Source organism: Acipenser ruthenus, chromosome 1 (genome assembly GCF_902713425.1).
Source record: "Acipenser ruthenus chromosome 1, fAciRut3.2 maternal haplotype, whole genome shotgun sequence".
Taxonomy (NCBI): domain Eukaryota; kingdom Metazoa; phylum Chordata; class Actinopteri; order Acipenseriformes; family Acipenseridae; genus Acipenser; species Acipenser ruthenus.
The window spans coordinates 40,950,775-41,088,718 of NC_081189.1; the positions used below are offsets into that span (position 1 = coordinate 40,950,775).

Here is a 137,944-nt window from a genome sequence, read left to right on the forward strand (position 1 = left end):
AGTGGCTCCTGACGTTCCAGGAACCGGAGGGACAGGTTGCCTGCTGGATCGAGCAGCTTCAGGTGTTTCAGTACCAGATCCAACACCAAGCGGGAGAGAAACACGCCAATGCAGATGCCTTGTTCCGTCGACCCCGTGCACAGGAGTGATGCAGCCACTGCAACCAGAAGGAAGAGAGGGAAGCAGAGCTGGCCGGCTGGAGCGAAGAACAATGCTGGGTGGGAGTATTGTCCGAGAGGGTGTAATAGAGTGCACACCAGGACCGGGGCCCGGACCTCCGTCCCATGCTGCGATGGCTGGGGGAGCAGCGAAGGCCTCTCTGTGAGGAGGTGGTCCCCCTGTCTATCACCACCCGTGGTCTGGCCCTACCGGTCTTGTAGAAGTAGAAGATGGATAACGTTGCCCTGTACCTGGCATCTTCTACTTCATCATCATTTATTTCAGCTTTTAATAACTATCAAAAGTCCTTAATTCTTGATTAATATTGCATATAAGATATGGCTTTATGTTACGGATGGCAAATGAAACGATAGTTAAATGAATATATAGATCTGTGGCGGGATACACCCTGCCCCTCTGCGTATTTTGTGTTTTTTTTGTCATTTTATGATTTAAATGTACGTATGTATTGGTACACGAGGTGTGGTTTTATTAGTGTTAAAAATGAACATTTGGTGTGCACTGGTGTTTTAGGTCGGCAGAGAAGGAGTAATTACCTTCCCTGCCAAATCACTTCACGTGCAGACTGTGTCTGGGCCTGACTGAATGATTTAAAAAGCAATCAAGCCCGGGCACAGCTGCATAAAAGAGGCACGGATCACTCACTTGGGGTTGGGTGTTCAGGGGGTAAGAGCAGAGACGTGAGTGAATAGAACAAATAATAACAATTGCTACTCATGCTGGCGCAGGTTCACTGGGTTGTCTGTTTGTTTTGGCCATTGTGCCTTTTGTTTTGTCTAAATTTTTTATTTAATAAAAGAAATGAGCACATTTGCATCTCGCCCCGCAATACTTGCTTGTGTGTCCATTCTCTGACATCCGTGTGACAGCATCTAAATGTGTATTTTTCTTTCTATGGTCGGTAACACTATGTTAAGGGCTGAATGCATTTTGCTTTTTTAGAATGGAGGATTTTTGATGGAGGAGTTGATTCTGGTCACTCCATGGTTTTATGTAATTCTTCTGTTCTTTTACAATTAGTTTTTGCAGTAAGAGAGCACAGGAAATGACACCACAAAATGGTTAATGAGCTTATATTTTTGCAGGTATGTAAATTTTTCTGTTTTCATATATTATGCATATGTTTAAACTGATTGTGACAGGGTGGCGCAAGGGATGAGGCCCAGAGACAGACTGCAGTTCAAACAAAAGACTTTTATTAAATAAAAGACACAAAATAAACAGGCATGAGGGCCAAACAAAAGGTTTTTAAAACACAAACAATAAACACAAAGTAAAACTTACAGAAAATAAATCTTCCAGGCTGAGCTTTGCCTTCACTGGACTGCAAAAATTTTAAAAAAAAGACAGCACACAAAAGAAAAAACAAAAAACCTCAGCAAGCAACTAAAAACCTGTTTGCTTCCTCAGCTACCTTTCTCTAATGAGTAGCTGAGGCCTCCTTTATGTCAGGTAGCTGGGTGCTGATTGATTGTTAATTACTCCCACCTGACCCAATAAACCTGGGCATTGAGGGGAATTTAACCCCATCCCTGCCAATATTTACAAGGGCAGAGCCCTGCTCTGCCACACTAATGCATAATATTTACTTTTATATTTTTGTGAGTACTTGAATAGTATTAATTATATTACATTTTATAATTCTTAAATGTCATTTGTTTTTTGAAAAACACTACTTTTGTAGTAGTTTTCGTGCTCTCGAAGCCTGACCCTGCCAATTCCAAGGACAGCAGCAGATTTTTGCAGATGCTGACAAGTCTAGACAGATGGAGAGACAGTTGGAACCGTCAGGCTAAAGAAAGCTGTCACCCTGATGCCCAAGCATGAACACCTGGTCTGGGGTAAGTTACCAGACAAAGCTCTTGACTGATGAGCGCCCCTTCCACTTTCCATATTGAAGGATTTCTCCTTCTCAATACCAAAAGCTTAGGCAGGTTGTGATGCTTTCTCTTCACATGGCCAGGAACAATAGCTATGTTCCTGGCCTATAACTTACTATTGACTGTGATGGATTTTGTTACAGACAAAATAGACTGTTGGACCGTAATAAAAATAAAAGACTTACCTGAATCAGAGGATTCCGAGTAAGACAGCAGTATAACAAAATAGGGAAAACAAATATTGCATAAACAGAGACACGTGTGATTAATTGTTATAAAATGACTATTGATTTAAACCTCGGGATGGTGTGAAGAGTGTATGGAGGATGTGTACATGGGATAGTAGTGTTAACTGTGGGTTTGTTGGTTGTTTTGTGTTTTCTGTTTGTCTAAACGATAAGAGTTACAGAACCAGTCTTGCAAATCCCTTAAATACAGCTGGGTATTTAATTGGGGGTGGGGGTTGTAATATAAAAGGGAAGTGAGTGGGAGAAAGGGGGGGGTAGCCACGAGAGCTAGCTAACTGTGGTTGAAAGCAGTGTGCTGCTGCGAACCGAAGGCTAATATTATAGAGCTTAGTGTATTAACTCCAGTCTGTGTACTCCTGTTCAGTTGTTTGTCAACGTGTTGTTTCAAATAAAAGTACAGTCAACCCTCTTTATACCGCCTGGTAAGGGCCATGGGCAAATACAGGCAATAAGCGGGGGTGGCGTTATAGTGAGGGTCCAAAAACACACACACACACACACACACACACACACACACACTCAACCTTCTATGTTTGCAGTAAACGTTTTATTTTTTTAGTTGTACAATTACATTATCTCCAGGCCATTTTAATAAAACATTAATCTTTTTTTAAAACTACAGTACTAGTTATTAATACAACAGTAGGTCTACTAATGACTTTTTATCATGTTTTCCCATCTGTATGAAACATACATGGTTATTTTTGAGGACACTCATTTAGTGTCAAATCACTTAAACAACAATTCCATAAAAACAAATTTGTTTTTTTCTTACTGTACTGGTCATTTGAACTTCAGTGTTTGTGGCACGACTGTAAGCCTGCTGAATGCTATCCCCCATTGAACAATGCCAGCTATTTATTTCACAAAGCAATTTAAGCTCAACAGCATTATTTTTTAAGCAGTTAAAAAAAAAAAAGTTGAGTATGTACAGGCAAACACTTGTTTAAGTCAGCCTTCATCATGCACGTAAACAAACAAACAAATCTCTTACCATACTTTTTTTTTTTTTGTACTGTGGTTTTTAAGTCACTTATTTTATACTGCGTCAAGCCTTTTTCAGGTTAAACAAATCGACCCGTTCCATCAAAGTAAGCCATTTGTTTTTATCCATTGCAATGTTTCCAATTGTCCTTTGATTAACAATGTGCCTCACTTAGGCGAGAAAACATTTGCAATGTCTTGCTTTCTTATTTTCAGATGCATACATGCAGATTTGTTTCTTTTGCTCTGGTGTTAAATGTAGGGTCAACTCGCCATGTTGTACTTTCTGTTTTGCTTTGGGAGCGGGAGTGTTGGTGACATTGTCAGACTGATGTGTAAATGTATACAATAACAACTGTTTCTTTAAATATCCACATATCCCTGAAGAGGAGACTTTTGAAGTTCACATTTTAAGAAACAGGCGTTATTTACATAGAGGACTATGACAAGTAGACGGTAATGACATGCAAGTTTTTGATACTAGCTCCATTTCTGATGGCAAAAAAGTGTAAATGGGTGGCATTTCTGTCTGTGCGAAAGTGTAAATGGGTGGCTCAAATGATGATAATCGTTTAATTTGATCGACTCTATGCCTAATCAGGTATGTGCTGTAAGTGCAAACGAACTAAAAGAGCCAAGAACCTTCTCCGCCTATAGGTGGCAGTGTGGGTCATAACAGGAAACAACATGATATTTCAAGCACAGCAAGTGTGCCAGAATGTGAGTGTTTTTAAACAGGACAAATATATAAATAATAAAAAAGCAAGGAAGCTATTTACAGTGCTCTCTTGTTATAATGTGTGTCTTTCTGGATACAGAACCGGTAATATAGTGTGATGGCTCCTATTTCTCCATAATGTCATTCCACTTGCACTTGCATTCTCATTATAAGAAGAACACATCCTTTACATCGCTGTCTCTTAGCTATGGCTTCCAAGTTCTACTACAGTTATAATGGGAGAGTTTTTTCATAGTCATCATGGCGCTACTTGTTTGCTAGACCATTACTTCACAGGAATACAAAAGATGCTTCCTTCTCAAGCTCTGGATTTTTACTCAATTCTTCAGTTAAAATATCACAAAAGGTACCCTTTTCTGTATTTCCAAAGATCATTTCGCTCCAAGATTTTAGGAAGTAGTCTTTTTTCCATTAATAACATCATCCTTATTTGCCTTCAAGTCTGAAATGAAAATCCTTTATTGTTTTTTAATAGAGCTTTTGACTTTACAAATAAAAAAAGTCTATTTAGCAAGATATTTAGAAGTATGAGGCTGACCATTTGATGGAGGGCAGTGAAAACATTTTGTGATATTTAGCAAAATCTTAACTTACATAATTTCTGCAGCAGAGAGACACAAACAGCACTTTGTTTTAACAGGAAATAAGGTATCACCTCCATCTAGCCTCAAATGCAACTTGACACGTAAAATGGGGTAAATATGATAATACAAATCCCTGCTAAATATTGGCTATGTTTACAACAAAAATAGAGATAGCACGCTATTATTCCTGAATTATTTTTTTATTTTCCATCAAGCGAACCATACCATTAATTGTATTAAAAAGGGTGTTTACAATCTGAAAAAAAAACACACTGGAAATTTGAAAAAACGGCAAGTTATCAAAAGTGCCCAGCCATTTAAAGTGGAGATATCAAAAACACAAGCCAAGTTTCAAGAAACCATTGGGGCAACCTTGACCCCCACCGCATTTACAGTTGTGCCAATTTGCTTGGTGCTGGCAGGCTGGACCATGCATGCACCTCATAGCCAGCACAGGTCTCCCCTATCACAAGCATTATTTTAAAAAAGGAGAGGCGAGCTTTTAAAAAAAAAAGAGGTATTAACCTCATTCTTATACAGTATAAGGGGTAATAGAAATATGTCTGTTATTCTTTGGTTAGATAGAAGGCGTCAGTATAAGAATTAAGTCAAAGGAAATCCTGTCCGCCCCACATCAGACCCCAAATACATTTTGAGTTTCCCAGATTACATATTTGTTAAAACCTTTCACCTCACACAGCAGTCAATTTCAGAATTATGTGAGATGCTGAGAACCGAATTGGAATCTGCTACCAGACGATCACATGCAATATTTGTTGAGGCTAAGATTTTATCAGTAAGTTTAGGTTAGTAGTTACAGTGCTGTATTTTCTGTAATTTTATGGCATTTTTTAACAGCGTATATTATTTCCTATTACAGGTATTACAATTATTAAGTTTCATGCATCAAAATACTGCATATTCCTATGTAAGAATATCCTATAGGAATCTTGCAGACAGTTTATATAACCCACAGGAACTGACCCCGATATAACTGTTTGGTCTGGATATCAGATCAGCCTGTCACATAAATATTTATGTTGGGGTTAATTTGGTAATGTTAAAAACAATGACCAAACAGTTTATGGATTTGTTGATTAGAGTGTTAAGTAGACTACACATGTAAAACAATACTTGAAATCATTTATTATATTTCAATTATATATATATATTGTGAAGGGTTTTAGTCCTTCGGGTTCTTTTTCAGCACTTTAAATGACCCAGCCACACACAAAACTTGATTTTTAAAAGCGCTGTTGCGCTATTTTTTTTAATGGTCACAAAAACCAAAATAAACAAAACGCTTAGCTCTTTACGAGCACTAACTAGACAGGCAGGTCCCTGAATCACTCGCAGGACGGCTAAACCGTTTACCTGCCAAACACCTTAAACAAAAACCACACAGGTTTAATGCAGCATACTTTTTTACCTCACGACTGCCAGGAAGCAGAGCACTCCTTTCTGCCTCCTTCTCCTTAGCAGCCTAGAGCAGACTGACTGCTCTCCTTATAAACCCTGCACCTGGCTCTAATTTACAATCATAGCCAGGTGCAGGTGATAATTAACAATAAAACAATTAACAGAAAAACAATTAAACACTAAGCAAATTAACAAAATGTGCATACGCACATGTTTTCTGCAGGGAGGATATTAATCCCCTCCCTGCTGTGTTACAATATATATATATATATATATATATATATATATATATATATATATATATATATATATATGTACTAGTGGTGGATTACACACAGGTGGATTCTATTTATCATCATTAGTCATTTAGGTCAACATTGGATCATTCAGAGATCCTCACTGAACTTCTGGAGAGAGTTTGCTGCACTGAAAGTAAAGGGGCTGAATAATTTTGCACGCCCAATTTTTCAGTTTTTTATTTGTTAAAAAAGTTTGAAATATCCAATAAATTTCGTTCCACTTCATGATTGTGCCCCACTTGTTGTTGATTCTTCACAAAAAATTACAGTTTCATATCTTTATGTTTGAAGCCTGAAATGTGGCAAAAGGTCGCAAAGTTCAAGGGGGCCGAATACTTTCGCAAGGCACTGTATATATATATATATTTTTTTTTTTTTATTTATTTTGTTGTTATTGTTATTATTACATCACTTGCTCTTAGTTATAATTACTTCCTGCATCTTGTACTTGATTTTACTCTTATAGGTATCCACATTTACTAAGTGATCTTACTGGACTTGTATAAGCAAATTTTTTATTATAAGTTAACTGTTCTTATTCGCTCTCAGATGTAATTATTTACTGTATTCTTTAATTTGCTCTTATCTGAATTTGATTTTTTTTGCTACTGATTTTATTGTACTGTATAACTGCTCTTATCTGTATTATGATACTCTGTAATGTGATATTCTGTAATGCAATATTTTGTACTGTGATACTTTGTACTGTAATATTTTATAACAATTGTATGTTGCCCTGGATAAGGGCATCTGTTAACAAATAAATACTACTACTACAACTACTACGACTACTACAACTACTACTAATAATAATAATAATAAACAAATACAGATTTTATTTGATTATAGACAGCAAAATCCCACCCCTTCCCCAGTCCATAACACAATCCATGACACAGTCTGTTTCACAGTCCATTTTACACAGGTCCCTCGTAGCAGCTGCCCCCCTCTCAAAGACTTCCCAGCCCGAGAAGAACTGAGTCCTGAAGCGAAGGCGCAGCCGATCTGGCGATGTGGTCTCGATCTCATTACCAGAGCTGGGTGGTCATGAGGGGCGGAGGAGGTCTCCCCCAGAGGAGTAGAGGGCGATGATGTGTCTCCTGACCCACTGCTTGAGTTGATGGGGGGTACTGGTGACCGCGGCGCCATCTCCCATGAGGCTGTTCAGCCGAGGGGGAAGGTGAAGGCAAAGGTGAAGTGATGGCCGGTGTATCACGAGGCAGTCCACCACTGAAGCAGTTTTCTTTTTGCCACTGCTAATTTTACTTTAATTTTTCGTTTTAAGTCAGTCTTTTTTAATTTACTCACAGTTGTTTTTGTTTGACTGACAGCATTTAATTTTCTGCAATATTGATTTACAAATTGTGTTATATAGTTTTTTTTAACTCTATAAATATAATTTAGATATTTTTTTTAACATCATGTAATCAAAAAACTACAAAATTATATCACAAAAGTCTACTGGAAGCCATAATAGTAGTGGTCTACAGTATTTCATGTTAGATTTAGAAATGTGACATCTTAAAAAATATATGTTAAACTACAAAGCAGTATGTAATTCAATATGTTAACATAACATTATTCAGCAGATTTCATTCCACTTTATGAAACAAAATGAGTTAATTCTATAGGGTGATGCAAAACTTTTGGCCATAGTTGTAGGCCTATAGACTAGAATAATCGTATGGTCATGGCCGCCAAGAGCATTCATGGGCCCCGGGGAAGGATTGGTATGTATACTTCATTATAATAATGGGGCTGATTATATATATAATCAAGAGGCAAGAGGCTGTCGGTAACAGAATAAGGTACAACCTTTTGTGTGTGAAATAACACGTAAAAAGTGTTTTGTGATGGTAAAATGGCTTAGCCGACCGATGTAGTGAGTAACGGGAGAGAAAAGTGTAGTTAGAACTCTGTGGGAAGTTAGGTTTTTGTTTTTTTTATTTTCTCTTTTCTGTAAATAATAGAAACGACACAAAAGTGCTTAAGCTTCAATTTCTGTGTCTGGGTCTGCTAAAAAAGGGCAATCGAACCTTGGAAACAAGTGAAATCTTTCACAATATATAATTAAAGCACTCCCCCAATCATATGGTTTCCATGCGGGGCTAATTACACATGAAATGATGATGTTCGTGCACGTTTGGGAGAATTACTTGTGTAAATCAGGTTTGCGGCCGAAAAAAAAAGGGCAGAAGAGAGGTATAGGGCAAATCTCATTTATTCGTGTAAATGATGGAAAACACAGGAAAATCCACGCCCAGTTTCGCATGGAAACCCACATTTGTCATGTAAATGTTAATGAGCTTGTTTATCCTTAAGTGACATCACTATAAATATTGCAAGGGAGCAGGTCAGTTGTTACTTTGGATTCCAAGACAGCAGAAAGTAAGTGGCTGATGGGTGATTTTATGGTTAGCAGTGGAGTAGTTCACCTTAATGATATTGTGGGCGGCATTTTTTATTATTGTTTTTTGCTGTGTCTGGCCTGTCATGTTGTATATCTCTTGTGGGTTTACAGTTCTGTATAAAACTACTTTCCATGAACTGTGTTATATGCCCTTGAGTATAGTATTAAAGTAGCTGTTTGAGAATACCCTTGCTGTAAAAACTATGCTAAAGTTAAACACAGCATGTGAGCTGCTTACTAAATGTCTGTAACTGAATTCCCTTGCTTTTGATCTCAGCTATGTCCAAAGACAACGCGTGTCCGCCCTCCACTCAAAATCGCTGGAGCGAGGAAACCTGGGCATTAATAACTATGGTTACTCATGTGGTTGTTTAATATTATGTTTTACTGCTCTTGCCCAAATTGTTTTTCAAATGTCATTGGTGGGGTGGCCTTAGTAGTGAATACTGCTTCAACTCATTTATATTACGACTCATGAATTAAAAATGAACTCAGTGGTATAAAATGAAACTGATGAACACAAGTATTGCAGAGCACCATGGCTGAAAACCGAAGAAGACGTAGGATCCTAAAGCTCTCTGCCAGACACCTTCCACGTATGCTCCCAAGGCTGTCTGAATTGGGAAAAGTGGATGTTTTTCCTTTGTTTTGGGAGCTTGAATCTCCAAACATCATCGCCAGCAAATCCTTATGCCTTGTTATCTAATGCTGATGGCTAGCGAAATGACAGTTTCAAAACAAGGTGTTTAGGAATCAGTGGCTGACACCTGTGAGACAAACAGGGAGAAGGTTACCTCAGCCGCCAGTTTCAACTGGACACCAGCAATCTGAGGAGGCTCGTGCTGTCAGAGACTCTGTCCTTTCTTTACTTTAAGTTTTGTTGGATTTACGGTTGTGTTAAATATTAATGATGTAAACAAAAAAAAAACACAATATGTTCATTTGCAATTTAATTTTTTATTTATTTATAAATGTTACTGTTGGGGGGGGTACATCCTCCTCCCCTGGTACGGACGCCTCTCCTTGGAGGGCGACCTGGACGGTGCAGAGATTGTCCCCTGATGGAGGGGGGGATGGAGGGGGAGGTGGGGCATCTTGCTTTCTGCCAGGAGAAGCAACAACGGGGTCAGTGCCAACGTATACAGTTCATTTAAACCCAATAGACAAAATAAATAAATACAAATAAAAATAGAGCCTCACCGCCTCCACCTGCCACATCAGATTGTGAGTGTGCATCTCATCCACCGATTCCTCATCCTTAGTTGCCTCTGGCTGCTCCATGTCCGTGGCATCTGAATCCAGGTGTTCGCTCACCTGTTCAGCTTGCGGTTGTGTAGCTCTACTTGAAGAGGTTGTGGCTGCTGAAGTGGTAGCACTGGTGGAGGGCTCAGTAATAAAATGAAAAGTATCACAATTACTTTGAAGTAGCAGTAATGCAAGTTTTTGAACGTACATGTAAAACGCAACAAGATGTCACCTTCATCAAGGCAGCTGCCCCAATAAACAGTCCATGTATTCTCAGTCTTCCTGTCCTGCTTCTCCCAGACGACATCTCCTTGCTCGTTCCTGCTTATGGGACTGTACGGTGCATTCCACATTCTGAGACGGCATCAACAACTTGTTGATATATTGGTTTGTTGCATCGTTTTGGGCGATCGAGCTGCCTCAAAATATCCAGTTCACCAACTGTATTTATCAGCACCTGGGTTTCCTCCTCGCTCCAGCGAACTTGAGTGGAGGGCGGACACACGTTGCCTTTGGACATAGCTGGGGTAAAAATCAAGGGAATTCAGTACAGACATTTAAGCAGCTCACTTGCTCTTCATGTTTAACTTTAGTGTAGTTTTTATAGCAAGGGTATTCTCAAACAGTTGCTTTAATACTATAACAAGTGCAGAACACAGTTCAAGGTACATTTGTAAGTGTTATACAGAACTGTAAACCCACTTGAGATATACAGCATGACAAGCACACAGCAACAAACAATAAGGTGAAATATACCACTGCTAACCATAAAACCGCCCATCAGCCACTTACTTTTTGCCATCTTGGAACCCACAGTAACAACTGACCTGTTCTCTTTCAATATTTATAATGATGTCAAACAAGCTCATTTACATTTTCATGTGAAATGCTGGTTTCCATGTGAAAATGGGCATGGTTTTCACATGTTTTTCGTCATTTAATGAGATGTACCCTATCCCTCTCTTGGTCATTTTTTTTGGCCCCAAACCTGATTCTCACGAGTAATTCTCCCAAACATACATGTGCATCACCACTTCACGTGTAAATAGCCCCGCATGGAAACTGGCCTTATGTGAGTGTGTCTAAAACACCAAAGTACGGTACTGCTCTTATACTATACAAAGAAATTCTGTGAAAATTATTGCAAAATAAAGCACTTGTAATACAGTATTTGGCAATTTTCAAAACAACATTCTAAAAACAGTTCTTACTGTGCTTTCTCGGTCTATGCCAAAGTAATCCGGCAGTTATTTTTCACTGTGTCTGTGTTAACCTGAGACAGAAACAACAAGAAGAAAGTGCACGCACAAACACAAACTGACTTCGGAGGTTGGCGAAAAAACCTAGTTTCAGCTTTTTAACGGTAATTACATTAGTACCTTTTTCTGTTATTTAACATGGTTGAATTAGGCAGTTACATGAAGTGACAGCATGTAAAAAGTGAAACTGAATTAATTCTGTCCTGCTAAGAGCTGAATGTACTATTTTAGACCTATAATAAAATGTGCATTGATCAGTACTGTTCAATTAGTAGCAGCATGTGTAAATTACACAAGCCAGAGGTCCATCGGTTAATGGGGGTTATTTTATCTTACAGGATTGGATATGACAGGTTCTACTTAAGATACTTGACCATTCCCCAATGATTACCAGCTCCTTGCCCTCCACAGTTGGCTCAAATAGAAATAATTTGTTAAACGACTCCTGATGAAACATCAGAAGTTTGTGCAGTCTGAGATATGAAAGCACCTGCCAACATTAGATCTGCTGTCTTGTTTTCCATCATGTCTAAAACTGACTGACAGGGAGATGTGGTTCCAGTACATCAGTGATGTCATTTCAATTACAAGTTATGTGAGGGACAGCCTCACACAAAAGTCTGTTCAAACTTTTATAATTGCTGCGTGCATTAAGAAGATTCACTAGACGTTGTTTATTGTAAGACATAATACCTTTATTAAATACACTGTATTACAAGACACTTCCATTTCAGTTTGAGAAGCTGGTCACATGATACACAAACAATACTATACTGATACTCAGGCAGTGGGTACAAATCAGCCAAGATGCAATGGATTGTTTAGAGCAATGAATGCCTGTAACACACTGCAAGATCTACTAAACTGTAGCACAGAGACATCACATACCTAAAGTACATCATCTGTAACCTTCTATGAATGGAAATATTAATGCCTTTTAGAGTTTTTGTTGTTGTTTAATTACAAAAAGAAGAAAATGAATTAAAGAACACATATGACAGATACATTCAAAGAAGAGACTTCGTTATGCCAAGTCACAGTTTTTAATTTAAAGAAAAAAAAAAAAAGATTAATAATAGAGCTGGGGCAAAGTCATTGCGCTTACAGCTTGTAAAACTCCCTCCAATATGTAGACTATTGGCGTTGGATTTACAAAAGGCAGTAAAAACTGAGGAATTGCCTTATTTTCAAGACATAAAACAGACACGAAAGAACAAAGATCCAGTGTTCATTTACATCAAGACAAAACATTGATCCTGCTGTCTAAGATAATAATAATAATAATAATAATAATAATAATAATAATAATAATAATAATAATAATAATACATTTAAAAAATAATATTTCTGCTATATCAGCAAATACATTTTTTTGTTCTTATCTATATTGCCAACTTCTTAATTAATACTAATTTTACTGAAATGCTTTAAGCAAGGATGTCAAGATTGCATTGTTCAGATACAAAGAGGCTAAACTCTGTCACTGCTAATAAGGCAGTGTAGCAGGTATCTCTTTACTGCACAGATAAGACATTCAATAGATAATTTCAGTTATAAAGGTCCTTTGTCACAGATATTACTTTGGACTAATAGGAATGGTGACTAACTTGAGATGCCAAGAAATTACCTAATATACTGCTGCCATGCCATGAGAAATATTTCTATATTATCACCCATTTTGCATTGCTGTAGAGCTGTAAAATGTTTTTTTATTAAGAATATACTTTTAAGGCTTGAAGCCCTGACCTTTAGACTTCCATGTCTGCAAAGTCAACCAAAGAGTAAATACTGACAAAAATATAATATTGTCATATTGTCATAACATCATCTTTTCTGGGAAAGTAATCTTATAACACAATAATTATAATAAAATCCTCAGAGATGCAGAATGCTTAAAAAATGAATGCAGTTGTCAATCAAATTGATATTCCCACTTAGTAAACATATGTGTGTGTGTGTGTGTGTGTGCATCTCACAGGTTATCTTCTTGTTTTCTCCATAAAACAGAATTTCGTTTTATCATTGGAAAAAAAAGCAAAACAATAACTAAAAGTTTTCATTATTAACTGTTTACATTTGGAATACAAAATATAAAAGATGAGAACTTATTGGCAACATTATACAAATAAAATTACAGATGTATTTACATCTTGGTCCAGCAGCATATAAGCCACCAAGGGACATATACGTATGTCTGGTTGACTTTTTTAATGCAGTTACAGCGCTCATATTACTTTTGAAATACATATTTCATGAAGATTGACCTGTATTCTAAATTCCAGTTTAGCACAATATTCTTTCAACTAAAACAGGAAGCATTGATTTAAACAGGTGATTTGGCAATGCCCCCCTTTTTGATTTAAGATGGACATATCAAAACAGCATGTTTTAAGTTTAAATTCTGCATTTGTTAAAACTAAAGCATTCAATAAACATTGTATAATTAGAAAAAATACTGTAGCTGTGTAACATTTCTTTATAAGAAAATTCACAAATAATTCAGTTAAGCAGATTGTACGCCAAAGTAAAATAGTCAGATTGTCTCATCAGCTTAATGGAAAGGTTCCTGCGGATGATACAGTCGCTTAATTTAAAGAGATAAAGTATCATCAACTTCTCAGGGACCCATATTATAAACTGACATGATGCTGTAAAGCAACCCACCATAAAACACAGCCGAAATGCATTGTTACATTTAAGTTATTTCCCCTATTCTCAGTAACTTTACATTTTCAGAAATACTTCAGCTGAATACTCACTTTCTAAAGAAATGATGTATAATGTATGTAAATGTGCTTTTATTCAGTAAAGGCAGCAGATGGTATGGTCTTATTTTATGATATGAATTGTTAGCTACTGCTTATTAACTTTGACCTTTGTGATTAATCAGTAATTATGTGATGGATAATAATCATAGGTCCCATTTTTTTTTTTTTTATAATCAGGAAATTAGCCAGTTTAAGAGAAAAGTGCTTTAGTAAAAATAAATTATGTATCAAAAATAAAATTTGAAAAAAATAAACAAACCAAAAAAACCTTTAAAACAATACTTATAATAAATTACCATCTGCTCATTCAAGAATCACAAACGGAACTATATATATATATATATATATATATATATATATATATATATATATATATGTAATATATTACAAATGCAAAATATACTGGACCAGTTTGACTGCAAACACATTTATGGTGTTCTCTCACAAAAGGAGTATGTTTTCTTATAGAAAATAACTATCCCAAATAGATCTTACTGTTTGAGCTGCAATTCCTAAGTGTCTGTACGCAAGAGATTTATGTGGTGATGAGCTAAACTTCAGCAACACAACCATGCATCTCGTGCAGCAGTGTATTCATGCACTGTCTGTCAGAAACAAATTACTGACAGAAGGATTCTGGGATGAGAAAACCATAGCAACTAAAGTGTGGTGTTAAGATCTGGCTTTTATAGGATAAGAGATGAAATGTTAATTATGAAACCGATCTCTACATCCCCAGGGTCTCAGTTATGTCATTGCTTCGCTTGGGATCTCCGTTTTTCAGAATTTCTCTCTTCCCAAATCATATTTTAACAATGTAAAGTCATTTGTCCACAACTAATGACCCCCATTAGCTTTCTTAATTACATATATGTTATACCATTATGGACAGCTAGATTTGTTTTTCTGTAAGGAAGTATGAGATTCAAGCAATAATTTGAACAAAAGGTATTTAACTATGAAGAACATGCAAAATTCAGTTTTGCTCCACAAAATAAGGGGCATTAACACAAAAAAGATGCATCACAACAAGCACATATTTAGATAATTTGTCAGGGCATTCACAAGTGCAACATTATAGAAGTCCAGCGTCTGCAGTGGCTGACCCTGAAATGAATACTATGCATTAGTCCAAGTTTCTTATAATTGTCTGGAGACTGTGGTCATAATTGCAGTCAAATGGTGTTTCAGCTTCCGGTAAATCTAACTGTACATCAATTCTACTTTTCATATATGTGTTTTTGGTAAACAGTTTTCAAATGGTTTTGCCAAGAATTCAAACTCCTTTTTAAAGCAAAGGGATTATGTAATGAATTTCACAAACTAAACAAAAAAATGACCAAACTAGTTGTTGTAGCAGATTTCTTGGGTGTATTACTCTTTCAGAGACTGCCAGTAGGACAATCTTTCCTTTTAACTTTGTACAGTATACCACAAAAAGTCATGTCATGAATCAAAAACAAAAGCCAAGGTTAAGATGAATCCATGTAAGTGGGGAATATTTACAACACATTCTGATAGTCAGTTTTCCCTTTTTTCATCCCAGTCGAAGGCAAGAATGCGAGAAGGCAATTTTCATTGCTGAGGACGATTAGGAGGGTCTTCAGAGAAAAGAAAAACAAGCACACAATCAGATATAAGGCTTTTTGTCTATGCAGAGTTATGATGAAGCAGAAGCATGGGTCGATAAGAGAAATAGAAAGATAACACTGGTCAATAATACGTCTGCACATGGAGAATTTATGAAGGTTGCCCTTTGAAAAAGATTCTCCTCGTCTTCTTCATTAATGCCATCGGAGATAAGAACTGAGTTTTAGCCACACTTTCTCACACACATACATCCACACATACTCCACACAGGTCAGGGAGGGGGCTGTCTTGAGAGTTTAGCCTAGTATGTCCAGGTATACAGGTGAAGCCTTAGCCAGATTCTGAAGGAGGCTGTGTATTTCCTTAATATTCAGCCGCATGTGGGGTTCACGCTGCCAGCAGCCCAACATTAGGTCATACACTTCTTTTGGGCTGTTGCGAGGACGCTGCAGGACACGACCCTGAGTGATGCATTCAATCACCTGTTGGGGGAAATAAGAAAGTGTTATTTTTAATGCCAAATGAAAAAAGAGAATAACTGATTCTTTATTTTGTATGACACAGTTTGTTTTGTATGATATTAAATCTTTTACCACTGCCAAGATAAGCAGTCTTCAATGGGGGAGTTTTCATGTGTGGTTATTTACACTGAAATGGCGATAAGCGTGCATGTTTGGGAGAACAGCTAGAGAGGATCAGGTTTGTGGCCGAAAATAACGGCCACAGAGAGGGAAAATCTCATTTATTCGTGAGCATGACATAAAACATGTGAAATCCACGCCCATTTTCACAAGGAAACCAGCATTTCACGTGAAAATGTCCACTGCTCCCAATCCAGACAGCCTTGGAAGCACACATGGAAGGTGTCTTGCACAGATCTTTATAATCCTACGTCTCTGCCGGTTTTCAGCCATGTGATCTGCAATAGCTGGGTTAGAATGTTTTATATACCTCTGGGTTAATTTCTTTCTTTTTTCTTTAATTAATAAGCCGTGTGATAAATTAGTTGAAATATTATTCCCTATCACCAAAGGACATTTGAAAAACAATTTGGGCAAGTGCAGTAAAACATATCATTAAACAACCAGGCACGAGGCATTTGCAAATCACAGCTTTATTACATGAGCTTAACACTCTGCTTTAGAGTTTCACTCAAACAAGATGTCACCTGACAACAATGGATTTCTAGGTGAGATTCTCTCCTGTACCTGTTCTCTGTGCATGGAAACCACATTTTCCCAAGCTGTCTCTGAAAACAACACGAGAACGCTACGCATGGCTAATTTGCATATCAACCTCCTCCCTTCCCCTTCATTTGTATGACGTCAGGTGAAAAGAGGGTCTTCTCGAGTAAAATAAACTGAGCCAATGGAAACCTGAAATGTATAGGGTCATTTTATATTTGGCTCGAGCACAATGTCTCGAGAAAAATTAGAACACACATGGAAACTCCCCCATTGTATACTCTGTTGATCCATTTCAAGTGGTAATCCCCTTACATACTATTTTCGTACAACACAGTATTGTTCACTTGTGTATTATTAATGAATAAACTGACTATACTATGTTCACTTGAGGTAAAAGATTACATTTTCTACCTGGTGATTTTAAATGTGGGGGTGAAGTGGAACTAAACAGAGCCCAATAAAACTTAAGTCGAAAAGCTATACGGCAGCAAACAATGTGAGGTTAATTAAGAACCAGTTGGCAACTAACAAGCTCTGCAGAGAATTGAGGTCTCATTAGTTTATCCGACTTATCCAAAAGTGCCTCAAGAGACATGCTTTTTAATATCATTGAGAGGGGTGTGATACATACAAATCTGTCTTTTTTTCCAGCTACAAGAAACTGTACCAAAATACAGATTTCACACATGGTAGTATTTACTTGCGGAGTCCAGCAATTTGATTACATCTCTCAGTATTTGCGTGCGTACAGTATAGACAAGTTCCATATGATATCATTTTCTGAAAAAAATCACTATCTCCTCTAGACCAAATGAGAATTCCATTCAGTAATGGTTCAAACCCAATGCTGTACCCTTGGTCTTTATGGTATAGTAAACTGTACATTGATTTGGTACATTTCACTACTGATGTGTAGCATTTACTGATAGTTACAAAACACATAGGAGGTGATTCATTCATTTCGCACCATTTTGTAGAATTGTGTTTTATCTGATAGGGCGATCTGCAAACTGCAAATGAACAAACTACAAACAGATAGTCATTCTTTGGGCAATATATCACAACTGCAATAGAAATTTAGATTTGAATCTGCCCCTAAGTCAGGTAGACTACTTGTTTCTTATAGTTTCACATTAAAGTCGAAGAAAGCTTTACTTGTCTACCACTAACCTCATTGTTTGAAAGCTGGTACCATGGTTGCTTGCCATAGGTGAAGATTTCCCATAATACTACACCCAGGCTCCAGACGTCACTCTCTGTAGTGAACTTCCTGTACATGATGCTCTCTGGAGGCATCCAGCGAATCGGCAACATGGTGTGACCCCCAACCTTCAGAAAGGAAAAAGAAGACATTGTCAAATGAGGAAGATTTACAATGGACTCAACAGATGGACACTTAAATGACAAGAACTACTGGGCGTAGTATCAAAGTAGCATTGTTAGGGTGAACATTTTGGATTTTGTAATTCAAAGATTTCCAGAAATCTCCCTATTGTGACAGGATGCTACCTAATCCTGAAAAAATACAGTTGTATGCTACAGAAAAAAAAAATCTCAGTATCTAGGACAATGAGCAGTTCCCATTAGTATTAAGATGTATGTGGAGAAACTTACAGTGGCCTCTAAATACATACATTTTTGCAAAGTGTAGGTTATTGCAACAGCTGTTCTAAATGTTGGCATGCCATTATTCTAAAATCTAACATCCCATGTAAACAGCATTTTAAATACATGTTAGATGAAGAGAAACATCGTCTGAAAGCCGTCAAAAATCAGGAAAAATCTTGTTCTTTTTCTTCCTCTTGTTCATCTTCTACAGTACTTCTCCTTTTTGAAGAAGCAAAACATATAAGAAATTAGGGTTGCTTTTCATGAAACAGCATAAATGTGGAGATTGATGTGAACTAGGAAAAAGCATTTTCCTAATATTCCTACTAGCGAGTTTAAACTGATCAAGATCAAATTATTTACTAAACATATTTTTGGAATGATTCAGAATTATCAATAGGATGATACTACTTTGATAAATGAGGATAATAATAGAAAATAAAAGACATAATGAAAAGGGGAGATAATAGGGGAACTGATTTTAAAACATAAATCAGACTCTCTTATAACCAACGCAGAACAAAGATAATTCACTTATACCCTGAGAAGACAGGGGACTATTCTAGAAATCCTGTCACAATTGTACCTAGTAAATCCTACTGAATTGAAACATGGGAGGTTGCAAAACTGAAATTACAAGCTCAAAAATTATTTTAAAACAAATATACAAATACTGACCTTTTATGTATTGAAATAGCTTACTGCATATTAATTAATGTCTGACTAAGTCCCTAAACAGCTGCCACTAACTGAAGACTTGTGGCTTAAAGCCATGAAACAAGTTAACCCTTTTTTTACGCAATTAGCTTTAAATATTGATGTTTCCATTTCAGGCAAAGGCTTTGCATGGTTTAAAAAAAATATAAGAGTAAAGGGCAAGTGCCATTAGAAGATGATTAATTATCAGCCTTTGGTCTCATAAAATATTAAGAAATAGAGCTCTTAGGCTTGTTGTTGTAATATGTATGAATGTATGATAGCCAGATGTTTTGTTTATTAAACATAGTAAAAGATGACATATCGGATCTCATGGGGGTAGCTCTTAGAGTGCATATAAATAAAATACTGTCTACCCACAAACCCACCCTCATTAAAACTGTGAACTATGTGGTGTGACCTCTTGATTGTGGTACTTACAGTAAGTACATTAGCCTTCCTAGTATACATTGGGTTTTCAGTTATTAGGAATGTAGCAGTAGACATTTTAATGTCAGACTGCTATCTGCAGACTTGGGCTACTATATTGTGACACACTGCATCCTAGTTAGAAAAAAGCAACTCTGCTCCATGTTGTATTCTAACTGCTCTCTGTTTCTATAGAAACGCAGTTTCTGTGAGGGATTACAGACTCTACATTTAAATGGGCAATTTAAAAATGACAGTATATTAGCTTTAGATGCCAAATGGATCTGCACACTACTAGAATTGTAATCACAATATTTGATAAAAGGTTTGACTTCCTTTTGGTTTGCCATTTTTATACCCAGGCCACAGAGAGGTAATACCGCTTTTATCTACCAGAGCACAACAGTACTGTACTTTTAATCCTTGTTTGTAATGAAAGTTGGATCTGAAGAAAACATAGCATTGTTATAGATTCTGGGCTGAACAAACTAAATTGTTGTCGAACATTTTAAATATTAACTGATGAACGAAATTCTGATTTGGATGCCTGAGAGGACAGTGAAGAGGACAGTGGAATCACAAGTCTGTTCCAGAAGGAAAGTCATGCTTCAAACAAAGTATAGTTAGTGTAAACCATGTTACTTACATTATTTAAACATAGGAATAGAAGCCCTCAAGACAAATGGTGGTCATAGTGTATTTGGCAGTCACAGTACCCCCTATGAGTCATAGCATATGCCTAGAATATGTCTAATAACTAAGAAAACGCTAAGGTGAAGACTCATTTACTCAAGCACATGTAAAATAATGCACCCACATAAAGTAAATGAGAAATGAACTGCATATTCATTCTGTATAAACTTATATAACAATCAGTGTTTTTGTATTCGATTTTAACATAAGTAACCACCGGGGGAGGGGGGGGGGGGGGGGGGGGGGCGGATTATTAAAAAACCTTGCATGCTGGATTTTTTTTCTCTATTAAATGTTGTTAGGAAATCGGCAGCCAATGCACTACATTACATGCTTTCTGGCTTCTTCTTGTCATTAGTGCAATGAGACTGTCTGAAGATCAGTAATAGCAGTGGAGTCAAGCCCCTCTGGACTGCAGAACACTTTACAACCTTAGGGCACAAACATCACAAGATGAGAATGGAGATTAAGGGCACCGGGATCCCATTTTATCAAAACGTACTTCCACAACTACCAGGCTAATACAACCCTTAGGACACCAGGAAAGAGGCCCATTTACAATTTGAAACATTCCACTGCAGCTCTGCTGTGAATAACAAAAGTGGATGTAGATGGTGTTAGCAGAATTATAACATTTTAAAATAACTTGGGGTCTACGTGATGCTGACAGGGATGGAAATACAAATGGATAAGCATAAAGTGTAATGGTACTTTTATTTTTTTAAAAGGGAATCAAATCATTTGCATACTGTCTGAGGATCAGAAATGTTTTGGTCTGCGTTGAGATCAATATAATAATAATGAGATAAACAGTTAAACATAGAACTACAGTACAAGGCTTCCAGGCAGAGGTTCACATAACTGTTACACAGGTACGCATGCAAACCAATAAAGAAAAATGCAGACTTCCATATTGTTCTTTAAGATACAGAGGCGTACCGTCAGTACATTTTTAACAGGAAAGCATTTTTCATAAAGGCAGCGAGGGTGCTCATGCTTGCAAGGTGAGCCATACCTGCCTTGTCTGGATTTTTCCCAGAGACTCAGGGGTAGATGTACTAAAGTGTTGTGCCTGTCACAATAGTCACAAACCAGTTGCAAACGGGTCGGAAGTCTCGGGTGAAACGTAGTAAACATGCACAATGCTGTTAGCGACTTTTTAGGGAATGCTTTGCGGCAGCAGTTTTTCTTTGCGGTTTAATCTTAGATGGATATGTAATTATGGGCGTTCCTGCATACATTTGAAAAAAGGGGGCAGAGATAGAGCAAATTAGGGTTCTCAAATATTATAATGAGGTGTACTAAAGCTCCTGGCAATTGCGACACTTACAATTGCATCAGTTTAAGAACTTTTGAAAGCATGTTTTAAATAGTCGCAATTGTTGCTGGCATCTCCCAGTCTGCTTTTTCTTGTGTGTTGCCAGTTGTACTCAATGCATTTTTGAGGCGAACACACAAATACCTCATTTTCACTGAAGTCAAGATGTACATTAATCTGTCGCATACCTGACTGCAGTGGGACCAGAGTAAGGGTGGATATGTAAAAAGGCAGATAAATGAATCATGTTTTAAATACCATTATACACAGCTGTAACAATTACTATATTCACACAATTATTCAACTTTTATTAGGGAGCTTCCCTAAATCCCTTGTTTAGAAAGATACAGGGTATTAATGCATGTAACAGACTAGCTGACTGTTGAGTGACAGGCAGGAGATTGAGGAAGAGGCTGAAGATGATACGCCCCGCAGGCGAACAGTATTTATTTACATATCAACACACTGAACAGCTCATGTGACACTACCAGCAATGGTTGAGCACGGAGCACATACAACACAGTGTACATAAGGTTTGGTAGGATCTTCTCTGTTCAATCTTAAACTAACGTCGCCTAGAGCTTGATCATGGCGGATAAACGGTTAGGATGGCTATGTGATGGGCGGATACACAACAGATTTCTGTACTTACAAGCCTTGAAAACACATTTCTATGACATTTCTGGTTTCCCCAGCATGAGAGAAGAAGAGGGATGCAGTTACAGGGAGTGGCATTAGGAAGATTGCTGATGCTTTGTTTCTCAAACTGAGCGGGGGTGAGGTATTGATGTTTGAAAGCTATTACATTTAAATGTGAGTTTAAAAAATTACATTTACATAACCATTTTACTTAAAATAATATACTTTTTGCCCTCCATATCCTTATATAAGTACCGTTGTGCCGTCAAACTACGTGTTCAACAACACTAACAAAGTGACAGAGTATTTGGGTTTTGCTTTTGAATCCCCAGGGGGGCGGCAATATGGTGGCAGGATATTGAAATAAATAGAGAATGCGTGACACTGCTATCCCAATTGTTTGAACTGCCGGAAGAGGTGGAGCGACTTGGATGAAGACCCCTAATTTTGATGAGTACCAAACCATTTCTGCTGGTACTCCCGTGAGACCCTAATGATAAAAGTTATGTGAATCCTGTTTATAGGGATCTGCACACATTATTTTATAAGATTTTTTTTTAAATACCATACATAAACCAAAACATGTTCCTATAAAAGACAGCAAAAGTAACATCAATTAAACGCAGTGTATGAATTTCAAAAGTACAGCAGTTCCAAGAAAATGCTAATATGTATTTGTATTATTGAATTTGTCTTGCACCGGTGCTGAAAGGCATACTCAGTCTAAATCTAAATGTTAAATATGTCTGAAAAAAAAAACAAGTTACAAAAAGTAAAATGTTCTCTAATGATGATTTATTTTAATTTAAACTCTACTCTATCTTGCACAGTTCTGTCTGTGTTCATTTTGCATTGCCCATGCGCAAAAGGCATTTGTGATGCTGTGGTTGCTAGGAGATTAGGGGAATGTATACCAGAAGGTTATGGATGCGATCCCTGCTTGCTTTGGTAGACAAATCAGCATTCATATATAATAATAAAATTGCGCCATGAGGATTTTTCATTTTTTAAAACAAATTGTGGTTAGCCTGTGCACTCACAATCTATATAATGCAGTCATTTTAAACTCATGTGGACCTGTGGCCCACTTATTTGAATCCCTGTTTCTAAGTAATTCAAAACATCACCCCATCGCCATCTGAATGGTAATTTCGATCACATCTAAAGCAGTGATTCTTTTGAAAGCACTATGAAACAAAGATTTTGTCTCAGTTAAAAGACTTGCATTGTGCCAGTGCCTGATTATCTGAAGTGTGTATTCCTCAAGACACCCCCTCCCCCTGCCCCACTATCAAAAGATAGCTTAAGAAATACATCTTGGCTTGGTTTCTGTTTGACATTAAAGTTTTTTTTTTTTTTACTGAAAAACACTTTTGCTGCTTTCTATCAATAGGATGAAGTACTATATCTGTTAGTACACCATTAGGTATCTGAACTTTCTGTTGTCATTACAATGGCTTTTTCACGTTTTTTTCACATATATCTCAGAATATGTCACAGATGTGTAAAGTGTATTGGCTTACAGTGCATCTGTTGTTATGTACCATTACAAACTAATTAATAATGATGTGTGTTTTATGACCGAAACCTACATACTCTATGACCTGTGTCTCGTTTCCTTTACTAGCTTTCCGAAAGGCTGTTTTGAGATTTTTGTAAACTGCATTACATATAGCAGCAGGGAGAAATTATTGTTTTGAAAGGGAACAAAATAAAATAATGAATTAATAAGTGAACAAATGCATTTGCCAATTCACTATAATAATTTTGTCTGCTTTTTCACCCACGTGTCTTTTAGAAAATACCTTAAGATACTTTAAATTTTAAAGTAAAACATCTTAGTAAGACTAGTGGATCCACAATAGATTTCTATAGGTTGTGGGAAGCCATGGCACCTTATGCTGCTTTCCTTCCCACAATTGCAGAAGACCACAAAACACAAACTACCCTTGCAGAGCACACCGCTACGCAGCTATGGCACTGCATACTAATCTGAGGACTTTAATGACTTTTTTCTCTGAATCGTCTGACATATCCCTGCTCCTAGCAGACGAGGTTCGCTGCCATGGAAACAGGGCCTCCAAATGCGCAAAACATTTACAGTATATTCCACTGGTGACTATCAGAGAGAAGGGAGGGTCGCAAGCTGGCAGACTGCTGTTTAGAGATAAAATATCCAGTAGCGCTGCAGTATAAAATTAATTTGTCTTTAATTAAAATGAATAGAGTTAGAAATGACTGCCTTGTGTAAGTGTGTGATGAATGTAAGTGTATTGTGATTATCATTATTATTTACCCAGTTTTGTTACAAGAAAACACACCAAAAAAAATAAATAAATCCATTCGTATTTTTTATTTCTATTTTATTTCTAAAAACAACCCTGTCAACTGTGAGCTGAAGTAAACTTTTATAAATAACAACTAACATGGGAAATTGTACCTACAGTTACAAAGGGCTCAGGGTACCAGAAATAGAGGAGCAGCTTTGCAAGTTCATACCAGCAGGGATGCTATTGGCCTGCAAATATATTTCTAATTTACAGGTATCCCATTCTAGTTCATTTTAAAATGTAGTTAATTATTTCACTCAAATCAGCATTTTAGTTTGGATAATTGTATTTCAAATTCATTAGTTATTACTCAAATTTTAGCTATACAAAAACATAAAAATAAATGAACAAATAATAATAATAATAATAATAATAATAATAATAATAATAATAATAATAATAACAACATGTGTTTATAGTTTAATTTGGGGATTATGCAAATGTAAGCATTGAGCAATGAACCGTAATAATATTAATAATAATGAGGTAATAATATAAGGAATAATGTACACCCAACTGTGCAAAATATGTCTGTCACCAGAAACCCGAGATAGGATTACAGCCTTATATGTGGTGTATATTATTTGTTACAATGCATGGTGACATTACAGACACTGTAGAAATTGTAGAACTAGCAGTGCTTATTTTTTAAGTGTGAATAATATTTGAAAAACTGTAAAACAAGTTTATATTTTAACAATTAATTTTAAACTTCAGTAGGTTTTTATTTTATTAACATTTTTTGGGGGAAGTTGGGTTAGATCTGATGAAACATTAGTCAGCCCCAGAGTACCAGAAGACTGACAGTAGGCGTTGTGGGGAGCTCAATGAAAAATATATCACACAACACCAGATTAGACTATTGCAAAAGAAACAACCCACAATGCAAAACAGCCCACTGATAGCCAGTGCTATTCTGTAGGTACCTGTTTATTACCCATCTTTTTACTGTATTTTCATCTCTGTGCCTTTCTGTCTAGTGACACGGAGAGATAGCTACATTTGTACATTTGTGTTTTGTGTCTATATTGTATAAATGTCAATCTTTATCAAAGATGTATGAATGCAATTTCCTTTAGTTACCTAAGTTATCATTTTGCATTCTTTGCAAACCAAACACATAAGGAGTTGAAGCAAAGCTCTCTAATTCGCATGTTAAGTAGATCATTCTCTGGGGTTAACCAGAATTTTAATTGCAACTTAATTATACAAAACATACTATGTAAAGTTGCCAGTAGGGTGTTTGCCTAACACAGCAAATCACACCAATGTGCACAATGTGGGAATGTTTTGTAATTAAAATCTGCAATTACGCGTATTCCATTCTCCTACCATTATGGAAGCTTATACACAAGTTACACAAGCTTCTATAGCAACATACATCCATACAAGAAAATTGTTTTTAAAGTGTGTGTGCTGCAAGCTTGCACACTAACAGTGTTTTTTTTCTCGCGATCAACTTTTTTACTTTGCATTTGAAATAAAAAATGTTGGTATATGACACCAATAGCAGAACAGAAAAATAAAGACAATGCATAGAACAATCATTATTCACAATACAATACATTCCACTCTGCATTATGTCATGCCCCATATTCTGAAACAAAACTGACAAGTTCCCTTTTGGAAGCGGGGGAGTCCAAAAACAAACAAAAAAAAATCAAAATGAAAAGTTCAACTCCACAAGGAATAGGGTCAAAAAGGTATATTAGCATGGAACAAACTACAAAGCTGTGTTTTACCTTTCAGATATCAAAGTACTTTTAAAAAGAAAATTGTAAGCCACCAAGTTTAGGATATACAGCATGTACAATATTCATAATCTAAAGGAAAAACAGAGCTGATAGAGATGCAACACACCTTTAAACAATGGAAAATCTGCTATGTAATCTGCATCAAATGAATTACTGCAATTACTTTGAAAACACCCACTATGATCAATTGACAAGTGGCCATTAAACCTTCTGATGGAGAAGAAAATATTGGTACAGAGATTTTTCTATGATTCCTCCATTCAACTTCTGAAGACCATTTAGCAAAAGCTGTATCTCTGAGAAAAAAATGCTGCTAATAATACTTTTGTATAAATAAACATCTTCCTAACTAAATATTATAACTTGATTAATTTTACTGAAAATTGAGATATAAGTGCCATATTTAGTTGACCTGCCTTGATGGTAAGTGTAGAATCCCTGTCCCTTTATTAATAACTCCTGCTAGGACGACAAGCAATCCACAGTGACAGCACTCAAATCAATCTGTACTTATCCTGGTCTGGTATGAACAACAGTGAGTACAATCTGTCTGACTGTCAAAGTGAGAGAAAGCGGGTGGTAGGTGGGCAGGTGCTGTTTCAGGTTTAGGTGAGGAGTGATTCTAAATATAAAATGTATCATGACAGAATATGCTTTTCATACAGAATGAGCAATTGATTGCAGAGGGATAACACATTATCCACACACCCATGAGGGGTCAGATATTTTTCTAACCCATTTGAGGTACAGTATCTGATGCATATTTAACATTGCTAGTTGGTTTCAATGACTGAATAATCAAGGTAGCTAATCAAGACATAAGACTTCAAGAAAGAAGAAAGGGTAACATTTTCGTTATTTAATTTCCTATACACTGAAATCAGTCGAATGTTCAAAGTGAAATACAATACATTTGACTCCACTGCGCCCTTGTGCGTTTTGTACATCTGTAATGGGATATTTTATGGTTTATCTTATATCCAAAGGAAATCGAGATTCACATACAATATCAAAACACATTAATTCACTACAGGAAGGCAAAACTTGGATTTCTAGCTAATACTATACTTATCTCTTTCCCAGTGTTTGCCTATGTACCTTATTCTGGATGTTGCCTGTGAACTTTAATCTAAATAAATTGGTAGGATCTCATGAATGCTTATGCTACAATTCATCCAGAAAACAGCAAAACCAATAGAATATCATCAATCTTCAATCAGCCTGCAATCCACAACACCCGGTTTATTTCAGATTAAAGCTTCAAACTGGGTACATAAATAGGTAGTAAAGTCAATAGAAAATACAGGACAGTATCCAAAATAGATGACTCCAAAGAAAACTATTCAAAATCGATTTGTATGTACATATGTTTAATTTGTACAGAGCAGTATAAAACAGACGATAACTCGTCAGGAAGACTACCCATCCTGTCCAGATTCATTTTATTTATTTGAACTAAATAGTGAGTTTCTGAGAATACTTACACCACATACATTTGTACATGCACAGTACATAAAATAAATATGTTTTTCTTAACCTGGAAAGATACAAATGTTTAAAAGAAAGCACTGCTATTGAGTGTATCTTTGCAGAATGTCAGCAGAGCTGTTTGGAACAAGAAACAACTAATTACCTGTCAGTCATTCGTTGATGGCCGGAGGTAGGTGGCAATGTGAAAAGCCATTATCATTTTATTGTGTCTTTGGGCTGATACACTTGTGCTTGGAAAGATATTACGATTTCATTGCATTTTAGTATTCAGGCTGTATTAACTGTCGAATAACAGTCTTTTTTTTTTTTTTGGTGGGTGATTTTGTTTTATGGTTTGTGTCATCACCACTGAAAATCTACCATCTGTACCACCCAGTAAAAATAAATTGCTGTTGTATCAAAAGATAAAGGGGCAATGTATATATAGTTCATTTTTAAACAGTTGTTGGTCAATCAAACTTCATTATTTTAGACCAAATGTTCACAAACCTGTTTTGTCTGTGAGTCTGATCACCACACATATAAAGCCTGCTATTGGAGGGGATAAAATATACAGATTTATACACTCTACAGAAAAGTGTTTGCAAATAGCCCACAACAATTTATTTCAGCTTCAGCCTTCCTCTAAAGGTCGGAGCACCTTATTGTCATGCTTCTATTTAAAAACTAGATCTCATTTTTAACAATTATGATTATACTGGATTCACTCTTGTCTAAGCTATCATTCTTGTCATAGACCCCCAAAATTCCAGACATTTATTTCAATGGCATTACCCTTTTTTTTGTTATGGTCAAATTTGACCAAACTAGAATTTATGGCCCAACTGACATTGATGAGAGCATATATTGTTCAAAAACATTTCTGACTGCAATATGTATACAGGGTTTAGCATGAGACTATTTTATTTTTATTTTCTTCTGAGTACTGGGTGTTTATAAAAGCTACGTTTTGATTGTGATTGTCAAAAGTTTCTTTCCACAATGCCTCATTAAAAATGTGTAAGATTTTGTCACCCAAATATTAAAAAGAAACAAAATGGAAGACGTTATAAACATTCACCTCATAAGACAAACCAGTCAAGGCTGGGGTGGGATGTTATAACACAATGTAGTTTCAAATAATCTAAAACTTTGGTTTAGCTTTACTTTTTAATTTATTTCTCTCAATGGTGCTTACTTAAAAGACTTAATCAAATATGTTGCATATTGCCCCCAACCCTGTACACTTGGCAGTAACAGGTATTAAAATTGATGTATAAATGAAAAAGGACGCGACACCTACACTTACCCGGTAGTAGTCAGTGCTGTACACATCCCTTGACATCCCAAAGTCCCCAATCTTCACCAGCAAGTTTTCACCGACGAGGCAGTTCCTGGTTGCGAGGTCACGGTGCACAAAGTGTTGAGATGCCAGGTACATCATGCCCGCTGCAATCTGCTGCGCGATGTGCAGCATCTGAGATGGGGTCAGCTCAGCAGGACGATTATTCTGACCGTCTGCCATTAACACAGCATCGGGACCATGAGCCCTGTAGCGCAAGCAAGATAACATATGAAATATTTTTTGTGTTCTGCTTAGTTCATATATTGTAAATCTAAGGGTTGAAAAGATCAAGGACTTTTAAACTGTTTGAAAGGTTTATATATATATATATATATATATATATATATATAGCTTGCTTAACAAACCTTCAAGAACAATATTGCATAGAACTATGTATTTTTATTTATAAACTGGATAAGGTCCCATTGCATTAATTGTCTATTTTTACTTTTTAATAGTAATAAAATATGGATATTTGGTCATGTTCTGAGTGTATTTAGGTTCATGGATGGAACATGCATACTTTTTTTTTTTCTTTTATAAATTTAGTCGTTGCCAATTATTTTTTTATTATTTTCTCCCAATTTAGAATGGACAATTATTTTTTAAGCTCAGCTCACCGCTACCACCCCTGCGCTGACTCGGGAGGGCGAAGACGAACACACGCTGTCCTCCGAAGCGTGTGCCGTCAGCCGACCCCTTTCTTTCTTTTTTTCACACTGCAGACTCACCATAAAGTCACCCAAGAGCTTCAGCTTCGGAGGACAATGCAGCTCTCGGGCAGCTTACAGGCAAGCTCGCAGGCGCCCGGCCAGACTACAGAGGTCGCTGTTGCGCGGTGAGCTGAGGACACCCTGGCCGACCTAACCCTCCCTCCCCCCGGGCGGCGCTCGGCCAATTGTGCGCCGCCCCCTGGGAGCTCCCGTCCACGGTCGGCTGTGGAATAGCCTGGACTCGAACTCGCATCCTGCACTCCACGTGGAGCGCCTTTACTGGATGCGCCACTCGGGAGCACCGGAACATGCATTCTTGCTAATATTAGAACAGTACCTTACTTCTTTCAACAACCCCAACTGCAAAAATAAATAAATAGCAACGCTAAGCTGATAACAAAGTGCATTTGCATACCTGAGGAACTTATTAAGATCTCCATGCATCATGTACTCAAAGACCATGATGAGAGGATCCCCCTCCACACAAACACCATAGAACTTCACAATGTGCTCATGCTGCAGGTTGGTCAGTAACTCAGCTTCCCGGTGAAAGTCCTTACGTGCATTTTCACTGGCCTCCTTCAGGGCCTAAGGAAAAACAAAAAAATTGTATAGACATTATAAACAAGGTACAGGTTGGGACTTGAACATGCATTTTAATAACTGTGGATAAGTGCCATTTGTGATATAGGTAATACCACACAACCTGTTACAAATTAACATACAGTAGCTCTTGTTTCTGTTCTAAAGAACTCTAAACATGTCCATCCTTTTAACAGCAAACTGGGTTACAACTGTTTTTAGGGGAATACTTCAGTAGAAATATCCTGGGCTGTAAAAATAAACCACAATCTGTGTAAGTATCATAATGAGATAATGAAACTGCGTTCCTTCTTTTAAAGTGTGTCCGAGAACTCTGAAGTTCCTTTGACAGAGCAATCTGGAAAAAAAATCATCAAGGGTATTGCAGTTTTATGAATAAAATCCCTAAGATTATGCTCTGACAAAACAGGACTATTACATGCGAGATGAAACTGCAGGGCTTACTTGTGAGATGCAATGCATGATAAATGATGACTTTTCTCTTGAAACATTTAAACCTACATGACAGTAACATACTGAGGCACAAAGGCCACATGTAAACGGCAGGTTAATGTTCCAGTCAACATCAACTAGATTTATATATGATAAGAGTAATTGCAGACTATCTGTAATCGTTCATGAGGCTTTTTTTAAAAAAAATAATGTTAATAGAAGGATTTCTACCTTTTTAGCATTACAAGCATTTTGTTTTGTTTGTTTTTACAGATTTAGATTTTAGTTACACATTTTCCCACCATCTTTTCTCATGATTTATATACAAAACAAAGTAGTTGCTGAATTAGAAATTATGAACATGAAAAAAAAAACAAAAACAAAAACTCATCTTTAAGAAAAAAGGAAAATAGCATTATTCCCATTTAATGACAACACCAATACTAAATCTGGAGGAGAGGCGTATTATAAATAAGTAAATGAAAACTGAAAAATCAATCTACTAATTTTCTAAATATAACCATCTGAAAGAAACATTAGCTCTTTGTAGCTTTGTCCCAAATCATTAGGGATTTGCCATTATTCAATTGATCTAAACAGTATGATGGTGATGACAGGCTAATAGGAATGACTTCAATTACAATCATTTCACCTTAACTTCATGCTTGGTCTTTTGTAGTAGAGTTTATAGGCAACTCAGTCGCAAAATCAAAATTCGATTCTCAGAAACTGAATAGATTGAAATGGATAAAACGATCAAGCAAACCCATGTGTACATGTAGCACTTGTCATGTTTCTTTCCATTTTAATTAAGAATCAAAGTCTGTATCTAAACAACTTAAAAGTAAATAAAAAATCAAATTATATGACATTATATGACATGGCCAAAAAGTATGCACCAAAAGGATGGAAAGAATTTTAAGGAAATACTGTTTCGGTGTTTAGCTTGAGGGTAGATGCAGTGTTCTCCCTTGAGCCCTATAGTTGCAGCCATATGAATTCAATCCAATGACCTCCCATCACAACCCTAAACCCAACCACAGCTTGGCAAGACTGTCCCATGAGAGGCAGAAATGTACGCTCGAAATCTATCGCTGCAAAAAATGCACCCTATCTTAAATGAGTGATAACCAAGGCTTTCAAATCTATTTCCTGACTTCTTATTAGCAAAAACAACTTCCTCACTGGCCTCACTTTCAGGGCAGCAGTGTGAACTAGTGGTTAGGGCTCTGGACTCTTGACCGGAGGGTTGTGGGTTCAATCCCTGATAGGGGACACTGCTGTTGTACCCTTGAGCAAGGTGCTTTACCTAGATTGCTCCATTAAAAAAAAACAACTGTATAAATGGGTAATTGTATGTAAAAATAATGTAATATCTTGTAACAATTGTAAGTCGCCCTGGATAAGGGCGTCTGCTAAGAAATAAAATAAATAAATAAAATAAATATTGTAGTGAAAAAAATCCTTGTAGTCAATCAATGCCTGTGCTGAAATATCTGCCTATTGGTATCCCAAAACAAAAGTAACTACCAAAACAACAACAATTCAAGAAGAGGGTACCAGGAATAAGAGGAGAAATACACACAATAAAGTTCCTAAACCAGATATAAACAACTATGGGCCTCATTCACTAAACTGCGGTAAATGAGCAGAACTACCGCGTGGCATGGGGAAGCCACAGGGCGGGCAGAAATGAACCGGCGGTAGCTCTATTCAAGTACAAATAAAGCAAACTAAATGGTTAATTTGCAAGTTGTCACAACGCACCTCAACTCGCACTCTGTGTACATTCATTTATTGGACATTTACAGTTTCTTTTGTACATTTTAAAGCTATTTTAAGCATAGCCTACTTAAATATCAAAAGTACACTATATAAATATATTAACATAGCCAAAAGTGTTGCATATACACCTGCCTTGTAATCTTCATATATCCCGGACTGTCTGAGGATGTATAAGTACATTGTAACATTGGAACTCGAGTCGCTATTGAAACAATCTTTAAAAATGAAACAAACTTTTGCTGGAAACAAGAGTCGTTTAAAATGGTCTGTGTTGGCTGCAGAAAAAAGTAACAAGCAGACAAAATAGATTTTTAAAAAACAACCTTGAATCACATATTCAGGAACATTTTTGAGTTTTGTAAACCTTAGAAACGTATGTTGACACATTAATTACAGTGACTGTGTAATTCCCATAGACTATTTTGCTGCCTTTAATCCCAAAATATTAAACACTGGAGAAACGTTAAATGCAAACCTGAAATGACAAAACCGAAGCATTTGTGTTTTTCTTTATAAAAGACACTTTAGGGAAATACTCTCGTCTGAGTGTGTCACTGTTAGGCACAGCTCCACAATAGGGATTTGTTTTCATTAAAAAAGGCTGCACAAAGGCTTCCACTAATTCAGACGTGTTGACATTGTGTGTTTCTCCACTTTCTGTGCTCTTTTTAAACAATCCTGTGATTGTGACCTGCTTGTTCGGTAATTGTTTAGCCTGAACTTCAAGTTTGATTTTCTTGCATGCAATATCCCCTTTTTTAGCTCTGAACGCGATCATCTGTTGAAATTAATTTAGCTTTTTTTTTATTATTTGTCAATTGTCTGCATTTTAATGTCAATCATACACTGCAAGCTAATAAATCAGAACTATTTAAACAACCATTTTAAACTTCCCGCCTCTGACTCGCATGTTACGTCATTGTACAGTATGAGGAATTCACCAATCATGAAGCCGGTATTTGTTTGACCCCGTTGCCGCAGTAACCAAATGCACGGCATTGACGCAGGACTGTGTACAGCTACTGTAGCGCTGCTTCTAATTGATAAAAGTATGAAATGAACAGGGGAGGTGAAGAGTAATGTAAAATACTGTAAGGAAAATAACATGCATATTTTTCACGGTTGGTAGTCATATTTTTCTTTGAAATTTGTGATATCGTGAATTTTCCGTGGCCCTACATATACGGCTAGTATGATCTGTGCTCAGTCTGTATCTAGTTATTACCTCCTCACACAGCCCTAGTAACGTCTGCCTGGTCCAAAATACTCTCCCTTACTCTTCTTCTCGCTCTCCTGTGCAGCTGTTCTGCTGGTTATTTTAACACAGGCTGAGCATGTGTGGAAAGCAGGCAGTAAAGGGGCTTACTGCGTGCAAAACACGTTAACGCTGTTTAGTGAATCAGGCCCTAAGACTTTTAACTTAGGAAATTGAACAGTATTTTTTTTTTCCTTTCAGATGAAAATTGTGCTTTGAGAAGCACGAGACTTATCATTGTGAATGTAAAATCTCTAGAGGTGTTGAATTCCTCAGTTAGAAAAAGTTTGATAATCATTTCCACACACTTACTAGAGATACAGGAGTAATGATCTCTCCGAGTTAAATACAAGTGAAGTACTGATTTATATGACTACTGCCAGCCATAAATTAGATTTTTATCCAGGTCTAAATTCACTCTCTTATATCATTTTCAAACTGTACATTTGATTAGAGTTTGTATTTTCACTTAAGATTTTATTCTGTTTTGTAAATAGTAAATATGATTTGCTTTTAATAATTTCAAACATAATAACTCATTAACAGCATAACACAGTTTGAACCCCCCCCCCCCCCCCCCCGATATGAGATATACCTACTGTATACTGTACTTTAATAGAAAATACAGCAAATAATGATAATTATAAGTCATGCGGAAGAGACTCAGACTGTAGGCACTTGTAGCCACATGTAGATGATAAGAAACCAACAACACAACCAATTAAATTTGATAAACTTGCTCACATAAAATGAGTGATCAATTACCATGTACTCTGGTAGTGGTAAAGTGCATGTAAGCAATACAGTCACACTGTGCAGATCCTGACCCGCATTACGGCACTGATGGATCAATCAAATACCCCAGAACTACAGGGACGGCGTTACCAATCTGCTGTGGCATGTATTTTTAATGAAAGTTACATCTTTAATGTGATCATATTTCTAGACGGTCATGGAATATTGTGCCCCTTTAAGCTTTTGTCATATCTGTAAGAAAGCTATCTATACTTCCAATAGTCCACAGTGAGATCAGATATAATGGTCTCATGACATTCCATTAGCCTTCAACCCACCATGTGTAATATATATATACCAAGCATAAATATGATTTATCAAAAAGAACCCCAGCCACAGCACTGAATTAATAATGAGAATTCTAGAGCTGAATACCTTGACAGCCACCAGGATTTTGTCTTGATCAGGACAGAGGTTGTAGCACTCTGCCAGGAACACCTTCCCAAAGGCCCCTTCTCCCAGCTCCCTCTTCAGGACGATGTTGTGACGCTTGATGTGGTGGACAACTGTGGACAAGGCAGAAACATGTAGATGAACCACTACTGTTGGACATCAGAAAAAACATGCACACACACAATGAAAACAGCCATTCCCCCCAAATTCTGGAAAAAATGTTGCATAATGACACAGTTGTTGAAAACCATCACAGCAGATAATACTTTCTCTGAAATGTGCAATCGTGGTCCATCTGGTTAAAGTTTTCAATGCAGAAGATGCCTACTTAAGGCACATCAACATTTGGCCAACGCATTGAATGTACCAGTAGGCTTGACATTTGAAGAAAGAAATACAAACAGTTTCATGAATATCTAACTGGTATTTACTTGGCTGAATGGCTAAGAATCACTGGTAACCGACTGAATCACCAGTAAATAAAAATAAGATACATATACAAAGAGCATGTTCAGTGTTTTCATAGACTTGTCAATCTTAATACTGCCAAAAAAGGCCCATAAGCTCTGTTAATTCCCTCTGTTACAGGTATTATTGGTTAATTAGTTATCAAGCAAGAAAAATCTGATCATTTGCATCCAAAATAGTATGAAACATGTCTGACGTCTGTACTCTTCTATACTGTCAATACCGCTACACATCTATCTAGAAAGGTAACAATCCTGATCATGTTAAGTAGCTTTAGTTATTATTTTCTTCTTTTTTTCTTTTTGACTGTATCAATTAAATAATACAATACAGAGAGGAGGTTTAATAATTGCCTTGGGAAAATGTGTTGGTATCTCTATGAAGACGTAGGTTGTCCCATAGGACCCTGGCTTCTGGGAATATCAAAGTATTCTTATTTGATCAGGACAGATTCAGCGGATAAATCTGTGCATTTGAATGCTGCTCATTCTTACATCTGCTGCATTTTCTTTTTTTTTTTTAAATTATTTTAAGTTTTAGGGTCCTCTTTAAAAATGTGAGCCCTTATACACTGATTGTTTCTATCTGTTTGTCTGTTTGTTCACCTGTCTGTCTGGTGAACATGGTATCTGCCTTAAGTTACTTTGATCATAGACTATCCTCATGAAGACCTTTCAGATTGCATGTGGATATAATCGGATTAACCTAAAACAAATGTAGAGGGCAGCAATGTGGAGTAGTGGTTAGGGCTCTGGACTCTTGACCAGAGGGTCGTGGGTTCAATCCCAGGAGGGGGGACACTGCTGCTGTACCCTTGAGCAAGGTACTTTACCTAGATTGCTCCAGTAAAAACCCAACTGTATAAATGGGTAATTGTACGTAAAAATAATGTGATATCTTGTAACAATTGTAAGTCACCCAGGATAAGGGCATCTGCTAAGAAATCTGCTAAGAAATAAGAAGTGATCCCAGTAGGTGTGTGCAATGATTAGTTATTCATTATGTTCATGCGTGTTGTGCTTGTTTATTCATGGCAGCCCATTTTATCTATACCAGTGTCCCTTGAAAGAATTGAGAACTTTAATTCAAAAGAGGTTGAGCTTCCTCTTCTCGTGACCATACTATCACAAATATGCATCAATCATTTATTTTCATTTTAATCTATGTATCTTTTTTTCAGAAACGTATAGATTCAAGCGCTGGCAGGTTAATCAGTCAACATATAGCTCTCACACTCCTGAAAATGTTTGACTGAGGGCATATTTCACTGCTGACAAAATCTGAAAAGGGTGTATATATATCTTGTACATTGAGTTGTTAATTATAATGTTCAATGTCAAGCAGCTGTCAAAAAAGGCGCCTCACCAAATAATTATATTTTACACTGTCTAAAAGGGTCACACAGCAAGTGGCTGAGTTGGAATTTGAATACAGGCTCTCTGGACAACGAGGTTACACAAGGAAGCTGCTTGTTAGCCCATTAGTTTGTCATGCAATCTGACAATTCACCTATGAAGAATAAAGTTTATACCAGTGCTCATTCCTCATTCCTTCTTTGTTATAGTACAGTAATCCATCGCATATCCAAATGTGGTGGGACCAGAATAATGGCGGGTATGTAAAAATCCTGTTTTAAATCCTTTTTAAATACCATTATACACAGCTGTAACAATTACTATATTCACACAATTATTGTTTTGAGATTTAATATTGTGACTTTGTCTGTTAAATGTGATTTTTGTATTTTATTTTTACAATTTAAACAAAAAAACTACTTTATGACATTGCCCATGGAATTATGCTTCTTAAAAGTAGAACTACTTTACAGTTTTTGTACAATAGATATGCAAATCTACCCCTTTAAACTTTTATAGGTCTGTCAAGACTGATAAATAAATGTAAAAAATGTTAATTGTAGAAAGCAAATCAGCCACCACCCTCCAACCAGAGCTGATATATTGCATTTGTAACCAGAGTACTATAATACCAATATATCCTTGAAGAAGAGCCATTTTCTCAAACTTTCTAATTGATTTGTATCCCCTCCCCAAAGACAAGCGCAATTTGATAATTATGACATTAACTGGGTGCCACTGGGCCTAGGCCTTCTATTTTTATTATTTACCGGGGCAATAACCTCATTTTAAAGGCACTAAAGCCATACCAACAAGCAGCTGAGATGGGTGCTACAATGCTCACTAGATGTGACCCTAATTACGGTCAGGATTCTGGCTCAGCATTAAATGTAGGAGAGGTTCTTCAAAGCCACCCTGACACTTTAAATTAATTATATGTCACAGTTAAACATATTAGATAAGTAGAGTAACAGACACCAGCTTTTCTCTATTAGCCATAAAGTATTGTGTGATTAGAAATATTATAGCCATTTCTCAAGATAAAGCACCCACTTTGAAAATTAGGTAACATATAATCCTTTGACATTTTCATTGGTGCTTTAGCTGTCAGGTCAGGATTAGCCCAACACTTTGGTATCAGGGGCTAATGTAAAATAAACAGACACACAGGGTGTAAGACATATGAGTAATACCACAGGAAGGTAAAAAAAAAAAAGTTATTTTCTTTTTTTCAAATAGATCTCACAAGATTGCTGATACTAACTCATTTTAAATGATGCACGCTTGATCATCATTATTTACATCAAGTAGATTCATAAAAGGAATACTCTACTTAGGTCTGAAGTATCTGTTTATTTTCTATGGACTAAGTGAGTTGGACTACTTAAAACTATAGCCTTCTTCCCTAATGGAAACAATTGATTTTGTTTTAAAATATTACAGTGTCACTAGGGCTTTTAATGGTGCCATCACACTGCCACTGAAGACTTCATTGATGTACTGTATTTGTCTTCTCGTCATCGATATTTGCAAATACTATAAAGTTGTCTCTTCTTGCTTTATACTCAATCAAACAGAGTTCATAGTTATTGGCAGATTATATAAGACTAAAAAAAAAAACACTATCCCTTCTAATCTATTGCATGAGATGAAAATGTCTCACTCACCCAAGGATGGTTGAAATAGTTCATAATGGTAGACCTTTTGGAATAAAGGAACATCACACACACACTACTTAATAAGGACAGTCTTTGTTTTCTTGGTTCTTATCTGCCCCCTCAGCAAAAATTAATTCCTGTCTTGTCTGAATAGTATTGAGGTGACCAATTAAATTCCTACATCCAATTGAAGAAAATATTTAACAATAAAACATAACAGCCTCTTTATCTGTTCTACTGAAAATACATCTGAATAACATGTATAAATAGTAATATGCATCTAAATAACTAAACATTTTATTTAGATTCCTGGAAGCCACACCTCTGTAAAGCCACAAGCCATTTTTCACAACTATATCTGCATGAACGGATTATTGGGACTGAGCTCTCCACAGTAAGCAGGTGCTGACACCAAGGTGAAGGTCAATGGTGTTGATTGGGATAATTTGTGTTTCTTATTCAAAGAAATAACTTCTTGAATTTGTGTTGATTGCTGCTCTCCACAGAGGCTACAAAAATCAGTGTATCTATCCCGGGAGAATGACTAGTGTGACATTTAGTCTTTGCTTTTTATTTTAGTTTTATAGCTCACATAGCATTTTTGAGTGGAAACAGATATGCCTTGACCAGTGTTGAAAGTCACTTCAGAACTGTAAAACATTGGACTGAAAACATTCATCTGCTTATGACCAGAGTTCTGATTTTTGGTGGTTATTCTCCACTCCAGGAACATCCAGGAGACTGTAGATGGATTTGTTGGTCAATGAAGCCACATATTCGAGGCTGGAGAAGTCTCGAAAATAATTCTGTTTTCCATTATTGTTGCTGAATAGCTGCACAAAACTCTCACACAGCTCTTGTCATGTGCCACATCCTATTGCAACCAAAGAAACCTTCACCGTTCTTTAAGATAATGGAACCTTTTTATAAATGTTGATGTAAATAATGGTTTTGTCAGTTTTTATGAATAAAATTGAAGCTAGCAATAATCTGGAATATAGTACAGCTAAAATGGCATACTCCTTTGAATCAATGTATCACCTTTTGTTTCAATCACTGCAAAATACTTCCCAAGACTAATAGCAAACTTGTAAAAGGTGTCATCATTTAATATCTTGACAACCTGTTCAGGAAGGAAGCAATACCTCATTCCTGAACCTGTTTATAAAACTCAATTACTGAAAAAGAAATATAATTAAGAGTCAGCACTTCAGGTTGATGACCGAAGGTAGTTCTGAGCCTTCTGAGGCTGGAGAATGAGCATTCTGCAATGCAGAATGAAACGGATGCAGTCAAGCATTCTTACAAATTTGCATTACTCAGGTAGCATATTTCGCAAGTATTCATTCCCTTTAGTTTTTGTGATGACATAATGTACACTTGATAGTGGGATATTTTTTACAGAGAAGTTTGAATCTCTGCACATCAAAGACATTTGCATAAAACTCTATTACTTGCTCAACTTTAACATGTTACTTTTAAACAGCTACACTAGTTCTGATTGTGAAGCAGCCACACTGTAGTTTGGTGGGACTGTACCGGTATGGACTGAGAAATGTATTTGCACTATGCAGGACATTTCAACCATTTTGTAAAGTTTGAATTCAAGCAACGTTTTTAACATGACAGATCATTTAATCAGCTTTATCACATGAAACAAAACTTGTTGTGGGGTGGGTGCTTATTTTTTCCCATTGGTGTTTGAGACCTGGAGCACCCACAGTCAGTGCCTATGCAATCATTATTTGATCTAAATTTGAAAAGAGTAATTTAAACAGCACAGATCACTTACAGTACAGGATATCATTTCCACAGTTAAATACAATGTTCATATTACTCAAATTCAGCAATTTCCATGAATAGATTTGTTTGATCTGTTATGAAAGAATCACATTTGGAAAAGAAACCTTTGTTTTTTCAGCTGATTGCCATTATGCAAATATATCTGTTCTCTCAGAGTACTGTATTGACCCCGGCAATCTTGTTTTTTAACCTTGTCTGCAACTGGCAGTTCTGTGATTTATCTACAGTATCAGGAATGAAGACAGAACAACCCCTACATCAAATTAAGGGAAGATCTGTTGTAGATGGTTAGAGCACCGAGGAAAATATATTTTATATTAATTATGATGGGCTTGCAATCTCTGCCTACAATTCTTTTTTGTATGTTACGATTTTACCCATGCTCTTGCCATGTTTAGCATGTTGCATAGCTACCAAACTTTAGACAATACAAGGCACTTTAATACCTTAATAGCATGGAGGTATGCATACTGACCTATGCTGGGTGACTCTAGGGTTTGAACATGTGTATGGAAGGTGGCTTTTAGCACCTTTGAAGAACTACCCCTGGGCACTGGAGCCAACACAAGAATCGAACAACAGCAAATAATATAAAATACAGAGTACTGCATTTTATGCTGATTTGTTGATAACAGTATAAAATCCAGGTTATGCCCAGGGCAAAATGCTAACCTTTAAACATATATATACAGTCCAGCAAGATAAATATGTAAATTAATTTCATGCGTTGGTAGGAAAAGAGCTAGGGAAGGAATTTGTTAAACAAATGTTTACTCACAAGTGTCAGACTTGAGCATGCTGTTAGTGCTCCTGAAATACTGGGGGTTTTCAATGACTGGAATCTTCGTCATTCCAATGATGACAGCATCAGAACCCATTTCCGATGAAGAGGGGGTGTTACTGCCATTGGACACATGATGCAGAGGGCTGGCTGAGTCATCATCATTGCTGATCACTGAAGAGGTTCCTGAAATAATTATAAAACAAAGCTTTAATTGTAGTATTTTGCCATAACCACACATGTGAAGTCAATAGTACATGTTTTGTCCCTTTACCATTATGAAGACATAAACTAACAGTAAACTGTACCTAAACACCATGTAAAGTTATGTGTATATGTAAATGCATTTCTTGTTATATACCACATTCCTCTTGCTTAGAACTACAGTACTTAATAAATGTTATTTTTGGCGATTAATTACATATCATACAGTGTCATTTAAAACTTCAGTTTTTGTTAGATTGAGAGTTGTTAGGGCTTTAGAGCTTTAAGCACAAGCCAAGTGAAATAAGATGAAAAGGAAATCACCAGTCCATGCCCAGAAAAAGCACAAACAAAAATTTTATGAGTTGCAACCACTGTTAATTTTGGACTTGGATGAATTATAAATGGGAATGCTTTTCTAATAAGAATGAATGCTGTTACTAAAGCCTTCTGCATTGCTTTGACAACCCAAGCTTAGTCATGCAATAGAATGTGCCCCTTGGCAGTGATGGCATACCAATATATATATATATATATATATATATATATATATATATATATATATATATACAGTGCTGTGAAAAAGTATTTGCCTCCTGTCTGATTTTCTGTATTTTTGCATATTTTTGACACTGAATGTTATCAGATCTTCAACCAAAACCTAATATTAGATAAAAGGGACCATGAGTGAACAAATAACACAAAAATTTGATACATATTTCATTTATTTATTAAAGAAAGTTATGCAACACCCAATGCCCCCGTGTGAAAAAGTAATCGCCCCCTTAGACTCAATAACTGGTTACGCCACCTTTAGCAGCAATAACTGCAATCAAACTCTTCCTGTAGTTATTGATTAGTCTCTCACAGTGCCGTGGAGGAATTTTGGCCCACTCCTCCATGCAGAACTGCTTCAACTCAGTGACATTTGTGGTTTTTCGAGCATGAATTGCTCATTTCAGGTCCTGCCACAACATCTCAATGGGGTTTAGGTCTGGACTTTGACTAGGCCATTCCAAAACCTCAAATTTCTTGTTCTTCAACCATTCTGAAGTAGACTTGCTTGCATGTTTCGGATCATTGTCTTGCTGCATGACCCAGCTGCGCTTCAGCTTCAGCTCACGGACAGATGGCCTGACATTCTCCTGTAGAATTCTCTGATATAGAGCAGAATTCATGGTTCCTTCAATGATGGCAAGACGTCCAGGTCCTGATGCAGCAAAGCATCCCCAAACCACGACACTACCACCACCATGCTTGACCGTTGGTATGAGGTTCTTACTGTGGAATGCAGTGTTTGGTTTTCGCCAGACATAACGGGGCCCATATCGGCCAAAAAGATCCACTTTTGACTCATCTGTCCATAGAACATTGTTCCAGAACTCTTGAGGATCATCCAGGTGCTTTTTGGCAAACTTAAGACAAGCATTCATGTTCTTCTTAGTGAGCAATGGTTTCCGCCTTGCTACTCTGCCATGAATCCCATTTTTGCCCAGTGTCTTTCTGATGGTGGAGTCATGAACACTGACCTTAGCCAAGGCGAGAGAGGCCTGCAGATACCTGGATGTTGTTCTAGGGTTCTTTATGACTTCCTGGACGATTTTACGCCTTGCTCTTGGAGAGATTTTGGCAGGACGGCCACTCCTGGGAAGATTCACTACTGTCCCAAACTTTCTCCATTTGGACAATATGGCTCTGACCGTGGTTCGGTGGAGCCCCAGAGCCTTAGAAATGGCTTTGTAACCCTTTCCAGACTGATAGGCATCAACAACTTTTTTCCAGAGGTCTTCAGGAATTTCTTTTGTTCATGGCATGATGTGCCTCTAGAACCTGTGTGCTGACAACTTCACTCTGATGGTAAGGGCCAAAGTTAGTCAGATTTATATTTGGCAGGGCTGGCCCAAATCAGGCCTGGTTGTTAACCAAAGTACTCAAACAGCTGACCCTAATTATCCCTTTAATTGGGTTGAGTTAACTAGGGGGGGCAATAACTTTCACACCTGAAGATTGCATGTTTGATTACCTTGCACACCAAACAAATGAAAGAAGCACCAAACTTTGGTGTCATTTTTTCTCTCTGACTCCCTCTATATACTACTACAAGCTACAAAAAAATCTGACCAAATACAATGTGAAAAATGTGCAAAAATGCAGAAAATCAGACAGGGGGCAAATACTTTTTCATGGCACTATATATATATATATATATATATATATACACACACACACATATTGAGCAAATAAAGGTGGTTTGATATTCCTGTGTCGAGCGAGTCATCAAGCTTAAGGGTTTTATCACTGGAGAGATATTGAGGAGACATGGAATAGTGCATGTCAGCTGTAACTCCTGTTCAACACCCTCTACTGCAACTGCATTACATTACTCCTCTCTGTGCTCTTTGTCATTTATAAGACTTAGAGCTGTGTCTGCTGAATTAGATGCCATTTTTTGGCTAATGTGATAGTGCGTCAGCACCACAGAGTGTACTTGTGCCAGGGATTAAACTGCAGGACTGGCTACAACTCAACCAAATGAATGTTTCATTATCAGAAATAACTCATTCAAGATTAGCATTCTTTTTTTTCTATTACTTAGTGGCTTGAGAGACATGCATGAAAGTTAAATACCATTACTGTAAAGAATGATATTTAAGGTTGTAGTGATTCAAATGGTAAAAACAGTTCAGATATTTGACTGGATTCAGAACAAGAGAAAGTTCTCAAGAGGACATAGGAAATACATTGTGTGTGTGTTCAACATAGAGATACCTGTTTTACTTTCTGGCACTGTTGGGTTTAATTAAATACCATTACACATCATAGATCATTATCCAAGCTGGCCTATTTCAACCCCAGCACAAACTATAATAAAACAAGGTCCACTGATCCCTAAATCGCCCAAGTCATTCATCACGCCAGTCAATGCATTAAAAAATGAATTTGATATGACATCAAAATAAAAAAATATCAATAAAAAATGATGAATTAAATATTAAATAAATAAATAAATAAACATATGCTCTTGGCAGCACATGAAGGGAATTCATTCAAATATCTCATTAGTTTTTAAGGTATATCCTCAAATTATCTGAGCTCCAAGAAGCACACCTTCACAGCATGAGTTAGGCGTTAACACTATGATAAATTGTATTAGCATTTGGTAAAATAAATAAATAAATAAATAAATAAATAAATATAATAATAATAATAGTAATAATAACAACAACAACAACAACAACTATAATAATAATAATAATATTAATAATAAAATGAGAATCTACACTGTGTAATCTTTGGGTTAAAATAGAAATTGGGGGTACCAACACTTCATGATGACTTCATATTCAACACACAACTGTAACGACAAAACAGTAAACAAAAAGCAGGGGTTCTTTCTCTCTCTTTTAATTGACAGTTATAAACTTTTAACCTAACATTGTTTGCCTCCTGCATGCACTATTAGAAGTGGCATGTTAAAAGGATAAATGCAGGTGGGAGACAAAAAGTATAATTTAAATTGATGGCTTTCAAATTAAAAACCTTGAACCACCACCCCATCCATTCTCGGTTTGTCTGAGGCCAAGGATAATCAACATCACTGGGGAGTCAGCTGCACAAAATTACAGTTGAAATATATATTCTGTTAAAAAAAAAACCTTCTGGTGCGGTTTAGACTGTTAACTGAAGAAGATAAGCAATCATACCATAGGGTTTGAACAACCAGTGCCTTGTTGATGACACATTTACAACAAGAGTAGTGCGTGTTTATAGCTTCAGTCAAAAGGTCAGCATGACTTCTTTTTTTCTGTTGCTTTGTTTATTTTACATTACAAAACAAACATAATACAAGAAATGCATTCTACAGGAGAAGTTCTTGTTAAACCAACCAGAAATATATTTTACAAATAAATGTATCTTTTTAAAATAACATTTGATATCATCAAATCAGGTAACCCAGCAATATCCCTCATTTGGACATTCACCAAAACTATTCTATCAAAGGCATACCTTCCATCCATCCACTAAAGTTAGTGTACCTGAACATATACCCATTTAACTTCCTTCCAGGTCTTAAACAGGTAATTATTTAATGATACCTATACAACCCAGAAGACCCCTGTACTAAACTGATAAAGGACAGAGGGTGGCTCTGAATGCCCAGGTGGGCAAAGCCATTCTTTGGGTCAAAGGAAGATCTCAGGGGGAACGTGTCTCAAAATTGGAAACTTCGTTCACCTTTATTCAGTCTCCAATGTAGGTCACAAATGCTTCAGCTATGTAGGCTGGTTAAAGTGGCTGCTGCAGCTGGGGGGACTTGTAAATAAGTGTACAGTTTATAGAGATACAAAAAAAATAAACTAGCTACATTCTGTGAAAACATTTATACTAGAAGTCCTTATAAATGTCAACGTGTGTTTATATAGTTTAGCAGGGCCTGCATGAATTAGAGATTGGGAGCCTGCATTCATTTCATAAAAGTCATGTTTTCTGATCTATATTAAAGGATCCAATATTCTTTGGTTGCCCAACAGCAGTGGACCAGGTTTGCACAAGTTGTCTAAACCTTTCTGCAGTTTGTTTATTGTAGTTTGTTGTTGTTACCCGAGAAAGGGTCTCATCCGGTAACTTTCTTCTCATGTTCATTTCAGCAATAGAAAAAAAGTCATACAGAAATAGTTCAGTCATAGGTAAACAAGATAGATATAATGTAAAACCATATCTATCAATGTGGGGTTTAATTGGGTTAGTTGGGTCTAGTGGTTAATGTTGTTTTAATTTAAAATCAAGAAAGCAGATGACTTTCCCCTGGAACATAATATTATATCCTTTGTTTACATTCCATTTCAAAAACATGTTTTTCCAGTAATAGTGGTTTGTTGCATGATGTTGCACAATGTACTCTTACATATAACCTCTAATGCTTGATAACTGTTTTTTTTTTTTTAACACACTAATGATACTAGGCATAACTTAATTAACAATAACAATAATCATTAACCTGATTGCTTTTTAAGCTGCTGTTGCTTAACAGAATACTTTTTAAAAATGTATTTAAATAATATATTCCTTAATGGCATTACAATTATTAGATGTCCTTTTATAAAAATATATAAAAGACACACACACTTTCAGGATTGCTGAATGGCTTATCAAATGCAATGTGAAAATTGCTGCTTACTGATAAGATACTGCACCTTCTCTTTCATGAATAATTTAGGAATGCATGACTCCTACTAAGTCATTCTGATTAAAGAGTAAGTAGTGGGGTTCCGAAAAATATAGCGTTACACATCCCCACGTGTTGCTACAACTGTTTAAATAACATACCTGTAATTTTTCTTTTCATTGTCAACATCTTGACAACTTTTTACACTCATAACTTTAAAGTCTGTTTCAAGCCTCTTTTCAAAATGGCCGTTCCAGTGCACTGACAGTGTAAGGATTATTGCCCACATTGTCAAACAGGTAACACAGCAATAATGATCCATGATGTGGTATGAAACAGAAAAGCCAGAGCACTTGTTATGGTTTTTTTTTTGTTTTTTTTTAAATTATTCTTCTTGCAGTGATTTAAGGGACAGATCGCAAACCCCAGGGCACTAGAGCGGCCATTTTGAAACAAGCTTTAAAACAGACTTTAAAGTTATAAGTGTAAAAAGTTACACTCAGGATGTTAATGAAAAATTACAGGTATGTTATTTAAACAGTTGTAGCAACACATGGGGACGTATTGCACACTGTACACAAAACAAAAAAAAATGTTAAAAAATAAAGACACCCTTTCGAACACTGATCTCGCAGTGTTTTTTGCAATACCAGGTAAGCCCAAATATCCCACCGACTGCATCAGCAGCACTGGTATACTGTATATTCATAATAAAATAACTGTCTATTCTCAGTCTCTCACTTGCTCTCCGCTTCAAAGCGCTGTTTCAAAATGATTATGTCAGAGAATATGTTCTTGTGTGAGTATATATTTATATTAAACATGTTGCTTTATATAAACCTACAGATTTATTTATCTTTTTCTAAATAGGCAGTGTTAATCATGGGTATGTCAAACTGTATAACAGAGCAAGTGTAGTAATAAAATATGTCTTTAAAAAAATAGTCTGCCGGGGCTGTCGTTAGCTTAGACCTGACTGTAGAAAGCGTTCAGTAACTCCTAGTTATCGAGAGCATTTTGCTGTCGTTCACTCTTATGAATAACAGGTTGATGCTCAGGACCGATGAAATCTTTACGCTAATGGGGTAATCATTAACCTCAATTCGTTAAAAAACATGCCTTCATAGACAAAAATCGTTGGGGCTTGACGCATCTGAATGATCTCTTATGAATAGCAACTGCCATTAAATAGGCGGCTATGGACAAAATCCGATCGTGTTTTCTCATTTCGACAGGCGCTAACCCTTTATGATAGACCCAAGTGGGGTCATCTAAATGTTTACCCAAGTCAGAATGAAAGGAGGTGACTGTTTGCCATCAAATGCTATTGATTTTCCTCCACAAAACTGATTGATTGGAAGGAGATGAAGGTTTACAAACAACACTCTAAAGTTTCAAGCTACTGAATCAAGGATGTGTTTCTTTGAAACAAGAGGTTAAAAAATAGGCTATCCAAGTGTTATATGGTCAATAATGCATTGCTTACTGCTACTGCTTGTGAAGACAAGCTTTTAGACTGTATCGAGTGTAAGGAGGTAAGAGTCTTCTGAGTTGATAATATCCGAGACAGAGTCGAGAGAGACTGTCGTCTCCAAATATGTTTCATGCATTCTCTAGTTATAGCTATTACGGTTTTGTTCTTTTCTTGTCTACGGATAGGTTTTAATAAAGTAATTTAAGTACCGATTCGACTCTGAGTTTAAATTCAACATTTCAGTCATTCAGCTCTGTGACAGATTGCTGTTGCGACACTAAAAGTGAATGGCAGAGAGATTCCTCTGTGTATATAATTGTGTTAAGTAGTTGACCCTGCAGGTCAGTAACTGCCAGTAAACAACTGATATAGGGGTCATTACACTATTATAAAACCTGTTCTTTCAGTATTTTTTCAAAAAGGTATAATTTTTTTTTTTTTTTTTTAATCTGCACCATGTAATCTTCTGCATTTTAAAATATAATTTAAAATCCCATCTCTGTCAAATCCATGTACAGACTGTGGCTAGTTGCTGATTACAGTAATTTATTGATGGATTGATTGTCAATCAGCCCTGGCCACGTGGTATATAAGGAGCCAGATCCTCTGTTCTGAGCTCATTTAGTTTAGGGAAAGGACTCGGAGCAGCAGTTTGTGATCCCTGTCGCACAGATGTGATAGTTCAACTTGGGTGTATTGATTTATTTAGTTATTTTATTTGTTTGTTTAAATATTTTGTTGAATTTGTTAATAAAAATGTGTAGCCAAGCTGAACTGCAGTCTTCCACCTCCGTGTTTGTCTGTCTATTCCTGCCGCTGGCCAGCCATGACCGCAATGCTACACTAACACATATGGTGGCACGGTGAGATAGTGACCCCTAGCTACCCGTGGGGGAACTACGCCCTACACAATATATACATTTTTATGCGCAGGGCCTCAGCCCTGCTGAATGTTTTGTAAGAAAAGAAAAAAAGTTTGTTTTATAAGTCCATCGGTGCGTGGTGCTCAATTTTTCAAGATTTGTTTACATCGGTCACATTTGATTGTTGAAGCCTGTTTGTGTTCAGCTTTCTTGTACCATCATCTTTCTTGCCAGTGCTAGCATATCTAGCTGTACAGCAGATATGCTATAAATGTTGTAAAAGCAGCGCACATGCCCATCTATGTCAGGATTTTACACAGAGAAGAAAGCTCATTATTGATCTGTTTAACCAATTTTGTAAAAAAAATAAAATCAAAAGAATGTTTTGGTTTGTCTCTCTTGACTAACACTATTGGCAGACTGGTGCATTAACATTTTGATACAGTGTAAAAGTGATGAGGCTTTTTGCATGGGCAGATCCAGGGGCATATGTTTCGTATCAGGTATCCCCACTTCATGACAGTCTTGGCCTATTTTGCTGCCTTTAATTCCAAAATACTAAACACAGGAGAAATGTTAACTACAAACCTGAAATGACAAAAACAGCTTTTGTGTTTTTGTACATAAACAGCTAGTGTTTCTCCCTCTGTTACATTGTCTATTATTACAAAGGCAGACACACAATTGAAATCAGTTCCATTCTCCACAAGCGTCTTAATGATGCAGTGCATCTACTAAGTAAGCTCCTCAGAATTAGTAGTTGCAAAGTTATGTAGGATGAAAATAATGTACAAAAAACAATTGGCTTGATCATCAGTGTCCTTGTCGCATACACGCAAAATCATTCATTTTGCCATTTAAATATTCTTCGTGTGCTGCATACACTTTAGGGAAATACTCTTGTTAATTGACCAGTCGTTTTTTGTGTACTGCTCTGTCAAAATGCTTGTCATTGTACAATATGAGGAATTCACCAATCATGAAGCTGGTATTTGTTTGACCCTGTTGCCGTAGTAACCAAATGCACGGCATTGACGCAGGACCGTGTACAGCTACTGTAGCGCTGCTTCTTCTTGATAAACATATGAAATGAACAGGGGAGGTGAAGAGTAATGTAAAATACTGTAAGGAAAATAAAATGCATATTTTTCACGGTAGGCAGTCAAATACACGATTTCTGTGAAATTCATGATATCGTGAATTTTCCGGGGCCCTACATGTAAGGCTAGTATGATCTGCGCTCAATCTGTATCTTGTTATTATCGCCTCCTCACACAGCCCTAGTAACATCTGCCTGGTACAAAATACTCTCTTGACTCTTCTTCTCGCTCTCCTCCTGCAGCTCTTCTGCTGGTTCTGTGACACCACCTGGTTTCAATAAGCGGTACACTTAACACACACAGAGGCACTTGGTAAAGTTAGCACCCTCCCTCGTGGAATTAGGAGAAACAATTTAAATACATTTCCATAAATTAACATTATTAATTGTATTTAAATGACACACACGCAGTACCTCTTTACATGCAATTCATTCCACACACAAGGTCGTGTGCCACTGCTTAGTGAATGCAGCAGGTGCACAAAGCACACAGTAAGGGGCTTTACGCGTGCAAAACACATTACCGCTGTTTAGTGCATGAGGCCCATAGTCTCTATTTAAGAATATGTAAAATTATATTGGCAGGTGGAACAACATCCCCTTTCTTTGTGGGCCAGAGCTGATTCTGTGGAGCCGAATGCCTCCTCAGGCTGACGTGTTTGCTTTTGGCAATCCCCTTTCACTTCCAGGAAGACTGGGTTAAGAAAATAGATAGATGTTTGAGTACAGTTATATGGGCCAATAAGAAACCCAGAATTAGTGGGAGCAAATTGTACAGGGCTAGAGACAATGAGGGTCTGGGACTTCATAATATTTACAGGAGGAGCGGGACCAACTTCAATGGCAAATAATTGAACAACATATAGTAGATATAATGGGAAATCATCAAACTTTGGAGTGTCTGGTTTTGCCAAAAAAAAACAAAACCTCATATCTAAATAACCCAATGACGAGATTCTCCTATACTATAGCCAAATCATTTCACAAGTTGACAGGGTTTAATGGGAGATTGTCACCAGCTGCTCCAATTTGGGGAAACTAGTGAGCCTATTTATAGATATGCATAGATGGACAAGGGGATAACAAAACTTAAACACTTATTCAGTAATGATATACTGTCTTTTGAACACATCCAACAAAAATATGGTATATCTAGAAAATATGTATTTCTTTACATCAAAGTTAAACTTATAAATAACATAGGACCCTAGGAAAAACTGCTACCTGTGGATTGTATAGTTACAAAAAGAATATTGATAACAAACTGGAAAAAAATAAAATCTGTAAATATAGATGACTGGATGAAGATTTCTGGAAAACCTTGATGTATCCGTAACAGAGAACAGCACATAGAAAGACATTCAGTGGCACACAGCTCATATAACCTGCTTCCCAAGAATAAACTGGGAGCATTCATTTGCAAAAATGGACAGCCAAAAACGGAAACTATAACTAACTGAATTTTGTTTTACTGATGGAATGACTGTTACACGCATGTTTTTTTTTTTTTTTTTGCGTGTCCTGTATAAAACTAAAAAACTAAAAAAATGTGAACCAAAAAAAAAAGATCCTTGACGTTGTTTTTTTAAAGAATAACAAACTACTGCTGAGCACTAAAAAGGGCACTCCAAGTAGCACCTTACAGAAAACAGACTATTTGGTGTACATTAATTAATAAATACGGCTTTACAACACATGATTAGCCTCTAGCATAGCTTAGTATTTTAAAAACAGGTTGAACTTCTGATGATTATTAGTGTGGAGAAACTGTTTTAATGCCCTATAAGATGAAAACATGGAATAATCATCAGCCTTACATCTTCAAATCAGGTATATCTTAAATATTCTCCTGATGTTAGAATGTATAAAAAAATACGCTTTTAGTTAATAAATGTTTTGTTTTCCTCATCACTTGCCTTACTTTAAATTTGTATAAATAAAGACATGACAGACTTTTGAAAAATGGTGGACTCCTGTTACTCTTGTAAGTATCTTATTTGTTCTGGTAAGTACTAACAGTCTGACATGTGCCCTGTCAGTTGTTTCTGCTCCTAGAAGAATTTCCTTTTGAACTCTTAGACACAGTTATAATCACATCCACGTATCTGGGATTCCCCTTTGGATTCCAGTCTAACATGTACCTCACAACACAGTGTACAACATCACCTAGCGCTTCATTTGGTGAACAATGGTTGTACTGTAGCAGTGAGGAGGTCTTATCACGGAGGGTTTTTTGCGATCCTAGTGTTATGTCTACGTTCCAGCCGCATTGCTTTCATTCTACCATGCAATAATTAGGCGCTTCCCATTATTGCTAGCAATTTCATTAAATGCATTTCCAATTACTTAGGAAAATCCTGGAAGCGCTGCATAAATTCTCGCTGTAAAACTGCCCACATGAGCAGTGTTTGATAGATACATTTATACCAGCAGCAGTCTACATGTCATGACCTACATGGCTTGATGATGAATTTATTGGCATCATTACTGGCAGTCAAATGAAACACAGATTTGAGACAAAGCAAAACAGCATAGTGGCTATATTCATCGATCCAGATGCATGTCTAGAACAAAAAGCCGGAATACAGAGCAGAACATATTCTGTACAGGGGTTGAACAAAAAAATTGGGTACAATTGTGTGAGTGAGGGCTGCAGTGGTGACGTCAGACCAGGAAATGAAACAATAAACGCAGAATATACAGGGATAAACTGAGGCGTAAGGGCGCTCAGCTTTTCATTAATACACAAAACACTTTATACAAAACACAAAATAAAGGGCTCACTGGCCAAAGTAAAAAATAAACACTAACAAATAATTATTTTTATAAAACGAGTACCTTGTTCGCTGGCTGATAGCATTCATTCTTTCTCTCCTTAACTCTCCTCTCAACTCTGAGCCCAGAGTGGGTCTCTTATACTGTGGCTGGAGCCTTAATTACTCATTAAACAATTACCTTATTAAGCCACATTCCCATGAGCTACTTAGGATGGGGGATTCAACCCCATCCATGTCACCACGTTAATAATGTCAGACGGCTTTCATCCGTTCACACACAAACACAATAATAATAATAATAATAATAATAATAATAATAATAATAATAATAATAATAATAATAATAATAATGCAACACAAATATACAAGAATAAATAAATATGCACAAGGGGAGGGCACCCCATCACAACTTGTCATAACATCTTCTAATTCCTTCAGAAAACTTTTAGGTAGAAATCTGCAGTGACGTCTGTTCTCACTTTTGAGATCCTTCTGAAATGTCAGTACTTAGAGCACTGTTGTATACAGCATACGTCAACCAAAAGCCTACAAAAAGTTACTGGGATTTTCAGTTCCTATTTTTTTCAAAAGCTTTACATTTAACATAAAGAATAACTACATTACCACCTCTCTATACGCTCACTTTGTGAGACAACCATTTTGTGTATCAGTGATTATTAGAATGAAATGGTGTATATAGGTAATACGCTGGAGCCATTTAACTGTAGCCTGACAGTTATACTATGCAAAAAAGAACATTTTAACATTGCTGTGTTTAGATGAAGACAGTGTTGTAAAGAAATAACAACACACAAAACAAGAAAAGTGGTTAATAAACAGAATGCTACAAATACAATTCACATTTTTCAGCATTCTTTTGTTATAATTTATTACTGCTTGCTAGCTTTAAGATGTCATATTTGCAAATGAAAACAAGCCTATATAAATGTATATTTGATGGTTCAGCCTTCTAGTGTGAGACCCCTGCAGAGGGATCTTCATTTATTTATTTATGTATTTATTTATTTATTTATTTAGTTTGTTTTGTTTTTCTCCTTGAAATAATCAGAGGGGAAGCAACTATATGTTCCCTAAATAGGCCACTGGCTGCCAACACTGTTGTAATTTGTCTTTCCCATCCAGAGGAAAACCTATCACCACATTGCCAGGAAGTGGACGTTTGTCAACGTTCTACTTGGTGTGACTGAGATCTGGAAGCCTCTGTCATCACCAAGAGAGATACGATTCAGGCCCAAGATAAGGCTTACTGTGTAACAGCTTTTGCTGCTGTAGGACCGTAACTGTAATCCTGGAATTTCAGATTTTAAAAGTTTGTTAAATTATCAGTAAGGTATAAATGTACACTCTCTATAATTCTCTGTTGTTGTTTCTGCTTAGACTGAAGGAAATTAATATTATGAAATTTGGGAGATGAAAAGTACCCCATTTACAAAGGAAAACACATTCAAAAAGCTTTAGTCCCAGTTCAAAGCTTGTATAACTATTCTTAATGGAATCAAACACTAATAATGTTGCAAATCCAGAAATAAACAACAAGGGCCAGGTCTTGAGAAAAAAAGACACAAAAAACTCAGAATTGAGCACTTTGCAATAGGCATTAAAGAGGTCAAGCTAGCACTGCTTTGCCTTTGACAGACCTAAAATATATTGTTAAGCATACTGTAATAAATTGTAATTGCCTTGGTTTCTGCAGCTGCACTGATAGTTCTCATCACATCAGTGTCAGCGCCCGGGGGAAAGAGAAGTGGCAAACAAATGTGTTATTTCCAGACACCAGCTAGTTAATAGAGCAAATGAATAACCCCATAGTGACAGGAAACAAACAGATAAACAGGAGCCACAGCTGATGGGTTTATCTGTCATGCACCTGACTTGTCAGACGTACCAGAGTCCCTGAATACTTCCGAAATGCACACAACTAACAGATGTCTGGAACTACTCCAGCAGGTAACGAAACTTTTAAATATCATATATTTTATGTATCATACCAACGGAATTAATAAATTTGTGCAAAGTGTGAAAGACACCAGAAAAATGTTTATTTTATTCACTTTAATTATACTTATTGTCAATACTATTTGTAAAAAGCTAATTTTAAACATAAATGTAAAAATATGCATTAAACGGATGGATATCCTAGGATTCTTTGATAAAATCACTCATAATGTAAGAATGGGTTGCATCGAAGGGATTAATTACATGTGGAATCATTTAGTTGCAGCTCATCAGAAAATACATGTATAAATCACATGCCTGAACATGGTCACCAATCTTAACCAATGCCCCAGTCCTCTTGTTTCTAATTGATTGCATGCCCAATCCCTGAGAGAAAAAGCATGTGACACATAACAAATTAAAATGAGAGCTAGGAAAACATTCATTAGGGAGCTGAACGTCTGGGACTAAAAACTGTAAACATTAAGGTTGTAAACTGGATGACTGAAAACTATAAAAAAAAAAACTGAAAAATGACACAACACAATGATAATATGTAGGTATTTTATTGTATTAGCTTATTATCTTTTTTTTTTTTTTTTTTTTACAATCTTTGCATTTGAAACTACATTTGTGTATACAAATTATAAAACTATACATTATCATTAAATAGTATACCTCGGTGTAAAAAAGATATAAAAATGTTATGTTTTCACCCATTATGAGTAATATATTATTACAAAGTCAGTTTAAAAACACTCCTCAAGTGTTTTTTTCATATATTAATACATTAGTAAGTGTGTAGTTTTATAACCATATATATATATATATATATATATATATATATATATATATATATATATATATACACATACATGGTTATAAAAAGTATATGTAGTAGATTAGCAATTACATTTTTTTTTTCTTAATATGTTAATACATAAAATTAAAACAATTGAATAAATCAGATATGCAACCGCAGGCAGCTCAGTCATATACAGCTATGGTCAAACGTTTTTCATCACCCTATATATATATATATATATAAATACATATATATAATTAACACATTTTGCTTCATAAAGTCGAAAGAAACCTGCTGAATAATGTTACGTTAACATATTGCATTACATACCACATTGTAGTCTTCCATATACTTAACAGAAAACTGACAAAAATCGAACATTTTGAAATCTAACATGCAATACTATACTACTGTTATGACTTCAGGCAGACTTTTGGACTTTTGCAATATCATTTTGTAGTTTCTTTGATGACAGGATGTTAAATAAAAGATCTAAATTATGTTCCTATAGTTTTGTTTTTCTCAATCCTAAAGTTCTAGGTGATGGAAAACATATGGCCATAGCTGTACATACACGGTGTATGTTATATCTCAATAGTTACGGGATATTGTAAATGGATATTCTGCATGTTGAAATGTCAATGCCATGTGTACATGTTGGATCAGGCTTGTAAAAACGTTTTTAAGGGCTTCCTCACAAAAAAGTGTCTTGTATCTAGGTTTTGGGTAGAAGTCTATATGAATTATTATGGGATGCCGTAGAAGTAAAAGTATTCAAGTCATTCCACAGGAATTAAAGGGTTCTTTATATCATGTACATTTTTAAAACATTTTAATTTCTTACCTGTTAATATACTATTAAGTGTGTTGTACATGATTAATTAGTAAGCATGATTATTCGAAAGCATGATAATGATACAAGCAGAAACAACAATATCATTCAGAACACACATAATAGGATACCAAACAGGTAAAAGATTATATATATATATATATATATATATATATATATATATATATATATATATATATATATATAATGAAAACATACATGATATCCCTTTAAGATGAGCTAGTGATGCCAACTTAACCCACCTGTGGTATTTGCTTCCCATTGTGTCTTAGTATTGATCACACCATCCTGCCATTAATACTTCTGATATTACAGCTTACTGTCCTAATTTACTTCTAAATCACCTGCAGACCTGTCTATGCATCCATTTAAACTCTGTGGTATACCAAACATACTACAAGCCTTAGATTACTTGTTACAAATTGAATGGCCTTTTATAGTGAAAGGATGTGTGATGAAATTAGTTGTGGTACACATCTATATCAATTCTCTGTGAATTTAAAACTATTGTTACCTCCTTAGTATGTGTCAAGAAGCAGTAGTCTCTGTGACAAACCAGTCTTGATATCATCACTACATATTAAAAAACAGACTTACACATTCAGGCTCATATGTAGTGTGGCTTGGTAGCTATACCTTAATGCCTTGTATTATTTTACAAAAATATATATTACACAATGCTAGTTAAAAAAAAAACATTCAACACAAACATATATCTGTATTTAAGATATCTTTTCGTCTCCCTAGTGTGCAGCTTACAGTTCCAAGCACTCAGTGCATTAGGCCCTCCCACTGCTTATTTCATCAAACCATCCACTGGAGTGTTATGAAATAAAACAAAACCTAAAAGAAACACAGACAAAAATAAACAAATAAATAAATAAATAAATAAATAAATAAATACATGATTTACATTTAAAAATAAGATGTTGAAATAAAAAAAAGTGGTAAAAGAAACATATCACAAATGAAAAGGTGTTTATAATGCCAAAACATAACTGAAAATAACAAAAACTGTTTTTATCTTTCATTTTTTCTAAAATACAGTAGTCTCATAAGAGCTTTCAGACTATTTTACCACAAACTATGAGCAGTGACACATAAACACACACATATAAGATGTGAGATCTGCAATGCCTTTACCTTTATGTCTTTAATGACACATACAGTACAGAGGGTCTTCATAATCCTGTAATAATCGCATAGTAAGTGAAAGGTACAGTATGATACAATTTTGTTGAAGATTGGTGCAAAGCCAAGGCAGTTATCGTGTTAACCAGGTATAGTGTGACAGAGAGACAGACAGACAGATTTTCTCTGTTCAATTTGATGGTACTGTATGTTAAACATCAAACTAAACAAAACAACTACAAAGTCAAGCAACGCTATAACTAAAGAAAATACAATCGGCCATATTTTCAGAGTTTACTAAGAAAAAAACTATATGACCATAATTTAGATATTTTATTCACCATCATGTCAAAGAAACTACAAAATTATATTGCAAAAGTCTACTGGAAGCCATAATAGCAGTACATTATTTCATGTTAAATTTCAAAATGCCACATTTTTCAATTTGTGTCAGTTTTTTGATAAGTATATGGAAAACGACAAAGCAGTATGTAATTCAACATGTTAATGTAACATTATTCCACAGATTTCATTCGACTTTATGAAGGAAAATTAGTTAATTTTATTCGGTGATGCAAAACTTTTGGCCATAGCTAAATAATCTAAATAATGTAAAGGAAGGTATCTTAAGTACTCTCAAATTGTTTGTTTCTCGGTTGTGTACATTACTGCTGAATTTTTGTCTTTAAAAAAATAGCAACTGAATAAAGACTGGAGTAAACACTTTGAAAATATGGCCCATTGTGTCTATTATTGTGGTTTCATAAAACAAATTAAAACAAACAGTAGCAGAACACTGTAATTTACACTTACATACTAATCCACCACAGCGTACAATCTGTACTGTATTTATTTCATTTACTTTTTTTTATTGTCAATTCTTTCCCATTAAGTATTGTTTCAAATACTGCTTCACCTGGGCTCTATTACATGTAATGTCAACAGGAACATTAAAAAAATCTAATCATAGAACTCTGGTCTACAAAATGTATCTATCTTATTATCAAAAATCAAGTCTGTTTTGAGTTAGCTGCTCAATGAATGGGAAAGGTGAAAGGGATTTGTATGTCTGTATGGCTTGCTTGGTTCCTGCTCAAGTCATTTCAAGGGTGTATGTAGAATTATTTTGGTTCCTATTGGGACAGCTGTACTACCCTTATAAAAAAAAGTTTACCATAGTAAAAGATTAGCAAAGTGTAATATAGCATAAAGAAAGCATGGTAAAGCATAGATAAACATTGTAAGCCCAGAGAGGTATAGTAAAGCACATTAAAGCAAACTAGGATAAACTATGTGTAATGCATAGTATAGCCATGGGAAAAGCATGGTAAAGCTGCCAAAATACAGTGGTAAAAAGGGTAGCAACAAAAGAAGCGTTCAATGACACAGGTCACTAAGTGTACAGAGACTTTGAGTCCCAGAGCAATCAATATACACAGTAGCAACTTCACTGAACCATAGACAGGGTATGTAATCAAACATTTTGGTTGCAGTTATAAGCTGGAGTTTTTCACTCCGTGCAAACAAGACTAATTCACAAATTGGAATGTGTCTACATGTGGCAATGATGAGTGTTTAACTGTGGTCATACGTGATTAATGTAAAACAGTATACAGCTACAGCAGTAAGGAAATGGGTGTAGAAACTACTTTCTGTAATAAGCTAGAAATGATCACACTATGTAACACAATTTTTGTTCCTGGGTAGTAAGTGTTATTTCCTAATTGCTTATGCCTCAAAAGTATAGAAAATGGCTATTATTCCCCACAAACTTTGCTTTTGTGACCAGGACAGTGATATTTCGAAATTTACCTATTTCCAATGAGAAAACGGGCGAATTTGTGTCTTTTCGTTCACATAAAGTCAGAAAAAAACAACATATGAATCCAAATTAACATGTATTTATACTAAAGTAATACAAAAATGACTACAAAAGATTTAGAAGTGAGTAGTTTTTCGAGATTTACAATTATACTGTAAATCACTTTCACGAATCAGCCCCCAAATGTAGTCTCCCATCATGTTCTCGTTATACTGTCCTTGGTAGCGGTGTTCAAAGTCCAGTATATCCTGGTGGAAGCGCTCGCCTTGCTCCTCCGAGTACGCTCCCATGTTCTCCTTGAATTTATCAAGATGAGCATCAAGGATATGGACTTTGAGGGACATCCTACAGCCAATTGTGCCGTAGTTCTTCACCAGAGTCTCAACCAGCTCCACATAGTTTTCGGTCTTGTGATTGCCCAGGAAGCCCCGAACCACTGCGACAAAGCTGTTCCAAGCCACTTTCTCCTTACTAGTGAGCTTCTTGGGGAATTCATTGCACTCCAGGATCTTCTTTATCTGTGGTCCGACGAAGACACCGGCTTTGACCTTTGCCTCAGACAGCTTAGGGAAGAAGTCTTGAAGGTACTTGAAGGCTGCCGACTCCTTATCTAGAGCTCTGACAAATTGTTTCATAAGGCCCAATTTGATGTGCAGTGGTGGCATCAGCATCTTCCGGGGGTCCACCAGTGGCTCCCACTTGACGTTGTTCCTCCCCACAGAGAACTCGGTCCACTGTGGCCAGTCCCGCCTGTGGTAGTGCGCCTTGGTGTCCCTGCTGTCCCAAAGGCAAAGATAGCAGGGAAACTTGGTAAAACCGCCTTGGAGACCCATCAGGAATGCCACCATTTTGAAGTCTCCTATGACCTTGATGCCATCTCAGAAAAATGCAGATATGTATCCACTTAGGCAGCTGGAACTAAACTGAACTGGTGGGCTTAAGGCCCCTGTATTTATACTACTATTTATATTACTGGAAAGTTCTAGAAAGTTCTAGAAGTTACTCCAAGTTTACTCAGCACTGAATCTATCTGGAATGCTCTGGAAAATAGGTAAATTTCAAAATATCACTGTCCTGGTCACAAAAGCAAAGTTTGTGGGGAATAATAGCCATTTTCTACACTTACTACCCAGGAACAAAAAAAAAAAAAAAAAAATTATTACACGGTGTCATTAATGATGGACTGTTTTGTCACAAGTTACATGACCAACTAAACTTAACCAGTTTCTTATTATACAACCCATGGATCTTCATGAAGAAGACTAGCCCTCCTGGGATATCAGGACTTCTGTATCTCACCACAGTTCTCTTAAGGCCTTTAGACCCAAAAGTATAGCTATAATTAATATTACAATATATTACAATAAGCTGACACCGGAGGCTGTGTTTCCTGACTAGCAACTATTTAATCTGAAACAAAACTGAATAAAGATATAAGAATTGCAGACTAAATCAAGCCATTTTTCCCCCCTTCATCTGGGAAACCTTTCAGTGGACTAGATATAAAATCTGTCATTCGAGTAGCTGCAGTGCACATTGCAGGGGTTTGATCAGTTGGAATATGGTCAGAAAATACAATCCTATTCAGTTATTTCAAAGATTGTAAATTAAATTTAGGTTGAATTCAACCAGTAATCACATTTTAGACAACCGTTGCCGTATGCCAAGTTCCGTTGTGTAATTTTGACTGTCAGAGTTAGAAGAGTTAAGAGAAGTTCTCTCAACTTTTATTACAGAAAACAAAGTTTCCTTTCTAACTTTTTTGTATGCCATACTTTTTACTATTTATATTAGTAGTCCAAAATACTTCCTTCTTAAATAAATGATAATAATGAGGCTTTAAGTGATGAGCCAACAAAAACATAAGACACACAAGTAATTAAAGTCAAACGGCAGGACATTCCTGTCAAAGTATTTTCACAAGTTCTGAATTGTCAGTCTGTTTTTCTTCCTACATGGTTCAGATGTGTTTTTTGAAAGTTAAAAAAACATGATAGAAATCTCCATAGGCATCCAAAAGCAATAATAAATGTCAACACAAACAATCTTATATGCTATCACATCAAGCAATCTTCTCTACTACCATTTTGTAACACCCAGATTATGCTTCACATTTCTATGCATCCTCTCAATGAAGCTGGAAACCATAGCAACAGCATGGACAACTCTTTAATCAGTGAAAAATTCCCTTTCCCACACCGCTTATAAAAGAAAAGACTGAAGCTGCAGCAAGCTTTTCTGAAGCCTTGTATAGTTTTCATACACATATATGACGCATACTAACAAATGATGCTTTGTCTGGTTTGTGCATTTCAAAGACCCTGTGAAACTTGCTGATAGAAGCAGATTTCCAACCTAGTGACAAACTAATCAGGTTTACTTTTTACTGCTGCATCGATGACAGGTCACTTTTAAGAACATAATTGGAATAAGGAAGCTACTGTACATATGTACCTCGTACAGATCTATTATTCCTGTGTTGCTTTTTATATTGATTAGCATTACACAAGGACAAACTGAAGTACAAACCTTGCTTCAAATATCTGGTGTTTTCCTACAAAAGTCATCCACATCGCACAGACTCTACAAGGTATTCTAAAAACGGAGCTGTGTGCTTTTCATGAATTATCTGACCTGACCCTCTTCAAAATAACTGACTTGGCAGCAATTAATTAAATGCGGTAGAAATCTCTTGTCAGTTTTTGTCATTAAGTTGAACAAAGTTTGTTCCTCTCAAGTTTTACGTTAAAGTGTAATTCATTAAAAGACAAACATTTGACATGATCAATTTTAATCTCAATACAATCCTGTATCCAATTATTTAGTAGTAATTTTGAAAAAATCTAGTTAAAAACACTGATCAAGCAGTAAAATATTGGTCTAGCACAGTTTATTTTTCAAGAATATTCAGTCAATCCCTATGAAAGTTTAGTAAAAGTGTAATAACGTACAGTGAAAGCATGTTGAAGCATAGGTAAACACTTTAAAGCCCAGGGATGTATGGTAAAGCCTATTAAAAACATTGAAAACCACAGTAACCTAAGTAAATGCATCGTATACCATTTGGAAAACATGGGAAACCTGCAAACTTACTGTTCACAACTTATATAATGGTTGTTCTAGGAAACATGGTCTGGTAGGTACCCATGAACAAAACCCTTTTTGTTATTGTGACATGGAGGAACCTGTAGCTGGTTTGTCTGCGTTGCCGTGGAGTAAACAGGAAGGATCGGCAGGGGTTGAGCTGATCGGGAGATCCTGTTTGGCTAGGGGTGTGCACTGGGAGCAGACGCGCAGCTCAAAAAATGGCTGCGCAATAGTTCACGGCTGCTGCGAAGCCATTCAACACAGAGATGTGCGCTGGGACATGCTTTGCCTGGCTGCTGCTTTCCTGTTCAGTCGGAATGGTAAACGACAGCACAAGATAGTGAGAGAGAGAATCAACCCACGGTGAAGCGAAATAAAGGCACAGTTCAGTGAAGGCATTACCTAGCCTGAACCAGGATAAGTACCATCACAGTAAGTCAACTAACCCAGGGGTAGGCACCCCTGGTCCAGGAGTGCCACAGACACTTCTGGTTTTTGTTTTATCCAAGCCCTTGATTCAATGATTGGCTTAATTGGTCAGAATTACCATGTGTTCCAGGTATTTAGCAATTGATGATTAAGAGATACCTACAAAACCTGCAGGATTACGGCACTCCAGGACAAGGGTTGCCTACCCCTGAACTAACCTGTAAATCTGTGGTGAAAAGTGTCCGTGTGTATGCCAGGACTGCAGAACAGTTTTACTGTTTTTGTGTTTATTAAACCCTGCCCTGGGGCTACCATTGCAGCTACCCCAAGGGCAGCAACATGCAAAAACATCTGCAATACCTGTGTTATTATTAAATCTGTGCACGTGTACACACCCTCTGTGTTACTTAGTGACGACCCACACAGGTAACACCCCCCAGTTACAGTTATATACAGCTATGACCAAAAGTTTAGCATCACCTAGAATTTTAGGATTGAGACATAATTTTAAAAAAAAACAAAAAAAAACATATGAATATAATTTAGATATTTTATTTAACAACTACATATGCTCCCAGATTCTAATACTCTCAATACCTTGTGTTAAAGTATATCCAGACCAAGTTTCATCATGACTGAATAAGCGCTTCTCTAGGAAAACTGTTTGTCTACACCTCAGAACTATGATACACTCAACAATGTATATGCAAAACTCTTTAAGTGTGAGAAATGTAAGACAACCTCTAATATACATCCCTCAATGGAGGATTAGACACTCACTTAAAAATGGTAATAACATCATTGAATATATATACTGTACAAGCGAATTCCATTCCACCCAAGAACAAAACACTGGTTCTGGGGTACTACAGATACAACAGAACAAATAGACCACACCACGGACAAATGATGATTGTGGGAAATGTGGATCAAATTGTGTCATGTGTAGATTCTCTCCCATGTCAGAAATATCATACTGTAGAGAAGTGGCTACTGTGTCTGACTGTAAAACGGGAGAGCTCTTGCCAGCTGTGAGTTCAACAAAAAGAGGCCACCTTTTTTAGTGCATCGCTGTTCACTGCCCCGTGACTTTTAGGAAATATTCTAAAAGCATTCCTGAAGTTTCCTTAGCATCTGAAGATATATCAACTTGATAAAAGCTGTCTCCTCAACGATTGAAAAAATGCAGTTTTTGTTCGACATCAAACAATACCTTTAAGACTGTAAATCAGAGCGGCGCCAGTAAAACTGACCAATATAGATCATTTTTCACAATCATATACTAGATAAGAAAATATATTCCTAATAAACTGCAGTGATTGTGTTGCCCTAGAAGCATTACCCATGTTAAGTATCAAAGTGCTCTAAAAGATACTGCGGGACATGGGGATGGTAGAGTCATTTGTGACCTTGAGAGTGATTTATTGATTAGCCAGCACTCCTTGGAATGGAGAGAAAACTGAAACCAGTCCTCCTGAATCATTAATGAATTGGTATGCTTCCACTTCACTCCAGTGTGCTTCCAGTACCCTTTCTAAGGACTTACTCCCACACACCTTGCCTGGCAGACAAAACACAGGCTGCATTCAGAAGTGCGGAAATGTACTGCTAATGCATCAAAGAGAACCAGCCCCCTTCCTCTGACCAATTGTTGTGCGTTCAAAAGACAACAACTAAATGTCTCCATAAGGTCAAGTTTCAACAAGTAAATTGTAGGTTTCAGTTGGAGTTGCTTAGTTATAGCATGCAGCTGCTATCTGCTATCATATTTTAAATTAGGTTGCAATACAAAGATTCTAAAGTAACAATGAGTGAAAAAGGCTTTCTACATCTTCATGCATTCCATCATGATTTTATCTTGGTTGAATGGCTTGACAGTGTGATAAATGTCTGTCACTGATGGATAAATTTATAATTTCTCATCATTAGGAGAACATATTTAGACAAACCTGTTTGAAGCTTACTAGAGAGAAATCTAAATTTCATGTCTGACTTTTTTTAATTGATACAGCTCTTAAGACTTACTGTACAATATGTATGTTATTAATTGAAAAAGTAAAAGAAAAAAAAAAAACATATATTGGTGTATACTGGAAGCCAGTTAAAAAAATAAACTGTTATTCTTCTTAATAGCATTAAACTATTTGCACTAAATGTTCTTTCTATTTATACTGTTTAATAATGTATACTGTCTCCCAGTGAACACATTTAGAGGGAGTTAATCCACTGGTTCAAGGTGAAAGTTTCTTAGCACGGGTGAAATCTAATCCAGATTGCTTTTACACAGCCACAACAAAAGGAGTGCTTTGCTCTAATAAGATTGTGGGCTTTTGCTGATACAATTGATAAGTGGCCTGTTTAGATGTGCATTTAAAAATAGAACCTGACGCCCCATTGAAATCTCATTTTCTGTTCCATAATTAGCGTAATCAATCTGTAAATCTAACACCAGCAAAAAAATAAATAAATAATAATTAAATAAGTAAAAACAGTGAAATCAGCAGAAAATAAAATGATATTAATCACAATTGACAATTTGACCTGATAAAAAAGTCAAACTTACATTTCATTTAATCTTGTAACCTACTGGCAGTTCCTGCTAGGTGTGTACCTTAAAAATACATTAAACAAATGAATAACACCTGCTATTGAATCTAGTATAAAACGTGCTAGTTCTTAAATCTTAACACAACAGACTATGTAAAACAATAATGATTGAAAATTATGACCTTCGACTCTATTTCATAGGCTTGAATGATAATAGTTTTCAAAAGCAATAGGTCAGAATTATCCACACTGACCTTGATGGGTTGGGCTCCAAGGGTAAATGACTATATTACTAATTTACCCATGTAAATGGGTGAACTTCCTTGTTACATTGAACATGCACTAAAACATGTACGTGTTTCTTAGAAAGAGTATCAAATTAACACTTTGGGATCGTGACATTCCGATTACAAAAAGTAGGAGCAACCCAGAAAGGCAAGTATTTAAACAGAGCAGTAAAAAAAAAACGATTGTTAACAAATCAACTTTGTGCCTATTTTTCCAACCTCCCCTTTTTTTAGGAGCAGAACAGCAGGACGTATCACTTTAAACATACAGTATATCTCTCTCTGCAAGCAATTGACTGTTTACTTATCTGTTGTGTATTCTACCAAACATAATATTTATATAATATCTAACTTCATGGAGGCACAAAGATGAAAATAGTAACATGTGAAAGCTTGTACTGTACATACCAATGGCCTTTGGAAAAGCCCAAGGGCACACATGAATTGCTTCAGTCCACACGAGTCAAGGGTCATGACAAATCAGTGGAGGTGACAAGCAATTATAATTAATGACTGAGATCCCATATGTTAATAAGATCTACCCAAACATACCTTTATAACTCCAATGTTTAAGATTAATAATGTGGTCTGGTACAACAACATATAAGGATCACAAGCGCCACCAATCTTCAAATGTAGATAATGAAATCCAACTATACCAAAATAACCAAGGCATTTTGCCATCAGATGCACTTTTTAAGATAAAAAAAACACATCTCATTATAACCACATATATCAGGTGAATTTACAATTATCTAGGATTTACAGAGTTCCTGAACAGCTTCCAATTTGTCCTGATCAGTTTAAATGAAATGGCACTCGGTTTTGTGTATTCAGATTGCCCAATGGTGACTATATATATATATATATATATATATATATATATATATATATATATATATATATATATATATATATATTAGAAACATGCAAACTTAGAAGCATGTGAATGGTTCACAATTATGTAACACATCCCTGCTTTTTTATACTTTGCTCCTGTCTGTAAAACCTGTATTTAACACCACACATACAAAAGGTCACCTGGCTATAGTGAGCACGCTTTTATATATACACAATACAGTATATTCCTTTGTGAAATCACAATGTTACAGAAAAGCAGGCTTGAGTGTACAGATGTTGGTGTACCTCTTTCTGCTGTTCCATTTTCAATTCTTCACAGTTTAATAATAATCAGTATAAAAATCACATATCCTACCTTTAATTCCAAATTTGGAGTTCCTTCCGAATTTCAGTATGATCAACATCAGCACAAATCCTGTGAACGCCACAGCAGCAATGCCCACCACTACATACACCTGAAAACAGCGGGAGTTCATGAGTGAATACACTTTATTGTAATCTTATCCTCCTGACTGTACACAAATCTTTTTTTTTATGTTTTAATAACATTTTGGTTTTATGTGCAAATACAATTTACACTATTGTGGCAAAAGCTAGCAGTAGGATCAATCCAGATAGTGCCGACAAACACTATACAGAGTTTGTTATATTGAGTCAGTTGGTTAAGCCTGACACTTATTTTAGAACTTTGAATTTTCACTTGCTTTAAAAATGGGCCCCTATCTGTTGAATCTGTTGAGAAAAGCTAAAATAGTTACCTGACCCGTGTTCCTTTAACTAAAAAGAGAATCATTGGAAACTTAGTTGTATTTCTGATAGGAGAAACCACCCCTTAATCACATATGTAATCATCAAACCACATACAGTATATATACACATATATATATATGTATATCGTCTTTCATCTACAGCCCTTATCATTCGTTTATTTGTTTGGTCCCCCTCCTCCCCTGCCTCCACTTTGCAGCGTTTCTTGTCTAGGGGGAAGACTGTCTTGTTCTACCCGCTGGCATTAGTTTTAATCTAATTCATATATAAATTGATTATAGTTTTGCCAGCACAGGGGCGGTTAATGGGCTCCAATTGGCAAGGCCATGGGCTAAATTCAAATAACGTAATTATTTACGGGCATGTTTGTCTGTCAATTCAATAAATCATTAATTTCATTCCATTGGTGGTTGTCTCCTTTCTGAATTTACAGTATCAAAGGCATGTTATAAAGACTACATTTTGTTATGGTAAAGAAAATATGTACAGAATTGTGTAGTGTACCAATTGATAAGAATAAATAGTTTGTATATTAACCTAGTTAATTATTGTCTGTTATTTTTTATTGTGTGAGCGATTGAATAAAGGTAAAACAGCCAACTAGGCAGGTCCTTTCAGGTACAGTCTCTTCATATAACTTGGTGTTCTTCATGCTTAATAGAGGTTTTCTGCGCAGTGATCCATACCAAATACCTTAGCTTACAAATACTTACAGCAATGCTGTCTGGTTCCACGTCTGGAACATTGGTGGGTGCAGGATCCGAGGTATAGTCTGTATAAAGAGAAACACATCTGGGTTTATAAATGGGTCATTTTTCTCCAGCTCAACTAGAAAAGGGGCATTTTGTTGCCTGACTGTCTCAGATTTTGCTAGAAAAATTCACCTGGGAGTTTTCAGGCCCACTTTCAGAAATGCTAATCATTTTTTGATTTTTTATTTCCCCTGGCAAAGGTCAGCCTAAAGTGAAAAAAGTGACCCTGACCAGAAAAATCACCCTGGTCTCAACTTAGACGCTACCATCATGTGTAGCACCTCATTCGACTCGTAACAAGTAGAGCTTTCGAGAAAAAAATACCAGGAGCACCTCACTCACTTTTAGCAAGTTGCCAGACGAGGGGTAAGTGATGAGTTTTATTTGAACTTCAGCCCAACCCTTTACCCTGTAATGCGGGTCCTAAAATGTTAGTATTGCTGTAAGAACCTTAGGGACCGTCCAACTTTTGTGAAACACTTTTGGTTTCACAAACCTCCTCTGAAATTTAAATTATTGGTGTTTCTGCCAAGTTTAGGCATAACTCATGTTGGGGGGGGCTCCAAATCACCCAAAGATATTTTTGGATAGATGTTGATGAGACCTACAAGAATCAAGCAAAACATTTTGATATCCTCAGATTTTTGATTTTTGGCAGATTTTTTAAGTTGCATTTGTCGTGGTGAGGTTAAAGTATCACATAGTCCTAACCGAACAGGAGTTATTCTTCAGTTTTGCATTGTCTGGGGTTACAGCTAGAGTAAAAAGTGACAGGGAGTGCTTCCAGTGGCACTAGCTGGGAGCTGAGGTGTTATGAACTTGCGTGTGGAACTTAGATTTCTTTGCTACAGTGACATTTTTTAAACTACCAAAACCTCAATTAGGTGTGTCCTCGGGGGCCACTTGAAGGTGTTTGGTCCGTCAGAATGCATAACCTTCACTTGTGCTCCATCATCAGAGATGTTCTCAACTTCTCCAAGGAACATTTTATTGTCATGCAACACCTTCACCCAGTCACCAACTTGTAGACGCAGCTGAGCTGGACCCTCCTGGACAACTGTGCCTTTCAACACTGTCACCACACAGAATTCCGTACTCTGACTTGTAAATGAGACCTTTATCTTGCCTGGGGTATCGGATACAAAGTGGTGTACTTCCCTAGAGTCGGTGATGGCTAGAACGTCATCATACATGACATTAAGGAGAGGGTGCTTCTCTTCAACCTGTTCTTGAGAGACGAACATGACCTGTACACCGGTTACGTGTCCTTTTGCCCATTCTTACAGCTGGTAAGGGGTAAGAATGATGTAGCTTTGAAGACTAGCTTGTGCTGCACTTGCCTTAATAGTAATAGTACCTCCCATACCATCACACAGACTTTTTCAGTGTGATGTGGCAAAGTAATGCCATTTTGCGGTGATACCGAAGTCTTGCTGATGAAAACTAAGCTTGGTGATGGTTTTTGCGATTCTTGTACTGCCTAGCAGCTCCATCACTGAAGTAATGTATATATTTCGAGTCAGGGACCTCCCTCTTGATCAAAGGAATTACCTCCTTCTGAAATGCATACAGTGTTGACGTGGAGTGTTGCATTTCATTACTCATCACTGCAACACTCATGTGCTTAAGTTCACCGTCCCAACAGAAGTAGAACACAAACGGATGGAGTGTCGCCTGAGAATTGTCCCAGTGAAATCCTTGGGCAGCGTCTTGGATCACAAAACTATAATTTTCTGCAAAATCAAGTAGACAGATGGCATGGTCCTCTTTCAGATCTTCTTTTAGGCACCACCGGAAGTTTTTAAAACACACCTAATTGAGGTTTTGGTAGTTTCAAATGTGTCACTGTAACAAAGAAATCTAAGTTCCACACGCAAGTTCATAACACCTCAGCTCCAAGCTAGTGCCACTGGAAGCACACCCTGTCACTTTTTACTCTAGATCTAACCCCAGACAATGCAAAATTGAAGAATAACGCCAGTTCATTTAGGACTATGTGGTACTTTAGCCTCACCAAAGTGGCCATGAGCAATGCTCGAATGCATGACAAATTTAAGAGGGGGTTAATGACCAGTGGGAGGGAATTGAAAAGTGTTTCACAAAATTTGGAAGAGTGGTCCCTAAGGTTCTTACAGCAATACTAACATTTTAGGACCCGCATCCCCTACAGGGTAAAGGGTTGGGCTGAAGTTCGAATAAAACATGTCACTTACTTCATTGTCTGGCAACTTGCCAAAGGTGAGTTAGGGGGTCCAGGTATTTTGTTCTCAAAAGCCCTATTCGTTACGAGTCAAATGAGGTGCTACACATGGTAGCGTCTAAGTTGAGCTTCGGTGATTTTTCCGGTCAGGGCCATGTTTTCACTTTAGGTTGACCTTTGCCAGGTCACAGCTCGAAGGGGAAATAAAAAAAAAATAAAAATAGATTAGCATTTCTGAACTCAGTGAGCCCGAAAACCTCCAGGTGAATTTTTCTAGCTAAATTTGGGACGGTCGGGCAACGGCTCTGGTTGAGTTGGTATGGAATGACCCAAATATATATCACTATCTCTATCAATGTTCCTGAAGAAATTAAAATGTAGTTTTATATATAAAATAACGGTGCAGAATTTGGCTATTGAGGGACAAACACATTGTTTTCAATATTGATGTTTGCCATGATGATTTATTTTGACACCCTCTGAGACAAACTTTTTTTATTTACTTGTTTCTGCTCTACAAAACTGGCTGCACGAAGAGGCCTGTGAGAGCTCTTTGCAGCTATGCAACTATACAGCCGTTATTTCTGAGGGGTGCACTCCAAGCTAAATTAGATGGATCTTGACTGAAGGCGGCACTTAGGAGTATCACATTTCTGCTATCCTCCTTTTATTGTGCACCATATTGACAGCTTATGCTAAGAAATAAATAATAATAATAATAATAATAATAATAATAATATATTTTTCTGTATTAGCTGAAATGATTTAACATTTTTTATCTTGACACCTTTTAAACTAGACTTAAGACTCACAGCTCCCCTCACTAAGACAAATATTATAAATCATAAAGTCCCCTTCAGCCAATCACAATGCCAGATTCCTGAACATTTCAGTACATTTTATTTTGCCCTAAATGTTGCCTCAACTGCTGTTGGTTTGCTATACTTGAAGATAATCTTTTTATTTATGCATTCTTTATATATATATATATATATATATATATATATATATATATATATATATATATATATATATATATATATATATATGTATTTCAAAGAGTTTTGTAATGAATATTAATTTGTATGCATAACTTGCCAAATGGGTTGGGATATAATTGCTAAGGATAATGATGCAAGAGCTCTGTAGAAAATAGTGTTGGTATTTGTGTATTTTGGTGGTGGTTGGCAGAGAAGAAAATAATTGGTGATAATTGGGAGCAGCCACATCCTATAAAAAGGAGAGCCCAGGGCTCCATTAGGAAGACACTACCAGGGAGCTGGAACAAAGAAAAGGTACCGTGTGTATACTTTAAGAATATATATATATATATATATATATATATATATATATATATATATATATATATATATATATATATATATATATATATATATATATTGTGTGTGTGTGTGTGTGTGTGTGTGTGTGTGTATGTTTCATACTGGTAAATGGCTTAGCAGTCCAGTTTATTAGTTTACAAACCCGAAACGTTTAGTTTGTACTCCTGGAAGGAGTTAGGTTTTTGTACGCTGGAGGTAGTGTCACGTGAGCTGTTCTCACTCTGTGTGTCTTAATAAACCTTCAACTTCAACCTCCGTCTCGATCTCCTGCCTGTAACTCAGCAGCGAATGCACGCACCCACAAGCCAACAGTCTGTTACATATGGTGTCCTGCGTGGGATAAACAACGCAGCCAAGACTCAGGCCAGAGCCAGTTCTGTGGGTACACTTTTTTTTTTTTTAAAGAAAGTTTTGTGGAAAATGAGAAGAAAACAGGACATGCTGGCAAACCTGGAGCAGAGAAAGTGGTGCCTGGCTTGTGGGTGCGTGCATTTGCTGCGGAGTAACAGGCAGGAGATCAGGACGGAGGTTGAAGCTGACATGCCCCGCAGGAGCGCAGTGAGAACAGCTCATGTGACACAATGGTCACAATGGTAGTGCACTGAGGACATACAGCCAGTGTACAAAATGCAAAATAAACATGGTACAAAAACCTAACTCCTGCCAGGAGTGCTAACTAAACGTGTGTGTGTGTGTGTCTATAATATATATATATATATATATATATATATATATATATATATATATATATTAACCCCATTCCTGCCAAGCACCACCAAAACACCCACAAACACCCACACTATTTACAGGCAGCCACAGGAACATTGTGAAATAACATTTTACATTTTTTAATATTGGTTTGTTTGGTTTTTTTTATGCCCAACCAAACTTACCATAATAAGGAGGTTCTGTGCAATCTATAAAACAGAAATAAAAAAAAAAGAAAATGAACCTAGATCCAACTTTGATAACTTACTTATTACATATTTTTGAAGACATAAACAAAAAAGTCTACATGCAAAAAAGTTTTACGATAACCTATTTTTGTAATTTATGATATACCCACCCCTCGTTATATCGCCCCTCGCTATACTGAGGATTCAAATATATCACGGTCATGGAGTTGGCTCCCCATTTTTACAGTCTAACTGTGCATGCCTTAATTGCAATATATATAGGCAATTTCACTTACAGTTACTATTCATTTTATTTTGTACTGCACATCACAAACAAAAATATACAAAACAATTAAAAACAAAGCATTAATATTGTACTGTTATCAAATACACATGCATTGCACAATAACACAAAGCAAATTAAATATCTACTGAAGCGTTTTTTTATTTTATTTTGATGTTCACTTGTGGCAGCAATGCAAAAGTCACAGGGCAGTGATGTCAGCTCCCTAGCAGTAAGCCTCCTATGTTGGGAATTGATTATTTCAATGCAGCAGGTTTGTGCATTTGAGAAAGGAGAGGAAGACTTGTGAAATTAATTGGAGACTTAAGTTGATGAGAAGCAATTACCCTCTGCAGTACGAATTAAAATGGTGTGTTGCTTTTTTATACGATAAATGAGAAAAAGCGGGTTGCGTAGAGGACTTATATTGGACCCTGACGCCCCCGATAAAACAAGGGAGTGGTTGTACAGTATTTGTTATTAGCCTATATTTGTTTTTTTATCCGTCTCTCACTACATCGCTGCCCTCGATATATAGCGGATTTATATTGGACCTCTAGACCCGTGATATATCGAGTGGGTGCTGTATATCATACAATAATCAATTTTGCGGTCTAATACAATTAATAGTTTTGGGTGAATATGTTTAGAACATGGAAATTAAATACATTGAAAAATATTCATTTTGCTTTAAATCTACACCTGTAATAAACATATATACCCTATCATACAAGTGGTTTTTGTGTTTTTTCTGCAAACCCCAAAAATGGTGTTCAGCAGTGGTGAACTTTATGTTGTGTGATAATGCACAAAATATATGAAGACCAGCTTGGCACTAAGGCAGATATTGTATACTCTGTCACAGTTGGCACTATGACGATGTGTCTGGTTTCGACCAGGCCAGTGTTCTTATCAGTTTTGGCCAGGCCTGTGCAGAAAGTATGGATTTGCAGCACCTGACTTCTGGGACAAAAAGCTCTAGCATTTGGAATCTGAGGAGCAGCCAAAAGTGAGAGTACAGTGGCCTGGTAAATTCTAGCAGGGGTATAGTAACAACCTCCCGACACAACAGCCAGGCTATTTACAACAGCACCATTCAGACAGAAAATTGGCCTGTACCATTTTTTTTAATGCAAAAAAAAAATGGTACAAAGCCAACAACAATTTGTTGGGTGACTGAAGTTCCAAGAGTGAGACCTTCTGGTTGCTGGTTTCTGCCTTCATACAACTTGGATTTCATGAAAAACCTTCTTGATTACAGAGGCACCAAAACTAGAGGCACATCCGTATTGACTTTTCCCAAATGAATTGTTTCAAGAGTGGTAAACATGAGATCACATTGGACGACTCCACCCTCAAATGTGACATAAAACTATTGTAGAGATAAGAATAATATTGAATGGTAACAAGTAGGTGTGAAGAAGCTAGCTACATATGTCAAAGTACTTGGAAATTGAGGCAACTGGAGCACCTGCTAAAGAGTACTGCATGATATACAAATAAGTTTGAAACTCTTGTACCTCAAAAATGAACCAGGAAAAAGCATCTGTTTACTGTAGTACCCTTTAGGCCTGTCCATTTTACCTGCAAAGTATCATCATATTCACAACTCATATAATTGCAAAGCCCTGCATGTAAATAAATGTATTGTGCTGTTAAATATGTTTATTGTGGGTTTATTTATTTAGAATGGGTGTTGTTGTTGTGTTATGATTTGAATGTATTTTGTGTTATTTAAAAAGAGTGATTTCTTTATTATTGTTGGTTTAAATGTGATCTGGCAGAGGCGGTGTCATCTCTGCCAGACACTGCGTGGTCGGCAGCGAATTAATTAACAGTTGGTATCCACCACGTAGAATTATTAAAAACGTGTGCAGAATGTGACCATTGATTGATTGATTGATTGATTAATTAATTTATTGCTAATCTGGAGATGGTCACGTGTATAAGAACCAGGAGCATTTGCGTGGTCGGGGTGGGTGTACAGAGAGGAGGTACATGACAGGAGAAAAAGAGAAAAGAAAGTAAAAATGAAATTGCTACTTTTGTTTGGTGTCAGTAGTTCTGTTTGTGTTCGAGACTGTTTTGTTTAAACGTTTATTTTGCTCGGTGAACGTTGATCATTGTTTAATGTACCTGCCCGTGTGTGTCTCTGTCAGCTTTCTGGTTTGGGGATGTCATCACTCTGCTATCCTGTCACACTTCCCAAAACCAAATTAATTCTTCCCATCATAAAATAGGAGTTTAATTTGTTTTAGTAAAAAAAATATGGTAAAAGTAGTCACTTATGAATACAAATAATGTGCCTCAGAATTTTTAACTTTAACTACCAATCCGATTTATAGATTATTACAGTGCTGTGACAGAGAAATATAAGTCCTCTTGTGAATGAAATGCAATGTTCTGACTGAGTCAGATGATGGATGATGATTAAACCAAACACCCAGAAAAAAAAAATGAAATGGTCTTTATATAAATTAATTCATAAATCTCGAAATCCTGAACTAGTAAAATTTAAAAGAAATGTATTTTTGTTTTACTTACCAATACATGGGTCTTGCATAAAATGAGCAGAAACAGTGCGTTCATCCGTCCCATAATCGTTCTTTGCCAACAGAGTGTATTGGCCATTGTTGAGATGAGTGGGGCTATCTAGTTGCAGGCAGCCATGGTGTTCGCTGTCAAAGGCGATGTGAATACTAGTCCAGATGAAGTCGGTCTCATTTAAAACAGCCCCTTCATAGAACCAAATTAGCTTTGGCTTTGGGTTACCTCTTACACTGAATGGAATGCACCAGTGGTGGTCCAGGACTGCCTGGTCTAAAAATGTTATTTTTGGTGGAACTAGGAGGAGAAAACAGATTGTTATTACTATGAAACCTTAAAAAATACAAAGACATGTTTGTTTGAATCAAACACATTCAGGTAGTGCCGTTCACATAAATATTCTGTATTCTTTCATTTGAAAGCTACTGCTTTGTTTCATTATGTATCAAATAACCTGACTATATTTCAAGTATTTTTGTCAACATTTAAACAGTTTGCTGTATTCTAATCATGTAGAAAACCCATAATGAATCTTGAGCTTACAAAATACCAAGTGTATGACCCCTGACATGTCCCACCATGCTGTAAATTCAAAATCAGAGCTATCAGTAGAATTAACCATGACATATATCAACAGTATTACAGAATAGTATAGAATAAAAATTAGCAATGAAATCACAATTCTCCAGATGAATCAAAAAATGTGTCATACAGGCGGATGGATGAACGGACATACAGACACCTATCTATATCCCTGGAATCTGATATTCTCAATAATTTGTTACTACCAAGTTTCATGGCAATTGGATAAGCGGTTCTGCAAAAATCTGTAAAGTGTGACATAAGTATGTACTGTCACAGACAAAAGTATTGGCACCCTAAACTTAATATAAGATAATTCAAGAAAACATATTGAACACAAGCAATTAGTGAACATTAGCCACTAATTAATAAGACAAAGACCAAAATACACAATTTCTGGAAGTTTAACTAACAATCTTTATATAAAAAAATATAAGCACTTAAGCAATTTCAAATATTTGTTCATGACAAAAGCATTTATATTAAAAGTCTGTAAAAATATATTACAACTAATTTTAGGAAGATATTAATTGATTGAAAACCATTACACAGTAACTAGGCTGCATTGTAAAATCAATAGCCAGAAAAAGATGGAATTATTTCCAACATCTGTTGAAGAAGAACGTTTTGGCAACACAGCAAATGATGGTGGGATTCAGGTTTCAGAAAAGCGCTCGTAGCAAACCACAACAAAGGAAATGGTTACAGAACAGTATCAAAGAAATATGGAAAACCAAAATCCCCACTCAGAGTAAGAATGAAGAACAAATTCAACTGTAATGCTTGAAAGAAGTCCAAAGAAAACCATGGGAATCGTCCGAGCAGCTAAAAAAATCTTAGATTAACATCCAAGGACTTAAGAAAGATTTAGAAGCATTGGGCATAGTGCATAAGATAACTGTACAAATGCACCTGAACACAGAAGAGTTGTATGCATAAACTTTGCCAAAGAAATATCTGTTTCAATGAGACTAAAATATAACTTTTCCCCAAAAATTAATCATAGTATGTTTGGGAAAAAAAAGGGGAAAGCCTTCAATGAAGAAATCCTTGTACCTGCAGTTAAACATGGAGGTGGTTCATGATATGGGGGTGTTTTAGCAGTTCAGATGCTGGAGACATTCATGTGATTGAAGAATGATTTAATGAAGAATGATTGAATTAATGCAGCCATGTCACAAAACATTCTACAAAGTACACCCATACCATCTGCTCATCGGATGATTCACAGACAGTTCATCTTCCAACATGACAACGACCTAAAGCATACGGCTAAGTCAACTCTGGCATTCTTGAAGAAAACCAAGATAAAAGTTCTGGAATGGCTTTCACAATCACCAGATCTCAATCCAATAGAAATGCTTTGGACTGATCTGAAAAAAAGATGTACCCAAGCATTGTGTATCAAATCTGTCTGAGCTTAAGAAAATATCCAAAACAGATGTAACATACTGGTTAGAACTATCATAAACGTCTGAAAGCTGTCATAAAAGCAAAAGGAAGACAAACAAAATACTAAAGCAGGGGTGCCAATACTTTTGTCTGCAATGGTAGGTACATACGACCACCTCCACTATATTCCCTTCATAGGGGATTGCATAACAAGGTCAACACAACCGTACAGTCCAACACATTTGATCTTTTTATTTTCTACTTACAATGCACAACCAGAATAACTGAAGATTCATTTTCTCCCACAATATTTTCTGCAATACACAATACTGTTTTTCCAGTATCATTGGAAGAAACATTTATCATCTTGAGTGTTGTATAGTGTTGCTTTAGGTTGTACTGCTGCTAGGAAAAAAAAAAACAGAATGTATAACATTTTAAATGTTGCCTACTGTAAGAATCTGAGAAGTCATATTTACCATACAATGAGACACTTTTTAACTTATTCTGTAGTACAAAGTCTACCCCCATTAAAAAAATATGCTTGCATTCGCACTACAATTCAGTAAGCAAATTCTATTAATAAATTAACACCATTCTAAAATGTTGCAATGTATCAAATAACTAATGGAATTGATTGTCCTGTTCCTGCACCACAGGAGTGCTTACAATATAACACAACAGTGTTGTATATCTGTTAATTAGCTGTTAAATGACTTACCTGATAACTTGTGACCAAGTTGCCTAGATACCAGCTTACGTCTGGAGAAGGAATTCCAGAGGTTCTGCACTCAAGTGTGATGTCACTTCCTTCCATTAAGGTAACACTAGAAGGGCTTATACTAGATGTAGGCATCACTGTTAATTAATAAATAAAAAATTATATATATATGATATCAATAACGACTGCACAGTTAATCTCATTTCGGTTTGCACTATTAAAGATATCATTTCTCACAGTTAGTGTCAAACGCCCTTTATTCATAATTTTTCTTAGCAGACACCCTTATCCAGGGGGACTTACAATTGTTACAAGATATCACTTTATTTTTACATGCAATTACATTATTTTTACATGCAATTACTTTATTTTTACATACAATTACCCATTTATACAGTTGGGTTTTTACTGGAGCAATCTAGGTAAAGTACCTTGCTCAAGGGTACAGCAGCAGTGTCCCCCACCAGGGATTGAACCCACAACCCTCCGGTCAAGAGTCGAGAGTAAACAAAACAAATGTATGTCCATAGGAATGTAGAAAACCAATATCTAGTATATTTTTATATGTTTCTGGGACCTTTTTAGTATATTATTCATGCCTTGTCATGACACTTTGAAAGATGACTGCTACATATAACAGAGTACCCCCAGGATTGTTTTTGTTATATAAAAACCACCGCTCTTCCCACTGTATATATTTTTATTGTACTTTGTGAAGTTAATAACAAAGTGAATTGAAGCAACCCACTATGAAGGAAACTCCACTTGTCCCCAAACCACTTGTTAGCTCCAAACCACTACAGCCGGATTGTAATTCTAAAATCATTGTTGAGCAATTGAGAATGCTGCAATTTCCTAGGTTAAATCATCTTATAGTTTTTAGGGGCGGGGAAATCCATATGTCATGCATGGTCGACTGATGACAAAGCCACTGGTTTTTTTCTTGGGAAAAATGACTTTGTCCTTAAAGTAAAATGCATTTGTTATCTACTGATTCCCTGGACAACTAGTATGTGCTCTAGACCTGGCTGCTCACAAACTACAGAATGGGATTTTAGTATGATTATTATGTTTTTACACATGTCAAAATTAGAAATCTCATATAGATGGGCTCAGCCAGTGGGATTCCAAGCAGAGCTGTCATTATCCTACAGTAGATGCCATTTAAAGCTAAAAAGGCTTGAGATGTTGAAACTCGCTTTAAGGGCAGTTCTATGAAAAACTGTACACAATTGTTGAGGGGAAAAAAAGTTCAGTTTCTGCAGAAACAGTTATGAATCATATTAAACAAAGTCAGTAGATGACATAATTTACATTTGTATGCTTCTTGTTGGGTCATGTGACCCGGCAGCCATTTTGGAAAATTGTACAGTTGTTGACATAATTTAATGAAAAAAATACCCTCATGCAATCCAGAAGCATCTGCAAACAAGTTAACATTTCACGAGAAGCAAGTGGTTGATTTATATAGTGGACTAAGTAAGGTAAGTGTCCATACTATTTTATATTAGTCCATTTTTGGTAAATATTTTACAATAAAAAAGTGCACATGGCAATGTTGTCAGTTACAAATTAATATACAACAGTTCTTGTACTAAATACAAGACACTTCAGAATTTTGTGATTACTTTAAGTTCTCATACATGTGAACCCTTATCTGTGTCCAATATTTGCTTATTGGACATTTTATATATATCACTCAAAAAACTGTAACTGATGTAACTATACTAGAAAGTAACTGATGTAACATTCTAAGCACTGTGCTTAAATTATTTTTAAAAGAACACTTAAACATTTTAAGTTTACCAAATTGATTCTGTGTTCTTAAGTGTTTAAGATGCCAACCAGAGAGCAATGTTTTAAAAGGAAATCTAAAGCCCTCCTTTTTTGCTTTTCGATTAAAGTTGTAAAATGCCTCCAATATCTGCAGCCGATAGAATGCGTGCTTATCGTGCAAGGATAGAAAAGGGAAGAAGAAAAGACCAGAGAAAGAATGAGAAACTACAGGAGAAACCTTTTAAAATTACTTGAACCAGAAGTTAACGAGAATCATTTGACAAACTCACCATCAAAAGTTCTCTTTTCTGCTCAGTCATTAGGGAAGGCAGTAAGTTGAGTAAACCGGGCACTTCCAAAGAGCCTCAGAAAGAAAAGTGTAGTGGTAAAGATACTGGCATCTAAATTTGGTTTGGCTCTGGTAGATAAGCAAGCTTCCAAAAACAGACCAGAGGTTGATGAAACAGAGACAGGTTTGTGCTTTTTACGAGAGTGATTCCGTGTCCCGTCAACTGCCTGGACGAAAAGACTGTTTTACAATCAGAAATGAAGACGGCACAAAAAAGAGAAAGCACAAAAAAGTGCTCATGATGTCTATTCTTGAAGCTCATCGCCTCTTCAAGAATGAATATCCCAATGTAAACCGTAAGTTTACAGCATTGCATCCTGTGCACGTTCAACCTATCTGTGAGAAAGACCGCAGCGTCTGCTGCTGTCTTTGCCATGACAACACAGAGGTGCTACAAGATGGTTTGAAAAAAGTTTGACAAAATATCCCCAATGGTAATCTCCTAGTCAGTGGGTCAGTTTGCAACTGGCAGATGAAATGCTACCTTGGCCAGTGTGAAACATGCCTACACCTTGATAGTTATATTGATTAGGTAATACAAGGAAATTATATAGAAGATACAATTGTACACTACTACCAATGTATGGCTAACAATGGCTTGAGTCAACATTGCATGATGCCAAAGCAGAGCTCAAAACAGCTAACCATTCTGCGTTGCCACAGTTTTATTGCAACTTCATCAAATTAAGACACTGAAGATGAATTTAAATGAATGTGAAGCTGTACTGCAGGAAGATTTCTCAGAAAGCGTCACTATAAAGCAGCAAGATGAAATAATGTCAGCTCACTGGATAACAGAAGGAGTTTACAGCAGTTCTCACAACTCAAACTCATACTACTTCTTATGTTGTGATCATTGATGAACTGCAGCATGACAAATTTACAGTAATTTGCTACAATCGAGCTATTCTCTCTCAATGAAGCATCAACTTTAGCCAACATCTCTAACTTGCACATCTTTTCTGATGGTGCTGCTGGCCAGTTTAAAAACAGATTTATCTTGTCCACCCTTACCATGCCGAGCAGTGTACACTGAGCTTTTTTTGCCACAGCACACGGTAAAGGGTCAGTTGATGGTGTTGGAGGTACGATAAAGCGTGCAGTTTGGTGGCGCATTCTGCAAAAGCGTGCGGTTGTAAACACAGCAGAAGAATTTGCTAAGGTGGCAAAAGAAGCATGCCCAAATGTCTGCATCATTTATATTGCAAAGGATGTGGTAAAGAAGGCGCAAGATGAATGGGCAAATAGATGGGAAGAGAACTGTCCAAAGAAAATTCCAAACACCCACAGCATTCACTATGCTAGAATGTTTAGCAACACTGAACTAGAGGTCAGCACAGTAGGTCCATTTCTGGAAGAAATTAAACCTGACTGGAAAGTGGTCAGTGTGTTTGGCATTGTGGAGCAAGCTTCAGTAAATTCAAACAAAGCAGCTGTGGCAGATAATCCATTGAAAATAATTGAATTGGCAGTAAATGAGTACTGCATTGCTATGTATAAAGGCAAGTGTTACTAGAGTGGGCAAACAGAGCGTGATTGGGTTCTGCCCCTTTGAGAAGGACAGAGTGGGCGAATCGTGAATGCAGCAGTTTTGAAATTCATGTAAGATTATCCCAGTAATCATCAGTTGCAAAACAAATATATTTGTCTCCAGTACACGTCTGTCTTAAACTACTTAAGTAAGTTTCAGTAGTTTTACATTTACAGAGCTCTACAGTCACTGCATATCGCAAAAGACAATGAAACCTGTCGTATTAATCGTAATAATTTTTCAAAATATTATATAAATCTCACAAAATATCATTCTTTGGATTGTAAAGTTCAGCTAGATTACATTCGGTACAAAAAAGTGAATATTTTCTTGGTAGATTTCATTGTATAAAAGAAGTGTAAGGACTTTGAGACTTAGACGCTGAGTTACTGCATGGTGCAGCCATTTCCGGTTGCTGTCTTCCTATTTCAACCCAGCCTAACTGTTCAAATTATTTTACTACTATACCTACTAATAATTTTGTTCTTAATACATTTAATACCTTTTAAACTTTCTGCATACCCGACAGCATGATAATCTAACACGCTGAACATTTTAAAAAAAGTCAAATACGTATTTGGGGGCAGTAGTGTGAAACTTTAACCATGATGCTGATGCCCAAAAAAACAGTGGTACGGGGAAGCAGCATTCCTTTTTGTGACGAATTAGACATGTCATTATTAACAAATGGGGGGGGGCTCCCGAGTGGCGCATCCAGTAAAGGCGCTCCTCGCAGGATGTGCCCTATAGCCTGGAGATCGCAGGTTCGAATCCAGGCTATGTCACAGCTGACCGTGACCGAGAGTTCCTAGGGGGCGGCGCACAATTGGCTGAGCACTGCCCGGGTAGGGAGGGCTTAGGTCGGCAGGGGAATCCACGGCTCACCGCGCATCAGCGACCCCTGTGGCCGATAGGGCGCCTGTGGCTCTGCAGCGGAGCCGCCAGATCTGTGTTGTCCTCCGGCACTATAGGTCTGGTGGCATTGCTGTGGATCTGCAATGCGAAAAATGACGGCTTGGAAGGAGCACGTTTCGGAGGACGCATGTTCCAGCCTCCGTTTCCCGAGTCGGCGGGGGGGTTGCGAGCGGTGAGCCGGGGATACAGATAATAATTGGGCATACTAAATTGGGGTGAAAAAAAAACCGGGGTAAAAATAATTGCCGACGACTAAATTAAAAAAAAACAAAAAACAAATGGGGGTATGCATGAGATCTATACATTTGGTAGAAGAAATAACGAGACAGAACGATATGCAAGCCTTGCAGTTCATAATATCTTAAATCATAACTTCAGTCTCGATATTACAAATGTGCAGCATGAACAGTATTTCAAATGCGCTATATGCACATATATAAATAAAATGATTAGTGCATGTAGAAACTCTGCTAAGAATACGAGGGATACATTTAAAAGGCACATTTGCAAGAAGACAAGTGACTGACAGCAGTGACATAGATGGTATGACTGATCAAATGTCACAGGGCAGCGCAGATAGTGCAGAGACTCACAGGGCTAGTAGTAGTAGCATCGATACAATTCACGGTGGATCTGATTCTGCAAATGTGCTAGACCGTTTAAATACACTGATTTGTAATATAGAAAGGAAGTTAAAACATGTGGAAGACTTGACTTTGCAATGCACAGATTTAGTTTAAATTGGATTACATTTATAACATTAAAAAAAGCTTCATATTCATTATTTATATAAATATTCACATTACCTGCTTTTTCAGAGACAAATGCATCAATCCAATATTGTATAATAACATTCTTTACAAATTATTAATATGAAAACATTTTGGCCCTCAAGAAACACTATAGGGGTAATTGCATAATGGCTATAATTATAATTTTGTAAGACAAATAAACGCCCTTTAAAATGTGCTATAACATGTTACACTTCAGTATATTATAAACAAAACCCATGCATTTTAAAATGACGTAGATGCATCTTTTGTAGTACAGAGTGTCTACCCTCCTGGCAATCTTGGCAGAGTGACAGATGTGTTTTTAGGGGTAGGTTCTAGCGTTAAAAAAAAAAAAAAAAAAAAAAAGATCTTTCAATTTCAAATCACTGCAAAACTTAAATCCAAGATGGGCAGGAACTGTATTCGAATTTGGTGCATCATTTTTATTTTTATTTCAGATATGTTTAAGTTAAGTAAAAACTATTGATAATAACCTGTTTGGGGTTTTGTTTGTTGAAATCTAAAAATACCTTTGCCCACCCTAGTGTTACCCTGGCATAGTTGAAGAAGCCATGGCAGCCCCACCCGAGATGCTTGTCAGTGTTTTGTATCCATGCAAAGGTGGCTGGAAGTGGCCTAGGCAAAGGGATGTATTGTGGTACCCTGCTTCCTGTTCTCAAAAGGATTGATGCACCAGTACCTGTGAATACCTGGGGAAAACATGAGAACTGCAGACACTGTGAGGGCTTCAGCTTGCATGGTATTCACATCCATGCATTTTTCAGAATGGTCAGTTACAGGACCTGGTTACGTCATTTTTGGGGTTCTGGTGGAGGGCAGAATTGGGGTGGTGCAAACTGTTTCCTTACATTTGAGCACCATACACTGTTAATTATTTTGTGCAGTTCTGCATATATAGTTGCCTCTTTATTTTAGAATGACTTGAATGAATGTAAAAACTTTTGTTAATGTCAATTTTATGTTATGTCAGTTACCAAATAAAATGTTTTTGTTTTAATAAAGTTATTTTTACTGATTATTTCTAATTTCTTATTTACTTGAATATATACACCCTAGGTTTATTCATTGGTAAAACTAGTTTGGCCAATCTCACTTTAGGTAATATTGTTTGAGACCAAGAAACACTACATTTCTGCTCTAAAAGTTATGTGAGTTAATGGAATTGCCCTTAAACAACACTTCAAGCAGCTTACCTAGTACAAAATATTCCCCCAAAACACATTTTAAAAATAGTTATTATACACTATAATATTTGTTTGGTTAATAGCATTAACTTTGCCTTTCAACTGTTTCTTAGGTCAATCTAGCAGCTAAAGATTATTGCATTGCTGTGTTGGGCATGCTTAAAAAACAATAATGAGATATGTTATATGATATATAATGATGTTTTTAAAAAAAAAAATATTTAAATGACTGTGATAAAGAGAGAAAGAATTGATGCTGTAAATATCCCTCCCGACCAGAAAGGGCGCTGTATAAGGTTGGTAGTACACTTCCCCAGAGACTGGTGCGACTCGACAGTGGGCAGAAACAAGGAGTTGGCCATCTTGGATGAAGCACGTAACTGAGTGCGCTCGAAACGATTCCCATGCGATCAGCTGTGGGCCAGGCAGCGATTGGTTACACCGGGGTGCTAGGCTGATTGTAGGGAGGAGTTAGGCAGTACAAAGGGGACGCAGCTGCGTGATTATGGCCCCTTGTGCTGAAACGTAACTTACGACCGGAGGCTTGCTTGTTTGTTTTGTGATGTGTTTGTTCTGTCTTGTAGAGGAGGAGTAAGGAGCCAGGGGCTGCAGCCATGGAGCCAGCCCAAACTACTGAGCACTGCATTCACCTCACGACACCAGCACTCACCACGACCGTGCTGTTTTGAAGAGCACAATTTCGTGCACAGGGACGTGGATTAAGGATTTATTGTAGTTTTGTTTTGGCATGCAAGCCAGCCGTGTAACCCCCGATACCATCGTAGGTAGAGGGGTGGTCCTTTTTGTTATTATTTAATAAAAACACTGACATTTTTGGGAGAATTACTGTCTTGACATTGTCTTTGTTTACCATACCACTCGCACCTGTGACAATGACATCCAACACTAAAAGATATCACTTATTCCCTATAATACCTTCTTCAGAAGCAAAACCCATAGATTTGGTTAAGATTTTAAGATTTTACAGTCAAAGGTACACTTAAACCTGTTGAAAATATAATTCTCAACCGCCACCTCCTTTCTCCCAATTCCAACTTCACATAACAAATTTCAACTCTCATTTTTCTATCCATCAACAAAAGAAGTTGCTCCCTGTCGACAGTAGGAGGTCTATCAAAAACACCAAACTCCAAAACCAACGCTATAAAATTAAATAGAAATTGAATCGGAAATACGCCTCTCCATTCTGAAGATCAAAGTCTCAGTAATTTGTTGTACAGACAAATCTCTGTTTCTAAATCTATTAAATCCAACATGTAACCTTACAATTCAAAGATCTTTTCTATATAACTTTACTGTATATGTCATATCATAAAGAACCAACATGCACCAGGCTCAAGCTTAAATATGATACACATATTTCTAAGTAAAATGTAAAGCATACCAATATTAAGCTATTTTGAAATATGCCTATCAACCTGCATTTTTTTCGCTTTAAATGTGTACATTAGCATCTTTTGACTATGTTAACCTAGTACTCATCACTTGACTTCTGGGTCACCCATATTAACATATAGAATTGTACACATAATTTATTACATGCCGTTCCTTCACTTTTTGGTCACTGTACTCAACAACCTCCCAAACCTGTACTGTACATCCCCTTTACATTTTGAATGCAAATAAAAACCCAAATGTAAATCATTAGGTATATTGGGGTGTGAACACTACTAGCTCAGTTCATCATTCATTTATGACTCTGTCTACATCTAGGCCAGAAGAGGTTACTCAACTGTGGTGGGCTGATGATGCTGAAGCTGTTATCAGGATACTAAAAACATCATAGAATAAAAATATAAACCTCTTTGGCCCAAGAGCCTTACATTTCAAGTACAGGCCTGTCACACTTGACCTTGATTAAGCAAACATCATTTATAGTCTTTTATGCTGGGCAAGGTTTTCAGACAGTCTACTGAGTGTTATGCAGGGAGCAATTTCCACCTTCTGCATTTTAATTAGGTCCTTATTATTTTCAGTCTAAAGGACATCTGAGGCACACTGAATGAAACGAACACTAAAGAACCCCAATGTGAAGAACTTTCTGAGCTAAATCCACTATGTACCACCTTGAATGTTAATGTAATAACCTTTTGGTACACATGTTAATATAATACAGGCATCCTTTTTGCATGCAGGTTCCTCCAGAAAGCTGTGTAGTATACAAGCCTGTTCGACAACTATACTAAAGCTGCAGTCTCTCACAATCATGCTTTACATCAAATATATATATATATATATATATATATATATATATATATATATATATATATATATATATATAGTATTTCCATTGGTTAGCCGTCTGTGCACTTAAAGCAAGAAATCATTAAAATCCTACTACATGTTACAATCCATAAGTTTGATTATACAATGATAAACATCAACGATATACTGATGCAGTATATATATATATATATATATATATATATATATATATATATATATATATATATATATATATATATACACATACACAGCAGGGTTAGAGCTCTGGACTCTTGACCGGAGGCTCGTGGGACACTGCTGCTGTACCCTGTACCCTTGAGCAAGGTACTTTACCTAGATTGCTCCAGTAAAAACCCAACTGTATAAAAGGGTAAATGTCATATCTTGTAACAATTGTAAGTCGCCCTGGATAAGGGCGTCGGCTAAGAAATAAAAAATAATAATTATCCATATATAACACTGGTTTTCATAATGTGCCATCAATACTGCATCAGTATATCATTGATGTTTATCATTGTATAATCAAGTATAATTTTCTAATAACATGCTTTACAACATTATAGACTTTTTCACCAACACAACCACTGCAAACATCTGATATAATTACTGTGCCTTATTACTTATTACTGTTTATTCATCGGGGGGATCACATCTTACATAAAAGGGTCATCCCAGGAACTGGAATCAAGCCAATATGGTACTAATGTAAATATGCTTAATAACACATAGCCACAAAAAGAAATGTATTTTTGTTTACGACTGTAAGTCGCCCTGGATAAGGGCATCTGCTAAGAAATAAATAATAATAATTATAATAAATATAAATAATAATAATTCGCTAAAAGATACTTTAAAAGAAAATCTAAATTTAGATACAACATTGATACAGCATTAATCCCACCATCCCTAACACACACACACACACACACACACACACACACTTGGTCCCTGTTTTAAGAAACAATGGGCCAAATTTTGATCTCACAAAATAGTTCTAGTTTGTTTTGAGCCAAAATGCTTCTTTATATACTGTATATCTAATGGTTCTACTGAATGTTTCCAAAAATTAAGGAAACATGTTTTTCCCATGTTGCTATCTGCAAATCAGGAGAGGTTCTTTGAACATGAGACTCGTTGATCATGTGACTATGCACAATGACACATTTTAGATAGGTGCAAAAATTGGTAACTATATTAACATGTCTCTAATATTATAACAGCTGCATCACACAATACAATAAGAATGCTTTACTTAATATTCAATCTGTATAGCTGGAATGATCACTTGTTTATTGAAAATATTTCCATAAATACATTTCTTGTATGCTGGGTTTACAGCAATTGTTTGAGTTTGGAGCATGTGTTATAAAAACGGTAATGTCTGATTGGTGACTGCATGTATAATAGGCAGAGTTTCACTTTAAAGACAACAGGATTCGCTTAACCCCAGTGTGCAGGAACTTGTTTTCTTTTTCCAAAGGTCATTGTAAATATCTGTGGCTGCAGTTAAAGGACTGAAACAAAAAGCATGTCACACTAAAAACACATATTGTTGAACTATAGCAATGCCTTTGCTTAAAAAATAAGAATAATTACCACAATCCGGAATGTGCATTTCGTGTAGTAAGAACTTCCTATTGCTGTCATCCTTGCACATCAAGTTCTGAGTTTCCAGACTGGCCATTTCATTCTCCTGCCACAGTTTGATCCACTGAATATCACAAGAGCACTGGAATGGATTTCCTGTAAGTACCCTGAAATATAGATTTTTGTGTGTATTTTTGTACAGAGAATTGGTTATTGGTACATGTTTACAGCCATGTACAGAATATTAATTTTCATATAGGGTTACTTTCTATATTGAATTGAAGATGAACATCATGTCATGATGGTACAACGTATTTTTGTCAATTTGTGATTGGGTTATTTTTTTAAATAACACAATTTTTGGACTAAATGAAACCCATCGACTGTTGTTGTTAAAGCTCAGTAGAAAGCAGTCAGACTATGAATGTCTTTCAATTTTGAAACCCAATATATATCATCCACTTCAAGTTTTGCTTTCATAAAATTAGCAGATATGATCATAGATTATAACATTAATGCACCAGTATCAGAATACAGAATAATTTTGCCACATGGTCAAGCTAGTTGTCAGCTGGTGAAGAACATTATTCATTGCATGCTAAATGTGTTGGTAACTTTGACATTGACCTCTGATCCAATATGGATGTCATATTAAGGTCATGTGACTAAGTTATGATACAGTACACTTTCTTAATATTTTGTTTCACTGCCACATTGTATTAACCTCTAGCCATATCAATCATATAAATATGTTTCACATTTGCATTTTACTTCATGTTTACAATTGTGTAAAAAGACTGCCAGGGGTTAACTGAAACTCAAACAGTTTGTAGATTTAAAATACAGGTACATTCGTTACAAGCAGGTGCACAGTACTTACTACAAAGACCATTAATGTAATTAATAATACTATTGTTTTGTTCATAGAACAGATGCACAACTAATGTGTAATTACAGGCAGCAAAAATAGTCAATTAATGTGTCTATGGAGAATACCAAAAAATTGCAGAACTCTAATCCTTTGATCCATTTGAACCAAAAAAATAGATCTAACTCACTATGCAAAACATGTAAAAAAAAGTGCACATTTGTTGAAACAGTTTAAAAAGGTACAATGTTTTTACTGAGTACTACTTACAGATATGCCAAGTTTAAATTCCTGAAGGTCTTCCAAGATAAAGTTGATAATTTATTGTTTTTTAGGTTGCTGCAATAACAATAAAATATATTAAACTGTTGTGTAATATTCCAGGTCATGCAAAGTACTAGCACTGTTTCAGACCTACTGTATAAACACGTACATGCTGTATATTGAAAACCAGAGTTGAAATGTATGTGATGATTTTGTCAAACCATACAAAAGCAGCCATCATTTACAAGATGTTATACAAGTAAATGATACATGTATTATTTATTTATTTAGTAGAATCTAAAATATGCAAATCCAGAGATTAATGTCTTATCAGCTTTTCTTACAATCTGCATAGTAGCAGCCAATGTGTAAAATAAATGTATTTGAAATTATATGTAATTGTGGAACTGATATAGATAGTATGGTATTATATATATTGTAGTGATCTCGGTTCCCGCAGGCAGGCGCACCACACAGGGCGAGGTAATCCACACACAGGCGGAGGGCGGGCGCGAACCCGGGACCTCTCACACTAAAGCGTAGCGCCGATACCGTTGTACAAAAGAGCCGGCTCACTTGCAAGGAGCGTATATCGGGCTTATGTCTTTGTGTATGATTACGTCACCTACCAGCCCTGTTGCTGCTGCCCTGTGCGCGCTACACTATATGGGTTTCTGTGACGTCATAAATTACGAGACCAAAGGTTGAGTAATATATAAACTGTCACAGAACCACAGATTGAATTGTTTTTCTTTAACTCACTGAAGAGGCCCATCTTCTATTTTTTTTTTATAATACATGGATACCATTGTGATGCTAATATTAAAGAAGACAAGGTTCAGCAGTACAGTTTTTTTTAAACGTGGTGTTTCTGTGATGTAAAGACGTTCTGTGTCGTTATCCGTTTCTCCAGTTTCTCTGAGATACGAATGTACCAGCTTTACATCTTTTTTTTTTTTTTTATGTATTCTCATTTTATTGATCATTAATAAACATTTCTGTACTGGGGGTGTTGTTGAGTTACTGAAAACAAGACTGTGTGTTTGAATTGAAAGTGATGGTCTCGATGAGTCAAATGGGTCAAAGTTCAAGTACTGTGGTATTATGCCTTTTTTTAGAATGGCTCAGGATAAAATAAGGGCAGCAGTGTGGAGTAGTGGTTAGGGCTCTGGACTCTTGCCCAGAGGGTCGTGCGTTCAATCCCAGGTGGGGGACACTGCTGCTGTACCCTTGAGCAAGGTACTTTACCTAGATTGCTCCAGTAAAAAGCCCAACTGTATAAGTGGGTAATTGTATGTAAAAATTATGTGTAAAAAAATAATATAATTGTATGTAAAAATAATGTGATATCTTGTAACAATTGTAAGTCACCCTGGATAAGGGTGTCTGCTAAGAAATAAATAATAAAATATAGCCTTCATCCATATATATAGCAGTTTGATATATACATTAACTGGAAACAGGCACATTGTTAGTAACCTCAATGGGGTCCTGAAGTTTACTTTTGCAATACATTTTACTATTTTTTTTATTGAAACTGTACTAAAAATGTAACTTTTTTTTAATTTGACAAATAAATAAAAAAAATTAACATTATTATTTTTAATTAGGTGCTCCATTGGAGTACTGAGGTCCTTTCTATACGTCATTAAGAAACGTCGGTAATGGCGAGTTAGTTTGATACCGGTATATATAAAAAAAGAAATACAAAAAAAAAAAAAAAAACACTTTAGTCTTCAATATATATTTTATAGAAACCATGTTTTCCCTATTTGCATTATTTTTTTTTAAAATTTGCAAGATGGCTAGTGAAGCGCATGGCAGGTAATGCAGTGTTTCATTCAAAATGAGGACTTCATCGAGACTTCAGCAAGTGCTTGCAGACCTCGGGTTCCGCCTACTAGTAACACCATGTGGGAAAATGTAACGTTTGCTTCAGCAACTCGATGATTATGTATTTATTTATTCTATAATTATCATCATGTGTTGGTTTTCAGTCATGATAATTGTCAGTAATTAGCAATACTTTGTCAAAGTATGAAATATGTTTTTTCATGTTATTTTTTTATTGTGTGCATGTTATGTAATATTTTTTAGGTTTATTATAAAGCTGAATCTCTATTTTATAAATTCCAATAGAACAATTAGAAATGATAGATACCACTTTGGTTTTTTCTCTTTTTTTTTTTTTACAGTCTCACCATACTTTCCGCGACAATTTCTAAAAAATAGCAAATGAAAAATAGCTATATGTGATATATGAGATTTATATATATATATATATATATATATATATATATATATATATATATATATATATATATATAAACACAGAATCAACACAGCAGCTTGAGCCTATTTATTTAAACGTTTCAGACATCAAAAAGTAAACAAACTATGCGCCCGCACACACTGTTCTCTATGGAAAGCCATCTAGGATAAAAATGCGTTGTGCTGCTTTACAGCGAGACAGAAAAAAAGCAAGCACTCACTTAAACAATACCCAACTTCCAGAAAATGTTGTGTAGTGATTTTTATAGACTGTTTGTGTGTGTGTCTGTCTATCTATCTATCTATCTATCTATCTATCTATCTATCTATCTATCTATCTAGCTATTCGTTTTCGTTTGCCAAAAAGGCGCAAGTAAACCTCATGTTATTAGTTTATGAAAACGTGTCTATGGCCACTGTTTACTGTGAAGAAACAGCAATGGCAAGGAATAAAAATAAATAAATAAATAAAAAATAAAATGCGGTGTCACCTTATGTACTATTTTTTGGGGGAATAAACAAAACAACGTTTAACTTGAACTGCTATTTGGCATCCTTTGTTTTGTAGTTAATTCACAGGAATAAAGTAAGTCATACACAACTTATGCTTAACTCCTGGGATATTTTTCTGTTTTAACGTGTTACATATTGTAAGCTCTTGTAAAATAAAGGCACACACACAGGGCCATGGCCACGACCCCTCTTGCTGCTACGCGGTCTCTGCTTGCGTTCACAGCAATATAATGGCTTTTACTACTTTTTGAAAAACGAACGAATATCTGAACATGAATATATATATATATATATATATATATATATATATATATATATATATATATATATATATATATATATATATAACGAAAACGAACGAATATTTAAATTATGAGCGAATATCCGAACACACACACACACACACATATATATATATATATATATATATATATATATATATATATACATGGATGAAGGATATTATTTGCATCCTGAGCCATTAAAAAAAAAGACATAATACACAGCAGTGACGTCAAAAAGTGATCATTCCTCTATAGGAAAATATACTTGAACTTTGACCCATTCGACCATCACTTTCAGTTCAAACACAAATTATGTCTCGTTTTCAATCACTCGACAACACCCACAGTACAGAAATGTTCATTAATGATCAACAAAATGAGAAACGTTAAAAAAAATGATGTAAAGCTGGTACATTCGTGTCTCAGAGAAACTATAGGAACTGGAAAGTAAGACAAGGTAAATGGCAATCATCCAAATAAAGCTGAAGCACTAACGGATAACGACATAGAACTGTACATTAAAGTGGCCAAAAAACAACTCACACTTATTTCAGAAATGTTTCTTTTTTATATGGTAAAACATATCAAAATATATTAAATCTAACTTCATATAGGCTATATCATAAGCCTATATAATATATTTGTACAACTAAAAGTTAGGGAACCAATATCTCCCCCTTTAATAATTTACTTCTCAGGGGAAATAGAATAGTCATGTACCTGTACTTCAGCAAATTCTAAATTAAAGATAACGGTGTGACACACATCCCGTAGGCTATATGTGAACGCATAATGTATACCCAAGCAGTATAAAAATAAAGGCTAACTATATCACAGAACACCATAAAAATAATTCACTTACACATATTGGAGATTGGGAGTCTTCTGAAATGACCGACGTGACACGTAAGACAGTCCAGAATTTGTCACGGTTCTTTATAAGAAAACAAAATTATTATTATTATTATTATTAGTAGTAGTAGTAGTCGTAGTAGTCATAGTAGTAAATAGGCTACTTACAAATTCCTCAGGCCCAAGTATGTCTCCACGTCAATGTCATTGATGGCGCGTAACTGGCTTTGATTTGCAATGTATCTGTTAATCAATGACAAATAAACAAAAAATATATATTCAACAAAATACACCTACAAACAACAATAAGAAATTAGCAGAGATATTTGGGCACTATTTTTTAATGAAACTGGAAAAATGCATAGGCCTAGTCATAAGCGCTATATTGAATGTTCTCTCAATCACGATGTGATCCTTAGGTAGTCGTGCATACTTAAAACGGGTGTGTATGCGCTCTTCATGAAAACTTTTTTTTATCGTTATATGTTACAGTTAAATCATGATGTGATCAATGGACATTCTAATCTAGGAACATGGATAGATTTTAAATAAATAAATAAATAAATAAATAAATAAATAAATAAATACTCGGTTAAATACCCGTAAATAACCAATACAAATAAGTAACACGTTTTTAGTCCGTGCAATTGGTGAACGTGGCATATTATCGTCAAACCCTGTGGTGTGGTGGATTTAAAAAATAAAATAAAAATCACTGTTACTCTAATTTGTGCCATGGTAAAGCGGGCAAGATTATCGGTTCAACTCTAACCTTTGCATCCTGAATTAAATCCAGTAACTTTCATCTAGAAAGAATTTGAAAAAAAAAAATATATATATATATATATATATATATATATATATATATATATATAATAAACAAATCAGGTATAGCGCAATATTAACGCATCACACAGGATGTGTTGAACCTAACATTCATAACTGTTCCACAGTAACCCCATGTATTGCACACATTTTAATAACACTTTTTTACATTTGGTAACACACGTTGTAGGCTACAATTTAACGAAGTTCGTAAGAATCCCTAGATATCGATTGACCAAGGGAAAGATACACCTACTGAATGTTTTCCCTAGTAATAGGCCTATGTTCCCTTCAGGGTGCTCAGATCATCAATGGACACTGCAAATAAAACAAGTAAGCACCCTAGAATCGTGTCATATTGCAAACATTTTGACAAGGGATGCTAGAACAAAAAATGAAAAAACCTTCTACATTAAAAATACTTATATTTTAACACAATTATATTGTAGTAAACCCAACTTCCTCATTAACGGATCAAATCATATCTTATTTTCCCATTACTTTTTGCTATTTCTCGGGCTCAGTCTTGTTGTAGCCTAGTGATCCAGGCAATAAATCCGACGTAAATCGGTATTGAATCACAGTAGGAACCACACACTGCTTTACTCACATTGCACATTATATAACTTTCTAAACATACAGTACATCCAAGTGTTGTTTAACTTACAAACCACTAACCTTAAATATGCTGTATCGAGGAGTTAATCGGTTCAAAGATGGCGTGAAATTGTAAAACGATAATAGAGGCTGATTTAATAACATGCACTATGGTTTCGTCGTTGATTATTCTTTCATTAATCTCAGTAATTGGATTGTTACAACCTACTGGTCACCAAGGTTATTATTATTATTATTATTATTATTATTATTATTATTATTATTATTATTATTATTTCTTGGGGAGTTTAGAGCTGATATGTAATTCAGCATTTCAGCACTTATTCACCACGACCGTCAGTATAGGTCTTCTGAAATGGTGCAAGATACAGCAATAAACATGTTACAACTGCTATTGCAAATTGAACTTGTCAATTACGTAGTTAAGGAAAGCAGACCGTTTTCGTGATCTAACTTATTTTATTGCAATTATGGCTCGTAACCGTAAAAGCTGTTTTAACCTAAACAATCAACATGCAATTACAATACATTTTTAATGGCTAAGATTCTGTATATCTAAAAGGCATGCTTGCATTAAATCATATAAAGCTTTCAGACACGAATCCATCAAACTTAAACTCCACTTTGAGCCAGTGCATTTCAACGCGCAGAAGTTCTCATATATCAGCTTATTTCAAAGCATCTTGCCAAGCATCTGCCAAGATAATCCACCACTTCTCGTTATAATCAATTGCTGTGTTATTTTCACCTTAGCTATATAACCTTTTCTATGGTTTATATAGGCCCCTTTTCCTATTTTCTGATCCATCATGAGCACATAATTCAAATATATTTTAAAGCATGTTTATTTTCTTTTATTAATCTTAATCATGACACTTGTCATTTATAACCTACATTTGTGATCACCCCGTATTTCTTATGTTATATTGCACAATATCTTTTTTTTGTTTGCTGCTTTTAATTACCTTTCTATACAGCACATCTTTGCGTGTGATTCTTACCGAATATGATGATACTCACATTTCAGTAATATTTTCCATTTCTATAGCAGAACTTAATACTGGGAAAGCCACGATCCCTTGATCCTGCTCGATACATGAGATCCTGCTGCTGCTGCATGTACAAGAAGAAGGACAAGCGACGGTGAGCCTCCAAAGCCCCAGCAAAAGCCAACAAAATACCCAAAGAGACATCACAGCGGCTCCATGACACCTCCAAAAGGCGATCATATTGGATCCCTCAGTGCTAAATCCAGATTCTGGTCAAAATTATCCTTCTTCCTTATACCCTCCCGGCGGTATGGTCAGAAATACAGACAAACAACCATGAGATAATCCTTTTGGGCAGAGGTGAGGCTATGAGAGAATGGTCTTGTGTGTGTGTGTGTGTGTGTGCGTGTGTGTGTTCGCAATAAGACAGTCACATACGGATATTTTTAAAGGTTCGTAGGTGTGGGTCAAGGATTCCTTCTCTCACTCTATCTCTCTTTCAGTCCCAAAGCTGGTTTGGTTGATTTGAGTGGTGCATACGCTACAGATAAATGCTGCTGCTGCAGCTCCTGCTTCTTGGCTGGTGCAGGGCTGAAGGGGGAAAAAAAACCAGACAGATGATAGATGCAAGCTCGTGTGAGTCTGTGTGATGCTGTAGTGGAAGAGTGAGCGAGTGCGTGTGCGCGCGATCAGGAGGTACGACTAAGTACCAACAGTAGCCTAGATAATTATCACACATCAAAAAGCTCTAATTGTATTTCAAAACACACACACACACACACACACACACACACACACACACACACACACACATCTTCCACAGCAATAACTAAACACCATCACTCCCCTTTTCCAGTAGCTGTGAAAGTGACGTGTGATTATTATGCACCAAACTAAGAAAATAAGTATTTAATAAAATGCTTCAATAGCAACAATAAAAGTGGTATATATTACGTTAACGAAAGGCTGTATTTCTAAGAACTTTGTATTCTAATATAAACGTGCTATGCATGCAATTGAGACATCACTAACAATTAACAGCAAGATCAAACACAGACACTGTCCTGTTGTGACTCAGACAAAAAAAAACCAGCACGACAATAGCAAGACATTTCAGTGCTAATGATATAAATCTATTTTAAATCACGAATTAATTCTGAAAGCAAATAAGTATTTTATAACGTTGTAAAAATGCTCTACGTTGTTTTATGTTTCATTTTACATGTACACCATTGTTATGCATTAAAACAATACAGTAGCTAAATATGCAAAATAATGCTATTTTCTTCGTTTTCAAAAACAGAAAAACTGTTTTAAATTGAATTGAGTCGTTTGCGTAGTTGATTTTTTTTTATTATTATTTTCAAGGTGGTATACCCGTTTAGAATACCCTCAGTGTAAGATAATGCAAGTAACGCCCACAGTCGGGGAACAGAAAACCTGTAAACCAAGCACTGTAACGACTACGAAATAAACCGTACTTCTTGTTAATTGCTCTAGTGGTTGCCAAATGACAACGAAAATTTGTTTTCTGGGAATCCATCGTTTAATTTGCGGCTTCAGTCTCCAGAGTTTTTACCGCAGTAATTTAGTAGAGGGAGATAGCGGTCCAATAGGCGGATTTAAAGAGTTGTCCTGACACCTAGCGACAATCCAAATATTTGCAAGTAAACGCGCTTCTTTCATTATATTACCTTGGCTATCTTCAAGTTACCTGTCTTCTAAATCCCACCAATTTAATGTTTTAACAACCTTTGGTGTATGTATCTGATGGTATCCCACATGACAACCCCCTATAATACTAGCTATACTATTGCAGTGTTTCATTGTCTTATATTCTAGGGTGCTTTGGTTACTGGCTGAGGGGGTCACCACTTCAGGGTCTGTATCCTATCTAAGAGAATGTGCAGACATAAAGCATTGTATTTGACATATTTATGGACTGTGCTAAATAGTTACTAACTCATTCATGAAGGCACTGCAAGGCTTTCACTTACTGTGTTTTTACTCTGCAGAATAACCTTTAGAACTGTTGCATATACGATACAGCAAATTCTGTTTAATAGGACATTCAAATAGTTTTGTCAGGCCCAAAAGAAAGTTAAGTCAACAAGATACCCCTGCTTGTCAAATAAATAAATAAACAAATAAACAGCAGGAGATTACGGGAAATGGGATGGTTCAGAAAGTCACTACATTCTATCAATTATGGATTTTTCAAAGGACTAAGTATCCCCTGCCTAATGTTCAAACCACCTTCCTGTGTTTTTAAAACTGTCTGTCAAAAAAAGGTGAACTATAGTATCTAATTTTTAAATCGCATTGCAAACAGTACTTAGAAAATTAAGATGATCAACAATTTTAATGAGCAAGACATCTGACATGCAGAATGGTACTCCAAATGTTTTCTAGGAAAGCAGCCCCTCTGGGGATGGGGAGTTTGTTGCCACATGACCTCACTTAGACTACTTGCTCAGTAAATATGTTGGTATCTTTGAGTAGATAACCGTCTCCTCTTTAAAAATATGCTATGAGCAATCAGTCTCACAAGTTAAGTGGTACCCTAAATATGATTTACTATCAATGCTGAATGACTGGGTGGAGCATTTATTCTCTATTTTACCCCCAGAAAATTATTTTCCTAAGGGTGCCTGCCAAGCCTGGTACAATATTCAGTGTAGTGTTTTCCTTAGTCCTTAGCCAGAAACCTATTTTTGAGGGTACAGTGAAGGTAAATTGTCATTCCGCACTGGTAGTAAGTGGATCCTACTTGAGGTACCACTGCACTTGTGGGACAGACCACTCATTTAAATATTTTGTATATTTTTAAAGAGGAGACTATTGTCCCTTCTAAGATGCCAAGATATTTAGTGAGTAAGCAGTCTGAGTGAGGTCATCCGGCAACAAACTCCCCATACTCAGTTTTACGGCTTTCCTTGAAAAAGGAGAACATTTTGGGGTACCATTTAACTTGTATTGTTCATTAAAATCATATGCATAGGAGATTATTATCGGTTCAGAATAACCAAGGTTTTTAGTAAGTAAGGAGTCTGAGTATATTTAAACATGCATGCATAAAACAAAAAAAGCTTGTTAATAGTTTGTCAAGAGAAGAAAGTGTGTCCTATCGTTTAAAGTGTTTCAGTAAATAATTTTAAGCCACCTTTGAAAGTCCAGATTGTTTTATTTTTGTTATTGCAGTATTTGTTTAGTTACAAGAGGAATAATAAACATTTTTTAAACTGTAACCAACTGGACTGTAATTAGGCTTCCAAGCCATAGGCTAGGGAAGCCTATTGTTTTTGTTAGGATTATTATTATTATTATTATTATTATTATTATTATTATTATTATTTATTTTATTTTTATTTTTTTTCTGCCAAAACATGCTCAAAAACTCACGAAATTCAGTACACTGGTAGATGCCTATGGATGATAGTCGGTGATATTCAGCAAATTTGCGCAAGTCACATGGTTCGGCAGCCATATTGGATTTTGCTGAATTTGTTAAAACGCCTATGTATCAGAAACCGCTTACTGCAGAGTTCTGAAAATTGCTATACATGTTGAGGGATAGTCCATGATTAACTGTTGTTAATATGAAGCTGATTGGTTCTGTGGTTTGGCAACCACATTGATTAATGACATAAAATGACCATAAAAATATAAAATCATCAAAATTCAAACATCTTCTTCTCTGAAACCGCTTATCTGATTGAAATAAAAATTGGAATAAAACATTGCAGTATGGTCATCTGTTATGCTTGTTCAAGGGAAGTTGCTACTGTGAAAATCATGGCGTCCACACTGCATGACAGCATCAACATACTCAACTGGCTATAAAACTGATAAAAGCTATGTTGGATTTTGCGTGACAAACTTAAACAACAACTCCTCATGAGCCCTTTGGCCAATTGATGTGAATCTTGGTTATACGTTATCTTTGTACTGTCCTCTAAAAAAATGAGTCAGGAAAAAGTTCTTACATCAACAAACATGACCGCCATGAGCCAATCAATATGGGTGACATACCAGTTTGCCCAAATTTTACCCTGAAATGACACATTATAGTGCAGCAATGGCCTATAAAAAACATGTTCAATCGAGGTCGCTATGCTGGATTTGCGCTAAATATTCAACAATCTTCTTGTCTTAAACCGCAACGTCAATCGACACCTAAATTGGCACGCATGTTCATGACCAGGTCCTTTCTACCGTTTGTAAAATCCACGCCTTTTCATTACAAAACATGACCGCGGCGCGCAAATAACCGTTTCACGGCGGCTCTATTTTCATACATTCGTGCATAAATCCAAGGCGCAATACACTACAATCATGAAACATAGGGCAGCAGTGTGGAGTAGTGGTTAGGGCTCTGGACTCTTGACCGGAGGGTTGTGGGTTCAATCCCCAGTGGGGGACACTGCTGTTGTACCCTTGAGCAAGGTACTTTACCTAGATTGCTCCAGTAAAAACCCAACTGTAAAAATGGGAAATTGTATGTAAAATAATGTGATATCTGTATAATGTGAAATAATGTATAATGTGATATCTTGTAACAATTGTAAGTCGCCCTGGATAAGGGCCTCTGCTAAGAAATAAATAATAATAATAATGAAACTTTATATGAACATAGAGATTCACGTGAAGTACTGGTGATATGAAAATGACACATTTTGGTCACATAGTTTAGCGGCCATTTCGCAACACTTAACAAGAACACAGTTGCACTTACTTCAATGTCAACACAATTGTACAGACCATTGGAAAGTAATAACTGCTGAAGATTGAAACATATTGCTCACAGGGCGCGCCGGCCATATTGGAATTTTACGTTGAAATTATAACTCCTAGGGCGTGCCGACAGGGTCATAATTATAATGGAACACGTATAGGAAGTCATATGTGCTCTATGAAAAAATGTCACCACCTGCGACCTTTGACCTCTCCTAAAGGTCAAACGTGATGCATGATATCATCAACATACGCAACTGGCTATAAAACTGCCTATAACTTCTTATTGGCTGCACCAAAACGCACAAAATTTGACACGGATGTTGAGGACTATGTGATGTTGTGTCGTGGTCAATATGGCGGCCTTTGGTCACATGGTGTGGCAGCCATCTTAGATTTAATGAATTTCCAGCAATTTTCAAAAGTCTTCTCATATTTGTTCCAAAAATGACACAGTTAGCACAGTTGTGATGATAATGTTTCATCTATAATAACCAATGCACTTAAATTTCACGATAATTGCTTGGAAGCCTTTATAGTTGCTAGCAACTCTAGTTGTTAGTTAGGATTCTTGCTTTGACAAGATAGTTGGGGAGACTGGCACATTTTCAAGCCATTGACTCCTAAGTAGCAGAAATAGTCCACTCCTTTTTTTAATAATAATAATAGTGAGTAATATACAGTACTTGTGTCTAGCCACATGGCTTTCTTTCTAACCCCTGTGTATGTGGATTGTATGTACCATCCTTGTTTACTGTTTGTAGCTTTTTAGCTCAATGTTTTGTGCTGTGGGTAAATGTCATACATTTCTGAGCATTGATTATCCATTCCAATGTGACCCTCAAGGATGTGATGGGAATGGTTATATCAGAGCATACCTGTGGGAAACCATTTTGCAAATGTACTTGCTGCCCATGTAATTCAGAGAGCGTGTCATAAGGGATTGTTTCCCATCAATGTGGTCATTCAGAAACCATGATACAATGTTTCCCCTCTAGACCTGCTCAGACTTGTCCTATAACTTGACAGTGTTTGTAGAAAGACTGTTGGCAAAGCCACAGAATGATCCAATGCCCTGACTTTTAGTTGGGAAGGTGGTATTGACAACACTGAAGTGTGCAATATATTTTCTACAATTATTAAATGCAATTTTATGTGGAATTTATCCCCATATGATCCAATGACTATTTAACTCATGCTTTTAGATCAAATCAAATAAACAGCAGAAGCGTTATTGTGGAAATACGAGCCATCATCAGGTTAATCTAATCATTGTAGTAATAAAAATATCTTTCCATTTCCCGCTGGAGTTTCAAAATCTGACAGGCTTCTAAGGAACGCCTTTTTTAACATGACAGCTACTGTGTAACACCTTGCATGTAACGTGTAGCATAGCATGTTGAATAAACCTGTATATCTAACCTATTGTGAGTGTAATATTTCCTTTTAAATGTTTTTAACAATACCTTGATTCATTAAATTTTTTCCTAAGAGTTAAGTTCTTAACTGTTTAATGTTCTGTAAGATTTTCAATTCATCATCATTATTTAGCATGTTACTAAATATTCCATAATGTTCTTAGACCTGGGGGGTCCCTGTCACTTTTTACAGTGGCTTCATCACCTTCAGTTTTAATCCCTAGAGGCTTGAACTCCTCAGTTTGTGTCTCTCTCTCTGTTGATATGGCATTAATATACCTATAGCACGGCAACCAATAGACAAAAAAAATAATAATAATAATCAAATTGCATAGCAAGGAGCCCAAACATAATCATAACAATACATAATATTATTATTATTATTATTTATTTCTTAGCAGACGCCCTTATCCAGGGCGACTTACAATTGTTACAAGATATCACATTATACATTATTTCACATTATACAGATATCACATTATTTTACATACAATTACCCATTTATACAGTTGGGTTTTTACTGGAGCAATCTAGGTAAAGTACCTTGCTCAAGGGTACAACAGCAGTGTCCCTCACTGGGGATTGAACCCACAACCCTCCGGGCAAGAGTCCAGAGCCCTAACCACTACTCCACACTGCTGCCCTATACATAACTTCAGCTTGGCAATAAGTGATGTCTGATTTAAAACAGAACATCTCACATCGGAATTTTGCCACTTATAATCTGCTTACAAACCCAAAAATGTGCACAAAAAGGTATGAGAAAAGAAAAACAACATAAGCTAAAGGCAAAGTAGCAGATCCACAGAAATCAGTTAATACATTTATTTTGCTGTTGACTGTGCTCTGTAATTAATGTTCTGTTGTGGTTACATATCCCTGTCTTGAAAAAAAACCCTTATACAGTTGTGCCACAAGTTATTTAATGTTGTAGCAAATGTAGGTCACACGTTTCTTTTTGTTTTTTTTTAATCTCATGGATGTATTAGGACCCTGTCTGTTCATCTGTATGTCACACATTTTTTTTATATGTGCCTACTGTGGATGATGGTCATGGTGACCCATGATACTGGTAGCTCTTATTTAGCATTTACAGCCGTAGCGATTAATGACCAGTAGAGGGTTTGAAACTAGATAAACTGAATCAAATCTGCTTTAGCTTACGGGTTAACAGGAAAAATAGGCTTTCACGATTAGAAGTGTGTTTCCCAAAAATGTTATGATTTTCCAGGGTAGGTGTCACATCTGTGTAACCCATGGCCCATAGTGAGAACACTGAATGTTGAACCAGTGATGGCAAATAATATGAAATATTACTCCCAATTATTCTGAATTGGTAGAAAACAAATAACATGCAGGGTGCCACTGCACTAATTGCACTCCTTCCTTATTAAAATGTTTTGTATCGGGGTTCAATTTCTGTGAAGCGAGATATTTAGTAAACAAGGGTCTGAGTGTAATATGTAATAAACTCCCCACTTCTCATGGTTCTGTATTTCAAGAAAATTGATCATATTTTGGAGAATGACTGGACTTAAGAGATGTTTTCTCATTAAAATATCTATTAAGTGATACCAAGAGCTTTAGTAAGTAACTATGAGGTAAAGGACCAATAGAAACCCTGTTTCAAAGTTTCTGTCTCAATAGCAAGACATTTTTAAATTAGTAAAGAATAAAAGAAAAAATCACAAATCTGAACAGGGTCTTGTCCCAACAGGTTCAGATTAGTGAGAGCCTACTATATTCAAAAGTAGATGTATATGTACTTTTAAATTTGAACTTTTAGACTATATACTAACTATGTGTGGGATAAATATAGTTTATTACTTTTAAACTGAGTCAGAAAAGTACAATGTATAATATGCTATTAGACTACATATCTAGAAATATGGGATTGTCTCCAGTTTAATGAGTGCTTAACTCATTTTAAGTGCACTACATTATATCTTATGATTCATGAACTATTATATCATACTCCAATAAAACCTTTAAATCGTTTCATATATGGACATCAGATTCCAAGCATGTCTTTAAAAGCACATTTAAAAAAAAAATCCTCCATGGGGGCTTTTATCAAAAAAATTTAAAACTGCACCACAACTTATTTAGGAAACTGAAAACTGGACACAGACCACTTAAGCTTTTCTTCATCTCACAGTAGCCCCCTGCCACTTTTATTAAATCCTTTAATCCACAGTGGAGCAAACTGCAGGAGCCTTAGGACTATCAATATCAATCTTTATTTTATATAGCGCCTTTCATAGTGGACCACCATCACAATGCACTTTACAAGATAGTGAGGAACAATACAGGGCATAGTACATTAAATAAAGTAAAAAAAATGAAAATGCAAATTCTAAGCAAGCGATTGTGGGAGCTACACGCACTAAGGCTGGGAGAGAGTCAGGGCCATAAAGCTAAAAGAGCACTCTCCGAGTGTGGTGCACTTTGTTTGGGTTTAACAGAGGACCTCACCTTGTGTGCAGCTTGTGGACATAGCAGGTCCGCAGAGTGGAGAGATACTCTGGACCTGTGTGATGAAGAGCCTTGTAGGCAAGCAGGAGAATTTTGAAAGTAATCCTGAACTTTACAGGTAGCCAGTGCAGCTGGGCAAGACGGGGGTGATGTGATCATGTTTTATACATCTGGTAAGTATCCTAGCAGTGGCATTTTGAATCAGCTGCAATCGGTTTATGATGAAAGACCACCATAGAGAGAGTTGCAGTAGTTGAGTTGAGAGGAGATGTTCAAGGCAGCAATATTGAGATTCTTGAGTTGAGTTTTTGATCCTACTAGAAGAAGTTCAGATTTGTTAGTGTTGAGCTAAAGAAAATTTGCAGACATCCAGGCCTTGATGTCTTGGATGCAAGCTGAGAGCCAGACCATGGCAGAGGGACATCCAGGGTCTAGTTTTAGGTAGAGCTGGGTGTCATCTGCATAGGAGTGAAACAGGAGGCTATGTTGGCGGATGAGGTGATCCAAGGGAAGCAGTAGCTGTTGAACAGAAGAGGCCCAAGAGCAGACCGACCCTTGAGGGACTAGACCTATACCAGGGGACTGTTAAGATGCAGCAACATACTACATCTGACCTGTAGTCAAATTCTATCAGTCTGAGTGATTTGCAACATTCTGATGCATGCTCATATTAATTTAATAGTCAAGTGTTTTTAGGGAGTATTTTGTAATAACAATCTGGAATTGTGCCTGTTTCATTGTTGTGATGGGGAGAGAAGGAATCTAAGCTCAACCTCTACCCAACCAGGAAGGACACTTGGTAAAGTGAGCGGTACACTTTCCCAGAGATGGCCCAACTCGATGCTAGGGCAAAACCAGAAGTGGGCCATTTTGGGGAGAGAGTGTGGTTGAAACAGGGCTAAACAAATCCATTGTGATCAGCTGCATGCCGCGCAGCGATTGGATAGGGCGTGGTTCTGGGCTGATTGCAAGGAGGAGTTTAGCAGTACAAAGGGGGTGCAGCTACACAAGCATGGCCCCTTACGGTGATGGTGATGTAACGCGCTGGAGTGATGTGTGTTTTTGTTTGTGTGTTTCAGAGGACTGACAGCAGAGCTGCAGCAACAGAGCAAGCACAACCTCAAGGCACTTTCCTCAAAGCACTGCACAGCACCACAGCCCTTGGATACCAGCGTAGTTTTGTGTATGTAGAATGGGAAGCAAAGTTTTGTGCTGGAATTAGGGCAATTATTATTAGTAGTAGTAGTAGTAGTAAGTAGACCTCCCAAAAACTTGGGTTTGCGAAGATGATGCTGGAGGACAATTCCAAGGCCTGGTTGCTCGCTTTTGAACGAGCAGCAGCTCAATGGGGAATGGTGGGCCACTCAATTGGGGCCCAACCTGATCAGGGAATCCGAGACGGCCTATCGGGCAATGACACATGAGGCTGCCATGGATTACACCCTGGTCAAGGAAGCCATCCTTCAGCAACTTGACATCACTGAATAGACGTATCATCACCAGTTCCGGGAATACCAGCAACCTCCGGGAGTCAGGCCCCTCGTGGTGGTTCAACATTTGGCGGACCAGCCAAACCCAATGGCTCTGCTCCGACACCCATACTGTCAATCAAGTGGTTGAACTGTGTACAATTGAACAGTTCAGCCACGTGTTTGGGATGGAGACACATGACTGGGTCAGCTGCTATCAACTCACCATATTGTAGGAATCTGTGAAGCTAGAAGAGGCGTTCGAGGACTCCATGCCGAGTTGCCAGACACCCCCACCTGCCATTTAACCCCCACTCTTCCCACCATCGGCCAAACCATCCACCTCCACGCTAAGGGCCACCTTCATGTTGGCCCTCAGAGCCCCCCTCAACTCCGGATACGGACCCCACAGAGCACCCGACACCACAGGACCCCAACAAGACCCAATGGGCGGCCTTCCTCCACACCAATGGAGGTCAAGGCTAACCCCCAGCTGGGGCAGAAGAGGGGTCCCCTCCCCGCAGCCAAGCAGGCCGTGGGACACGCAGGCTCTGTGGGCATCCCTCCCTCTGGTCTGCTACCGATGCCAGGGGGTCGGCCGCATTGCACGGAACTGCCTGGCCACAATGAAATCTGATGTGGCCCTTCATTATTGGACGCCGGAAGCAGGTAAGTTCCGGGGTAAAGGTTGGGGGGAACCTTGTATTATTGATGTGTGGACTGGTAATTAGAGCACCCACGAGTTACAGGACAGGGTGTGGTTTGACTTTGATTGAGAATGCTCTGTTGGGGGGGTATGTCTTGGGAGGCACAAGGGAATGTAGCCATCTCCTGTATCCATGAGGACACCAAGGCATATCCTACCACGAAAATATATTGAACGTGGGGAGTCAGACATGCCGTGTAGTTGTGGCTGTCGCCAAAAAGCTGCTGTATCCCGTTGTGTTGGGTCGAGACTGGCCTCGAGCCTTCACTGATCCTACCATGCAGTTTTACTTTCGGTTTTGTTTTTGCTTTTCTCCGCTCGCTCTCGTTCTCTCCTCTGAACACCCACCCTGAACATGAAAGCTGCAGGGTTTTTATACATGTGACCATTTCCGGATTAACAATAAATTAATCAGTCCGGAGAAGGTCACATTCTGCACGAGTTTTTAACCCCATCCACGCTGTCACACAATAACAAACAAAACACTTCATCTTTATAAACACAAAACCATACATTTTTAAATCATACTAATACATTGTGTTTTTAACTAAACACGAAATAAATCATAATACATTCACCCATTCTACAATAAGTACATTTCCTTTTAAATAATAAACTGTGGCAAAGTGGCTTGCCGTGCGAAGGTGTAGTTGGTGCAGTGCTAAGGAATAACACACACAAGACAGTGGAAGTTCAATAAAACAGCTCATTTATTGGCTGGGTTGTCCATTTCTTAATGTCAAGAACTGTTGATTTGCGAAGAGGGAGACGAGAGTTGTGGCGAACTGGAGTAGATAGCTGGGATGAAGAATGGATTTGTGCAGAGCCAGGATTCTGTTTTTATTTGTATTTGTAGTTGTATGGTGAAGTGACGAAAAAGATGAAGTTGGGAGAACAACTAATCATAGCTGAGGATGAGGAGTCTGAAGAGAAGCTGGAGTCTGAGGAGAAACTGGAGTCTGAGGAGCAGAAAGGGCAAACAGATCATCTTCCGAAGAGAGACAAATGTGGATGAATCAAACGCAAGAGAGGGTGAGTTACATGGGTATTTATTATTATTATAATAATTATTATTTATTTCTTAGCAGACGCCCTTATCCAGGGCGACTTACAATTGTTACAAGATATCACGTTATTTTTACATACAATTACATTATACAGTTGGGTTTTTACTGGAGCAATCTAGGTAAAGTACCTTGCTCAAGGGTACAGAGGCAGTGTTCCCCACCATTGAACCCACGACCCTCTGGTCAGAAGTCCAGAGCCATAACCACTACTCCACACTGCTGCCCTTATTAGATGACATAATGCTTAGGGGCCATCCCTCCTCCCGAACTTCAGTTTTATTAAACTTAATTTGTTATATCCTATGTTATTATGGTAATACTGCATAATGATTTATTGCTAGATATAATTTGTTGTATTCTTCATGTCCATATGTAGGTATGTGCAAAAACTTTATTCCTGTAAAATACACCTTTTTAAGTCACTTGTCCTGCAAGGCTCTCAGTGCAGCACAATACTGGGAAAATATGTTAGACATTGACATGGAAATTCAGCTAATGTATGATAGGAACTCACAAAACAACAAGGTTCACAGAATTGGTTTTAAAAACAGGAAAGCAGGTCACTGGAGTTTGAGGGTTTAGATTTCTTAATTTGGTTTACAGTGTAACTCCAGAAACGTTTTTCAAATATAAAATAAAATACATAATTCATGAAAGTTACCTGACATTTTAGCAACTTGTTCTTTTAGCAATTTAGGGTTGCTAGTCAAAGTGATTTGTTATATATTTGGTCAATTTGCTTAGCAAGCTTTTTGAAATAATAGAAAGTTGTGGAAAAAAAGTGTTGTATTCAGCTGCAATTGCTAAAACTAATAATGAGAAATACAGTGAAAGGATGGAAATTTAATGGGTAGACTGCTATCTCAACTACTGATGTGTAAAGTAGGTTCTTAAAAAAAAAGAAGAAGAATAACACACACACACATATATATATATATATATATATATATATATATATATATATATATATATATATATATATATATATATAGACACACACAGTCATACATGGATGAAGGCTATATTTGCATCCTGAGCCATTCGGGGAAAAAAAGGCATAATACTGCAGTAGTGACGTCAAAATGGCATATTCGTCTAGAAGATTATACTTGACTGTGGTGGGGTGCCCCGCGGCTGTGTGTATTTTGTTGCGTGTGGTGTGTTAATGTTGGTGTATATGTATTGGTGCACGGGATATAATGGGGCTATGTAGCACATGTGATTTAAAATATATAGTTGTATTTAGGCACGGGGATTACACAATCACTTCACGTGCAGATAAAGTATGTAATAGTATGTGAGCACGGGATTGCACAAATTAGTTCACGTGCTGGGATTCAAGTGAAGGATTAATTAGTAATTGAATCCCAGCACAGCTGTGTATATATAGAGTCAGTTTTCAAGCACACAGAGTTAGGTATAGTGAGGAGGTACGGGAGAGAGAGATGAGAAAATAATTAAAATCAAAAGATATAAACAATTTGTGTCTGTTCGTTTGGCCATTGTGCCCTTTTGTTTCTTCAGTGTTTGTGTTTTGTGAAATCTTTTTATTTATTGAAAAGCGCAAGCAGCACATTCACTCGCAGTGTTGTGTGTGTTTCAATAAATAAAAAGATGTCACCGCTCAGGCCAGCTTGCCACATTGACCTTTGACCTATATTTGACTCCTGTGCACTCCAACCACTTTCAAACAAAATGTCTCATTTTAAATCACTCGACAACACCAACCAAGTGAACTAGACAAATAATCTCCGATTCTGACAGTGATTAAAAAATAAAATAAAAGGCATACCCCATTGAAACACCTTTTCCTTAAAAAACATTATTTTTTGCAGTTAATCATCTACCCAGTTTAATTCACTGTTCCCGAATTATCAAAAAGAAAATTATATTGTGTTACCAAAGCACATACATGGCATAAACTAATATATATAAATTGACTTAAAGATAACACAAGGAAATCTTCTGTTTATGAAGCTATGAAATTTGTATGCCATACTGCAGAGCCATGTTACAGGGCATGACAACTTTAGTAGTGACACTTCCTAAAAGCTGTATTGTAGGTTATCAATAATGCTAAGTACAAATGGCCTTTTTAAAGAGGTTTAAGGAGAAATATTCACCATGTGCATGTTGTTAGAGTAATTGCAGCTAATACAATCTTACCCTGTGGCAGGGCAGAAAAGCCCTGCTGTTAAATAATTATTTTGGGGGGTTAAAGATGATTTGCTGTATTTTAATGTATGTTTGGTATGAGTGTTGGTGGTGGTTGGCAGGGATGGGGTTAATTCCTATCCCTGCCAAAAACATGTGCGTATGTGGCTGGAGCCTTTATTGAATAACTGATGATTAGCCACATGGGATATAAGAGGAGATAAATCATTTTGTTTTGGGTGGGTATTTGGAAGGAGGTATGTGAGTGAGCGCAGAGGAGAACAGATTTTAGAAAAATAACAATTGCTACACATGCAGAAAGCACGGTACTTGTTTAATTGGCGTCAGTGTATATGTTTTTGTGCAAACCTTTATTTTGCACTGTGAGCAGAGTTTTTTTTACAGCCTTGTTATTTTATTTTTGTTTAATAAGTATGCGCACCAGTGCTTTTCACCCGCAAGTACCTGCCTGCCTCTCTGTCAGCTTTCTGGTCTGGGGACGTGTCACACGGCTGGCTGAGTGGTGACGTCAGAACCAGAAAATGAATAACACAGACAGGACGGATGAAATGGTAAATTGTGCCAGTTTATTGTAAATAAAAGGTTTGAACAAAACACAACACAGGACACGGCACTTGCGGCCAAAATAAATAGACAAACAAAACGAACAGACACTAACAAACAGGGACGAACACCAAACAAACACGTACCCTGCACGTACTCCGTTTCATGCTGAGTGACCTGGACTCTCAGCTCCTTCTCAGAAAACTTTTGTTTTCTTTTCCGTGTGCCAAGAGGACTTTGTTTTTTGGTTTGTATTTTCACAAATACAAATTTGTTACAAATTTGTTTTCACACAACAGTGTGGGAGCAGCTTGCTTCACACCAATGTAATAGTGCAGCAGTGTGGAGTAGTGGTTAGGGCTCTGGACTCTTGACCGGAGGGTCGTGGGTTCAATCCCTGGTTGGGGACACTGCTGTTGTACCCTTGAGTAAGGTACTTCACCTAGATTGCTCCAGTAAATGGGTAATTGTATGTAAAAATAATGTGATATCTTGTAACAGTTGTAAGTCGCCCTGGATAAGGGCGTCTGCTAAGAAATAAATAATGACCCATTAGTGCTGCTCTGAAAAGTATAGGTTTCTAACAAACAAAATAGATTTTTAAACAATATAAAACCCATACTTTATATCTGTGAGAAGTCGGAAAAGTCCAAGCCTGGCTTCCAGTCAGGATTCCGATAAAGGATACAAATCTTGGTCAATTCCTTGTATTCTGAATACATTGTTCAAAAGGAAAGTATCCTACAATGCCTGTGCTTCCCGTAAGGATCTGATTGTCTCAGTGCCCCTCCCTCCTTCAACCTTTCCACGGCATTCTGCAGCAGCAACTCTCAATCATCAGTTTCTCTGTTTGCCCCGTCCATTTCAAGTAAAATTTGTGTGCAAATCCAGGAAGGTAAGAGCGTTAATCTCATCCTTATGTTGCTCTCTTCCCTAGAAGTTTACGATAATAGAATTTTGGATTGTGGCAAAGTTTCTGTCGTATTGAAATCTAAAGACCCACGCCTGTTTAAAAAATTAACTCTCACAGAATTTGTAACTGCCTTCAGTCTCTACAGGGACATTCTCCTTGACACATATCCAACGCGCCGTCAGGAACTAGACACCGATCTCAGCGTGGTTACTGATTTATCAATGAGATATGGGGGTACAGCTTTTTATGACTATCATAAGTCATTTTCTGCTGAAAGCAGTCTCACCATAAATCCACTTTATGCACTTTAGCAGCGCAGTCGTATCAAACGCAGCATTTTTAACCTTGTCTCACACCTTCTGCTGCTTCCCATTCTCAGCCACGATCAATCTATTCTCTGCCATCCCAAATACCATCTAAACCTACACTCATGATTCACTCTCCTCATTCAAATGACAAACAGTGAAGACAGGTATTTTTTGAAGCTGGAAACCCCAACTTGCAATCATTTTAATGAGAATGTTTGCACCTTCAGCTCTTGTTGTTTCCTTTTCCCCCTGATTCCGAAAAGAAAGGCTAAGCCTGGCATCTATACCTATCAATCCCATATTACTGGCTGCATCATTATTCGAACATCCGGACAAGGTTTTCTTAAGCTATCTAATTGCAGGTCTCAATGATGGATTTACCATCAGCGTCGTAAACCATAATCTCAAATCAGCCTTAAATGATCCAGAACCTGTCAACCTTCAGGTCAAAAAAGAAATATCTAAAGGCTTTATGATCGGCCTGTTTTCTGAACCTCCTTTTCTGCTCTACCACACTAGTCCACTAGATGTCGACACATCTATATTATATTAAGTATATTAAGTATATATTACTTGATTCCTTTAAAAAAAAAAATGATTACGTAACATTGGGATTGCAGGGGCAGGGGTATAAAGCTAGCACTGTTGCAGAACGGGAAAAAAAACAAACGTGTGCGCAAGGTGTGTTGCGGGAGATATGGTTGAGCTGAGCAAGAGATAGACAGAGAAAGAAGAAAGTTTTGAAAATATGGCGGCACTCTACTGAGGACAACAAGTTTAGCTGTGTTTTGTTTGTTTTTGCAAGTATAGCTGTTGGATGTTTTACAGAAAAGAGTAAAGAAAAATAACGAACTATTCGAGTGAGCTGTGTTGCAGTGTTGCGGTGAGAGCTGTGGCTGGAGTGCGTGTGGAACCTGGGGAGACGTGTTGCTGCCGAATTTACATCGGGTTTGAGAAAATAAACTTTTGTTTATAGTTTTCCTGATATGGACAATTGCATTTTTATCGAACTGTCTTAACTATTTCATGCTGATTCTTTATTACGGTGGAAAAGCGTACTACTAGTTTTATTGCTCTTAAACTAATGGACATTTACTGCGATTTGTTCTAAACACAGATGCACTTTATTTCTGTTTCTTTCATTTCTCCTGCTTCTTTGGATAAACGTGCTGGAACTCTTGTGCAACATTTAATTAATATATTGTTTGTTGGATTACATACTATATAATTGTAAATTGTTTTCCTGTATTGCAATGCATTGCAACCTTATTAGTTATGCTATATAGTTTTATTATTTCTATATTTGCATAGCATAAATGGGCCATTGACTCTAGTTTTATCGACTATTGCAAGTTAAGAATAGTGTCGGTTAAGGACAAATTATAAACAATATAGCATAATGGATGGTCTTTTCTAAATCATGATTAATTGATCACTTAATTTTGAAATCTAAATGCTACTTGTGATTATAAATTGGTGGTTTGAGACAAATCAATAGTTAACTATTTAATTGATGACTAATCTATTATATGCTAACTATTGAATTAAAATGTTATGTGTAATATATTTATTAGCTACTTGCGTGCAATATGTGTAATAAGTTTAAGTGTGCAAATATATGTATATATGTAACTTATTTGAGTGCAATATCTAACAATGCTATGCAATATCTAACAATGTTGTGCAATATATTTATTGTCGGTGTTCGTATAACCAATTAATAGTGTGATTGGTCAATTGATGTAATTAACTAGTATATTTTCCTTTGTTAGTTCACGGTCAGTAACCAAGAGGCCTGCTTGTTATTTGTAGAGCGTAATAAATGCTTGAGGATTGCATGGTTCCTCAATGCTTCTTCTCCTAGCTGTTTACCTTTTTCTGTCCTGTTTGTTAATTAGTTATTTATTTCAATTACACAGTTATTATTCCCTGGGTATATATAGGGTGTAGTGGTGTCACATATGGAAAAGTGAATTACTATGTCCTAGTAGCGGTTTGGTGACAATTTAAATATGGTAGATTATGCATTTGCCTGGCACCCCAGATAGCCAACCGTTACAAAGTAGTGTGGCTATTTGCCAGAGCCGACCAACAGGCCTGAAGCCAGGGACTACATTCGACCACCATGTGTGCTGTAACTGCTGGGCACAGGGCCACTTGGAAGCCTGCTGCCCCCAGTCACCCCGGGCCCCGGGGCCTCACGCTCTGACAGCAGACAAAAGACCACATGTCGGCCTCTGACAGTTGAGGCCGGCCCGCGATATATACCTTACTCCCGCGACTAACGAAGACACCGTGACGGTAGTGCTGGTCGGCCAGGGTAGCCACATGCACGTGCTCTGCACGGTCTTTGGAGTACAATGCAGAGCCCTAGTTGCCACCATCATGCTCATTCGGCCTGGTCTGTTACCATACTGCAGGGAAGCCAGTGAAGCTTTGTGGGCCCCGACCGAGTTTAGCTAATCAGATCACCAGCTCGCCTGCCTGCTCGACAGCCCCAGCTCACCAGCTCGCCACCTGCTCATCAGCCAACCGCCTCACCAGCTCGCCTGCCTACTCAACGGCCACTATGGCTCGCCAGATCACCGGCTGCCCATTATCACAATGGCTCGACCGCTCGCAAGCCAGTCCAACAACTCGCCAGTACCACCGCCTGGCCGCCCACCCGCGTGCTGCCGATGGGGTGATCGAGCCATCCGACAGCCCCTGGCAGCTCCCATAGTGCTCTTGGTGAAGAAAGATGGCAGCTTCCGATTTTGTGTCGACTACCCGCGACTCAAACTGATTTAAATGGTGTTAAGCTTTTATTCAATGTTGACAGTAGATACATTTGTTTATTACTCAAATTTAGTGCAGACACTAAAATATATTTACTTAGTTTAATATATTTAATATATTTGTTAGTTTGTCATTTGAGAGTTAAATATGTGTTAGAAGCATGAAAACATGAAACAGGTTTTATTTTGGTAACAAAATAAAATGGGGAATTCTATGAATTTCTATGATGTAATTAAATACAAATGTTTTTGTTGATAATTTAAATGGGACTTAATGTACTGTATCATCTTTGTAGAAAATAAATACACCTGATTAAAGAAAATAAGGTATAGGCTGTTACTGTAAGTGTAGTTAAAATGTTTCTCTCATGTTGTAAAACTAAAGGTATTTTATAACTTTCTTTATATATCTAGCCTTTTTACCATTAAATGTAAACATTTACTTTCAATTGTAGTGTTTAGAAGTGAAATGTATATATTGTGTGTGTGTGTGTGTGTGTGTGTGTGTGTGTATATATATATATATATATATATATATATATATATATATATATATATATATATATATATATATATATAATATATACACACACTGCATTTTTCTACTCTGATGCATAAGGAAACTAAAACTTTGTGTTCAATGCAAATATACAGTACTGTGCAAAAGTTTTAGGCAGGTGTGAAAAAATGCTGTAAAGTAAGAATGCTTTCAAAAATAGACATGTTAATAGATTGTATTTATCAATTAACTAAATGCAAAGTGAGTGAACAGAAGAAAAATCTAAATCAAATCCATATTTGGTGTGACCACCCTTTGCCTTCAAAACAGCATCAATTCTTCTAGGTACACTTGCACAAAGTCAGGGATTTTGTAGGCATATAGTCAGGTGTATGATTAAACAATTATACCAAACAGGTGCTAATGATCATTAATTCAATATGTAGGTTGAAACACAATCATTAACTGAAACAGAAACAGCTGTGTAGGAGGAATAAAACTGGGTGAGGACCAGCCAAACTCGGCTAACAAGGTGAGGTTGCTGAAGACAGTTTACTGTCAAAAGTCATACACCATGGCAAGACTGAGCACAGCAACAAGACACAAGGTATTTATACTGCATCAGCAAGGTCTCTCCCAGGCAGAAATTTCAAGGCAGACAGGGGTTTCCAGATGTGCTGTCCAAGCTCTTTTGAAGAAGCACAAAGAAACGGGCAACGTTGAGGACCGTAGACGCAGTGGTCGGCCAAGGAAACTTACTGCAGCAGATGAAAGACACATCATGCTTAGTTTCCTTCACAATCGGAAGATGTCCAGCAGTGCCATCAGCTCAGAATTGGCAGAAAACAGTGGGACCCTGGTACACCCATCTACTGTCCGGAGATGTGTGGTCAGAAGTGGCCTTCATGGAAGACTTGCGGCCAAAAAGCCATACCTCCGACGTGGAAACAAGGCCAAGCGACTCAACTATGCACGAAAACACAGGAACTGGGGTGCAGAAAAATGGCAGCAGGTGCTCTGGACTGATGAGTCAAAATTTGAAATATTTGGCTGTAGCAGAAGGCAGTTTGTTCGCCGAAGGGCTGGAGAGCGGTACACGAATGAGTGTCTGCAGGCAACATTGAAGCATGGTGGAGGTTCCTTGCAAGTTTGGGGCTGCATTTCTGCAAATGGAGTTGGGGATTTGGTCAGAATTAATGGTCTCCTCAATGCTGAGAAGTACAGGCAGATACTTATCCATCATGCAATACCATCAGGGAGACATCTGATGGGCCCCAAATTTATTCTGCAGCATGACAACGACCCCAAACATACAGCGAAAGTCATTAAGAACTATCTTCAGCGTAAAGAAGAACAAGGAGTCCTGGAAGTGATGGTATGGCCCCTACAGAGCCCTGATCTCAACATCATCGAGTCTGTCTGGGATTACATGAAGAGAGAGAAGCAACTGAGGCTGCCTAAATCCACAGAACAGTGGTTAGTTCTCCAAGATGTTTGGGCCAACCTACCTGCCGAGTTCCTTCAAAAACTGTGCAAGTGTACCTAGAAGAATTGATGCTGTTTTGAAGGCAAAGGGTGGTCACACCAAATATTGATTTGATGTAGATTTTTCTTCCGTTCACTCACTTTGCATTTAGTTAATTGATAAATATAAACTATTAACATGTCTATTTTTGAAAGCATTCTTACTTTACAGCATTTTTTCACACCTGCCTAAAACTTTTGCACAGTACTGTACCTTTATGAAAAATAATCTTATTCAAATAACCAAATTTATACACAAGACCTTCCAAAGATCATCTAAGTCCTGGGATTCTTTTTTACTTTTTCTTTGTCCAAATAGTTCCATATGGCTTCAGTGATATAGAGATCTGGGCTTTGAGGGGGCTATTCCATGCGTTGAAGGACTCCAGCTTCCTCTTTCTATTGCAAATAAGTTTTAATTATTACAATTCTTGCTGTAAGTTTGGACCAATAGGTCATGCACCACTTGGGATAGCATGGTGGATTACAATTTGTTTGTACCTTGCTGCAGTCAATATACCGTCAATTTTTCAACACCACTTGAGGATATGCACCCCCAAACTTGAATTGAACCTCCTCCATGCTTAATTGTTGGCTTCAAGCAAAGCTCTTTATAAGTTTCAGTTGTTCGTCGTCTCACATACTGTCTTCGATTAGTTCCAAGCAACTGAAACTTTGACCATTGTTCCATATTCCAATTTCTGTGTTCTTGTGCATAGTTTAGCCTTTTAGTCTTGTTCCCCTTTCTTAGCAGAGGTATTCTTACTGCAACACATCCTTTAAGTCCTGATTTCAAAAACGACACCTGAGCCTTCTGCCAGTTCTGTATCTTTATTAAATAATAAAACGATGATTTAAACAAAAAACACATCGAAAAGGGCACTCTGGCCAAAGTTAAAAAAAAAAAAAGAACACACACTACAATAATCTTCAAAATTCCCTTCCAAACTCTGAGCATGGAGTGGGTATTTTATACTGTGGCTGGAGCCTTAATTGCCTATTAAACAATTACTTATGATAAAATAGCTTAAAATAATAATGTTCCATGAATGGTAAACAAAGGTTTGAAACCATGGAAATATCCTACCTAGTACAGAAACACGGTTCAAATTAATTGTTACTTACACTATTAATAGCTTCACCACCATCTTCACTGTTTAGTTTTATTCTGAGGGTGGTGATTGTGGTCATGCACCTTGTAAAATTCTTCTTGCGCTAGGCAACCCCAGCTTTCATTTACAGCTGCACCTGCATGGTAAAAAATGAAAGCCAGGTTAAGAGAACAGTACTGTAGGTTTTGTTGTATTTTTGTCATTTTAACAAAATATTATTATGTACCTTGATATGATAAATGAAGCTTTTGATTTCTATACCTTCCGCTCTGGTGATCTGCCATAAGCCACTCATATCATGCTTACCTGACTGAACCAGGAGATTAACCTTTGCAGAACAAGGATGACAGACTACCTAAAAGGAAATAATGCAAAAACGAGTGTGTATTGCCAATTGTTTTCAATCAAAGTACATTGTGAATAGCCTGCACCAGGTGAAAAAATCTCCCACAGCAAATGAAATAAAATGGACTCATTCAACATTTCTATTTGGTTTAACTTTTTCAGACCATTTCTTTCCATTTAAGGTGGGTTGAATAAATGCAAATATTGACTTGCACTTACCCTGACCCTCGACATTACTGTTCCATCTTCCTTTACAGGTCCTGCCACAAGTGGTCTTTTTCAGCATCATCATTTCAATGCTCTACTATATTGGATTCATGCAATGGCTAATAGTACTTCTCGCTGTAACACTATTTACAAATGACAGAGCAGAAGTCTTGTGATACTTTTAATGATTGCACATAACAGCTAGATGGCTAAATAGCATTTTTTTTTTAAACTGGGAGACTAAATAAAATATACATCTTTGTATACTGCTTTCTGAGAACAAGAACAATTTAACTGAATGTAACAGGTGTGACCTTAGAAAAGGGGAACGTTAATTGATCAGGCTTCTCTCTCTCTCTCGCTCTCTCTCTCTCCTGTAGATGGCGCTTCAAGTCCATTTTTCTATATTTAAACAGCATAGAATTTGAGCTGTGTTTTCTCTTTTGTCAAATACTGCAGCTATCATTTTTGGTACAATCTTTTAAAGCATTGTGTATAATAGATAATCCTGCTCGGAAGAGCGTAAAACATATTGTCAATCTCCTTGCTTTCATTTTCTTAAAAGGGGCATTGTGTGGGGAACATCATATTGGTTTATTCATTAAATTCACATAGAGGTTCTATTCCTCTTTAAACTTGGGATGCTGTAGTCAAGAGTATACATACTTTAGGCATTTCTAGAGGTGACAACCGCTACATAACAAAATTATATGAACATATAAAGTTTCAACATCAAAACATAAATCTTAAATCAAATGTGTATCAGCTAGCCCTATTTTCCTGTTTGTTGTAATAAGGCAGGACATCTAAAATAAAATAAAAACACTAAATATGTTTTTTCTTCTGTTTATTTCTATTATATACTTATTTTTTCTAAACGGTTGTGACAAGGTGAGGTAAGCTCTGTCACTTTTGGGATCTTTTCCACTCTTCTGGTATAAATAAACACAGCTCACAATAGCAGATATGTTTCAATGAGGTGGTGCCCGTATATTTATTGTCACAGCATCCTTTTTCTTTTTACATTGGAGCACCGCAGTAACACAAAACAAAACAAACAAAGTCCTAACTCCACTTTGGAGTGCAAACTAAACTTGTATTCTTCTTTTTTTTTTTTTTTTTTTTTTTTTTTTAAAACTAAATATCAGATGGCTAAGCCATTTCTCGATATACAGAATAGTGTAATAAAATAAATCCAACTATACACTGGACGTAGCCTTCCCACAGACCAACCGACTACTGCCACATTTCCCTATTTATATACATCTGTCCTTAATTATTTACAGTTGCCCCTCATTAAGAAACTCGGTTTCTTTCTGGTTAACCATGCTTACCAACCCCTAGGGCATTCTGGGGACTGTGGTCCTGCTACCTACTTTAAAACTCACAGGACTACATATTTTCCTCTGTATTTGTTATAGAGGGTACAAGCGACTGGTTATTCGCGGTCCTATATATCTACCCCGTATAATCTTAGTCACACTCTTATGCGATAACAGTGTGTTATCCAAGGATAAGGCTCGTGCTAGATAATCCCGTATTTATCATATCAACCATGGTAAGCGCGATTTAAAGCATAAGAAGTGAGTTAGCATGTACGCCTTAAAAATAACACATTAGCATCTGCTGAATATGCAAAATGCATGGTGATGTATTCAAATGAAGTGGCATGAGAACACTAATGAGGCTAATGATATTCAGACGATATTTACTAAACTGTGCTAACCATGAAGCACACCTTAAATCGCGTGCTAGATAGCACTCATGGAAAGCAGGTGTTACGAGCCGAGATCCGTCTTCTTGTCTATCAGCACAAGGTACAGGTATATGTATGTACGATACTACACATCCGAAGCTCTGTAAATAAGTAATAATAATTTTAAAATAAATGCGTTTATATACCAAAACGCACATATACCAGCATAAAATAAATAAAGAACAACTACTTTTGAACAGAAATACGTCTATATACAGGTATATTATGATTAAATAAAACTGCACAAACAAAATAAGTAACAGGACGTTGAAAATAAATGTGTTTATGCAGCCTATAGACATAAAAAGCAAGCACAAGCTCAGAACTTACTATGCAAACGACAAACAAAGATATAACTGCGTTCATACATACGTAATTGAAACACGGTAATATAACTAAATAAAAGAAATTGTGTTTACAATAACAACAGCACACAATAGCAAAGAAGGAAGTGTTCTCCTAAATCACAAACCTGCATACAGTGCACCTTTTTTCTCCACACGATCTGGGCACAGCTATACCGTTGCATGTGTCGGCTGACACTGGGGTCGATACCTACTGCATACCTGCTTTTAATTCTGTATAAATAATTCTGTACCTTCACAGCGTAACCGATTTGCACTTTTCTATACAAAATGATTCTTTGTCTAGCTACAATAGATTATACAGTAGGCTATGTACAGTATTATTATTATTATTATTATTATTACTATTATTATTATTATTATTATTATTATTATTATTATTATTACTACTATTATTATTATTAATAATAATATTATTATTATTATTATTTATTTCTTAGCAGACACCCTTATCCAGGGCGACTTACAGTCGTAAACAAAAATACATTTCAAGAATCACAGTACAAGTATTAATACAATTAAGAGCAAGATAAAATACAATCACTTCGGTTCTAGCAAGTACAAGTATATGACAAAATACAATTCAATAATGGAGCAGATAACAGTGTCAGTTACAGTTACATCAGGATATAATTAAATACAAAATACTACAGATTAAATAACACTTCTGACAGATTACAGTACTCTAAAGTACAGGATTAAATGCAGTAAAATAGGGAGCAGATAAGAGCAAGTAAAGTGCATTAAGGAAGAGTGAGAAAGTGTCCAGAGGGAAAAGAGGAGTTCTACAGGTGCTGTCTGAAGAGGTGAGTCTTGAGGAGGCACCAGAAGGTGGTCAGGACTGGGCAGTCCTGACATCTGTAGGAAGGTCATTCCACCACTGCGGAGCAAGGGTGGAGAAGGAGCGGGTTCTGGAGGCAGGGGAGCATAGAGGAGGTACAGCCAGTCTTCTAGTGCAGGAGGAGCGGAGAGGTCGAGTGGGGGTGTAGGGAGAGATGAGGGTCTGGAGGTAGCTGGGTGCAGTCTGGTCAAGGCATCTGTAGGCGAGTACAAGAGTCTTGAACTGGATGCGAGCGGTGAGTAAAAAAAGGAGTAAAAACCAACTGCCCATTTTTTCTAAAACAAAACCTTTTGAAACTTAAAATTGGGTAATGGAGATATTTCTAGTGCTGTACAGTAAAACCTCTATTATCCAAAAACAATTGGTTTGTTCAAATAATCAAATTATTACTGTAAAATGAGAAACCATTTTACCTTTAAATATGTAACGTACAGTACTATAAACACAAGAGAAAGAAGGCTGGGTCATGTATTTTTCACGATCATGTGACATGACAGATTGTTACAAGGGCTGTTTGGATAACAGCTGTTCATAAAAGTTTGGATAATCATTTTTTTTATTATTGTGTACCTATTATTGTGTGTCATAAAGATCAAGATAATAAGTACAATCGACAATGCCAGGGACATTTCTGAACTTCCAAACACTGGGGGCTCTTATACTGTTTTTGAAATTGCCTGGGGTCCTCGGTGTACAGAACTTCTTTCCTTGTTCTTTTATATCTTTTAATTTTCTTTGTGACACATGATGTGTGTGGGTAGAAGGTTTGGTGCTCTTATAACCAGTTTTGGTAATCGTCAAATTCAATTCGTAACCAGTGAGGAAGGCAACTGGCCCTACTAACTCAGGGCTATGAAATGGCTTAAAAGCAGAAACACTCAGAGAGTTGGCTAATAGGTGTCATTGAAGGGCTCTAATAACATGCTTCAGACACTGCACTTAGCATGTGACCTGTACTCAGGGTAATGATTCTCCCGGTTAAAGAACTCCCTCTTTTACTGTGCTTTAATGGCTTAATGTGTACAGTGTATGGCTCCCAGGATGGTAAGCTTTGTTGCCCTATCATAAAGCCTTTGCAGTAATTGGTATGAACATCAAAGCAATAGTGTAAGTAGTACCTAAATAATGGAGGGAAAAATCACCACACATGACATTATGTATAATATATACATGTATATACTGTATATCAGTCAACCTTTTTTTTACCAAGTACTGCAATCTCTAAATAGAATGCTAGTGAAATAAAACTATGTAGATGAATGTGTTGGAGAGCAGTTATCCTATACCATTAGAATACATTGTGTTATCATTAACTGGTTTGTACTGCTCAGGACCATGAACTGTCACTAAAAAATATGCTTAATTGTTTAATTAAAGGTTCTCTTTGGTGCTAAGTGGGGCTGTGTAAACAAATCTGAATTTGTACCTGTAAAAAAAGGGATTCTCACACAGTGCCCCCTGTGGCTAAATGTGTTATCTATTTTATTACTTTGATAAGGCCTCACCAACACTCCACACCTTGATTAATAATAATAATAATAATAATAATAATAATAATAATAATAATAAAAAAACGTTTCACAATAGTCATTTAACAAATCTATCACCGCCACTCTGACAGCACACAACATGTGAGAGACCATTTAAGATACAGACTTCATAATTGCAGGGTTATTATTTAAGCTGTGGACTAACTGTGCTTGTTATTTTTACATTGACTCCAATATTGCAGTGGTGTGACTTTTCAATTTCTGGTTGACAACAAAGCATTGACACATATAATTGAATTCCATTTCAGATATATTTTGTGATTCTCTCTGTCAAGATTGAGTATTTGTTGTCTGTTTCACTGCCACATTTATTTTTAATTAAAATCCCACACAACCTATTCCTCTCACTTCTGACATTTAAAACACCGTGCTTGTGTCTGTGTGTGTGTGGAACTGGTGAATATGCAAAGCAATTAGGTTTCACAGTCAAACACCTTCTAAAATATATGAAAATTAATTTTAAGACTGATACATAAAAATATTAATTTACAAGAGCATGTGTTAATCATGTTACCCCAAAAAGGTACCAGTCATGGCAATATTGCAGAAATCTTTATTTGTGGTACCTTTGCACGTTAAGCAAAATAGGCAATAAATACAAATGCTATTTATTCATGTGACCGAATACATGCACATTGCAATGTGCCACAATGTTTTGTTTGTGTATCAATATAATGTACTTGCAAATTTAATTTTATTAGGATTCTTCTCCAATACATTTACTTCTGTGCTATACTCCCAAGTGCAACAACACAGCCATTTCCTAGCAACTGCAGAACACTTCAGATGGAAGTGTACGGAACAGTACATTGCTTTACATTTTCTTTGTGCATTAACAGCAATGCTGCAAAATTGAACTGGGCTTTGTTGGGACTGAATTATGTTAATGCAATTTACAACATTAAGGAAGTGTCTACATTTATTCTGCCCCTAAGGAAAGGGATGTTTGCCGTAGTGATGATTTGGAAAGCAGATTAATTTATTATATCTAAATCTGGCAAACAAAGCTTGATGAGGTTTTCATGTACTATCATAATTAAATAATGTACTCTCTATTAAAACTGCACAATTAAATTATGCATATCATGTAAATACAGGATTTTGCTCTAGTAACATACAATAATTATGAATGTTTTTATTTTAAACTGGTGTAGAAATGCTGGTATTACCATTGTTATTTGTGTATTTCTAGTCTTTCTATTTTTGTATCTACATTACAAATTATGCATGTATATAAAGTCATTTGATTTAAAATACCACACTGTAATCATCTCTTGCTCTGTGAGCTCATGGACAAAATAGAGGGAATTGTTGAGAATATTGGTAATTGTAAACCATAATTAAAATGGAAGGCTGCACCCTTCTACCATTACAATTTTTGAATTAAACATTAATTTTATATATTACCTATGGAAGCTACACCCCAGACCCCCACTGGGCTTGAAAAATTAATTATTTTGGCAAAATGGAACAGCAGGTGATTCATAGTTTTTTAATAGATGTAGTTACATTACAAATATATTTAGTTTCAGTGATATATATATATTTTTTTTTTCAGTGCACGATTGCATTTCCTTGGTGAATGTTTCTTTAAGCAAACTAGCATAGGCTGATGGCAAGATAGATATGTAATTAATAGCAGATTTGATATTCTCCAAATCATAAACAGTATGACTGCATACATGTTTCAATTCCTGGAATGACCACTAATGTGTGGGTGTTCAATTTAAGATGTTTGCTTCTCAGAACAATTAATTCTGGAACATAAACAAATTGCATTTTCCAAAACATAATACTACAAATGGATGTAGCTTAGTACAACAAAGTGGGCATATTCATTGAACCACTCAAGGATTTAAACTGATTAGCATAACCTACATCCTGCTAGAGTTGCATGAAGAAAATTGGATGATTCCCATAATTTCATTCCACTTGCATCATTTGGCTAAAATTATGTTTTTTTCAGCATGTAGTAGCTTTATATAACAAAATGAAAGGAAATTGACAAACATTGTACACAAAAATTAGATGCTCTCAAGTAGGTGTTGCCTTGGAAACAACATTTTATTTATCCATTGAGTTGCATTCTGGGAATGAATAGAAAGATGCTTTTCTGTGACATGACACTGAAAAAACGGTACTTTAGATGCGAACTAGGTTTATAGTAAAAGGAATCTAATGTAAGCACATAGTCATAAGGTGCATTTACACTGCCATTTCTGATAATCAAAAAAAACAAAACGAAGGTCCAGGAAAAATGAAAGATATCAAAGTACATGTTTTAAAAAGATACAAACAAAAAAATGACTCCTGTATAAACCTTTCTGCTGTGAAAGAAAGTATTTATTGACTTTTGACTGTGAGAAGCTATGGTCGGATTAACATTTTTGTCAGTAAACTCTTCAGGAACTGTTAAATAAAAACACCACATCACATTACACAATACTTATTGGGCCACATTTTCAAAGCCTTATCTCCTGTCTTTAATTAGCTCCTACTTTTTAAAGGAGACAAAACATCTGTTAGTTTAACAAAACTAGAACCAGACAACTAAGTTATATATTTCAGATCCCTAGCAGTCTGTTTATGATCTTTATGATGATGATGTAGCTGCAGAATATGGCTAATCTGCGGAAGACTGAAATTCTGCAGGAGCCTGTGAATTTTGTGGGAGCCTGTGATTTCTGTGGTTTCTGAGCAATTCTGCTTTCCGCAAGATTTAGACTGCCTCTAGTTATGAGCCAGTTTCTTACAGATATATATATATACACACACAGGTGCACGCCAATTATAACGGACCCTGTTAGAACGGAGTTCTGTTAATGTATTGAGAAGGCATGTCTCTGCCAAACAACATGGGCTTTAATGGGGAATTACTCTGGTTAAAACGGACTAGTTTATAACATATATACTGTTTAATACGTACAGTTTTCCTGTTCCATAGGCAGGTCTTTTGCGTTTAATATATACCGTTTAATACATACAGTACTGTTTTATTAGGTACAATTTTCCTTACATTTGCCCGTTACCCCATACAGAACCGCAGTTTATCATTAGTAGTTACGGTACTTGAAAGGGCTAACAAGTGTACCAATTGATTACAATCAGGTATTGGTATTGAGGTATTATTGTAAAGGAACTAGACTTACAGCTATTTATATTAAAGACTGTACATATTTTCACAACCAGTTTCATACACTAATACACACATGATTAAAACGTTGTCATAATTAATATTATTAATCCTATGCATCACACTCCCCCACTCCCGTATATTGAATGGTTTGGTCTAGAATCAACTCGTCTAACTGTCCTATTGCAGCCACTTAAGAGCGGACGAGACTGAGGTTTTGAAACAGATGTGCATCTGTTTGTAAAAAAAGATGTGTAAAGCCACAGGTACCCTTTATTTGTTTGTTGCCATTGAGTTTTATCTTTTAAATAAATGTTTAGTTTTTTTATCTACTTGATTTCTGATATATGGGTCTAAAAATAAGAACTGTTCCAATTATTGCATCTAACTGTAAAATGCTGACACCTCAGCACAGCGCTGATACAGGTTCCCTTCACCTCTCTTAAACATTATTCACACCTGTTGTTTCAGACCAGAAGGACAGATGTCGTTGTCCACCCATCAACAGTCCAAAGCACCTTTGACCATTGTTCCATCCAATTTCTATGTTTTTGTGCATATTTTAGCCTTTTAGTCTTGTTCCCCTTTCTTAACAGAGATATTTTTACTGCAACACATCTTTTAAGTCCAGATTTCAAAAGTGACCTTCGTACTGTTGATTTCATGGACAATGACACCTGTGCCTTCTGCCAGTTCTGTTGTCATTTCAACGCCTGTCTTCTTTCTATTCCTTAAGGATATTATCTTTAAGTATTGCTCATCCTTGTTAGACAGCTTTTTGGGTCTTCCAGTCCTGGGTTTGAAAACACTAGTGGAGGCTTTGAGTAAATTGTTGATGTTCATAATGCATCAGAGTAGAAAAATGCAACATGTCTAAAACTTTTGTACAATCAGTGTATATGTGTGTGTGTGTGTGTGTGTGTATATATATACACTGAGTGTACAAAACATTAGGAACACCTTCCTAATACTGAGTTGCACCCCCTTTTGCCCTCAGAACAGCCTCAATTCGTCGGGGCATGGACTCGACAAGGTGCTGAAAGTGTTCCACAGGGATGCTGGCCCATGTTGACTCCAATGCTTCCCACAGTTGTGTCAAGTTGGCTGGCAGTGGATCTCTACTCCGAATAGCTCGTTCCATCTCATCCCACAGATGCTCAATTGGATTGAGATCTGGTGACTGGGCAAGCCACTGCAGTAAGCTGAATTCACTGTCACGTTCGTGGAACCATTCCTGGACAATCCTAGCCTTGTGGCATGGGGCATTATCCTGCTGAAAAAATCCATTAGCAGATGGATACACTGCTGTCATGAAGGGATGCACCTGATTGGCAGTGATGTTCAGATATCCTCTGGCATTCAAACGTTGCTCCACTTTTATCAAGGGGCCCAATGTGTGCCATGAAAACACACCCCACACCATCACACCACCACCACCAGCCTGCAATGTTGATACGCGGCATGATGGATGCATGTACTCATGTGGTTTTCTCCATACCCTAGTCCTCCCATCAGCGTGAAACAGCAGGAACCGGGATTCATCAGACCAGGCAATGTTTTTCCAATCCTCCAGTGTCCAGTGTTTTCGTTCCTTAGCCCACTGCAACCGCAGTTTCTTGTGTTTTGCTGAAAGAAGTGGAACTCTGTTAGGTCGTCAGCTGCCGTACCCCATTCGTGTCAAGGTACGACAAGTTGTGCATTCTTTTATGGGTCTTTCGGCACCGTTGTACTGGACTGTCAGTTGACTAACTGTAGCCCGTCTGTTGCTCTGCACAATTCGTGTCAGCCTCCCTTGGCCTCTTTCATCAATGAGCCGTTTTCGACCACTGGCCTGCCGTTGGCTGGATGTCCTTTGGGTGGTGGACCATTCTTGATACACACGGGAAACTGTTGAGCGTGAAAAACCCTGCAGCGTTGCAGTTCTTGACACTCAAACCGGCGCGCCTGACACCTACTACCATACCCCGTTCAAAGGCACTTAAATCTTTTGTCTTGCCCATTTACCCTCTGAATGGCACACATACGCAATCCATGTCTCAATTGTGTCAAGGCTTAAAAATCCTTCTTTAACCTGTCTCCCCTTCATCTACACTGATTGAAGTGGATTTAACAGGTTACATCAATAAGGGATCATAGCTTTCACCTGGATTCACCTCGTCAGTCTATTTCACACACACACACACACACAAACACACAGTAGTCTCCGGCTAAGAGAACACCCCTCAGGAAGCAAGATAAGTGTTCTCTTAGCCGAAGTCTTCTCTAGGACGGAATTGACAACCAGACACAATATGCATCAATAAATAAATAAATATTTATTACTTGTCAAGACACACGTATGAAATGAATAAGTAAGAGAAAGCAATAGGCAAGTATATGTTAATAAACTATAATAATAAAGTAACAGACAAACTAACGTTAATAAACTAACTGTCAAACTAAATTAACACAGCACCCTTAGCCCCACACACGTTAAAATTTGCAGCAGCAGCTCTAGATTATATATGAATACCTGTACAGGAGCAATATTCAAGACATGCACAACATTATTTGACAGAATGATGAAGCAACTCACCGGAACGGAAAACAACAAATTGCTTGGTGATTTTTTTTTTTCAGGAGCTCGAACAATTTAAAACTTTTTGTAGCAAGAGAAACAGCAGCAGATTTTGCAGTTTGTTTACATGCCATTTTGTAGCGATGAGGTGCACTCGTGGAAATTAAAATACAAAACTAGGCAAAATGACGGCAGTTCTGGAAAGATTTAATAAACCGATCAGTGTGCCTCAAGACACTCTCGCAATGACAAGTCACACTTGAAAAGATTGAATAAACCATTTAAATTTAAGTTTGATGATGAGTTTTCAGGTTACAAAACAGTACTGTATCAGTTGTGAACGAATCACTAGCGGTGCCAAAAAGTTTTTCTTTTAAGCAAAGTTCTTGTTCCTTTAGTCAGTGCATTTACAATGGGAAAAATCAATTTCACACAAGGGTGTTCTCTGTAGATTACTGTATATATATATATATATATATATATCCGGTTGAACGCTGCTCGCTCCCTCAAACTAATATACTATTACTCGCCAAACCAATTTCTTTTGTATTTTCACTTTATTATTATTATTATTATTATTATTTTTTTTTGTAACATATTTATACGCATTTCACACAAGGCAAATTCTAAGCGTGGGCCGAAAGACACTTAAACTTTGGATTACACTTCAGTCCTGACCGAGGGACCTGCTGATCCTACCCAGCCCACGCCAGTTTCTATGTCTTTCTGAGCTGGAAAAGCTCCGCACAGCCCTTACCACTGACCTTACTGCAGAATTTCTGAACTCGTTTGCCTCTTTTAAATCATCTCTTGATGCCATCCAGACCATAGTTACCTCCCATGGATAACGCATCGATAGCATTCGGCTGATGACACCGGGGATCGCGTTCGCAAGTTAGAGGCTACTCAATCAAGTAGAAGTTGTCTGATCTGGAAAATCATAGTAGGTGCCAGAACCTCTGAATCATCGGCCTGCCAGAGGAGGTTGAGGGCTTGCACCCTAGTAAGTTCATGTCTGATTTCTTTGTGGAGCTGCTTGAGAGCGAGGTGCTGGGCTCTGCTCCTGAGCTGGACCGCGGCCATCGAAGTTGGCTCTGAAGTTATAGCTGATAAGAATGGTCGTTATATTGCTGTTGTAGGCAAACTTTTTAACACTTTGATGATTCTGGCCAATGTTTATGCCCCAAACTGGGATGACAGGAATTTTATTACTAACTTTTTTGCTTCTCTTCCTGATTTAAATTCACATCACTTACTTTTGGGCGGTGACTTTAACTGTTGTTTAAATCCCACGTTAGATCGCTCATCCTCCAAATCGATCTCTCCTTTTGAAACAGCTTTAGCCATCCGATCCTTTCTTTTAGATTACGGTGTCTCTGACCCGTGGCGCTTTCTATTTCCTACAGGTAGACAGTATTTTTTTTTTTCTCCAGTTCACCACACATTCTCACATATTGATTATTTTTTTCTGGATAGCAAACTGCTGTCCTCTGTTCGCTCTTGCACATATCACAGCACAGTTATATCTGATCTTGCTCCTGTAATATTGGGACTACATTTTTCTAACAAGGTAATACCTAGACCCCTTGGAGTTTTAACAACCTGTTACTATCTGATGAAAATGTTGTCAAATTTGGTGTGGCCAGATCATCTATTTCACTGCCCAAAAGAAGAAACACTGTAAGAAGAGACTGTCAGTGTTAACTGATCTTATTCTTCAGCTAGATCAGCAATATGCCACTGCCCCAGCCCCTGATGTGTGTAAGGAGCGATTAAGATTGAAAACAGAATTTGGTCTACTTGCCACTCAACATGTAGAAAAACAACTACTCAGATCACACCATGTTTTGTATCAACACAGTGAAAAAGCTAGTAAACGTTTAGCTCATCAATTACGCCAATCCAGTGCTTCTCATTTGATTAATTCAAACATAGTCAGGCTCTGTTACAACTGAGCAAAAAGCTATTAAGGAGCAATTTAAATTGTTTTATTCAAATTTGTATACGTCTGAATCTGTTATGGATCATTCACTAACTGGCTCATTTTTTCACAATCTCAAACTACCTTCTATTAATCCTCAAAGGCTAGCTTAGAAGAGCCCTTGAGGAAATAACAGAGGCAATTAAATCAATGCAAAGCGGCAAGTCCTCCCAACTGTCCCCATTTCTGATGTCCATGTTCCCTGAATCATTTAAGTCACAATCTCTCCTCCCTACACTATATCAAGCCTCAATATCTTTATTGTTAAAAAAGAATAAGGACCTGTGACAGGAATGACTGAGTGGTGATGTCACGGCAGAAGAAGGGACAACAAAAACAAAAGGTACGGTGCAGTGGCACGTGCGCCGTTTTATTTAAAGAATCCAAAAATAAAATATTTAAACAGAAATAAACACTGTGCTCACCGAGCAAAATAAAAGAGTAAACAAACACAAATCTCGCACACAAAATAAACAATAAATAATAAATAAACCATACAGGTCAGGCTGGGCAGTCGCTGTCACTGTTCCTGTATGTTATAATTTAGTTTTGTTTTCACACGATCACGATCACGATCGCTCTCGCTCTCTCTGCTCCTACAACACCCACCTCGAGCTAGAGAGCTGCAGGCTTTTTATAACAGGTGACCATCTCCCGATTAGCAACAAATTAAATCACCTAATTAATTCGGGAGATGGCCACCTTCTGCACGAGTTTTAATTATGTTGTGGATGGGGCTACCCATCCACGCTAAACAAAACAAAATCGGCTACGCCGTCAAAATACAAACAATAAAACATACAGAGCTCGCCGACATAAATACAATAAATCATTAAACAAAACAAATACAAAAGCACACTGCACAGGGGCGGAGGGGACTCCGTTCTAAAAATAAACAAAACAATGTACAGGGCTGCTCGCCCTGTTACAGGACCTTTATTCTTTTTTAATGCAGCTCATACCGCCTTGTTTCTTTATTAACGCAGATGTTAAGATTTTAGCAAAAGCTTTAGCTTGCAGGCTTGAGTCGATCCTTCCTTCCTTCCATTGTTTCTTCAGATCAGACAGGTTTCATTCAGAACTGGCAAGCCTTTTTTTAACTTAAGACACCTGTTTAATATTATATATCTTCCTCTCACCCGGGTCCTGAAGTACTTATTTCGCTAGACGCTGAGAAAGCTTTTGACCAAGTGGAATGGGACTTTGCTACCCTTCAAAGACTTGGATTTGGTCCAAACTTTATTTCTTGGATTAAATTACTTTATACATCCCCTGTTGACTCTGGATATTTCTCTTTACATCATGGAACTGTTATTTTCCATTGCAATTGAGCCCCTTGCTGTTTCCTTATGCATTAACCAGCTTGTGTGTGGGGTGGTTCGCAGGGGATTGGAGCAAAGGGTATCTCTTTATGCTGATTATCTTCTTCTTTATCTGTCTGACCCTTCTACATCCCTTCCTCATGTTCTGTCTACCCTGGATCAATTTGGTAAGTTTTCTGGATACAAACTCAACTTACGTAGAAGTTAATTATTTATAATCAATTCTGCTGCAATACATTGTCAGTTTGCTGATCTACCTTTTAAAATTACTCATGATAAATTTACATATCTAGGAATATCAGTAACAAGATCCTATGTCCACCTCTTTAAATTTTACCCCCTTACAGGAATGCATGAAACAGGATTTTACTCGCTGGTCCACTTTGCCACTTTCTCTGGCCGGCCGCATTAATTCAGTTAAAATGAATGAGTTGCCTAAATTCTTATATCTTTTCCAATGTATCCCTATCTTTATCCCTAAATCTTTTTTTTAAACTCTTGATACACGCCTCTCATCATTTATATGGAATAAAAAAAAAAACTTGTATTTGCAGGTCTTTTCTTCAAAGGCCCAAGCAGTTTGGAGGATTGGCCTTACCCAAATTTCAATGTTGTTATTGGTCATTTAATATTCGTTGTATTGCATACTGGCTCCACCATCATCTACAGCAGACAGGGCCTGCCTGGCTACTGATTGAAGCTGCTTCCTGTCAGTCTATGTCCTTACCAGCACTGATATGTTCCTCGCTGCCTCTTTCCACCTCTCAGTTTAGTACTAATCCTCTAGTAAAACACTCCCTTAAGATTTGGGCCCAGTTTAGAAAGAATTCTGGTTTTCAATCTTTATCAATGCTTTCTCCCATTGCTGTGAATCATAAGTTTGCACCCTCTCTGAATGATAACTCCTTCCAGGCTTGGTATTTAAGGGGCCTGAAATTTGTGAAAGATTTGTATATTGATAATACTTTTTTGTCTTTTGAGCTACTTTATCAAAAGTTTAATATTCCAAATACACATTTCTTTCAGTACTTGCCTATTCGACACTTTGTGGGCAGTAAGGTGACTCACTTCCCCAGTTTGCCTGTTGAATCCCCCATCGATTCCCTACTTAAACTTAATCCACAATGTAGGGGTACGATTTCTAAAATCTACAATTCTATTTTTTCCTTACATTGTCCTTTGTTAACTACTATAAGGGCTGCCTGGGAACAGGAACTTGGCTTTAATCTGGCAGACGACACTTGGGACTATTTTAAGAGTGCACTCCTCCTCTGTTTGTGTGCCCTGATTCAATTCAAGTCCTCCATCGTCTCCACATGTCCAAAACTAAATTGGCTAAAATGTTATCCCAATCTTGACCCTACATGTGATAGATGTAAGCAGGCTGCAACCTCATTGATCCATATGTTTTGGTCCTGCCCCAGACTAGCCACATTTTGGAACTCTGTCTTTGAGACCTTCTCCACAAAATGTTATTTGCCTATTGACCCCACACTGCTTATAACAATTTTTGGCTCTGTACCTGATGGGTTACCTTTATCCAAGCCCCAATCAAACACCCTGGATTTTGCATCTTTGTTGGCCTGCCACCTTATTTTGATTAATTGGAGGCAAGCTGCCCCACCCTCTCATGTACATTGCATAAGAGACATTATGCAGTTTCTCAAACTTGAAAGGATCAGATACACGCTCAATGGATCTAGTGACAAATTCTATACTGCATGGCAGCCCTTTCTTTCATATTTTGACAGCTTACAACTTACCCCTCCAATTCCATTTATTTTTGACTGCGCTTTCTCACATTAGTCTGAGACCCAGCTCTTTTTTATTTAATTTTGTTCTCTTCTCTATATTGTCATGTATAAAAGCATATATTTCCGATTTACTGTATGCTGAGTATACTTGTAGGTAGTGCTTGTGAGATGCGATTGTTTGTTTGTTTGTTTGTTTGTTTGTTTTATATCATTATTTGTTTCTGTGTTGTATTTTACTTTTTCTCTTTTATATTTTTCAAGTAAAAAATCAATAAAAAAAATGAAAAAAAGCTAAGAGTACTGCAACAATCTGAAAATGGCAGTGATCAAATTAAACGAAAAAGGAGAAACTACCAGAGAAATAGCAGAAAGACTTGGTTTACTGAAAAGCACTGTGTGGGCTTGTGGCAGTGTGCCCCTCCCATGTGTGGATTTTGTGTTATGTGTTGCGTGTGGTGTGTTAATGTTGGTGTATAAGTATTGGTGCATGGGATATAAATGGGTCTGTGTAGCACAAGTGATTTAAAATATACAGTTGTATTTAGGCACGGGGATGCATAATCACTTCACGTGCAGATAAAGTATGTGAGCATGGGATTGCACAAATTAGTTCATGTGCTGGGATTCAAGTGAATAATTAATTGGTAATTGAATTGGTTGTGTGTTCAGATAATAATAATAATAATAATAATAATAATAATAATAATAATAATAATAATAATAATAACAACTGCTACAAGTGCTGGAAGTACCAGCACCGTACTTGTTTTGTGTTTAGTGTTCGTGCCCTGTTTGTTAGTGTTTGTTAGTTTTGTTTGTCTGTTTTATTTTGGCCTCAAGTGCCGTGTTCTGTTTTGTTCAACATTTTATTTTCTGTGTGTTTATTAAAACGCACTGAGCGCCGCAGCGTCTCAGTTTCACTTTCTAGTACTTTCTGTCTGTGTGTTTCTTTCTGGCCTGACGTTTCACAGGGCTGTTATTGACAAACACAGGAAAACAGGAACTACTGCAACTAGCTCCAGGTGTGGAAGACCAAGAAATTTTTTTTACAAAATCTGGAAGAAGAATCGTTCAAGCAGCCTCAACAAATCCTTGGATTACTGCAAAAGACTTGACACAAGATTTGAGAGAAGATGGTCAAGAAATTCACAAGTGAACAATTCAACGATACCTTAACAAGATGAATGTCCATGGGTGAAACAACAAGATGCAAACCTTTGTTAAAAACAATACACAAAAGCGATTGGTGTTTTCCATTGAATACTTGAAGAAGCCTGATGATTTCTTCAACCAACTTTTATGGTCAGATGAATCCAAAATCTGCGCTTACAACTGCATTGTCATATTTTCTACATTGTCTTTAAATTCTCAAATTAATAACCGATACCGGGGTAGTAAAAAAAAAACCTGGGTCTGGTAATTTAAAACCTGATGGGTACCCGTGTCGACCTCTAATATATTAATATATTCCTGTTTTAGGGGAATTTGTTTTGATGCTCTGCTACACCTTGTTTCTTATGGGCTTTTGCTGTTATGGGTTTTCCTTTTGTATAGGTGCAGCAACCTCTGCAGCTAAAGTTAATGTTAACTAGTTTCTTATCAACAAAAAAGGGGCCCTGGTCTTAACTCTTCACTTCCTGATATTTATTCTGCACGGGGAAAAATCTGAGTATGGAGTGGGGGCCATCACTCCACTGGGACCACCAGAGGTTTCCTCCCAGTCAAGGGGGGAGGGGGGGGCTTCCCTCTCCACTGAGCATGTGAGATTAGTCCTTTTATATATATATATTTTATATACAAGTTTGTAGTATTGATTGAATAATTAACCTATATTTTCTTATTAACCTTCCTCTTTTGGGGGCAAATGATGTTCACTTCCCAACCTTAGGCCCAGCTGAGCTGGCCTAGACTTCCGAGAGAAAAGTTCTCCGTGAGCCAGAGGGGACCCCCAGCCAAATCTATCTTAACAATCTTTCTATCGTTCCAGGTTCCCCCTGGGGGCAGCATACATGCTCCCCGGCCTTGGAGGCCGATCGGTTTGGTCTCGCCTCTGAGAGGGTGGTTCTCCCTGGGCCAGGGGGAAACCCAGTATTCTTTACTAACAACTTGCTTTCACGTATGCCAGTGCTCCTCTCTGGCCTCTTTGCATGTTCATTTCCTTCTCTCTTTCAGAATTCCTGTCACCCCACGTGGGTCTGGAGGTCTGGCTGTGCCGATCTCCCGAATCGTAGGCGTTCCTTGTTAGTTGGGGCGAATTCCAGTCTTCTCAAATGTATCCTCTATTCTTATTTTCATTTTCCCCATTGGGGGATGTGAACAGGATGGCTGCAGGTGTGACGTCAGACGAGGAACACAGACTCAACTCCAGGAAGTAGCGGGGCAAAACTGAAATGCTACAGCGTTCAGTTATTTTATTAAATAATAAAACAAAAGATTTAAACAAAACCACACAAAAGAAAAGGGCACGTTGGCCAAACAAACAAACAAACAAACAAACAATAAACGATAATAAGTATCGTGCTGGTTTATTAACCAGCACATTTACAATTGTTATTTCGTTGTGTTTACTGCCTCCTCTCCACACTCGTTCTCCACTCTGAACCCTTCCCCGAGTGCAGCCAAACAGCAGATCTTTTATAATTTGTGACCAAGGGACTGACTAACTACCAATTATTATATTATCCCTCGGTCACATTCTGCATGGGTCTACCCAGTCTGTGTGACTGTCAGCTAGTTAAACAATCAGTAGCTGACAATCACACATTCTCATGAGGTATTTAAAATAAAAAATACAAAACACATAATGGCGGCAACGTTTCGTCCGCACCGCAAACAATAATAATATAAATAATAATAATACAAATAATAAGAAACAGCGCACATATATATATATATAGCGACGGGACACTCTGCCACAGGGGGGAAGCAACGCTTGTGCCCCAGCCTTGGAGGCTGATCGGTTTGGTTTCAACTCTGAGGGCAGCTCTCCGTGAGTCAAGGGGAAAGCATGTCATCTTCCTTAAGTCACAAGCACTTAATTCCTATTCCAAGTCCCAGGGCTTACTCCTCACAGCCCTTGCTCCTATTCCATGAATATATTTCATGGTTGGTATATTGTTGTTAAATCTTCTGCTTTGTTCAATTTACAAATTAATAATGCAGCTTAATTACTTCCTTCACATTGTCTATTTTGTATTATTCTGTACAGTACGTTACCTTCTATGAATAAATTGAGGAGACTTCATGACCGTTCAAGGAGTTTGTAGCTTGTTACAATTAAAAAGGGTTTAATACACCAACTCAAGAGAGAAAAAAAAGTATTGGAAGTCAGCACCAAAGGAAAAGACTTACCACTCAGATTCTAATTACTATGAATTTGAGAATCAAGTGGTGGTGTGCAGATCGATGAGGCAGGTAAACAGGTGAGGCAGAATGCCACCAGCAATTCACTTACACAACTCAGTGAGCGTGTGTTCATGCCTCGTACGGCTCATTATTTTATTCATAGGTTTTCCGTACCGACAAGTAAAATAATCAGATGCCTTGTTTCTATCTGCCACTGGGATCAAGTTTCGGCCATAATAGGACTGATACCCTTTCCATCAGCAGGAAAGGATTCGATCTCCTCCTGGGTATTTACAGCAAAGGTCACATGACAGTGCTCTGCTCTCCCTGATATGAATTCAGAGCGCCCTAAATCACATAAAGGCCTTTTGCCTGAAAGGGACTTGCCTATTTGTCAGTGTTCAAGGAAAATATATATGTTATAATTCATCAAAATAGCCTGAATGCAACATTCCTTCCAAACAAGGTTAGGGTTTAGGACATATTGCAAAGAAGATTCACAGCGCTGTATTTTGTTTTGTTTTTTCTGAGCAGTGCTTATGGTGAAAGACAAGCTGGCTTTTTTTTCCTTATTTACTATATACTGTGTAGTGTTCTACACTGATGCCAGTGACCTGAGATTTACATTGTTTAAGAACTGATAAAGCGACTGCAGAACAGTTGCCTAGCAGGATGCCCTGTAAAGGTGATAGACTACAACACTGCTGGATGTCCTCTGGAAGATGTGGATTTCATGCTTATTCATAGATGCATTGTCTGTGATGATGACACCTATTGCAAGATAAACAAATCAAGCCTTAATTGATTGCTTTCAGTTCAATAAACAAAATACAAGCAATTAATTGATCTATTTTAAACAAATACCACTCTTCAGTGGTGGGTTATAGTGGGTACTGTATATATGCATATACACTGCCCTGCCAGAAAATTGGGTTAATTGGCTTTGCCTGGAGAGGTATAGGTTCTCAAAGTGGAGGGTTTGGACCCCCTGAGGGATCACAGCATGTTTTCAGGAGTGTTGCAAAACATCCACCAGAATAACTGAAGGAGGTCTCCTCTGTTCCCTTCAAATCAGTCCCTGATCTCGTTGTATAGATTAAATGTGCAGTACTCTGTATGGTTTTAAAATAGCTTTTACATATTTACAGACTCTCTTACTGCATTTGGAAAAGGTTAGGGAAAGGAAACACATATATAAAAGTGTTAACTGTTATTATTATTATTTATTTCTCAGCAGACG

The 137,944-nt window shown here is 36.9% G+C and overlaps 1 protein-coding gene across 5 annotated transcripts; it reads right to left on the reverse strand.

Moving 5' to 3' along the window:
* Window positions 1-14,388: 14,388 nt before the first annotated feature.
* On the reverse strand, window positions 14,389-96,504 carry LOC117421120 (BDNF/NT-3 growth factors receptor). Of its 5 annotated transcripts, none has more exons than XM_034035078.3 (17): window positions 95,860-96,503; window positions 93,565-93,639; window positions 93,407-93,478; window positions 89,483-89,551; window positions 88,354-88,511; window positions 77,962-78,098; window positions 77,507-77,645; window positions 75,264-75,563; window positions 72,434-72,457; window positions 67,959-68,017; window positions 66,833-66,932; window positions 41,113-41,301; window positions 35,033-35,163; window positions 30,203-30,375; window positions 29,039-29,279; window positions 17,963-18,121; window positions 14,389-16,087 (listed from the first exon to the last, which is right to left on the reverse strand). In XM_034035078.3, the coding sequence occupies exons 1-17, from the start codon at window positions 96,066-96,068 to the stop codon at window positions 15,902-15,904; spliced, it is 2,421 nt and encodes an 806-aa protein (XP_033890969.3). In that variant the 5' UTR covers window positions 96,069-96,503; the 3' UTR covers window positions 14,389-15,901. The 5 variants fall into 5 exon arrangements, with proteins under 5 accessions (XP_033890969.3, XP_033890967.3, XP_033890968.3 ...); XM_034035076.3 differs by having other exon boundaries at window positions 29,033-29,279; XM_034035077.3 differs by having other exon boundaries at window positions 29,033-29,279; window positions 77,507-77,642; window positions 95,860-96,502.
* Between the last annotated feature and the right edge of the window lie 41,440 nt (window positions 96,505-137,944).

Excerpts from the sequence above, each read along its gene's own strand:
- LOC117421120 (XM_034035076.3), bottom strand. The coding sequence starts at position 96,068 with ATGATCGCCTTTTGGAGGTGTCATGGAGCCGCTGTGATGTCTCTTTGG. Across the intron at positions 75,564-77,506 it reads AGTTATTCTGGTTGTGCATT|TTCCACCAAAAATAACATTT; the intron begins GTAAGTAGAAAA and ends TTCTCCTCCTAG. Across the intron at positions 72,458-75,263 it reads TATGCAAGACCCATGTATTG|ATTGCACAGAACCTCCTTAT; the intron begins GTAAGTAAAACA and ends TCTGTTTTATAG.